General features: G+C 38.8%; 5 protein-coding genes across 6 annotated transcripts; 2 read left to right on the top strand and 3 right to left on the bottom strand.

Annotated features, from left to right (window-relative positions):
- Positions 1–17,143: 17,143 nt before the first annotated feature.
- lsp1a (lymphocyte specific protein 1 a) lies at positions 17,144–64,528 on the top strand. Of its 2 annotated transcripts, none has more exons than XM_084094847.1 (13): positions 17,144–17,437; positions 24,838–24,984; positions 29,489–29,861; positions 29,948–30,087; positions 34,592–34,850; positions 35,022–35,162; positions 41,833–41,876; positions 42,692–42,773; positions 43,079–43,219; positions 53,330–53,428; positions 57,363–57,455; positions 57,575–57,683; positions 64,403–64,528. In XM_084094847.1, exons 1-13 carry the CDS (start codon positions 17,379–17,381, stop codon positions 64,426–64,428), a joined length of 1,713 nt encoding a protein of 570 aa, XP_083950973.1. In that variant the 5' UTR covers positions 17,144–17,378; the 3' UTR covers positions 64,429–64,528. The 2 variants fall into 2 exon arrangements, with proteins under 2 accessions (XP_083950973.1, XP_083950972.1); XM_084094846.1 differs by having other exon boundaries at positions 34,589–34,850.
- Positions 60,574–67,995, bottom strand: prr33 (proline rich 33). Its single transcript, XM_084094845.1, has 3 exons — positions 67,705–67,995; positions 67,383–67,428; positions 60,574–64,238 (listed from the first exon to the last, which is right to left on the bottom strand). Exon 3 carries the CDS (start codon positions 64,221–64,223, stop codon positions 61,221–61,223), a length of 3,003 nt encoding a protein of 1,000 aa, XP_083950971.1. The 5' UTR covers positions 64,224–64,238; positions 67,383–67,428; positions 67,705–67,995; the 3' UTR covers positions 60,574–61,220.
- A 1,559-nt stretch (positions 67,996–69,554) lies between these two features.
- tnnt3a (troponin T type 3a (skeletal, fast)) lies at positions 69,555–77,356 on the top strand. The gene is made up of 12 exons (XM_084094707.1): positions 69,555–69,740; positions 70,949–70,988; positions 71,088–71,101; positions 72,776–72,794; positions 72,893–72,938; positions 73,029–73,145; positions 73,255–73,332; positions 75,191–75,304; positions 75,391–75,503; positions 75,583–75,673; positions 75,807–75,847; positions 77,108–77,356. The coding sequence occupies exons 2-12, from the start codon at positions 70,969–70,971 to the stop codon at positions 77,142–77,144; spliced, it is 690 nt and encodes a 229-aa protein (XP_083950833.1). The 5' UTR covers positions 69,555–69,740; positions 70,949–70,968; the 3' UTR covers positions 77,145–77,356.
- A 1,298-nt stretch (positions 77,357–78,654) lies between these two features.
- myod1 (myogenic differentiation 1) lies at positions 78,655–80,877 on the bottom strand. Its single transcript, XM_084094467.1, has 3 exons — positions 80,163–80,877; positions 79,642–79,720; positions 78,655–79,489 (listed from the first exon to the last, which is right to left on the bottom strand). The coding sequence occupies exons 1-3, from the start codon at positions 80,670–80,672 to the stop codon at positions 79,251–79,253; spliced, it is 828 nt and encodes a 275-aa protein (XP_083950593.1). The 5' UTR covers positions 80,673–80,877; the 3' UTR covers positions 78,655–79,250.
- Positions 80,878–82,069: 1,192 nt separating this feature from the next.
- LOC311070556 (ferritin, middle subunit) lies at positions 82,070–89,235 on the bottom strand. Its single transcript, XM_084094468.1, has 3 exons — positions 88,842–89,235; positions 87,770–87,916; positions 82,070–83,062 (listed from the first exon to the last, which is right to left on the bottom strand). The coding sequence occupies exons 1-3, from the start codon at positions 89,007–89,009 to the stop codon at positions 82,772–82,774; spliced, it is 606 nt and encodes a 201-aa protein (XP_083950594.1). The 5' UTR covers positions 89,010–89,235; the 3' UTR covers positions 82,070–82,771.
- Between the last annotated feature and the right edge of the window lie 48,693 nt (positions 89,236–137,928).

The raw sequence follows: 137,928 nt of genomic DNA, 5'->3' as shown, positions 1-137,928 counted from the left end.
ACCATTCTACCATGGCCCAAATATAAAACATGTTAATTATGTGGTACATTTGTAATTTTTTCTTAGTTCATTCCGCTTTTGTAAACATTAGTGAAAAAACTCTAACCATAGCGGTAACCTCTGGTTATTAATATGGAATTATGCTTCTTGTTAAACATAATCTGCTACCATAGTACTGTGATGGTATTAGATGCTAATACAATGGAATTTACATGCTTTAAACATGGAATGAAATTAAATGATCATGGTAAGGCTGGTAATGACTGTGTCCAATTATAGGCTATTAAATAATTGTATGTCATCTTGAGGCCCCCTGGTTGAGAGCCACTGAATAATATAATATAATCTGATTAATAAAATAAAATATGATACCCTGTTTATAAGTATGCTTTGTTTTAGTATCATTAATGGGTGTATTATTATTGCAAATTAAAATTTTCTGGGGTCCATTGTAAAACCCGAGACTTTTTAAGTATAACTTGCGGCAAATATTTAGATTTAAAAAATAAACTCTCCATCTCAATCATCCCAGCTGTTCTTACTTAGAATAATACTGGGTCTTGCCATTTCATTTTTCACAAAGACAACAGAGGAACCCCCAGCACTCTCACTATCCAAGACCCTGAGCCATTTCAGGCTCGCACTTTCACACCCAGCTCACCCAACATCTTCTGTTTCTGGATCCAGGGCACTCAACTCCCTCCATGTAAGGTCAGGGCGCTCTGTATTTAATAGCTTGAGTGGTCCGTGCATGCTCAGGGTCCTTCTTAAGTTTCTCCAAGGAGCTCAAGTGTTGAACTGCAAGGACTTGCTAAGAATATCTCCTGACCCTGCTGCACTAAATGCAAGAAGATGCCAAACTATGTTCAGGACACATAATTTCCAAGGGCACTTAGACAAGACACCCTGAAACCGAATACAAGGGTTATAACATTTGGAAAAATGCATTCCACCATGAGATCTGGTGTCCTTTGGGACCATTTAGGAGACTGAATTTCAGTTTAAACAACCACTTATGTATATGATTAGTATTGCTGTTATTCATTTTATTTTACCCCTCTGAATACTGCATTAGAATCAAATGCAAATGGTACGAATGGAAAGAGTTTTTATTGGCTAATGAGGTCCTGCTTCCAGGCACTCCTGTGACGCATTATTATGTCAGTAATGTCACGACCCATCTGCGGTCTCTGGCCCTTCACAGTCACATGAACTTATGAGAAACAGCTGCCTTTAACTGGCACATATAGGCAACATGCAGAATCCAGGGTTACACAGGACTATCACAGCTACTGCACTGAAGTTTTGCAGCGCTGTAGAATCTTAAGACCAGTTCACGCCAGGCAATAACTATAAGGGTAAAGTTTAATAAGACACAGAGGGATGGAAGCCTAATTCTGCCACATGAAAAAAAAAAAAAAAAATGCTTTGGTAAATCTGAAATATGATATAAAAAGTCAAAAGTCTTTTGATACAATTGTGACATACTAAGTCATAATTATGAACAGTTTGACATAATTCACAACTCTTTATTTCATAATTACTACTTAGTATGTCAGAATTTAAAAAAAAATAATTAAAAAGTCACAATAATGAGATGTCATAATTATGACAAGGTCAAAATTATTATATAAAATGTCCTAATTACAACACAATTGTCATAATTATGGCTTAGTATGTCGACTGGCAACACAATTGAGACTTATCTCATTTAGAAGTTTTGTTATAATTGTTACTTATCTCATAATTTCAACTTTTTATCATTATTATGATTTTATCTCATAATTCTGACTTTGTAACTCATAATTTTGACTTCTTATTACAATTATGACTTTACAGATCAGAATTTTGACTTTATATTTGAATTATGAGTCAGTGTTTCATACATTTGACTTTAATGTCATAATTCTGACTTTTTATATAATAATGTAGAACTTTTGTCATAAATCTGACATCTCATAATTCTGACTTTATTTCATAACTTAACTTCATAACTGATTTAATTTTATAATTATTACTTAGAATGTCAGAATTTCAACTTTTTAATCTATGATTCAGTGTCATAATTATGAAATAAAACGTCAATTATGAGATGTCATAATTATGACAAAAGGTCAAAATTATTATATAAAGTCATAATTAGGACAAAAATGTACATAATTATGACTTAGCAGGTCACAATTGTGACTGTTATAATCATTACTTCTCATAATTTCAAAGTTTTTCATTATTATGATTTTACCTCATAATTCAGACTTTATTAGAATTACGACTTTACAGCTCAGATTTGACTTATTTCTAACTTAAGAGTTAGTATGTCATAATTCTGACTTTTAATGTTCTAATGATGATTTATCAAATAATTATGTGGCAGAAATGGGCTTTCAAACAGGAATATATAGATAGATATAATAAATATAGTAACTACTGTATATTGTTAGAATCACATTCAAAATTGTGTTTATTTGAAAGAATTTAAAGTGGAGTTTCATGTCAATCCTTCCATTATTCAACTGGTTTAAGTTGATATGGGATTTAGAAAGTAATAAGTAATCCAATACTTTTGAGAGAGAGAGTAATTAGTACAATCATTTAATTACACTGTTCAAGATGTAATTAGTAGCTTGTAATTAATTACTTTTTTAGAGTAACAAAATGTATTCAGGTTGATTCAGTCATCATATAGGCTTATATTTTTAAATTTTTGATTATCACAACACACATCTTGTTATGTTACCTGGCAGCTTACAGCTTAGCAACCACATGTAATCAGTGGCTGACAGGAGTTGTCTCACATTTATAACAGAAAATATAAAATGTAACTGTTTAAATTTCATATTTACACTTTAAGCCTTTCTTATACTTTCATATCTATAATTAAATTTCATTACATAAGTGATTTTTTTTTCAATTAGTGTATATGTATATGTATATATAGAATTGTTGTGTATTTACATTTTATTTGATTAATTTTTTAAAGAGAGAACAGGAATTTTGGAATGCAGACAGAATTGCAAATGTACAGTAGTGTGGTTTCAGCGTCCACTGTCAGACTCACGGTCAACTCTACCACCATCTGGTCATTCATAACACAGACATCAGATCAGGAAATTTTCGAGACAGGATGTCATAAGAGTGGCAGAACAGACAGTTTAGGTTCTGTAATGTCAACATTTAATCCAATGTGTCAGTGGCAAATACATGTTAAGATACAACTTGATTATTACAGATGCAGTTTCTCAAATCAAAAATATTATTCTGCAGTCTTGAGTGTGCCATCATGCAGGCCATGAGAATGTCACCTTGTGTCTTGCTTGTGGATATTGCACTTGCTGGGAATCAAAAAATGGATCTTCTGTTCCCATGGAAAGTGGGATTGTGATTACATCAGCAAAACAGGAATGTGCCTGGGTCTCATCTGGTGTTTGTGTGTTTGGCCATTAGAGGGCAGATTAAGTCATGTCATATATTTGTGTGTTTTTGTTACCAAATATAGGAGTCAAAACAAGATTAGTACAAATGACATATTTTAGCAAAAATAAAACAGAAAGGAGGCAATAGTAACTACATTTTCCATTCCTGATGTATACGTACTCGTGAAAAGGGAGTGTGATCACATTACTTTTTAAGATGCTTTTAACAAAAAAAATAAATAATAATAATAAAAAAAAATAAAGATCTTTGGTATAATTTTTCTGCATTTTTCTTCTCTTGTCTGAAGTTTTGATGCATTTTGAGAAAATATTTCTAGGTTGTTGTTAACATGAATGAGATGCTCATATGTCTGGTAGCTAACAAGTAACAAATCTTGTATCATGGCTGTGAGGTAACACTATAGTTATGAAATATCAGTTCAATTAAAATTAATTAATTATTAAGAATTAGAATTAATTATAAGCATCTATATCTTTTTGAGATCTGAATTTATAAACAGCTTTAAAATAAATTGTATTCCTGGATAAGAAAACAAACACGTTTGTTTCCTCAGACTGAGTCTCAGACTATAAATATATTTTACAGTTTAAACTGGGGCATAAAAATGATAAACATCTGAGGGCATTTAGAGAAGGTCTGAGAAAAGAATGATGGGATTTGGATGTCATTTTTTTTTTTTTTTTTTTATCATTTAAATAATTTTATCTTAGTCCTATGGAAAGTCCTTATTCAACAATTCCTTGCCTAAAGCATTTGGGTTCAGTTAGCATATTTCCAACTAGACAAGCAAAGAGGTGAAAAATAGATAGCAAATTATTAGCAACTTACATATTTTACTAGATTGTTTCAAAATTCATGTTTGAGGTACAAATGTGTAAATTATGTTTTAGGACAAAACATATTCAAGAGCACCTATGCTTGCCACCTTGCTGTAAAGAACTTAAACATGTATGTTTCTCGTCAAACCTCCCGAATCTGACAATGAAAATACCCAGCCTCCTGACCTTACATGCTCTCTTATTCTCTTAGAACGGACTCCAGTTTTATCCTCACCAAAATTCTAGCTTTTGAATTGCCAAGTTTCTTGCACAGGTTTGGCCTTGGCCTCGATCAGCAAGCAAATTGTTGTAAACATCCACTGACGTCAACAACCCCATTAGCACCTATTTGCCAACTTGATTACCCTATTAGAAAAAAAATATCACTTCTGAGCTGTTATCTCAGTCTATTGGAATGCACTGCACGCTGTTCCTATTCCCAAAACACAGCAGGGTTAACAACCTCTGGAAACTGAATTCCTCATACTGGGGACAGATTATTGGAGCATTAGTCTGTCAGCACATGATGATTTGCCTTTGTGCTGTAGAAACAAGAAACTAATCAAAACAGGTAGAATCATGAATGATATTCTGAGTGATATAACCTGATGTTAAGGTGAATAGGGCAAATAATTAATAACTGAATCATAAGAAAAAGAAAATATTCGACTCTGATTTTCATTATCGATTAGTTTGTTGTGCATGGAAAACTACCGCTGTAACAACGCTTTACTTTGGAAGAATTGTGAGACACAAACTCGGAATTAAAAAAAAAAAAAAAAAATGAATTGTGTGATATAAACTCAATTAAAAAGGTAATTGTGACTTTTTGAAACAATTATACTTATATGGAGAGCGGTGTGCAGGTGATGATTGGAATAGTTCTTCTTACAGGAATGGAGACACATAGGAGAGACGAGACGATGGAGATTGAGACGCTGGAGACAATGGAGATGGAGACGCTGGAGATAAAGGAGATAATGGAGATAATGAAGGTTTGTGATATCAAGGTAGTCCTCTACGCATAAACGAGACCGGACGGTGAACTGAGGTGAAGAGTGTGTCTTTATAGTGCTGGTGATGATTAGTGATGTCCGGTTCATGAACGAATCATTCTTTTGAACCGGTTCTTTTTGGTGAACCAGTCGAACCAGTACACTATCGGACTGAATAGTTCATAGTGTTGATACATTTGATACATGTTGATACATGAGCACAGGTGAACCGAGGACTTAAATGAGGGGCCGAATTCGGCGAAATGTAAGTTTATTTAATAACAAATAAAATAAAATTGATGAAGACCAGTTTATTCACTTTATAGGCTATCGTTTAGACATGTAAAACATCCGCGTTTGCACATCGCCTGTACAGGGTTCATTTGCAAAGGGTTCTTGTTCTGCAACTTGCGGAACAAGAAGGGTGGGGATTAGACATTAGACAGCTGAGCACATGGAAACACAGCCAATGAGAGCTCTCACTGACTGAATGTTCACACATCATGACATGAAAGCATGCTGTCGAAGATAAACATGAGCCATGTCCTACACAGAACACAACATGAAAGCAAACGGCCATTGATGAACACGATCCACATGCTACACAGAACACAACATAAAAGTTCACAGGTGATGATAAACAGGAGCTGCATGCTACACAAAATACAACAATACACAGACAAAAGAGCCTACTGCCCTAGGGAAACTCGAAACTACATGCTCACACAGAGACCAGACGATAGGTGTTTCAGAGTTCTTTCACCAAACCAAGAATAAAACCCGACCGAAGTGGCAGAACCCTGATAACTTCTGTTCATAATGTCTGTCTCGAAATCTTTTATATTATGAAACTGTATATGAATTGCAAAATTATACAAATATATTAAACATGGTTCCATATATTTGTAACATATATTTTAACACAAGTTATGGACATGTACCTACAGTGTTGCAGTGCAGTGCACATCAGGGATGGACTGACTTCATAGTCAGAGTATTCCTTTAACACATAGTTGTGTTATTCTTGGAGACTCTAATGAGATTGTAGCTCAAGCTGATGGCATGGGCTCTGGTTTTCACTCCATTTTAAAAGGCTATAAATTTGTTCAGCAGCTTTGTCCAAACAAGCTGGAATTTATGGAAAAATAGAGAGCAGTGAATGTGTCATGATATTGGCCCACAAAATTTTTTTTTTCAAGGGCCATGATGCATTTTAGGAAGGAGAGATGCTGAAGTGGTAGTGTGGAGTGCTGGTTCAATTCCTGCTTAATCTATATCACAGTGTGGCCTCAAGCAAGGAGTAACCCCAGTAACCCAGCTTAACCCCAGGTTGCACCTGTTTGATTGCCCAATAATAAAAATATACAGAAGTTAAGTGCCAGGTCTTCAAGCATCAGAGAATCTTCATCTCCTGGGGTAAAAAAACATGGCAGTAATGATAGGAAGTTTTTGCATGTCATTGATCCATAAATTGCTGGCATCAAAACTCACTGGTGTAATTGTATCAAACCCGTTTTACAATTATAAATTTACGAGCATAAAATGAGTCGCATCTTTGTTGCTGGAAGCTCAGCAACTGTGGCAACGGGACGTACGTCTCCGTTCCCTCCTTGGGGAACAAGGGTTACCAAACGCAACCGAGACATTCCCCTTTGTCAGTCACTCTCTACATACGTCAGAGATGAACTGACGGATGGGGATATCCACCAACATGCCACTGCTGCTGACCCTTCCAGTGCTCCGCTTGAGTTTCCTGGCCTAACCACAGTGTTGGGCAGAAAGTTGGAGCTCTAAGCAGAGAAGGTCTGTCTGCAAGACCCACTCAGTGTGACTTATTGGATAACACTGGGAAAGCGTGCCCTTGGAGAAGGGGACGCTGCGGAAGCCACAGTTTCGTTGACAGAAAATGCTTGCAGGTCCCCTACCCTCTTGATGGAAGCCAGAGCAGTCAGGAGCAGTCTTCAGTGACAGGATCTTTAGCTCAGCTGACTGCAGTAGTTCAAAGGGAGGTATCTGCAGTGTGCTGAGCACCAGAGACAGGTCCCAAGAGGGTATTCAGTCTCCTCGCTCCCCTCAGGAACCTGACGATCAGGTCATGCTTTCTAACGACTTACCTTCAACTGCATTGTGATGTGCGGCGATAGCGGCAACATACACTTTGAGGGTGGAGGGAGACAGCCTTCGCTCCAACCCATCTTGCAGGAAAGAAATCACGACTCTGATCGGACATCTTCAGGGGTCTTCCCGGTGGAAGCCAGTTCTTTTGCCTGGTAGACCTGCAGGAGCACCATGGCATGCAGGGCGGAGGCAGCTTCTCCACATGCTGAGTAAGCCTTGTCCGCGAGAGCGGATGAGAACTTACACGCCCGGGAGGGGAGAGGCGGATTACCCCGCCAGGAGGTAGCGGTCTTGGGACACAGCTGCATCGCCACAGACCGCCCCACCGGGAGGATCTCCACGTACCCCTTAGCTGCTCCGTCATTGAGGGTAGTGAAAAAGGTGCCGTCCATGCTCTGGTAACCTTATCATGCACTTCCGGAAAGAAAGGCACTGGGGCGGGGCGCCCCAAGATACCAATCATCCAGCCGCGAAGGTTCGTGACACGGTGGAGTGCTCCACTCGAGCCCAAGACTTGCGGCGGCCCGGGAAAGCATAGCCGTGAGCTCTGGGTCTGGCTCGGGCAACGCTGACACACCCGGACATTAGCTCACCCTCCGATGCAGCGACCGACATTTGATCAACCGGTGGAGCTCCAAAAGAAATGACTGGCACCGCCATGTATGGGCCAGCGCACTCTCTTGGAGGCTCCGCAGTTTGGGGCGTTAGAGAGGAGTGAGGGGCCCAAGGAGGTTGACTCGGCGGGTTAACTCTCACTGTGATCCTCAGGTCACCAAGGTTATTAACCCAAGTAGGCTTCTTCTGGTCAGAAGAAGCACTAGATCGGGGAATAAGCAAAGGGGCTCCAGCCCTTTCGAGGTATTGGAGTCTCGACCGTAATGCCCCAATGGTCATGTTCCCGCAATGGGAACATGAGTCATCCATGAACACAATTTCAGCGTGCCTATAGCCCAAGCACGTGATACAGCGATCATGGCCGTCAGCTGGAGTCAAACATTGACCGCATCCAGAAACACACGTTCTGAATGACATCTTGAAAAAGATGCACGGTCAGATCGTGTTAGCTCTTTTAGGAAGTTGCTCTCTCTGGTGCTGAAGCACTCCGGGAGATGGCCGCGGCTACACAACAGGGCGATAGTGCAAGACTGTGTGAGCACTCTCTCTCTTAGAACGCAACATCCGAAACCAACAGCTGAATAAACAGCAATCTCATTGAAGGCGCACACTCTCGGAGAGATCGCATCCAGCACTGTGTTTGCACTGCTTCCCAAAGAGAACTCTTCCAGCAAACACTCAGAAATCGATCCTTGTAGAGCAGGAACAGCATTCACTATCTGGCTCCGAAGTGAAAGACAAAGATGTGAAGCACCTGCACAGCAGCTGGTGCAATTATCGCATGCCAATGTGCATTGGCTCGTTTAGTTTACACTTGAAGTGGATTGGTCTCTCAGCGAGATCCCCATCCGTCAGTTCATCTCTGACGTACGTAAAGAGTGACTGACGAAGGGGAATGTCTCGGTTGCGTTTGGTAACCCTCATTCCCCAAGGAGGGAACGGAGACGTACGTCCCGTCGCCACAGTTGCTGAGCTTCTGCTGTACAGCCGAGTCACACGTCCGACTCCTCAGCGGAAAAACAAAGATGCAACTTATTTTATGCTTGTGCCGCGATGTACAGCAGCTGGTGCACTTATCGCATGCCATTGCATGGGGAACATGTCTCATGACAATTACATTTGTAGACACTATTGGTAACTTAATTTACATCTTGACAATTTTTTTTAAATTAATTAATGTGTAGATTTAAAGTAGAACTATTTTTGTTAACTTGGTCCTCCATTGTCCATTGTCCAAACTCATTAATATTGTATAGTTTATTTTTGATTAAAATATTAACAAATAAAAGTATTAAGAATCATTGTATGTTGTTTGCATGATTTAAATAATTGCCACATTTTACAATTTCTTTCTTTATTGTCTTTTTCATCAACTATAAACTATAATCTTGATCAATGTCATGACTAGTTTATTTAACCAGCAGAATTGATTATCTCAATCTATTACTGAAATTGAAAATAAAATTAAATTAAAAAGCTAAATAATTAAGGTAATTGTAAATGAATTTGTCACAACAAGTAGTTGTTTCATGTATCAAACATTATAATGAGAAAATGTAGTTCTCAAACATAGACAAAATTCTGTTGGCAAAAATGAACAATTGTTGCTAGTCAAATAACTTTTGGACAGGAATGAACACTTCACTGGGCAGTGCCACAAATCTGTCTGACCTTAGAATTTATGGCATGACCTGAGACCACTGGAAAAAGTTATATAGTCTTCCGAGTCGTCTCTTACCCTGAAGACCTCAATTCTTGTCTCACCAGGGAAGAGAATGTTTTCTTCTTGCTCTAAGGATCCTATAAAGGCCATTTGTCAAACTCCAGGGGGCTTGTCATTAGCCTCTCTCAAAGTAACTTACATCCAGCCACTCTCCCATAGAGCTGATTGATAGCATCCTATTGAGATGGTATATCTTTTTCCAGGACATCCTATCTCAGTACTCAACAACCTTTACCTGAATTTATCCATACTAAGTAAGTGGAGCATAAAATCTGGACAGTCACAACCAAGATGGCGTACATAACCAGCCAATGTGTATTTGAGAAGACAGGACTGAGTAAGTGGGAGACAACAGGAATGTGGGTAATGGCTTGAAACGTTCTGTGTTTGTGTGTGTGAGGGAGTGCAGAACTCTGCATTCCCATGGTGAGTCATAGGTCAGCCCATAGTCCTGTATGATGACAGAGCCAATTTCCTGTGATTATTAGCATTTTCTTTTTTATCTGTTAGTGGAGACAAGCAAAAAAGAGAAAGGTAGATTGAGAAATACATGGTCAGCTTCTACCCTAACACTTACTAAAACCCCAGCACAACTAGCTTAAAATGCTCCATAAAAATTCTTCAAATGTGCTATTAGCTAATATCACACATACAATGTTCCCACTAACTGACAGACATCACTGAAATAGGTGTCCAGGGACATTTTAGTGGACTGCATGTTCTTCCAGGGATGGTTTGTTTTCTAGACTCTAGACTGAATTCGCTGAATAATCCTCTCTATGGAGTTCCATCTTGAATTGATTCATTGACTCACTCATATAGACAGTAACATTTTTTGAATGAATCATTGGGTTCTAATGTCTCACTCATAAGACAGTCACTTGTTGCCACCTTGCATAACAATGTAACCTGCAGAAAGTCCAGCAGAAAATCCCCACCACAAAAGAAAATCCAATTTATGAACTATTATATAGTAGGTGATACAACTATGTGAGAAAAGTAGTATGTCCAAATTCACAGTATTCATAAAACACTAGGCGAAAAGTACCCGGGGTGACCTACTACTTCTGCAAGATTCTGAAGTGTGCATCCAGTGGATACTTTACTATCCCATGAGGCCACAAGGGTTGTGAATAGCAACTGATGCTGTACTGTAAGTCGCATGACGAATGTTGTACGTCCGGATTACTTTCATACTACACACATTCATAGTATGTAGAACACTTTTTTTACTGGTTGAAAATTAAGTTCTTCATCAAATGTAGTACATACTCGGCTGAATGCAATTTCGGATGCAGTGTTCACTTGAGGTCTGCAAAAGATGTACCGCCTACTAATTGGCCTCTGAACTTCTTTCGTCAAAGAGTGATTTTCTGTTTCACATAACAGGACTCATATTTACAAGGTTACGAGTTAAACTGTAATACTATAAATAATATTAATAATATTAATATAAAGACAGCTGTGCTGGTGCGAGACAGTATTAACATGTTTGACAAGACCTGGGCATGATGGAATTTGCAAGTATATTTGGCCTATACCAAGTATATTTGGCCTATACTCAATCGAGGGGGGGATGGTACGACCGTTTGATTGCTTAATTTTTATTTCAGTGCTTCTAACTCAGTGGCTGTAAGTGGGTTAGGAATAGGATTTCAAGTGATTTTGAAAAAATGGCCAAAAAAGAGAATTACATACCCCACCTTTAAAGTATATTTAAAAGTATAATTGTATACACTAAAAAGGGGGCCAATTTAGTCCCAAGTAGTGTTGAAATAGTACTAGTGGTGGGCATAGATTAATTTTTTTAATCTAGATTAATCTCACTGTAATCTTGGAATTAATCTAGATTAATCTAGATTAAAATGGCTCATTTGAATTCTGCCGAAGGCATTCAGAATATGTGTGCTACCCAAATAATGACTAAAGGGCACGTGTTTCTTAAATACAAAGTGACATTTAAAAGAACTTGTGAAGAAAATGCAGAGATTTTTTTTATTTTTTTTTATTAAAACTAACATCATAAAGTCTTTTTTTTTTTTTTACTTTGAGCAATGATGGAGCTATAATAGATCTTCTTATGAGCATATAAAACAAATCAGCTCCTTGGAAAAAATGAAATGTAGCCTAATATTGTATAAACAAAGGTCTATTTTTAGTTCAGATTAACATTTGAGGGCAGCAATTTTATTCATAATGTCAAAATAAAACCAACGTAATGTTACTTGAAAGCATTATACTATTCCTGCCAAACTTCCATGATTGCAGTTAGTGTTACTACAGTAAATCCATGTTAAATGTTGCAGATCTGTGGACACTGGATAGTTCATTCATGGCACAATGTTTCTTCCTGGTTTCCACGCGCTGTTTGATCCGTTAATAACAGAGAAATGTGAATGTTTCTCACTAGATCTCGCAGCGATGTTATTAATTAAAGGAGACATATCATGCTTTTAAATTGTTTCTTTTTTACATATAAATCATACATTTGTAGTCTATATAAAGCGGAACTGCAATGCTTGGGTCTGAATTCCTCATTATTATAGCTCCACAGGCCCCTTTTCTACCCCTTTTCTGATGTGCGTCTGAGAGCAACTCGTTTTGGTGCGGTCTCTTTAAATACAATTGAGACACTTCATACCCCACCCACACTCGGTTCAACTCCACCCCGTTAGGCCATTTTTGTAGTTTGATACCAGAGATACGATTATCTAGCGGCACAGAAACGTTTTATTCACACGTTATTAACAAAATGTCAACAACGGAAGACTTGTCCAGCCAGCCTTAAATGTTCGAGCCAGAGTCGGAGCAGGAGCGAGATGAAAATGAAGACGACGAACCTGCAGAACAACGTCTCGCAATGTATCGCAATGGTGTGTTACTGTATTTACACATGAAACTTTGGTCTTCCGACCTTTTACCACCGTGTCGATTTATTTTGATTAATATGTGCGAGGGAGAGAGAGCAAGACAGCGTCTAGTTTGGAGATGGTGAAGTCTTGTTTACACTTTCGCCTGGCTCTGAAGAGAGAGAGTGAGCGCGCGCGCGACCGGGTCTCTCTCTCTGCTCGTTCTTTCAGTTAAACATGCGTCCTGTAACAAGTGCGGCAGTTCATCTACATTAGACGGTGTAATGAAACGTGTGGGTTACTACATCCAACAACCGAACATTTTAACTTACCCTCTCGTAACTTCTGCATCCTATAGCTTGGACTACAAAATTGCAGCGAGAAATAAAAATGGCGGATTGCTCGAAGTGGTGGGCCGGAAGTCAATGTCCTTATTTGGCAGTTCCGCTGCAAATACTGTGACGTAATAGTTCAAAAAACGTCATAGATAACAGAAAAATCGGAACAGGTTGAAAAATATGACCAAAACAGAACATAAAGATATCAACGAAGCACCTGAAGAGAATAATTTCAACTTTTCTGTATGTAACGAGGTATGTTGTTACGGGAAGAAGGAGGCGGGAACCGGCGAACATTCAATATATTTTAATGACAAAAATAAACCAAATACAAAATGAAAGTAAAAGCCAGCAGCCCCTCATGGACGACTGCTGGCCACACAAAACAGAAACAAAACACAACATAAAATCAGGCCTGTCCTCTCTCGCTCTTGACTGTCGTCGCTCCTCCTTTATGCTTCCGCTCCTCCGTGAGAGATTCGAGACCGGTGCGTCTCGCAGGTGTCGCTCATCAGAGTAATCACGCCACCGGCCTCATGCCGCTCTCTCACGGCCCTCGGCCTCGTCCTGCTCGCCACATACCCCCATCGCCCCTCGCAGGCCGGGGGGTACCCACGAGACTGCGCTCTACTCCTCCCCCTCCCCCTCCCCCTCCCCCTCCTCCGGGGAGACCGAACACGGCGGCTGCGGTACCTGGGGGTATGGACAGACGAGAGAAAAGGAGACGGAAGCATGAGGAGCGACAGAGACGAGAGAGGGGAGAGAGAAAAAATAAATAAATTATTAGTCCGGTTCCCACAACGCGCTGCCATCTGGCCCTGCACCAGCTGGGCGATCTTCTCCGCTGTGCCTGGCGGTGGCGCTGGATAGCCCTCGGTGGACGGCACGAGACTCCTCCGCCGCCTGTTGGACGGCGACGGCTCCTCCGGATACGGGCAGACGGCAGGAATCCCCCGTTCCCTGCTCCTCCCAATCATGGCGGACGACAGCAGGCTCCGGCCCACGGCGAACGGCGGCGACTCCTCCTCTCCCTCACGGACGGCAGCCGTCCCTCCAGCACCCAGGCGGCCAGCAGCGAGCTCGACCGTCCCCCCGGCAACTCACTCCAGCGCACCGCCTCGAGCGTCCATGGCGACGGACTCTGCTCACCATGCTCGATGGCACCGCGGATTCCCCACAGCGGCGAGGGCTCTTTGACAGCGCGTTCCTCCTTCTTCCCGGGTTTCGGCACCAATGTAACGAGGTATGTTGTTACGGGAAGAAGGAGGCGGGAACCGGCGAACATTCAATATATTTTAATGACAAAAATAAACCAAATACAAAATGAAAGTAAAAGCCAGCAGCCCCTCACGGACAACTGCTGGCCACACAAAACAGAAACAAAACAAAACATAAAATCAGGCCTGTCCTCTCTCGCTCTTCACTGTCGTCGCTCCTCCTTTATGCTTCCGCTCCTCCGTGAGAGATTCGAGACCGGTGCGTCTCGCAGGTGTCGCTCATCAGAGTAATCACGCCACCGGCCTCATGCCGCTCTCTCACGGCCCTCGGCCTCGTCCTGCTCGCCACACTGTACTTCTAAACACTCCAAATATACAACAAAATGCATTTAAGGGCTAAAAAAGTGGATTTAGCATGATATGTCCCCTTTAAGTAGCGAATTCAAATTATTTCTTTACTGGATCTCTTTGCGCTGTGTAACTGTGTCGCTTGATCAAGATCGGCTCGCGGTCCAAACTGATAAACAACGGTCCGTCAACCACACAATAACGAGTAGCTCAGTTTCGTTCCGCTTACATTACGTCATTTGATGTCGGACAATGTTGTGGTCGCGCCAGCGTCTCTTACATTATGAGCGCGCTTGCCACCCGCGACCCGCCTACATTTGAAATAACGAAATTTTGGTCGGCAGGAAAAATGGTCCAACAAACCGTTCGGTTTGAAAATGCGTACCGAACACCGAACCGAATCCGGTGTTTCTCAGGCTTAAGCAAAATAATTTTCCTTTTTGGGGTTTGTAAACTATTCCTTTAATTCAAAACATCATCACAATCCTATATGGCAACTACATGTATAATAGAAACTCAAATAGAAACTTCAGATAACTTAACTGAAGGACTTTATTTCTTCCTGATATCCACAAATTCCCCTTTCTCTGTGTGGGCTTGTGGGTCAGTGTTTAAGTGAGGGCTGGACTTGTTAAACAAGGCTCAGTAAAGTGTTGAGGACTGCAAATGCTGAGTGCCGTTATTGTCTGGAGAGAGACCTAAACAGTCATACAGGCCTGAATGGTGCAGAGTTTACCATAGTTACCGGGTTAACAAGGCTGTTGCTTCAGTAGATGTGTTTATGTGTGTGAATGTGTCTGTGTGTGGTGAACCAGAGAGTAGATGAGACCAGAGAGGGTGTAAACATATTGATTTTGAAATCTGCTAGAAACATGCTGATTAGTTTGACAATTAAAAGTGAATTCTGTATTTTTTTTTTCTGATTAAAATGTCAGTTTAATATGCAGAGAAAACTATAAATAAGCTATTAGTTGGTTGATTTTCTGAAAAGTGTAAACACTGTGTGACTGTGGTGGTTACAAAACATTGCTCTGTTTGTTTGAGCTACCTAACATAACAATGGCTGAACCAATGGCATGAGTTTGGGGCAGGGAAACCGGCTTCTCCGACCAATGGGAAAATTACACAATTCACCTTTAAAGAATGTAGTAAGCAATATTCTATAAGGTGATAATAGTACAATATAATAGTCTAATAAGATGAATGAATGTTTTAGGAACTGTTATATTTATGTGCTGTGACTGGTCACCATTTCACCATTTCTAGATCATTGTCAAATGACACAAAAAAAAATTAATAAATAAAAAACACATTATCACTCATAGGTCACTCATAAAAGAAGTGTATTTTGAAACTTTTCGTCTGAAAACCCTGTATTTGTGTTTCTTAAAATATGGGCATTTTGGCACTCTCGACTTTTAGAAAATACATTTTTTTTCTTTTTCTTTTTAATAATGAATATTTCCACCACAATGTCACTTCTACCACATCTCAAATTCTTTATTTGTGTTTAATAGTATTCTGTAGTGGAAATGACAGTGATAGAAATAATTTGTTTAGGAATAAAATGACTGACTCTTTGTCTTGCTGAAAGGTATTATCATATCTAGCGTTTCATATCCTAAATAAGTATTTATCCTAAATACACACAACTAAATAGTATTTTCACACATTTGTGCATAATTTGACAAACGTGCAGCTTGATTGGTAAGGACACACACACAAAATAATATTTCTCTTTGTTTTATATGAAAATTTGGACAAGAATAGAACAATTCAATTATTTTAAATTCTTTAAATTCATTTAAAAAATAGCAAACATAAATGAAGGAATGATGTGCCTCTCTGACAAATTTCTTTTGTTCCTTTGTGGATAAAATGCTAAATGCATAATGGAAAAGTAATGGAAATGCATACTAAAAAGTTTCCAAAACAGTTTTAATGGTGACCTTCGTATAACAAAAAGATAAAAGGTGAAATCTATTTTAGTAAAAATCAACACCTGAGGCAAAAAAGTTGAAGAAACATACCTTTCAAAAGATTGGAGTCTCACCAAGGCTGCATTGATTTGATGAAAATGCAGAAGAAAAAAAATGTAATTGAGAGATAGTGTTACAATATAAAATATCTGTTTTCGATATTAATATACTTTAAAATGTAATTTATTCCTGTGATGGAAAAGCTGCATTTTCAGCACTTGCCCTCCTTTATATTCTTGCGGATTTATTTATTTTTCAGGATTCTTTGATGAACAGAAAGTTCAAAAGAACAGCATTAATTTGAAATAGAATCTTTTGTAACATTATAATTGCATTCGCTGACACAATTGATCAATTGAATGTGTCCTTGCTGAATAAATTTTAAAAAATTAAATTAAATACTGACCCCAAACTTTTGAACGGTAGTGTAATTATGTCATCATCAAGAATGATTGATCCTGCAAGTATATGAGAAAAGCAATGGGGAAAATCAAAATGCTTCCTGAAGTTTGTTTGTAAGCATGTCTGGGACCTTTGCTACCAATGTAAACAGAGTAAAAGAAAGGCTGAATTCTGGGTTTGGGACGGGGGTCATGTGGGGGGGCTGGATTCATAGCATGGGGTGGGGGGTATCAACTTACATTTTCCCCTGGGACAGCCACATGACCCCGAAAAAGAGGGAAAAGGAGGGGGAAAAGATGTTAGGTTATGGTCTGAGCTCTCTCAATGAGAACCACATGCAGGAAAGGGAAAAAAAAGAGGAGGAGAGGAGGAGGGGACAATGTGTGACTAAAGCCAGTTTCTGAGACGAGACTGAGTGCCGCGTGGATCTCTCCTCAAAAGCTGAGCGTCCAAGGAAAGAGCGTGAGGGAGTCTTTGTGAATCAGATTCCACGGAATTCAAAACATCTCAGAAAAAAAAGAAGCTCGGACAAGAAAGAACAATGTCAAGTGCATTCATGAGACAAAACTCCAGCAAGCAAGGTTTGCAGAACCTCTTGAGGTGAGGAATTTGTATACCAGACTTTCGCATCAAATTTAAGGTTTACAGCTGGGATCTCAGGTGTGATGATGGACATATAGTTTGTTTTCATTGTTCTTTTGCAATTGCTAATGTCAGTTTTGTGGGTAATGATGGGGTTATTGTTTGAATTGAAGTTTTTTAATTCATGTAAATATTTAATGCACATAGCCTATATTAAATGCCATGTTGTGTTCGTTAAGAACCTGTCATCCTTTGTTATGGGAAGATATTAACTTTTCACATTTGGGTAATGGGAATGTCTGTATTTGGTTAGTTGATATAACATTAAGATGTTAGGTTAAATTGTACATATAACGGAAGCTGTATTTTTTAGGTCCTTTAACTGGTCGTAATTTCTTAGTTTTTTCATTTTATTTTGATTAAAAAATAAAAAAAATCAAAATAAGCATTAAATCATTTGTCTTTTAATAGTTAAAAATGAGTTTTGGTGCAACAGAATTTTAAAATATGGATAATCCCTCAATTCACAAATGTCTCTCAATTAATATGAGCTGATAAAATTAGCTAAAACGATGTATGTAAATGCCAACATTGTGATTATGATTGCTTAACAAATAGGCAAAAACAGATGTTTACACCTAAACAAGACCTGAACACGTACATATAGTATAGAAAATACAATAATTAACTCTCAGCACATTTTACTACATTCTAGCAATTTGTCACACCTTCATGCCTTGTTGTCTTTATAGAGAAATGCATGATGTGTCGTTTACTGTGGCTTTTATGAGCTGGAATTTTGTCAGGGTTCCAGATGAGAGTTTATTGTTTGTGCTGTGGGATTGTGGATAGATGGCGGGACAGGAGAAGGGAGGAAGGAGAGGGTTGAGGGCACCTAATTAAAGATGTGACCTGTTGACATTCATTGGCAATGACACACATCAATATGACCGGTTATCTCTAAAGGTGTTACAAGCCAACTATAATTTAGGTAGTAAACTGTAGGTTTATTTACTGTAAACAATGAAACTGGCATTTCACAATGTACTAATTTAAACATAAAAAAATTCAGTGGTGAACTACCCAGCTGTTTTGCCTGCACAGAAGGCGATCCTCTTTCCTTAATCTAATTAAACTGAGTTGATCAAACTTAAATAAATTGTATTAATGACACTATTTATATATTTTATGTTAGACTCATTAAATACGTATAACTCCTAGTTAGATATGTTTAAGTAACCAAAATTTAAATGTGTCCTATCTATGAAGGGACTTTTTTTTTTTTGAGTGTACAAACATAAACCGGTCTTTTCAGAATTCCCCCGAAAATTTGTCACAAAAAGCTTAGTTCACCTAAACATGATAGTCATTGTTTACCCCTCATGTCTTTCAAAACCCGCATGACTGTCTTTCTCCCATGGAACACAAAATGAGTGGTTTAAAGATAAGACACACAATTTGTATAAGGACAAAAATAGCGTAACCTCTCAGGATGTGTACACTGTAAACAAACTGTACACTATACTGTATTAGTAAGTAACCTGGTTGCCTTACAAATTTAAGTTAATTGAAGTTAAAATAATTGAGTTAATGCAATGAAGGAGATTAGTTTAATCAACAGAAACTCAAAATATTATGTTATCTGATCCACATAAATGATCTTAGTTGATTTGACAAAAGAAAACATTTTGTGATAACAAATCAGGAAAACAATTTTTCACTTCTGTACAAAAAGGATTTGAGGTGGATCAGGTGTGCTTTGTCAAACACAAACAGGTTGCATTAATGGCAGACAGGATTTATTCCCCCGAGGCTTTTCAGAGCTGCCAAAAATCAGCTTTTTCTCACACTCAACAAGCTGCTTTATCTATTAACGGCCTACATTCATCAGAACTGCTGCGACACGTTCCGGATATGTCAATTGCAACACTGTGCATTCAGTATTTTGTATACACTTGTCAAAGTGTTTTGAAAACCATTACAACCTCTACAGATTGTACAGTACACACAGCACGTCACACCGACACATTGTGGTCAAAGCCGTGACCCCCCGATCTGTGGACTTTACGTGAGCAGCTCTTCTATTTACGATTCTCTGATAAGAGCTGCTGGAATGCAGAAGGCTTAGCCGTTTGACTGAAAGGGGGAATAAACTTTACCATCCCTGTGGCAGTATGCTTTTCCGAAGGTTTTAGGCAACAGAGTAGAATAAACACTGAGGGCACTGTGTTATGTTTAGTTAAGCATTAAAGACGTATATATAGGGGGAGTGGGGTAAGATGAGCCACTAAAGATAGGCTCTAGGCAGTGAGAAAAGAGATAAGAGGTAAACTTCAGGTTAGTACTGTATATTTTAAAATGTCAATCATTTGAAATTAGAAGAATGTGTCTACTCCTAGGCCATAGAAATACAGAGAAACATAAACTACATTACATATACATATAAAAAAAAAGCTCACTTTAAAAGTAAACTATAGATTTCAAATAAAAAATCTAAACATACATGAAAAAAAAAAATGAAAAGAAATATTTGCAAATCAATCACAATCCCATTCCAGAGCCTTTTTGTTGCATGTTATGCACACTACACTCTTAAAACTAAAGGTTCTTTTTTTGCCATCTATTGTTCCATAAAGAACCTTTAACATCCATTGAACATCACCATTAAAATAAAACGTTTTTTATACTTAAAAATGGTAAATGGTTCATTAGATTTTTTTTAAATGTCCTTCACACTAAGAAAAAAAAAATATTTTAAAAAACTTTGGGGAAATAAAAAGTGTGTAAAACCCCTCTTTTGGAACCCTAATTTTTAAGTGCAAGTAATTTAGGAATATATCCTCTCATTTTATAGTGTGCTAAAAAAATAAATCATTTTTAGAGCTCTCCGATAAAATGACATAATTACAGATGTTACAATCCTCATGATTCATAACGGCGCACTTTCCACAGCTTAGATCAGTGCTTTGAAATGTCTTCAGCCGTTTAGGGAACACTGGAAAACGTATGTGAGGTTTGCAGTGATGTGACCACACACTGACAGCAGGAAGATACTAACATGCCTGGGAAAATAACTCTCCTTTGCTCTTTAAATCTGTCCTTAGGATGACATCATCTGACTCACAGAGGCAATAAACCTCACAGCTGCCCTTCAATTCAGAAATAAAATGAGAGAGGAAGAAAATAACAGCATCCATCATTCAAATCTCAAACAGAAGGATTTGCTACCCTGTAAACAAACACAAAACAAGGATATGCTTCTCTAACTATTTTTTTTTTCTCATGCTAACAGGATTGAATGACTTTGCTGAGGTAAATGTAACATAACGTGTTGTTCACACACTTTTTTAGGACCTTTTAGGTGAACCCGATTTCACCGAGTACAACATGTTCCTGGATCACCAACTTTGTTGATCCTGGAACAACATTCCAATCAACCAATCAGATTTGAGGGACAAGTTTACAGTTTATGTCAGGTTTAGTCTTACAACCAGGGCTAGGTGTTTCTACATCAGTGTTCACGTAGCGATATCACTCCACATTGAACAGTCCCAAAACAACACTTATTGTTTGAATTTCACAATAATCTAATTCTATGCATAATTTTTATGTGGACACTGGGCAGAGACACATAGTTTAGAACAGTGAAATCCCTGTAAATCCCAGTAAAATTAACCTGATCGCTATATTTTCTTGTCTTCTATTGAACAATGAACGACTTCCAGTTTCTGTCAGTGTAAACAGGGCTTATTTAACCCAAAAATTAAAGCTCTGCACTGTAAAAAAAGGAAAGTTGACTTAACTTAAAATTATAAGGCAACTTTCTGCACAGATTTTTTTTAGTTGACTCAACTAAAACATCTCTATAGTTGAGTTGACTCAACTATAATATCTCTAGTTAATTAAACTCTATTAGTTGAGTCAACTCAAAAAATCTATGCAGCAAGTTGCCTTATAATTTTAAGTTAAGTCAACTTTTCTTTTTTTACAGTGTGGCTGCATTCAAATGTGCATACTTCTGGTGAAAACCAGTATATGAAAAAGTAGTATGTCTAAATAAATTTATAAAAGGCAAAAAGTACCCAGATTTCACTTCTGGCAAGATTCTGAAGTGCAAATCCAGTGCGCACTATCCCATGAAGCCTCGGGAGAGCATACTCACACTGACGCTGCCAGAAATCGACTTCCAGTTGCTTAGTTGCTGGTGTAAACAGGGCTTTAAAAGGGGTAGTTTACCAAAAAACCTTTATGTTTTTCTTTCGTCTGTGGAACATACAAGGTATTTTGAAAAAAAAATGACTTAAAACATATGAAAAATAGGTTGTTTTGGACCCTTTTGACTTTCATTATATGGTCAAAAACAGTTTAAATATCTTCTTTTGTGTTCCACAGAACAATGGAAGTTATACATGCCTCCAATAATGATAATAACACCCTGTCTGGAAAGCATGTATTAGACAATTGGTATTTACTGATCACTGATTTCACATTAATAATTAAGGCTTACAGCTGAAAAGGGAAACTCAGGTCGGAGGTCAACTTCCATGTGACCCATTTGTGACTGACCCATGTAGCTCATCTTGTGCTCTGCAAGACCAGACTTGGCTGTGGTAAATTAGGGCAGGCAACAATGGCGAAAAACATTTCCCAATCCATCAAGCTTTCCAAATCCTTTCTGCCCCAGGGCACCAGGCTGTGGAAGTTTAGTCAACACATAGTCAGGGGAGGTGATACATGCTGAATATAAGCCAGGCTCTTGTTTGCTTTTCCCTTTCTTTCTCTCCCACTTTATTGTTTCCATTTAATTCAGAAATGAGTCTGAGAAACATTTTGTCAGTCTGTGTTTGACAATACGCTCACCATGACTGAAAATCTGTTTTCACTTCCATAACTATTGAAAGATGGTATTTCCAGACATAAAGGGAAAAGGCTACATAATCAGACTGATAGTGGTAAATAAATCTGATGTTGAATGACATCATTGGCAGGATTTACATCATTCAAGTGGCTTCTGCCAAAAAATGAAGTAATCCCGTCTGAGTGATTAACAGCCTATAATCAGAGGCACGGGAACTGTGTGTGACAGATCAGATCCTGCCATAAGCCCTTTGTGAAACTGTATGGTTGGTTTCAAGATGTAGTTGGGTTATGATTAAACTGGTTTGTACCAGTATTGCTGAAGGCAGAGTGCCACAGGTAACTGCAGCCATGCTGATATATTCGGTACATCTCGATTGCAAGTATAATTGGGTGATTCCGTGTCAAATCAACCAAATTTCAGAAACTTCCCCGGCTCAATTTTTGGATTTTGTTAATATTTTTTTCTGAGGAAAGACAAACAAAATGACAATTTTCACCTGAGATTTGGAGCCAAATTACAAGGGGGTATAAATTACTTGAGAAAGATGGTAGCATCATTATTTTATTTGAACACAGAGATTGACAGGTCTATTAGTAAAATCTGTTGACTTTAGCAATCTTTGTTGCATTATATGCCAACGGTGTATGGGAAAAAGTAATTTGCATGTCTGTAACTCAAGATGTATTAAATATTTCTTAATATGCTTTTACATTTTGGGTTTTAACAAACTTTTCTTTTGGAATCCATATTTTTAAGACCCTAGATGGTTCAATTGCAGAGATATTGGGATCTCAATATATGGCACTTAAAGTAAATTGTTAAATTCACAAAAGTCACTTTGCACACAGATGATACTTATTGTATTTAAAGGGGAATATCAGAATATTATATAATGTTGAAACTAGAAATGTATTATTTTTCTCTCTGTCAAAACAATTGCATAGAACATACATCTCAGTGCCAAAGATACACTGAAATGGTCGAATTAAGGCACCATAACTTGCTTTCAAAAGTTTATTTATAAGAATCTGTATTTGAATCAGTTTCAGAGATATTTGTCATTTTGACCACCCCCTCCCCCTACAAAAGAGTGGATTACTCAGTAGACATACATCTATGACATTTAATATTTTGGCTTTCGTCTTCATTTATGTATTTCTTTCACCAGAAAAAATATCAAAAACACATTTTTAGCCAATCAAGGACCTCTTGTTGAGTTGACAAGGAATGACCCAGCTGCAAGTGCTTTTCTATAACAGTTCAACAAATAATAAACTATTATTCTGTAACTTGTATTTAAAACTAAATTCAGCCAGTTAGATTGTATATTTTTCTTTGCTAGTGAAAACAGTTCCAAAAAGTCAAATTCCTACATTAAAATAAGATTTTTGCTGCAGCAAAGCATATCTGCTAGTCAGCAGAACCTTCTGAGAACAATGAACTTCTTCAGTGACAACAATGACTCTTTAAATAGGGTCCTTTGATCAAGGAGTTCATTGAAGAACTTTTGTAGGATTCTTGTGTTGCTGTGCGGTTCTTTGGCAATTAAAAATTCACGGTGTTACATAAGTTCTTAATTTCAACATGTTGTTTTCTGGTTCTTTGAAGTACCACTGTAGATCATTCAATAAAAAACTCGAAATAAGAAGTTGTGGAAAATAAAAACGTTCACAAATTGTATCAAGCTGAAACCTCTTTTGAATGTCGATAAGACAATATTGATCAGTCGACATGCTTTTACGGCAATTTGTAAAGCCATCGGAGCAACCTGTGACCTCAGATGTAATCTGGCCTGAAATTCTTTTGAGGGTCATTGGTGACCTGTGTTCACCCTTCATTGATCCACAATCCAGACCGAGTGCCTAAAGGGATAATTCACCCAAAAATCATTTACTAACTCTCATGTCCTTCAAGACCAGTGCGATATTCTTGCTTCTACTGAACACACAAACAAGATATTTTGGCGAAAGTTGGCATCTAACATTGGAGCCCAATGACTTCCATTGTATGGATGACAAAAAACACACAAACTTCAAAATATCTCCTTTGTGTTCCACAGAAGAAAAAGTCATACAGGTTTGGAATGTGAGTAAAGGATTATAGACTTTTAATTTTTGCAAAAACATCGACCCCCTTATGATCTAGGAAGAGCAAAGTTAATACATTAGTAAATAAAGCTTCAAGTAGCAAATTAAATTAGTTTGTTTGGCCTACTTTTCCAAGTGTTGGAGACACGAAGAGCATGTTTGTGTATGTTTACAGGCTAGATAAACACAGAGATGCCTCAGTATCTTGAGTGTGAGTTTGCATAGGCATCCCATCTGTCACTCAAGCATTGGCGGTGTCGAATGCCAGAGCAGATGTTCCACCGGCTCTAAATCTCAAACAAGGGACTAAACAAACTATTGTTGGAGATTTCTTGAAGAGGTCCATGTATCATAGCCAACAGCACTCTAGGCTAGGGGGTCATTTATCATTCGACCACGATTCTCATCTGGGTCAAGAAAGAAAAATGTATCTTGTATAACATTTCTCATTCTCACTTCTTTTCCTGCAGAGTGACGGCCCAGCGAAGTGTCGAAGATGCTGAGGAGATCGAGAGAGAAAGGCGACGTCGGGCCCGGGAGGCTTTCCGCAATCAACACAGCCTGTCTAGATCTGCCGCGTCCCCTCAAGACAGTGTGAACCCACCTGAGGCCAGCCTGTAAGTATCAACGTCATTCTATACTTCGCACTTCACCTGGTATTTGTTAAGCTTGTTTTGTTGCCTGGCAGATTTCCATATGTAATATGGAAATGTGGACTTGCAACATGTCTGGTTCTCATTGCAGCTTATTCTGGCCAAGAGCTCGTCCACATAGACAGAAGGAGACGTCTGACCGACATGTAAACAACTGCAGTTTTTGTTTAGTTTTTGGGTCAAAAAAGAATGTCCATAATAAATAAAAGGAAAAATTTAGTTTAAAACAGAAGTGCCATGTTCTTTGAAATGTAATCTTTGTATTCATGTTGTTTTCATATGGTTTTGAAAAACATGTGTAACCATCAAGTAAAAAGTAACAACGTATTTTCCTTACACATCTTAGCCATTATATTGAAAAAAAACTTTTTAAATATATTATTTATGGTAAAAAGTTTTTTTTAAGACGTTATATATATATATATATATATATATATATATATATATATATATAATTTATTTTTATATAAAAATAAAATATTTTTTTATATATATACCAATTACGGAAGTTTGTTGCGCATGACCCGCATTCTTGAAAAGAATCCTTACCATGGGATATATGTATATTAGTTACGAAACTTTTTTGTGAATTTAAAAGTAATGCATTACTTTACTAGTTACGTGAAAAAAGTAATCTGATTACATAATGTATTTTTTAATAGATTTATATATCTGAAAAAAAGGAGCGTCATGCCATTGATAGTAAGGTTGGACTTAGCGAAATGTCTGTTTAGTTTTCTTTCTCTCTTCTTTTCTCTCAACCAAAGACATGTGCACATGTATAGTGGGCGGCACAGCTGGTCTCTCATCATTACCTAATCTCTGAAGAATTTTCAGCAGGGTATGCCTTTGGAACAGGGTTTATGTCATATCCCACACCATAGTGCTTTGCTTTTAATCAAAGAAACATTATGGACCTCACACACATACCACATATTTTATATGTGTGAAGTTAAACACAGCTGTCTGAGTTAACCTGTTCAAAGCATAAATAGGTCATCTAGGGCCACTTTGTAATTATCCCTGATCAGAGATTAGAAGCTCACTCTTGGCTTAGATACACATGAATCATTTTTAAGACTTTTTAGATCGGTTCAACATGAAAAGTGTTTTTTAGTAATGCATGTGCAATAGTTTTTTAACTAGACTCATACAGTAAGCTTTATTGTAAATAAGCATGGCTATTCTGTATTGAATTGTATTGACTGATTGATGATGTTCAGTCGTTATGCTTTGCTGAAAATCTTTTTAATAATCTTGTGGAATGTGCTTGGCATTCCTTTCCGGCAGCTCCTCGGCAGATTACATAGATTTTAATTCAAGGCGTTGCAATGAACAGAAAATAGTAAGAGGTGCAGATGGTGTCTGTGAAAACAGCTTTTTTTTAATCTCTATTTTGAGTTTTTTAAGTGCAGGTGTGTGTGTTTTAACTTTTTGTGGACCCTTTGAACAGTCCCTTAGACAAATTTACCATGGTAAGAATAGTTCCCTTTCGAGGGAACTTGTGCTGCGTCGCGAATCGACACATTGGCAGCGTGACGCGTCTGAAGCCTGTAGGGAACTAGTCCAATCTCGATTGGTGTTGCGTCATTACGTCACTCGTGACGTCGCATGTGACGGTGATGTGGAAGCTATAAAAGGATCACAACAGCGTCAGCTTCTGATTGGTCGAAGCAAGTCGTTCTCAGGAGCGCAGTAATTGAATGTTAGAAGTTTCTAATTGCCATACTGAAAGTGACAATGGATAATTCATCTCAGATCTTGAAAATAAATTAAAGGAAACAAGAATGTCCAAACTGTCAACTCAATGTGAACAAAGTGTATTCAATGACAAAGACTGCTTCAGCCACTCAGTATGTATTTTTAATGTTAAATTGGTGTTGTATTTATTAAATTATTTATGTGCTTATCCATTTTGTTGCGAGTGCAGTGCACTTGTAGATAGACTCCACCCAAATGCTCTTCTGATTGGCTGTGATTTTTGATTGATTTTGTTGCCCCTCAAAGTCGAGTCACATCTGGTGTGGTGTGGAAAAATCGTTTGTCGCTGGAATCTTATCGCAATGCGTCTGAATTGTACACGGTGTTTGAAGAAAGAGTTCTCTATAGGACCTTAAAGGGATTTGTCAAGCGCATATAGAACCTTTTATGTTTCCCATCATGAGATAACTTCACTGATTTAGTTTTAATTAATTAATTATGTTTTAATTCTTTTTCTTTTTTTTGATAGATCGTAAACATGCATTATTACTAAAAATACATAAACAAATAATCCCTTAAACAAGTATTATTCAATTATTTAAGACATTTCTCTTTATATCATTGGTCTCAAACTCAGCTCTTGAAGGGCCACTGTCCTGCAGAGTTCAGCTCCAACCAGCTTTAACTCACCTGCCTGGAAGTGTATAGTAACCCTGAAGACCTTGATTAGCTGGATCAGGACAGTGGCCCTCCAGGAACTGAGTTTGAGACCACTGCCTTACATAGAACCTTTTTGGCATAAAGTCTTCTTTAAGATTTCTATATAGAACCTCACTGAAGCTTTTCCCCCTTTTCTAACAGTTTCTATGCAGTAAAGCGACAATCCACAATCCTGGGATGCATTTTTGCATTCAATCTTTAAACTAGCATACAGCTTACTGCCTGTTTTTTGTTTCAAAGTTATGTGAAACTGTTCGCATTATAGAACATTATACATTTCATCAAAATCCTCTGGTTGCCCATGGCAAATGAAAGAAAACAACAACAAACAACCAACCACCTGTCAGATCCTCACACGCACCTCAAACATCTGTTTTCTGAGGAACGTGTTTGAAGTCGGCCTCTCGTGTTAATAGGCTGGCACAGTGACTTCAGCACATAGTTTCTTTCATCAAAGTAACACCATCACAGGTGTGTGGGCTCAAGCGGTGCTTTCACTGACTGGAGCCGTTCATGCCTGACTGACTGTTAACTTGCCCAGATTCCCTATGAATGTGATTATATTGGTCTGCCTCTCGTTCTAGTAAAAAATTCCAGTGTTTTACCCCAAAGTAATGGATTCTAAAACATCTAAAAGAAAAGGCCAGGTTTTTGTTTGTTTTGGGAGAGCATGATCGAGTATACTTATATTAAATACCTATTTTGTAAATTGAATTGAACCATATATTAATTTAATGTAAAAACTGAACACAGGCAATACAAGACAAAATAATATTAAAATAAGAGTTCATGAACAAAACCTCAGGAATCGTGACAGCAACATGCTAAAACATGTTAGCATTGTGGTAAATCATTCTAGAAACATGTTAACAATGTGCTAAATGATGTTAGGAACATGTTAAATCATGCCTGCAACGTGCTAAAACATGTTAGCAACTTGCTAAAACATGTTAATCACATTTTATTGAAGAGTAAAATCTTCAAACTAAAGTTATTTCAAACTTTAAGATAAGGCTTTGTCAAGTCAACATCAAGGTTTGTCAACTTTTTACAGTAAAATGCTGTTACATGGTTTTTGGAAGTAAAAAATAACGTGAAAAAGTGTAAGTTGACATTCTCAGTCTCCTTCTCTTTCAGGCAAGTCATTTCACTCAGCGCCATCTTTGAAACACCTCTCGGGCAGCTATTTCAGTCATGCAAGCACAGCTTCTATCTCTTTGAATGTGGAAACATCAAATTCTCCAAAGCTGTTCACCAAACTTAGGATTCAATTTTATGTTTGAAATCAACAATGAAATCTGACAAACAACTATTTCATAAATGTTGTTTCTTATGCTCAAAAAGCGTTAAGAAACGTATTTTTCAGGCTAGACCAGCTAATGTGCAGTAACACGAGTGCAGTCTTTGTATATAAAGTATTTGGTGACACTTGGTCACTTGATGTTTTATATCTATTTAAATAACTGTTCTTAGTTGTTGTTTTTATCAGTTATGTACATTACAGTTTTATGTTACATCTTGCATCTCAATGTTGTTTAATTGATGTTTATTGCAATATTTTAGTTTCATATTTGTTATCATGATGGTGTTTAGTATTTGTGTGTATGATAGTATTTCCCTCAGTTTGTGGAAAATCAACTTCTGATGAACTTTGATTTATCATGACTTTCTCTTTACCAACTGTTTTTAAAGTCGGCATGAATCGGAAGTTGCAATAATCCAATGTGACATATATCCAAGTTAAACAGCTTCTTGAACAAATAACTAAAAAATTTAAAATAATTTAACAGTAAATTGAAGTTCAATCTGTAAAACGTAAAATGTTGCAGTTTGCTGTCCATTCTTTTAACCATAAATTTCACATTATTTTAAAGTGTAGAAAATAAATAGTGATTAGAAATGAGTTAACATTTTTTAGTTTAAGTTTAAAAGCAAGATTCAAGTCTTTGTTTCCCACGTGAGGACCACAGCTAAATGCACATGCTATATCTTAGAAGGTTTTATACTCATACGTGTGTTGTTGTTGTTGTTGTTGTTGTTTTTTCAGCTACGAAAGTGAAATCAAACCCAGCAGTACTATTGCTGTGGATGAGGATGAAGGTTTCAGCGATTGGACTCAGAAGCTGGAACGGAGAATGCGGCCCAAAATGGAAGAGAATGGCAGTGGAGAAGAGTTGCAAGAGAAGGAGAAAAATGTGAATGCAAGATCTAGACAAAAAGAGAAAACCAGCTTCACCACCTCCAAACAGTATCAGCAAATTCAGGACAGGGAGGAAGAGGAGAAAAGACCAGAGACGAGGAGCACTGAGAGACGAATGGAGATCAGTGAAAGGGTGAGCAGTCAAAGACCAGAGGAATGGCATGATGACACAACCGACAGCAAAAGACAACAGGAAATAAAACCACCAATGGAGAACAAGGTGCCAGGAGAATTGTTACAATATTAGAAGTACAGTACATCTTACCATGTATGTTACTATGTCTAAATCATAACCATCACTCACAGATAAAAGAGGAGAGGAAGGAGGTAAAAGTGTCATACACGTCTAAAGTCTTCCTACAGAAAGACAGAACGCCTAATGGCAATGGAGAGGCATCTGCAGAGGAAATTACATCACATCTTATCAAAACCAAAAGATCACCAAGGTAACTTGATTCTACACACTTTCTTACCCATAGTTTTTATGCTGCATTCACGGCATGTCGTAATTAACGTAATTACCAACCCATGACATTCTACTAAGAGCTGTTCACATCCTTTGACTCGGAAGTATGCGTTTCTATGGCAACACTATCAACGGCAATATGAAACCGCAGCAGTCAGGTGGCACAGCGGTCATGTGGTACAAGTCGGAGTGCTCACGAAATTCCCAGTTTACTAGTTCTAATTACGAGTTCTACAAAGATAAAAACACTAATTTTTATAACACATAATTACAATTGCCCCTATTATGCTATTTTAAAGTCTCCTAATTTTGTTTTTGAGGTCTCCTACAACAGATTTACATGCATCAAAGGTCAAAAAACACATTTTTCATTGATTCTCAAACAACTCGTCCGATGATTCAATCTCTCCAAATCCCTCCTTTCCAAAAGCCCGCTCTGCTCTGATTGGTCAGATGGCCCAGTGAGTCAGTTGTGATTGGTCTAAAACTCAGTGATTGTACACAATGTAAAGACAGTAACAATAGCGTTGATTTTACCATATCAATCCGAGCATGAGTTATGAAACATTGGAAGAACTAGTTATTCAACCCGAACCTCCATCGCAAGGATGACATGAGCAGGATGTTTCTCAGTGATACACTACTCAGTTTGAGGTACATTATGAGATGTAACAACTGTAATTCCTCACAGCATTCCATCAGCATTAACAAGTGTTTGTCCATCAACAAACAGATGTGTATATTTCTAATTTATTGCAGTGCACAAGTGGGAACTGCATCATATCTGTATCAACAACGGTGCATACATTAGTGAGCACTGACGTGAATGACTGATGTGACATTAAAGTTTGTCAAACAAATCTTGCTCCATCCTTTATCTTTACTCAAAGTAGTAAAAACAACAGACACATTTAATAGACACATTTTTTGGTAATAGTGGCCCACAGCTGATTTGCAGAAGTATTTCAGCAAGACCGGAGACACGCAATATAAAACACAAAGCTACTGTATGTCCCCAACAGCATAGGAGCTCCATTCCCCACTCATGATCACCCCCCAACTCATGAGAGATGCATCCGTCGTTAGCGTGACGCGAGGAGCTCCCAGCATGGGCCCTTGGGACAGGAACCAAGGTTTTTTCCACATGACTAAGGCGCGAAGGCAGCGCCGCGTTACCTTGATCATGCGGAGCGGGTTTCCCCTCGGGGAGAACCCCTTGGGTCCTGAGCCACCACTGCAACGGTCTCATGTGCCACAGGCAGCAAGGTATAACATTGGATGCTGCTGCCATGAGGCCTAACAGTCTTTGAAACTGCTTTACAGAGAGTGGCTGGCCTAGATTTACTTGTTTCATGGCTGAGAGAATCGAAGCGATACGAGCAGGAGGCCCCCATAATCCCATACCACACCCAGAAAAGTGGTCCTCTGTAATGCAGACAGCACACTTTTCTTGGTATTAAACCTCAACCCCAACATTTTCATCTGAGCGAGAACGACATCTCGATGCCGAACCGCCTGATGGTTTGAGCTAGAATCAACCAACCTCAGGAACTTCCTGTGTTGTGGAAGGATGGATACATCGAAGTACACGCATCCTTTAGATCTATCGTGACAAACCAGTCCTCGGACCTGATCTGTGACACGATCTGATTGAGGGTGAGCATTTTGAATATGAGCTTCCCTACTGAGCGATTTAACAGGCACAGATCTGAAGTACCGGCTGTAGTACCTGGACTCCCTGCTGGGAGGAGGAACCCGTTCTATAGCCTCCTTTTGCAGATGAGCTTTTACTTCTTGTTCCATTACCAGAGCCTTCTCAGGGCCAACCACTGTGGGACCCCATCTGAACCGTGGTGGGCGAGACCTGAACTGGATATTACAGCCTTTTTCGATCATTTGCAGGACCCAATGAGATATATTTGGAAGACATTTCCACTCTGCCAGAAAATCTACTAAGGGTACCAGTCTCTTGAGACTGGCCTCTGAAGTAGGCTACTTCGAACAGCAGACACAGTGCCCTGAAACGGTGCACCGGCAGGAAACAACTGGCCTGACTGCTCTAGGACCCTCCTCGGAGGGAGCGAGCGCACCTCTGGAAAATGCTCGCTGGGACCCTCTGTGCCCTGGCATAAAAGCGAGGTTGGCAGAATGGCCCCCTGAGGGCACAGAGGGGAGATTATACTGGCACTGTATAATTAGGTGAACAGCGTTTTCCCTCGGCAGGGACTACCCTCAGAAGCCTGACGCTGATGGCGTCAGGACTTCTTTTTAGACAAAGCCCTCTTCGAAACAATAATGGTCCTCAGATCCGTTTTGCCCCTAGAGGACTTCGCCTGAGAGCGCAGCGCCACGTCCCTATCTTTTTGACGCTCTGCTTTTGTTGCGCCCGGTGTGAGGAGCAAGTCGACGGCAGGGGCTGCTCCCGCCCAGCAGCCCCTGAGACATGAGTGCGGAGTGGCAGGAATTTCTGGAATCCCACCACCTGCTTTTTTCTTCCTGAAACCTTACGATGACCGTGTTTACTGAGTCACCGAACAGACAAGCAGGGGCGTCCTGAAGGAAGGTTTTTTCTTTCTCCTTCATTCCTGAGAGATTCAGCCATAAATGCCACTCAATGGCCACCAGGGCTGCCATAGAACAGCCCACTGACTTGGTTGTCTCCTTGGTGACACCGAGAGATAAATCTGCTGCCTGACATAATTCTCAAATCACGTCAATGCTGACCTCCTCACTCTCACTCATGTCTTTTAATAGGTCGGCCTGGTTTGCCTGCAGGATTGACATAGTGTGCAGGCATACCGTGACCTGACCTGCTGCCGAATAAGCTTTACCCACTAAAGCTGATGTGTTTCTGATTGGCTTCGTGGGTAATGCCGGTGCTTTAAAGGACAATGCAGACTCAGGGGAGAGATGGCTCGCAAGCGTCTCTTCGACCCTTGGCATCACCCCATAACCGTGTTGTCTAGACCCATGTACATTTGAATATGTGGATGTTTGTGGACTAAACACATGGTATGAAACTGGTCTTTTCCATGACTTCGACACCTCAGTGTGGAGGTCTGGAAAAACCGGCAAGCACCTGTGGAGGCTGCACATGAGAGGGCAGAAAGCGTTCATCAAGCTTGTTTTTCTGCCTGGTCTCCTGTTCATCTGCTGGCCACTCAATGCTTAATTTAGCTACAGCACGAGTGAGGACCTCAACAAGCTCCTCACATGCAGGAGACTGAAGTGACGAGTCTTCAGTATCTCCTGTACCAAAACTAACAACATCCAGCTCCTCCGAACTGGATAGTTGCAGTGCCGGTGCCTCACTCTGGGCGGAAGAAACTGCAGTGCATGCATCCAAACCCTGAACTGAGGCACTGGATCTGACAGGTGAAGGCAGAGAAAGGGCTGCGCCCATGTCAAACCCCTCTGTCAGATCCATTTGCGAACCCCACGTCTGAAGCCGCCGCTCTGCCTCGGCAAACTCCTGCCTAGCAACTTCTAAGGACAGACAAAAACACCAGAGACAATGATTCACACAGAGCACTTGCTGAAGACACAGACGCTGACGCTGTTTGATTCAGTTGTGCTTTATAGTTTCCTTGCTGATGACGTCACCCACCTATTACGTTCCGTCACGCCATTGGACTGATTCCATACGTGCTTCATGACGCGATAACACAGGGGCGTTCCCACAGCGTTTTGACGCAGCTCGAGTTCCCTTGAAAGGGAAGTCTTTATTGTCACTTTTGGTCAATGTCCTTGCTGAACTTCATAAAAACCCCTGTTTAAACAGTACTGTATATATTGCATTACACTAATGAGAAAGCTAAAAAAAAATCTTTATTTTAGAAATACAGCCTGTTTAACTGTGAGTCAAAAAAGGAAAATTATGTATTGACTAAATGTTTTTGAGGAGTCATTATTTATGTTTTTGATAAATAGTCACTGTATTTGATAAATAATAACTGTCTAAAAGACAATTTGACTAACATTATAAGTTGACTTTAGGGGGAAAATTAATGTAGAATTTGGTCCTGTTAAATTTAGAGGCTTATGTCATATATGTTATAGACGTGACCTAATATTGTAGCTGCCAAAAAGTCTTGCCAGGAAGCTTCTAAAAGGGCTGTTAAGGGAACTGGTAAATATCTACTCTTGTATAGCCAGACCTTTAACTGTAAGGTCTGGCCCATTCAACTGCCTATTCTGGCCAAAACCTATCCACTTTGACAGAAAGAGACAGCCTGACTGACATGTAAAGCGACCAACCTGTTCTACATTTATGAGCTGTTTAAGGTTATCTGAGATATATTCATATTTGAATGTGTGGAAATATAATAATTTCTGTGAACAAGCACCAAAAATGTCGAAAATGTATGACTGGATGATCAGAATATCTGCCTGTTCAAAAGTATGTACTGATTGTTTCTCAGAAATAACAAATATGCCATCTTGAGACTAACCCCATTTTGCTGTTCTCCACTCTTCTCCAGCAGGACTGTAGATGTAGATCAGGCCTTTGAAACTAAGAAAGACATGCATGCCGGTTTGGAGACAGAGCTAAAGCTCGAGAAGATTAGACGTAGCCACCAGGAAAAGGAGAGCCAGGAAATGGAGCACCTACGGCAGCGTCAGGCCGAGGCTGAGCTGGAGCTAGAGGAACTGAAAAAGAAGAGAGAGGAACGCCGCAAAGCTCGTGAAGAGGAGGAGCGGAGGAGAGATGAAGAGGAACAGCAGAAAATAGCCAAACAAGAGGTGGCTGAGCTGATTTAAAAACACAAATATTAGCCCAGCTAACGAATATATGTCTTTAAATGCTTTTCAAACACTCTGTTTTGGTTGTGGGAATGTTAAACTGTCCAGGTTTCTTCCAGAAGCAGAACATTATTTAAAGATTCTATTTAATTTTGTATTAATAAACTACAGGAGGACAAGAGACAGATGAAGGAGGACATTGAGAGGAGGAGGATGGAAGCGGCAGAGAAGAGAATGAAGAATATAAACATCACTTCCACAGATGGTGATGACCCATTTAACCCTCTAAACCCCATCAGTCCAACTTTTAAGGTAACTGTAAATATCTTCATAAACATTCGTAAAGGGATAGTTCACCCAAAAAGGTAAATTTGCTGTTACTTATTTACTCACCATTCAGCAGAACAGTAAAGAAGATTTTTAGATGAAACTTTGGTCCTTGGTGATTTGTATAATGCAAGCGTTGAGAATCTGTGACAAGCCAATCTTCCCGATTGAGGTTCCTGATAGGTTGTTGTATCCAGGATAAGCACACAATATGAGTTTGATGAACAATACAACACACACGTCCTCCCTCTCTGTTGTAAACAAACACAGTGGCAGCACATGTGTGAGTTTGCTCCCGCACATTCGTCATTGTGCAACAGGAAGCTCGTGCTTCAGACTGTCGTGAACACGGTCTCAGGACTGTTTGCCGTTTGCCAAGGCTGTGGATTACAGGTAATAATAATGTTGTAAATAATGTTCAGTTTCTTGCACAGACCGATCATTTCGCTTCACAAGACCTCAATGTATCGTCAGGAGCCATGGGTATTCATTTTGTTTTGCCTGTATATGTTTATTTTTTACCCTCAAAGTGACAGGAGCCATTGACTTGCATTATACAAATCACCAAGCCCTTGCTTTATTTTAAAACCACAGTTTTATTCTTTACTGTTCAATTGAAGAAAAAAAAAAAAAAGTCACCTACATTGTATTTTGGATGGCCTGAGGGTAGGTAAATTAACAGCAAATTTTTGGGTAAATAATCTTTGAAAATATTTCTTCAATTGCATCGCTACGAAAATCTAGAAATGCTTTTACAACCACAACAAATAAGCAGTTCTCAGACAGTGAACATTATGATAAATAATCCTGTTCTTTTTTTCAGAATACAAGCCCCATTTTATTTTGTAAGTTGCTAGTGCTTGTTGTGCTGTGATCATAACCACCTGTTTGCAGTGTACGTATATTATTAAAGGGATACTTCAGGATTTAGCATTAAGCTTTGTATTAGTAGAAAACCTGTAGTATTTTCGAATTACCGTGCTTTCCACACTCATATTCCCCTGAGAGGAGAGATTTATGTATTTTTTGTCTGGAAAAAAATCCTCCGATGACGCAAAAATCGTCATTTTGCGTCATCGGAGGATTTTCTGGCCAGAGGCTAAAGACTACAGCCAGTAGATGGCGTTGTTCCGCATGTTTTCAGCCCGCCCATAGAGGGTGGGATCTCACTCACAGAATGTACACAGTGTCAGCCGTCTTTCTTGGGAAGCTAAGCTAGCAGGCTCTTGTTCTGTGGAGAAAGCTGAATAGTAGGAGAAAGCTGAGTAAGTAGGGGTTACCATCCTCTTTTTCCCGGACTTGTCCGGCGAGCGAGACTGTTAAAAATGTCCGGGATTCGGCTTTTGCGTTCTGCGGTCGCCATTCATTGTTTACATGCACACCTTTTGTTTCAATCTAACTGAATTCATTCCGATTGGTGAATCTGAATGTAGTGTTTACATGAACGCTAAACAAGTGTTCGGTTGATGTGCGTTTTACCATTTCTAAGAAAATTCCCGCTCCTCCGTGAGAGATGCGAGCGAGACCGGCGCGTCTCAGTAATGACGCCACCGGCCTCGCGCTGTTCTCCCGCGGCCGTCAGCCTCGTCCTGCTCACCACAGTAAACATAATGAATGGCGACTGTAGAACGCAAAAGCCGAATCCCGGACATTTTGGCCGATATCTAAATCCCTGGCAAACTCATCACGTAGGCTAGCATTGTTGTTTTCAACTGAGCACTCTTACCGGTAGGCGTGGCCTCCTAAGGCAGCGAAGCAAGTGCATTCTGGGAGTTGTTGTCTTTCATCCACATAAGCCAAAAATACATTTTCTGGCTTTTCTCAGTCTAGAAAGCTCCAAATTCAAAAATTTCTTCACATTTCTTCTACTTAAATGACCTATTTTAAATACACATTCATCTTCCCAGAGGTGAAGTATCCCTTTAAGTATATATTAAGTGGTTGAACACATCTTTTGAGTCAAATGACGTGCATGCATATTCATATGTTGATCTCCAGATAAGAATTACAGGAATATTCCAGGTTAAATTTTTTTTTTACATGTTTTTAAGTATCACAGAAAATAATTATTACCTGTACTTTGTAAAATCAAACTAATAAAAATACATCATTTTATTTCGTAACTGTCAACATGTCATTAGTGACTCATTACTGAACTTGGGATATTCCTTTAAATTGGTTTAGTTCATTTTTATGCCATTTTCTTTTTTAAAGTTTTTGTTTCTTTGCTTGAACTACCAAACTACCAAAACTGTTTGAAAAGTGTTATTTGTTTTTTTTGCTGCATTTGCTTTACAGTGAATTATAAAACAGCTGTGTTTTTACACATGTACTTATGGGACTTTCATTGTTGTACATCTTGTCAAATTTATTCTGACACATTTGTCCATTTCTTGAAGACGTTTCATCAGTTCGGACACAACCGATGAGTTGAATTTCATCAATGAATGGAAAAACACATGTTTAGAAAAAATTCAACATGACATTTTGTGATGATTAAGCATTTGCATAGACATATTCATTAATGAACTGTCCTAGATTTTCTAAAAACAGGATCATACATCCAGAAGTTGGAATAAAATGAAAACAGCATAATGGTAGATTTCATAACCAGTGGTGCTTGCACAACAAACGAACTCCTAACCCTAATTAGAGACCAGAGTATCATAGAGACTTGTGGCATGGATAACCACCAAGAAACCAACCAAACCATCTTAAAAACCACATAGCAACGCCCTGGCAACTACCCAGAATTATGGCGGTGAGGTTGCACAGGCAATAGGTCTGCAGACTCTTTAATGCATGGGGGATCGGTCTCTAGTCAAATCTTACCAATCTAAATAAAGTAAGATTACTCAGACACTTAGTGGTTCAGTCTAAACACAAACTGTAGGTCATGAGCCTAGCAAAGCTGGAATTTATAGCTCGGCTGGCTTTTATCCACTGGTATCCAAGGTCAAGCCACAATGATGCAGAACATAGTGTGAGGGGCACAAAACCTGGACCCCTCAGCAATGGAAAACAAGTAACCTTATGAGTCATTTTCCTACATTGCAAGATCTTAAGGTCTTAAGGCCAATTCACACTGCACCGACAGACGCAGACCAATGCCGTCAGTCACCAAGGAACAGCACGTCACTTCTCAGACATTCTAATTCCGATTTAGCATGTTCAGTCGGTGAAAACAAGCTTTGACAGACGCCAACAGACTCTGACAGGGGTAACACACTGATCAAAGTTACTGTTGCCGTCTGTCGGTGCAGTGTGACTTGGCCTTTAATACTACATCTATATCTGAACATCTTGAACTTTTATGTGAAGTTCTTGAGAACAAAGCAGATTTACACATCCTAATCTCACATACAACGGAAGGCGTTTCTTGAATTGCGCAATATCTCTCAGGAATTTAAGAGTGCATTATGGCATTCTAAAGGCTGCAAAAAAAGCCATAGTCCCTGCTGTTAGGTTTATTGTACTAGAATAAAGTACGTTTGTTATGTTGTCCATTCCTCATTAATTTATGCTGTGGTATAGTATTCTATCTACCCAAGATGTTAAAGGAACACTTCGACTTTAGCTTATTCACCTTATCCCCAGAGTTAGATAAGTCCATACATACCTTTTTCATCTCCGTGCGTGCTGTAACTCTGTCTGATGCACCCACCGCTAGCCTAGCTTAGCACAAAGACTGGAGGTAAACGGCTACAGCTAGCATACTGCTCCCAATAAGTGACAAAATAACGCCAACGTTTTCCTATTTATATGTTGTGATTTGTATAGTCAAGGAATAACAAGGTCACATGAGACACAACCATCTTTTAACCGTATACATACTGGGAACTATATTCTCAGAAGACGAAGCACTGTTACTTCTGCGGAGTGATTTACTCCAATTCTGAGCGAAGTCTGCTCCTCACCACTGGGCTTCTCAGGCGCTGCGAGCAAATCACTCCGCCCAAGTTAGCAGTGCTTTGCCTTCTGCGAATATGTGACGATGTTATTTGTACACGCTGTGACTATACAAATCACAACATGTAAATAGGAAAATGTTGGCATTATTTTGTCACTTATAGGGAGCAGTCGGGTAAAAAAAAATTTTTTTTACAGATTGGGCTCATTTAGCTTTTCTCCTTTCATCGTGCCCATAATATACGTGCAGAGCGCAGGCTACTGTATGGAATATTGTTATATTTATAGGCTAATATTATAAATATGCAACGCAATATGCGATCACGCGAGTAACGCGACGCGCGTGCAATGCATTAGGTGACAGCTGACCATGCAGAGCGTAAGGAGTCACTAAAAGTTCCCAATACTTCAGGAAAAGCTGCATTTTGAAAGAGTTTTGATTTGATTACCGAGCCTGAAGCCTTCAACAAGATGCTATTCAAGATGCTATTCTTTTTCTTCACAACGATCACAAATAAACAGTGAATGAACCTACTCAGTTCAATGGATTTTTTTTCTTCTTTATTATATTTTTATTATTATTTAACGTTAGCCAGTTGGCGAAGAGTTCTTTGAAACGTTGTTCTTCAGTAAAGTTACTTCACATCAAAAAAAGGTAGGCCATAAATCTTTATTTACTGCTGGATCACATTTGGCTATATAATATTGCTTCTATATGCTATATATATGCTTCTCTGTAATGGACAGTCTGTATTAATATTTGTGGGCATAATTGTCGGTGGTGGTAGTTATGTTTGAGGCCTATAATAAAATTTTACCTAGTAGCGTGTGTGTGTGCGTCTTGTGTGTGCGTCTAGCAGAGAGCTTAAAGTGATATTGATGTTGGTCTCGGGTTGGGTTCGGGCTGAAAAATTGCAGACGTTTTCGGGCTGGGGCCGGATTAGGGCTTGAACACCACGGGCCAGGTCTCGGTTAGGGCTGGATGTTTTGCCCCGTGCAGGGCTTTAGGCAGTATGCTAGCTGTAGCCGTTTACCTCCAGTCTTTGTGCTAAGCTAGGCTAGCGGTGGGTGCGTCAGACAGAGTTACGGCACGCACGGAGATGAAAAAGGTATGTATGGACTTATCTAACTATGGGGGATATGGTGAATAAGCCAAAGTCCCAAAAAGTCGAAGTGTTCCTTTAAATCAAATGTGATAAATATTAATGGCTTAATACCACAATATATTAGGGAAACACTACACTATCGGTCAAAGTGTGCACCACATCAGCATAGAATGATTTCTGAAGGATTACTGTATGTGGCACTGAAGACTGGAGTTCTTCAGAAAATTCAGCTTTGCCATCACAGGAATAAATTACATTTTAAAGTATATTCAAATAGAAAACAGTTCTTTTAAATTGTAATAATATTACACAATATTACTGTTTTTACAGTATTTTTTTTTTTTTTTAAATTAATACAGCCTTTGAGAACATTAGAGATTTCTTTCAAAAGCATTAAAAATCGGAATTATTCTAAACTTTGTTTTGACCGGCCGTGTAAAGGCATCAGGCTTAATAATTTCTCATAAAAATTGTCATAAAGTATGTTGTTGGGTCTTCACTCACACTAAGTGAAATGCCACAATTATTCAGGAAGAGGCTATCTGTTTTGTATTATGTGCCATTTAGGGGAGAGGCTATCTGAAATAAATGATATAACAGTTTTGTACTCTGTGTTTTGGGGACCCTGAGATTCTTAAAAAGTAGTGATTGACAGTTGAAAGTACATTCTCAGTGAGCAGAGGTTAAAAAGCCAGCGGGCTCAACAGCAACACAAGGGACACTGTTAGTCTGAGGAAATGAGAAATGACTGGGACAAAACTGGGCAAATTCATATTTACACCTGCTGTCATCTGTTTGGCCTCATTCTTCTTTCTACCACAGTCATTTTAGTTGACATTAAAACGACATTTTGACCTCACATGATTTTTTTCTAAATGATCTGGGCCCGTATTCATGAAAATTCATTGTGCAAATAGTTGCTCCTAATGACAAAATTCTAAGAAAATCCTTAGAAATGTGGGCGTTTCCCCTTAAAATTAACGAGAAGATCCTAGTAAAGATAAAAGTTATTCACAAAGCATCTTAACCCTTAAAAGAGCTCTTAAGGTCAAAAAGTGTTAGGAGAAGGGAGGAGGACTTTTAAGAGGATTAAGAGTTTCTTTAGCAGAGAAAAATGGCAGAGGAAAAAGACAATGCTGCAGACAATGGATGACAGCATAGGCATTATGGATTAGATTGTGCAGGGATGATGTTTGTGACTGAGACACGCTAACATCTCTGACACAGCGCAGAAATGCCATAGCGTCAGAAATTAAAGTAATCACTACATTAAGATATTTGGCAACTGGGAAAATGCAGCTATGCAGCAGTGATGATTTGGGACTGTCACAACCTTCTATAAGCAGAGTGATCACACAAACAATTACAGCACTATATTAAAACCAATATTCAAACCACCACATAAATAGACACGCCAGCAATCTTAAATTAATCATTAAACTTAAAGTCTATTCACTGATATATTTCCCTCCAGTGAGTTCAATTCACTGACTGAATGATCCAGTCACAGCAATTCTCGAGGTAACAGTTCACTGGAGGGGAAATGACTACCTTTTGTTGCTTAATCACTGCAGAACTGTTTTTCCAACTCTGCTTGCAACTTTTTTTAATATTAAACTTTTTTATTTTTTTTATTCTAGATCACAGAGAGAACAGAATCACTGAATCGATCTTTAAAGAAAAGGTGAGTTAATTCAACAACATAACATTGTAATAAGACACAGCAAACAAGCATGTACTTGACCTTTTTTTGGCCTCAGTTACTGCTATAAATGGCAGATTCTTACAAGTATGTTGGCAAAATGGCTGTTGTCTAAATGTAAATATTGGCATGGGTGGCATAGGTCACTATTATACTTTGTTTGTCCATCGCCTTGTCAGCAATGATTTATGGGTCGGCTAACTTTAACCAGACTGTATGCTTTTCCTGATAGTCTAGTAAGATATTGTGGTAGACTTATCACCAATATACACAAAAAAGTTCAGGACACTATGTAAATAATAATTGAAAAAACCTTTTTTATTCAAAATTTTAAATGCAAATATTATATATGTACAATATATAGTAGCCTTATACACATTATATAAGAATGTATTATATAACAATGTTTTTATGTATTTTGCCTGCATTTCAGTGTTATTTTAGTATTACTTACATACTGTTATATTTTTATAAGTATTTTGAATTAGCTTTTATTTTTTCAGTTTTCATTTTAATTTCAGTTTAAGCTTGTAATGTGCATTTGCCAATTTTTTTATTTATATTTCTATATAGCTTTAATTTATTTTTATATCAGAGTTAGTAATCATATTACTTAACTTAAACCTACTTCAGTTAGCTGCCAATGCAACATTTCTAATTTTCAAGTTTTTTTTTATTTTTATATATATATATATTTTTTTTTTTTTCAATTCAATGATTTAAAAAATATATATTTTAGTTAACAATAACAACACTGGTTCATATGTACCAATCAAGAATTTTTGTATTGAAAACAGTAACAGTTTCAAGAAGTCCCAGAGACCCGTACTCCTGCCCAAGATTGATGGCAAACTGGAACAATACACAAATGCAATCGAGGTTCAATTTACAGTCTCATCCTACTATATGTTATGCTTTCATGTATTGGTATATATTAGTTTCTAGTCAAAGTGTGCACAGTAACTTTTTGTTTTAGTATATAATGCCTGGTTTAAGAACAGTCTCTTAGTAAAAGCATTATTTAGGGCTACCAGGCCTATCTCTGGCAGCATTTAAACTAATGGATTAGATGTTTACATTTAGAGTATCTCTATCTCCTGAGACAGTCTATTGTTAAATTTGAATTTTCTTAGAAACAATATCACTCTTGACTCACTGAGTCTGACTGCCCTAATGTGTTTCAGATCTCGTCTAAAGAAGCAAAGATGACTAAGCCAGTAGTAGTGGATATGCCATGTGTCTCTGCTCCGGTGGCCTCCAAAAAAAATCTGTTTGAAGCAGGAGAGGCCTGGAGTCAAACCAGCCTAAAAGGAATGCCCTCAAAGGTCAGAAATCAGACGGTCATTTATTTACTCCCACAAATAAAAAAATTAAAAAAGCATTTCCTACTAAACGTAGCAAACATGTCAGTTACCTATGTAACCCTTGTTCCCTGATGGAGTCGGACGTAGCGTACTGATTGGGATCGCTTTGAGAGACCGATCTACTTCGAGTGAAATAAAACGAGCCAATGCACATTGGCATGCGATAATTGCATCAGCTGCTCTACCTCGCAGCACAACCATATAATGAGCAGAAGGTGCATCGCATCTTTGTTTTACCGCTGAGGAGCCGAGCGGAGCCCGGAGTCAGCGGTGATCCAGCAATAGTGGCGACGGGACTACGCCTCCGTTCCCTCCTTCAGGGAACGAGGGTTACATACGTAACCGAGACATTCTCTTTCAGTTCAGTCACGTTCAACGTAGTCGGACGTACCGTACTGATTGGGATCCCAATTAACATGCCACCTAGTGCTGCCACCTTCCAGTGCCTAGCGAAAGCCTCCTGATCCCCCTGCATTTATTGAGGCAGAGATGGGACAGGGCTTAGGCCAGGGAAGCCCACTGCTGTTCCGCATGTCCCACTCAGACAGACTTGGATAACACTGGCAAAGCGTGCCCTTTCAGTGGAAAGGGAGATACTGTGAAAGCCACAACCTGCCTGTAGGGATGTATCATGTGGAGGTTACACATATGGACTGGGCATTTCCGGGCAGTACAACATATGTAATGTCACTGAGGTGGCTCCGGCCTATAGAGGGGTGGCAGAGTGGGCTCTGCCAAGGGAAAAACACGGGCTCGCCGCAGGGAGCCGTACCGTGGAAGAATACACATATGGGATCGCCGTAGGGGTCACAACATATGGGACACAGTCTAGCACAGGTTCCACCAATGCATACGAGTGTTAGGCCTGGCATTGGACGCTCCACCACGTCCGACTGCCAAGGGGTGTGGAGGAACTCAACAGGGTTCGGCTAATGAAGAACTCTACTGGAGCAGGAATGGCGCACGTATCCAGTCCATAGGAGGGGAATGGTGCAGCAAGCGACACTTTGAGTGGGGCTTACGGTGTTGACTGGCTTCTATGCAAAGAGAGCACATGGGAAGCTACTGGCTCGACACGTAGGCTATAGAATCAAGCGAACGTGTTTGGTGTCACCCAGCCCGCAGCTCTACAAATATCTGTCAGCGAGGCACCCTGTGCCAGCGCCCAGGAAGAAGCTACACTCCGAGTGGTGTGGGCTTGCAACCCGGGGGGGCATGGTGCATCTTGGGATTGATACGCCAAGACGATGGCATCCACTATCCAGTGGGCCAACCTCTGCTTGGAGACAGCTTCTCCCTTCTGCTGGCCTCCATAACATACGAAGAGCTGGTCTGAGATCCTGAGGCTTTGCATTCTGTCCACGTACAGGCGCAGAGCGCGGACGGGACAGAGAAAAGCCAGGGCTGGGTCTGAAAATCGTCGACCGAAAATGCCGAAAGTGCAGGTCCCCTACTCTCTTGATGGAGGCCAAAGCAAGCAGGATAAATGTTTTTATAGACAGGACTTTTAACTCTGCTGCCTGCAATGGCTCATCAGGTCATGCTTCCGCACGGATCTCCCATCAACTGCATCGTGATGTGTGGCAAAAGAGGCAACATAGACTTTGAGGGTGGAGGGAGACTGCCATATGGTGCCCCGTCTTTGAGAGAGGAGGTCCTCCCTCAGAGGAATGGGCCAGGGAGGGGGTGTCGAGAGGAGCATCAGTTCAGGGAACCAGGTCCGGATGCCATATTGCGGATGCCATATGCCCCAAGAGCCTCTGAAAAAGTTTCAGTGTTCTTTTAGTTCAGCACTGACCGGACCCGTTCCTCTGTGAGGCGTGCCGTCTGGTGGTCCAGCTCCATACCGAAAAAAGAGATCCTCTGCACAGAGGTGAGTTTGCTCTTTTCCCAGTTGACCCGAAGACCCAACTGACTGAGATGCCGGAGCACCAGGTCCCTGTGCTCGCACAACTGCTCCTGAGACTGAGCTAGTATCAGCCAGTCGTCGAGATAGTTGAGGAAGCAAACACCATGCTCTCTCATGGGAGCAATGGCCGCCTCCGCTACTTTCATAAAGATGCGGGGTAACAGGGCCAGCCCGAAGGGTAGGACTTTGTACTGATATGCTCGATCCTCCAACGCGAAGCATAGGAATGGCCTGTCGCGGGAGGATGGAGACATAAAAGCACGCGTCCTTCAGGTCGATCACTCCAAACCAATCTCGGGGACGGATGCATTTGAAAATGCGTTTCTGCGTTAGCATCTTGAACGGAAGCTTGTAAAGGGCCCGACTCAAGACACGCAGGTCCAAGATTGGCCGTAACCCACCCCTTTTCTCGGGTACAATGAAGTACGGGCTGTAGAAGCCATTCTTCATATCGGCTGGAGGGACCGGCTCTACCGTGCCCTTCGGCAATAGGATCGCGATCTATGCGTGCATGACAGGGGCACATTCGCTCAGCACCGAAGTGAATTTAATGCCCCTGTACCTGGGCGGGTGCCGGAGGAACTGAATCGAATAGCCAAGTCGGATGGAACAGAGGAGCCAGCTGGACAGTCTGTGAAGCGCTTTCCAGGCTTCCAGAAACTGAGCAAGGAGGACCAGGGGCACCACAGATGTACCCGGGGTGGAGCAGTGAGGTGGAAGACAGGGACCCGATTCGGAAGGCCCGGAGGCGGCCCGAAGTAGGGTCTGAGTATGTGGTGCAACACTTACCTGTCTCCACAGGTCGGCAGGGGGTGCGTGAGAAGGAGTAGTCAGGTCCTCGAACCACATCTGGCTGCCGCCTGGGGATACAAGAGGGGGCTGAGGGTGGCAAGGCTTTGCAGGGTCGCACACAGTCTGGCCCTCTTGGGACCCAGAGATAGAGAATGCTCTTATTGAGACGCCAGTGGCGGAACAGAATTGATTCAACAAAGGTTTCTCCGCCCGGCCCTCCTCCGGGGAAGAGCAGCTGACTCTGGGTCGCCCGTCTCAGGGCTGCTGAAATGGGTGGTGCCATCTTCCTGCGAAAGCTCAACGTCACAGTAGAGCTGGCTGTGGTGGAGTTTTTTTTTTCTTGCAGGGGACTGACACCCTTGGCGATGAATAGACTGAGGGGCAGCCCCCGAGGCTCAGGTAGCACATCGGGGGAAGCTCTTGGTTACCTCAGCCTACTTCTGAACTGTGGAGAACCGCTGGGCACAGTCTCCAACAGTGTCACCGAAAAGTACCTCGTGAGATGGGAGCATCGAGAAAGCGAACTTTGGCGATGTCTCGCACCTCTGCAAGGTTTAGCCAGGGGGGCGCTCCTGGACCACCAGGGTGGACATCGTCTGGCCGAGGGCCAGCACTGTGACTTTAATTATGGTTAGTCACCATGCGCAGCTCAACCCTGACTCAGAACTACCCTTGTGCATTATGAGTGTTTTGGCCTTCCACTGTACTTGCAGGGTGGCCATCACATGCAGTAGCACAGCCGCCCCATCATTGAGGGTAGTGAGAGAGGAAAAACTTTTTCTGCAGATTAAGGCATGTTTGGCTTGCCATATTGGCGCCAATATGCTTCCATACTACCAAAGTTCCCTTTCAAGGGAACTCCCGTTGCGTCGAGAATGACGCTATGGGGAACGCTTTGCGTGATGACGTCTTGAAGCACATGTAAAATCAGTCCAATGGTGTAGCGGGACGTCAGAGGCGGGTGACGTCACGTACCAGGAAGCTATAAAAGCCGGCCCGAAACAGAAAACGAAAGCTTTCTGAGTCTTCAGTCGCGCTCTGTGTTGAAATCTGTCCTTGTTATTTGGTGTTGTCTGTCTATATATATATATATTTATTCAGATATGGCGAGCAAGCAGCAGTATCGAGTGTGTGTCCATCCCTGCCCGCGTTATTTAACGGGAGGTGACACACACACTCTTTGTGTTGTTTGTTTGGGAGAGGAGCATGCCCAGTCAGCACTCGAGGGTGGTGACTGTGTGCATTGCTGTGCGCTTCCATTGCGGACGCTCCGATCCCGGTTGGCTCGGTTCAATCCCGACCACGTTCCCCAGGGCTCGGGTCCCGCCGCGGCTGAGGCTCGGCGGCGATCTCAGACCTGGGGTTCGCAAATGGATCTGTCAGTGGATGTTGAGACGGGCTCTGCCTTATCTCAGCCTCTTACTGACAGATCCAGTGCCTCTCATCAGGGTGTGGAAGCACGCGCTGCGGTTTCTTCCCCCCCGATAGAGGCACCAGTACTACAACTATCCAGCTCTGAGGAGTTGGATGTTGTCAGTATTGAAGCTGAGTCTGAGGATTCGCCACCTCAGTCTCATGCATTTGAAGAGCTGCTTGATGTAGTTACTAGAGCAGTTGACAGACTTTCTATTGAGTGGCCAGAGGATAGGCAGGACGTTCGTTCGAAAAGCAAACTCGACGAACGCTTCCTGCCATCTCGTGCACAGCCTCAGCGCAGGAGTCTTCCGTTTTTCCCCGATCTCCACACCGAGGTGTCGAGATCGTGGGGAAAACCAATGTCATACAGAGTATACACACCACAAACATCCCATTACTCTTCCATCTATAAATATAAAGAGCATGGTTATGGGGAGATGCCGAAGGTGGAGGAGACGTTGGCGAACTATCTCTCTCCAGCAACGGCATCTTCCTTGAAGACTCCTACACTCCCCACTAAACCAGTAAAGTTTACATCTTCCCTGATTCATAAATCGTATGCAGCCGCTGGTCAAGCTGCAGCGTGTCTGCATACGATGTCCCTTATGCAGGCTTATCAGGCAGAATTACTGGGTGATTTAGAGGAGGGCGGGGGTATTGGTCCTGACACAGTAGCTGAACTGCGTAGAGCCACAGATTTGTCTCTCAGGGCCACCAAGGAGACCGCTAAATCAGTCGGGCGGTCTATGGCAGCCCTGGTGGCCACTGAGAGGCATCTGTGGCTCAATCTGAGTGACATCAAAGATAGAGAAAAACATGTTCTTTTAGATGCGCCGGTTTCTACTGTTGGGCTATTTGGAGATGCAGTGAACAGTGCGGTAGCTAAATCGCAAGAAGCTTCAAAACAGGCTGCTGCACTCCAGAAACTTCTCCCCCGCCGTTCTTTCATTGAGGCTGCTGAGCCACCCGGAAACGTAGTGGCCTCGGGATGCCCGCCCCCTCCGAGGAGGGTGTTAGAGCAGTCTGTTCGGTCGTTCCCTGCCGGTGCGCCGTTACAGGGCGACGAATTGACTACTCGACAACAACAAAATCCAGAAACCAGTCTCGAGAGGCTGGTACCTCTAGTAGAATCTTTGACAGCGTGGAAGCTACTGTCAAATGTTTCTCGTTGGGTCCTGCAGACCGTAGAAAAAGGGTATCAGATACAATTCAAGAAACGCCCACCTCGGTTTATGGGGGTCCTGCCCACAGTGGTGGGCCCCGAGCAGGTTCTGGTTATGGAACAGGAAGTAAACACTCTGTTAGAGAAAGGGGCCATAGAATATGTACCTCCCTCCGACAGGGAAGCCGGGTTTTACAGCCGGTACTTCATAGTTCCAAAGAAGGACGGGGGATTGCGTCCCATTTTAGATCTTCGAGTTCTGAACGAGTCAGTCATGCAGCTCAAGTTCAAAATGTTAACATTGAGACAGATCGTGCCACAGATCAGGTCCGAGGACTGGTTTGTCACGATAGACCTCAAGGACGCATATTTCCATATTTCCATCCGTCCGTGTCATTGGAAGTTCCTGAGGTTTGCTTTCGGGGGCAAAGCATACCAATATCGGGTTCTTCCATTCGGCCTAGCTTTATCACCCCGCACTTTCACCAAATGCATGGATGCAGCTCTGGCGCCGCTGCGCCTCCAGGGTATTCGCATCATGAACTACATCGACGATTGGTTGATTTTAGCTCAGTCGCATCAGTTGGCGGTTCAACATCGAGATGTTGTTCTCGCCCACATGAAAGAGTTGGGGTTACGGCTGAACGCCAAGAAGAGTGTGCTTTCTCCACTCCAGAGGACCACTTTTTTAGGCGTGGTTTGGGACTCAGTGTCGATGCAGGCGCGCCTGTCACCGCCACGTATAGAGTCCATCCTTGCAGCTGTGAAAGGTGTAAAGCTAGGCCAGCTACTCACTGTCAAACAGTTCCAGAGACTGTTGGGTCTCATGGCAGCAGCTTCCAACGTGATACCTTTTGGACTACTGCACATGAGGCCCCTGCAGTGGTGGCTCAGGACCAGGGGGTTTTCCCCGAGGGGCAACCCATTTCGCACAATCAGGGTCACGCGGCGATGCTTACGTGCCCTGGTTATGTGGAAGAAACCTTGGTTCCTGTCCCAGGGCCCAGTGTTGGGAGCTCCTTGTCGTCGCAAACTGCTAACGACGGATGCTTCCCTCACGGGTTGGGGAGCGATCCTGGAGGGTCGCTCATCTCAAGGTCTGTGGGAAGACCATCATCGTTCCTGGCATATCAATCGCCTAGAGATGTTAGCTGTCTTCCGGGCTCTGAGGAGCTTTATCACAGATCTCAGGGGACACCATGTGTTAGTACACACGGACAACACGTCGGTAGTCGCCTATATCAACCACCAAGGGGGTTTGCGCTCGCGCCCGTTATCCAACTTGGCACGCCATATCCTCTTGTGGTCCCAGGGGAAGTTACTGTCACTCAGGGCAGCTTACATCCCCGGGGTCCAGAATATAGGAGCAGACACTCTGTCGAGGCAGGGGCCGAGGCCCGGGGAATGGAGGCTCCACCCCGAGGTGGTGGAGCTGATATGGAGGGAGTTCGGCCAAGCACAAGTGGATCTGTTTGCGTCTCGAGAGACGTCTCACTGTCCACTTTGGTTCTCCCTCACGCATCCAGCTCCTCTGGGACTGGATGCTATGGTTCAGACGTGGCCGAGGCTACGTCTGTACGCCTTTCCCCCAGTTGCTCTGCTCCCGGGAGTTCTGGAGAGAGTTCGCAGGGACCGGGTTTGCCTGCTTCTTATAGCCCCGCGCTGGCCGGGCAGAGTATGGTTTCCCGATCTGGTCTCCCTCCTCGACGGGCATCCTCTGGAGTTACCCGTCAGGAGAGACCTTCTGTCCCAGGCAGGGGGCTCAATATTTCACCCCCGCCCAGAACTGTGGAACCTGTGGGCTTGGCCTCTGAGGGGGCCCAGCTCATAGAGTCAGGTCTCTCAACTGAGGTTGTTGAGACCATTCTACAGTCCAGAGCTCCCTCCACAAGGAAACTTTATGCCCTGAAATGGAGAGTCTTCACTTCTTGGTGTAGTGACCGTCGGTTGGACCCAGTTAACTGCCCAATTGGTACAGTGCTGGAGTTCCTGCAGGACCGGTTCACTGCAGGTCTGACCCCGTCCACTTTAAAGGTTTATGTGGCGGCCATAGGTGCTTACCACATTCCTTTGGGTGGAATGTCTGTGGGGAAAGACCCTTTGATATCTCGTTTCCTTCGTGGCACTTGGAGGCTGAGGCCTGCAGTTCGCTCTAGGGTGCCACCATGGGACTTGTCCATTGCATTACAAGGCTTGTCCCTGGCCCCCTTTGAGCCTATTGAGGAGGTTCCTGAGAAGTTTTTAACGCTGAAAGCTCTTTTCCTTCTTGCTATTTCCTCTCTCAAGAGAATTGGGGATCTCCAAGCGTTGTCGGTTGCTCCGTCATGCTTGGAGTTTGCTCCGGGTATGATCAAAGCATTTCTTCATCCGAGACCGGGCTATATCCCCAAGGTCCCCACTAATGTGGTCAGACCTATTGTTCTGCAGGCCTTCTGTCCTCCTCCCTTTCAAAATGCGGACCAGGAGGCTAATAATTTGCTTTGCCCTGTGCGGGCGTTAGACGCATATGTCCACAGAGCTGCCCTGTGGCGAAAAAGTGATCAATTATTTGTGTGCTTTGGGTCCCCTAACAAAGGAGGTCCAGTGTCTAAGCAAAGGATGAGCAAGTGGGTGGTCGAGGCTATCTCACTTGCTTATGAGGCGGCTGGGCAGCCTTCTCCTTTGGCTGTCCGGTCGCACTCTACAAGGAGTATGGCGGCCTCTAAGGCCCTTATTTCAGGAGTTTCACTACAGGATGTCTGTGATGCGGCAGGCTGGTCCTCACCGCACACTTTCGTCAGGTTTTACTCTTTGGATCTAGACTCTGCTCCAGGGTCTCATGTTTTGTCATCCTAGTGCTGCTCTATTAGATTACACACAGGACAGACATTCGTAGCTATGGAGGCGTTGGTATAGACGTTCCCCATAGCGTCATTCTCGACGCAACGGGAGTTCCCTTGAAAGGGAACGCCTCGGTTACGACTGTAACCTCGGTTCCCTGAAGAGGGAACGAGCGTTGCGTCGCCTTGCCATATCTCCTTCATGCCTGTCAGCTCGACTTCAGACTTTTACGAAGCTTTCGTTTTCTGTTTCGGGCCGGCTTTTATAGCTTCCTGGTACGTGACGTCACCCGCCTCTGACGTCCCGCTACACCATTGGACTGATTTTACATGTGCTTCAAGACGTCATCACGCAAAGCGTTCCCCATAGCGTCATTCTCGACGCAACGCTCGTTCCCTCTTCAGGGAACCGAGGTTACAGTCGTAACCGAGGCGTTTTTCACACACATCCGGGAAGGCATGGGGGCGGGGCAAGGCGATTATGCTTCGCACTGCGCACCCAGAGTAGCCCGGGAAAGCATGGCTGTCAAGTCTGAATCCAATTCAGCATGAGCACACACACCATTATAGTGGGAAGCTCAGTATCATCTTCATTTCCAGAGTGTAACAGCCCTCTCTCCGATTCAGCGATCGACATCTGATCCTCCCCTGGAGCCCCGAATGAAATGCTAGGTCCCTCATGGGAATGACCAGCAATCCCACCCAGAAGCTGCCAGGCATGTGAGACAGTGAACGTGGCCATCAAACTCGACGGTACACGGCACACTGAACGCTCAAGCCCTTATGAGAAAGGCAAGACGAACAACGTGCCGACGTGGTCATGCTCTCATGAGAGAACATGAACCACCCACGAACACAGTCTCAGCATGCTTTAAGCCCAGGCATGTGAAACAGTGATTGTGGTCATCAAATGAGGATAGAAACCGTGTATGCTCTTTCAGGAAACTGCTCTTTCTGGTACCGAGCATACAGGGTCATGGTCGTGGCTACACAAACAGGACGATAGTGCAAGCCTGATGTGAGCACTCTAATTCTCATTGAAGGCGCAACGTTCGAGCTGTGAAAACAGCTGTTTTGCTCTCTGTGAGATTGTGGCGTGTTTAATCCAACACTAGCTTTGAAGAGACGTTCTCCCGAAAAAGCAGACTCGTTTTCTACTTTTAAGTTAAAACACTCTCAGATAAGATTGCAGAGCAGGAACAGTAGCCTACAACCACTCGGCTTTGAAGTGAAAAGTAAAGATGCGACGCAACTGCTGCTCATTATATACTCGCGCTGCTAGGCAGAGCAGCTGATGCAATTATCGCATGCCAATTTGCACTGACTCGTTTTATTACACTCGAAGTAGATTGGTCTCTCAAAGCGATCCCAAACAGTACGGTACGTCCGACTACGTCGAACATGACCGAACTGAAAGGGAACTCTTCACTTCACTTACCTTTATGTAGTTTGAAAAAAAGCAGATATTCTGAATATAGTACTGGGTGTTCTTATAGTAAAATGAAAGGGAAGCTTTCAAGATGCAAGCGCAATAAAATCATAAAAATGTTCCACACAACTCTTATGATATATTTCAAATCTGTATTGGAGGTCTGTGTGAATGAAAAAATTAAAGAAAAAGTCAAATTAATATGAAATCAGCTATATTAAATATTATGAGGGAAAACAAAGATGTCAGGGCACTTCTATTATTACTATCAGATTGTGCAAGTATGGAGGTCATGAGGCATGAGTGTAGCAGCGTGAGATAGGTCATGTAGTGTGGAACAACATCTGTTCTTTACACTTTCACACTCAAACACACACTATCAGTTTGCCAGAGTCTGACACACATAAAGTTCCATCAGTGGGAAGCTGTTGTGTAGGAAGTCTAGGGTAACATTAGCCAAAGCAATCATAACTTTATGAATTCATTTTTGCTATTTATACGTTTTTGCAAGTGTCCTAATTTATGTACGGTTTTATATTTTTAGGATACAGACATTGTGAAAGTCGGAGTAGCAAATCTGATCAACCATTGGGTGAAAGGAAGTCCAGAAGGCGGGAACAGACACTCCCCTTCCACACCATCTGTGAGTCTATTAATGAACCTGGGTAATGTTAACCACTGGGCTGGGGAGTTAAATGTATTTGACCCATGGTGGAATACAAATTCTGATCGTAATAAAGTAAAAATACCAATTGTAATCAAGTAAAATCACAAAATAATGCATTTATAGTGCCCCCTTGTGGCAAAATGATCTACTGCAACTTCACGTCTTTTCCCTTGTTTTCACAAAATCCAGTTCATCAATCATCATGTCAAACAAACCGCAATATTCTCTGATATGTGGTATATAATGTTAGTGGTTAAGGTCTAAAGAAAAATCATTCAGATCATTACATCCAGATGTAATGAACATTGTTTCTATCAAATGTAAGGACTTTTGAAGACAAAATGTTGCTTGCTTGTTACTTTCTTTAAAAAAAAAGAAAAGAAAAAAGCTACACAACAGCAATTTAAAAGAATCATTAATCAAGTGATGCTTAAGTACATAAGGATTATGTAATGTCTCTTTAAGTTTAACATGACAGCCCCTGGTTTATATCAAACAAATAGTTCACCCAACAATCGTTTACTCACCAGCGCATTGTTCCAAACCCGTTTGATTTACTTTCTTCTGTGGAACACAAAACAAGCAATTCTGAAGCCTGTGCTAGTCTCTCTTCCATGCAATTACAATGAATGGGAATGGGGAGATTTCCATTTTCTGAAAGGACACAGAAGCACCATAAAAATATTATTAAAGTAATCCATACCAAGGTTATTATAGTTTTGCATTTTTAAATTAGTTTTTATTTTAATATCATTTTCAAATTTGCAATACATTTCAGTTTAGTTTAGTTTCATTAATTGTTTTGTTAGGTTTATTTAGTTTTTATTTTGTTAACACCGTTCTATTTAGTCTTTATATATTTAGTTTCGGTTTTAGTAATTATAGTTTAGCAGAGCTAACGGAGCACTTCCAGAGTAGACCAAAGCAATTTCAGCAAGGTTAATGTTTGCACAGTTTACAGCTAACTCTTGTGCAAACCTCTCAATAATAAAAATAAAATAATTGTTTGAGATTGAAAAAATAAAAATCAAATCAAATGCAACTTAAAAGTATAAACGTAAAAAAAATAAATAAATAAATAGCTGGCCTTAAGAAGCCTATAATGTTACAATATGTGGTCAACAGTAAACCTGTAACATGTCTGTAGCCAACATTAAGAATTAACAACCATCACAGTCATTGCAAAGAGCAAGAGTCTATTGTCCCTCAGCAGCAACTAATCTCGTATTCTGGTAATTTATAAACACTTTACTTAAGCATCTCTAGGCTGTACACATAGGGATGTGCCGATGAGGAAATTTCCCTATTGATTAATAAACTTGTAACAACACTGGTGTTACCGATTACACGGCATATTATACAAGAAAATATATGTTAACGACGCTCCGGATCTGTAGCGCTTATTTTAATCTTTAACGTTAGATCTTTCCTTTTCTTGGAACAAAACAAATGCTAAAGGTTGATTCAATGTTACTTTTAATGAAAAAACACAACAATAAAATAGTGCAATGACAAACTCGGTTATATAACAGAGAACTTTTATTAACAAAACAAACAAGATTAAAGACATGGTATACCCCGTGTAACACAAATAAATGAAAGATCTTTGATTGTCTCCTTACTTTAAAACTAGTGCTTATTTTGTGGTTCATTAATATTAATGAAAACATCACCAATAAAATAGTACAATGACAAATTTTCTTATATTTAACATCAAACTTTTATTAACAAAATGAATAAGACAGATGATATATACCCACATAGTAACACACACAAATAAAAGATCTTCCCCTTACTTTGGTGGTTCATTAATATTTTTCTTTATGAAAACAACAACTGTAAAACAGACAAACTCTCGTCACGTGACTCCTGCGTCTCTGCGCTGCTTCTGTGTCCAACTGAACTATTTTGCAAAACAACGGTGGGGGAGGTGGACAAGTTATTTGACCCCGTGCTCAAAAAACGTTCCCACGGCTATGGACATTGGAGTTGATTTGGAGGAAGTTAGGCCAGGCGGAAGTGGACTTATTCACATCCGAAGAGATGACGCACTGTCTGCTCTGGTTTTCCCTCATGCATCCAGCTCCACTGGGGTTAGATGACATGGTGCAGACAGGGCAGAGGCTGCTCCTATACGTATCTCCACCGATCGCTCTGCTCCCGGGAGTTCTAGAGGGAGTTCGTCAGGACATAGTTCGTCTACTGCTAGTAGCCCCGTTCTGGATGGCCCAAGCATGGTCCACAGACCTGTTGTCTCTCCTGTATGGTTCTCCTTGGGAGATTCCCCTCAGGAGTGACCTTTTGTCACAGGCTGGGGGCACAATCTATCATCCCCGGATGGATATGTGGAAGTTGTGGGTCTGACCTCTGAGAAGGTTCAACTTCTGAACTCTGGTTTCTCAACTGAGGTTGTTGAGACCATCTTAAATTCTAAAAGCTCCCTCCACAGCGAAACTATACGCTTTTAAAGTGGAAAGTATTCACTAAATTACACTATATATTTATGGTGCAGAGAATGTCAGTTGGACCCAGTTTACTGCCCAGTTGGTTCAGTGCTGGGATTCCTTCAGAATCGTTTTTCTGCTGGTCTTTCCCCCTCCGGGCTGAAGGTTTACCTTTAGTTTACCCCTCCACCATAGCTGCTTACCACACACCTTTGGGAGATGGATCTTTGGGGTGACACCATCTGGTATCTTGTTCCCTTCGTGGCACATTGAGGTTAAGGCCTGCTGTATATGCAAGAGTCCCGGTCTGGGATTTGGTCGTGGTTCTAAAGGGGCTGTCCCAGGCACCCTTTAAACCTATTGGAACTAATTCAGAGAAGTTTCTTACTCTTAAAATGGCTTTCTTGCATGCTTTTACATCTCTGTTGCCTCCTCCTTCCTAGAGTTTGCTCCTGGTAGGGTTAAAGCAATCCCTCACCCTAGACCAGGCTACGTCCCTAAAGTTCTAACTAACGTAGCACACTCAGTAGTCTTGCAGGGCTTTCATCATCCTCCATTTCAGACCAAGAGAAGCTTAATGTGCTTTGCCGTGTTAGGGCTCTTGAGTGTTACATCCACCGGTCAGCTAAGTGGCTTAAGACTGAAGAGCTGTTATCTGCCGTTTTACCCAGGTAAATTTAGAGGTTCCTCGATGTCTAAGCAGAGAATAAGCAAATTGGCTGTTGAGGCTATCTCTTTGGTTTATGAGGCACATGACCTTCTGTTGCCTCTAGTTGTGAGGGCCCATTCTATTAGGAGTACGGCAGCATCTTAGGCTTTACTGTCAGGAGTTTCTCTCCAAGTGTATGATGCAGCGGGCTGCGCCTCTCCATACACATTCATCAGATTTTACAGCCTGGATCAAGACTCTACACCAGGGTCTCAGGTGTTTATGTCCTAGGCTGTGGTCATCATGATTCACACTATGACATGCATTTGTCAGAATGGCACAGAGGGTATTATTGTTCTAATAGCATCAACATTCTGTTGGGACAGGGACAACATTCTGACGCATGCGTAGAGTTCCCTCGAAAGTGAACGTTACCCATATTTTATTCACAATAGAACATATAAAACATATCAAATGTTTAAACTGTATATATGTACTGTTTAAAGGAAAAAATAAGGTCATTTTGAATTTGATGGCAGTAATATGTCTCAAAAAAGTTGGGACAGGGTCATATTTATCATTGTGTAGCATCCCCTCTTTTCCCCTCCTTCTCAGGGTGCCAGGGTTACTGTCGTAACAGAGACGTTCTTGAGTTCAACTCACTAAATGATCTAGTCATTCATTTAGTGAACAACGTCTTAAATTTCAGGTGAACTATTCAATAAAAGGGTGCTATAGCCAGGAATAAAACAGCAGATTTAGGAGAATAAAGTCATTCTCAGCCATGTTTATTGTTCCTTCTAATGTTCATTCACAGGATCTTAAACCTGGAGATGTTCTGCAGAAAAAGAACATGTGGGAAATTATTGGAGAAGGTTCGGCGGCAGAGAAGCCAGGACTGGGAGGAAAGGTAAATATTCAAAGAATCTTGTACTAATAAACCTCAAAATCATAAAAATAGATTGAGAATGAGCCACTTGCTTAATGCCCTTCTCTAATATTTCTTTTACTCACCTTTTATATTTTTAGGGCTCCTCCTCAGGTAAACGGTACAAGTTTGTTGTGACAGGCCATGGCAAATACAACAAGATTCCCACTGAAGGTGACCATTACAGTGTCTACCCAAGTGGAAAACCAAGTGAGACACATTCTACTATTTTACATAATAAATCTCAAATTTTAAAGCTTTTTAAATTAAAAGAACAACTCTGTTGAAAATTACTCCTTGTGAGAACGTTTAAATGGGTCATGAATTTTTTTATTTCATGTTTCCTGAGGTGCGCTTATAATGTTAGTATGATTTTTTTACCCTGACTTTAGTCCTTTAATTTGAACGCTCTGTTGGAAGGAGCGTCTCTGCTGTGAGACATCAATGTAAATGCCCACTGCTATGATTGGCTAGCATTTTGCATATTAAATAAGTACAATCCCAATTCCAAAAAAGTTGTGTAAAATGTAAATAAAAACAGAATGCAATTTGAAAATTGCATAAACCCATATTTTATTCACAAAAGAACATGAGAAAAACTGAGGAAATGTAAAATTTTAAGGATAAAATAAGGTAATTTTGAATTTGTTGGCCATAACAAGTTGGGACAGGGCCATGTTTACCACTTTGTACCAACCACTCTTCTTTTTACAACAGTCCGTATACGTCTGGGAACTGAGGAGACCAGTTGCATGGAGTTTTGGGAGATAAATGTTGTATACTTCTGAGAAAAGTCTCTATATACTCTTTTTATACCCAATCATGTTACTGACCTGTTGCAATTAGCCTTATTAGTTGCTAAATGTTCCTCCCAGCTGTTTCTTTTTAGTAACACTTACTTTTCCAGCCTTTTGTTGCCCCCGTCCCAACTTTTTTGAAACGTGTTATGGCCATCAAATTCAAAATTACCTTTTTTTTATTTTTTTTTTAAATGGTAAATTTCCTCAGTTTAAACACTTGATGTTTTCTATGTTCTATTGTGAATAACATATGGGTTTATGATATTTGCAAATCTTTGCATTCTGTTTTTATCTACATTTTACACAACGTCCCAACTTTTTTAGAATTGGGGTTGTACATCTGGAACTCTCTCGAAAACGTTTATGTTTTTACTGTTGCAGATGTCGAGATTAATTAATCATGAAAAGTGTTAATTATAGTGTTATATATAGACAATCTACTGCCGTCGCATGAAAGGTTGCAGCAATGAGCATTGTAGCCGATGACAGACATGTCTGTTGAGCGCATGCATGCAGTGATCTCGTCATTACAACTCAATTTCTGCACTCGTAATGAATGCTTTCATCATAACCAACAGTGCAAACATGATGTAAATAAGAGATTCATTGTGCAGTGTAGACAGCATCATTGATTATAATGGGAGTTTTGGTGAGAGTCCAGAACTCTGATAAACTCACGTTGTGTTATTGACAGCTCCAGCGATTAAAGGGAGGGTTGTAGAGATGCGCGGATGGGCTATTATTTCATCCGCAACCGCATCACAAAACTCATCATCCGTCCGCCATCCATCCGCACCACGTTTTTGACCACTTTTCAAAACCGCACCCGCCCGCCATCCGCTGATTGCTGTATACATAATATTTTTCATTTGATTGGTTCAACCGCCCGCCACCCGCCCGAATTGAATTAAAATATTATTTTTCGTCACGTCATCCGCCCGATCCGCGGTTTATCCGCGGAGTCCGCGGCTGTAACCGCCAACCGCGCATCTCTAGAGGGTTCTTTGATCACTTTCTGTATGTAAATTAATAACAATTTAAATAACAGATTATTTTAATGCTATTAAGAGAAATAATGTGAAGTTGACCGTTTAGTCACTAGCTTGATTTACAGATGCATGAACAGCAAAAAAATTATTATGAGACAAAGAACGTCTGCCTGTACATGAATCCTTACATATCAGAAATCACTGACCACAGATCAGGCATTAGAATTAATACGGTTACTTATGTTGTGGCATTACAGTCGGGTTCATATCTTACAGTAAAAGTTTGCGAAGCCTGACAGTACATATATAACATAAACACTTAAGAAGACCAATGTATGATATCTAAACTAAACTATGGAGAGCTAATATAATGCCTGTTAAAAATAGGATATACCTGAAAATTATTTCAAACTTTATTTTAACCTTGCAATCTGCAAGGTTTTCATATGACTGTTTGATCATATATTTGACACTTGCATCTCAAACAAATCACAGTAAGCTGCTAACACAATGCAAATGCTTTCATTCAATGGCTAGTGCCATAAAAGTGATGTAATACAAAATAATAATAATAATATAATCTCTTAAAACAGGTATTTTATTAGAAAAAAATATAAAATAACATTAAATCTAGTACAGTGCAGCTTAGAATGCAAAGCATTATACACATCACTGTCAGTAAAGAGAAAATATTCTCAGCCTGACGGTTTCTGCAACAAAAGACAAACATGCAAAAAAGGCCAAGCCTACAACTTAACATTACCTAAGCCTGAAATGAGAACATGCATGAGTTGACAATCAGAATTCACTGTTATTCATCTAAACACATGGAAAAACCAGAGCATTTATATTTTAAGGTTTGTAAAGCCCATTTTAGGGCTCCATCAGTGAAAGCTATTTGTCAACACTGAGCACCAAGTATGCAATCGGCAGAGTGCACCATGCCTTGCTTTCAGTACTAATAAGGCTTAGAACAAATTCCAAAACTTAGCATACTTACTGTTTACATCTCTCTTATACTATCTCTTAATTCTTTCTTCCACTGTTAACCAGTTCCACTTTGCCCATCCACCTAAAACTTACACTCAATTGTTCATACACCTTAAAAAAACAAAAAAAACATACAATAGCAATTTGTCCCTTGGCCTTGACACCATGTTATCTTTAAAGATCGACAAGAAGAATTAAAAAATGTATGTATATATATATATATATATATATATATATATGGCTTATATTCACAATACTTTTGATGCTGTTTTCCATAAATTTTATCCTTCATTAAGCTACATTTGGCTGTAAGCAAATTTTGCTATGAAAAAGGTGTGGTACTTTTTATTGTAATGTTAAAAAAAGAATGCCGTAAGATAACTTAATATTTTTAGATGACTAAAAGCTGCATATATTTCACATTTGTATACCCATTAACACTTTCTTGATTTTCTTAGATTTTGTATCTTGTGGCAGGCTGGAGTCATTATTTTTCCTTTTATTCAATTCAAAATGTTTTTTTGTTTGTTTGTTTTGTTTTCTTTTTTTTTCTTTTTTTTCTTTTTTTTGACAAAGATGTTCAGGGATGCAGGTATTATTAAAATATGACCATATTTGACATGCTTATAAAATGTCAAGATAAGTTTTGAAAGTCTTAAGCAAAAAACATATTTAAAACTTTCAAAAAGATAAGATTTTTTTACATTTCTTTATTCATTATTCTTATTAACTTAAATGGCTAATGCCAACTGACAAGTGGGCAATTACTTTAGTACTGCAAACTGGTTATTGTGCATTTGACAGAGAGTCATTTAGTTTAATTACAAACTGACCTGTTATAAAGTTAGAAAATTGAAAGTTTTAGGGAAAGAATTGTGTGAGATAATAAACAGAACTCTACAATTGCAATGACAGCTAACAACATCATTGCCTATTATTTATATGGTATCCAGTTAGATGTCAGTGGTTTAATTAGTACTGAAGCCTTTGGCTGTTCTATTAAAGTCTTTTGGTTCTTCATCTTTATTTTTGCGGCCTATGAGTCCCATTTCAAAAACTGTTGCAATCTTTGTTGCTGGTCGAGAAGCTGCCTCTCTTAGTCTTCTAGCATCAAACCGTGGGCTGTACAGGAGAACTGGCAAACGCTGCGCAAATGAGGGAATCTCTTTTGCCGTCTTCTGTCCTGCCTCCATCTTCTTTTGCTCCTCAGTTTTATTGGATTCAATTTGTTGTATTATGTTCTCTTCGGTGGAGAACATTTGAAAGAGGACAGCATCCCACATCTTTGCTGCCCTAGGGGAGTCTTTACTGTCCTGGCTCTCACTAAGCTTATCTTCGTCTTCAGACTTTTTTTGCATTTCACTTGTATTTTGATCAGCGCTGGCATGGACATCTTTCTTTGACCCAGGCTCCGCCTCTGGAAACTTGGGTTCCTCTGCTTCGACCACCATGTGTTTTTTAAGGCGAGACCAGCCACTGAGTTTTGACTTCATGCCTTTTGGTTTCTGCATCACCTTCAAGAGAGGTTCTGCAGATAGGGAAGAGCCTTCACCCTCCTCCTTCTTTTCCACTGTAGGCTTGATCACTTGTTGGGGACTAGCTTTTGTCTCCCCTCTTTCAACCTTTACATGTTCAGTGTCCTTTGTTTCAAGGTGCTTTTGGTCTTCTTTTGGTTTAGCCAGAGGCTTAACCACATCTATAACCTCTCCATTTTCAGGAGGTTTTTCAGAAGAAGCAGATGCAAGATTTTGCTTCTTAATCCTCTCTAACAGAGATATTTTTGCCTCGGTTGGCTTCTCTTGCACTTTGGTTGTTTCAGCATTAACTTTACTTTTCGACAGCTTTGGCAGTGCTGGCTTTCCCATGTCTAGGTCAGGCAATGGCACAGCCTTACTTTCAGGTTTCGGAGTTTCCTGCGCAGTTGGAGGGGTTGGTTTCATTTGGGAAAGTCTGGGCGACCCATAGGTTGGAGTTCTGACTCTTGGTGTCACAGTACTTATAGCCTCTGCTTTTGCTTCTGATGGTGGTGTGTCAGCTACAGATACCACAATGGTTGGAATTTTAACATCAGGAATTTTTGGCACAGGTTGCTTGGGGACATCCTCTACAGAGTTAGCTTCTGGTTTAGATGCTGCCTTTGGAACTTCTGGAGATGGAGCTACCATAGTGGTTTCATCTTTAACAACAACAGACTGAGGTGGCTGGACTTTACCTTGCTCTTTAGGCTTTACCTTAGACTTGTCATTTGTCATGGTCACATTTTCATCAGGTTGAGGTACTACTGGTTCTTGTTTTGGAAGATGAGTTGCCTCTACACTTGGTAGTACAGTTGGTGTAGAAATGCTAAAACTGGGCGAGTAACTCTTTATTCCTCCATGGGCAACATATTCAGCGGGAGTCAACCCATAATATGTTGTTTGGGATTTAGGTGCTGTTGGTGTTTTGGGTCTTTGACCTGCAAATGGAGGGACTCTAAATAATGGTCTTTGATGGCCAACTGAAGACAAACCAGGCTGTGCGAGTTCAACATTGGGTGCTGTTGGGGTTTCAGGCTTTGGATGTTGATTTGCATTAAGGTTTGGGCTTTCCTGTATTTGAGTCTTTGGCTTTGATGACTCGACTTTTGATAGGTTTTCTGAAGTGGCAATATCTATTTTTTCTTTTAAGAGTTCAGTTGATTTGACATCTATGTCCCCATTTTGGAATATTCCTGAATGATTGGTGTTATTCACCTGATTTGAAATTTTTTGATTTTCATCATGTGGACCAACCAAGCTTGAAGTTGGCGTTTTGGATCTTCTGCCCTCCATGTGCACAGGAGAGACAGCAAATAAAAGTGGATTTGGTCTTGAAATCTCAATCACAGATACTCTAACACGTGACACAGTACCCGAGGGTGTCTTGGGTCGCCCTGAAAATGTTTTTGTTGAGGTTAAGTCATATGTTGGTGTTTTTACTCTAGTTGGTGTTGCAACCCCCTTTATCTCAAGTGTTGTACCTTGTTTTGTCTCGAGTGTCGGTGTTGCATTTTGTCTAATCTCTGAAGCAGGAGTACTGACCCTCTTCATTTCAGAAGATGGAATTGTCTCTTTCTTGATTTCAGAAGTTGGAGTTTGGGTTTTCTTAATTTCTGAAGTTGGGGTAATCCTCTTGATTTCAAGCGTCGGTGTTGCAACCCTTCTGATCTCTCTGGTTGGTGTTCTGTCTCTTATTTCCGCTGTTGGTGTCACTATCCTTCTAACCTCAAATGTTGGTGTTGGGCCTCTCATTAACTCTGCAGTAGGTGTTTTACTCCTTGTTGGTGATGCATAAGGTGTTATCAAACCTGCTGACTTTGCCGTATAATTGGTGATCTGAGGAACTTCAAACAATGGTTTTGTTGTTCTAGAAACATTCAAAACAGTTGGCTGAGGGCTTGGAGTTTTAGAGGTAATTACATGGGTGGTAAGAGTTGAGCTGACTTCCGCTCTTTGTGCAGTATGCAGAATAGTGATTGGAGCCGTAGCATGTGTGTCAAGTCCTGGTTTTGGTGAGGCTGTGTATGGAAATGCTGGAGCTAGGTGTTGGGGAGTGCTGTGGCCCAGAACCACATTTGGTTGTGGTGAAAACCTTGTTGTCTTGCCATATGTGAATCCTCTGTGATGAGGATAAGGAGACGCAACATGCTGATACAGTGGTCGGACGTTAAAGCGCGGATGTACCGTGCCAATATAGAAAGGTGCCTCTGGAGTTTTAGGAGGAGTTGAGTGATCACTGTGCTCCAGGTCAGGGCTTGCTTCATTTACTGGAGAGAGGCTTGAGCGGAAGGGGGCCGATGGTTGTAAGGCCTGGGCAGCAGCTTTTTTCTTGGCTGTCTTCTTGAGTAGTTTCTGGAGCCGGACATTTTCTTTCCCAGGTTTGGGATGCAAAGGTGGTGGGTACTGCTGGGATAGCAGGCCAGCCTGGGCAGCATTGGCGATATTGCCAGCCATAAATACGTCAACCCCCTGAAACAAATAATAGATATTGTGTACTTTGAACATGACAATAATGGTTGTTTTTGCTAATAATGGTAACAAAGTGCAAACCATTCCAAAAATAGACCATTTTAAAATAAATCAGCAAAAAAGCTGTGTTGTTCACTAATACTGTTGTTTTCTTTTTCTTTCAGATGAATTATCCAGCGATGACTTGTGAGGAATTTAATTCAGCAATAGCATCTTTCCAGATTCACCAAGAACATATATACATTAACACACACACACCTACTAATATATATATATATATATATATATATATATATATATATATATATATATATACACACATACATATATACTGTATATTGTATATATATATATAAATTAGGGGTGGGAATCTTTTGGTTACAAACGATTCGATTCAAATCGTAGATTTGATTGTAGTTTATGGTTTTGTATTACTTTGCTTATTTGACTGCGGTAGACAGTTTAATAGGTCTAGAAGGAAAAGAGATTCAGTCAAAAGCAACGATTTGTTTTTTGATTAATAAACGTATGGCAACAGTTTATTAGGTTGCTGTCCCTCAAAGAACAAATGCACGGATATAATATACTGTTACAAATCCGAAACAATATATTATAGAGGAGGAGTGTTCCGGCACAAACGTTCCCTGGTGCTATTTTGCAGGTTTAGAAAACAATTCCATCACTGACAAGTCAGTGGCGCGTTGCGCATGTTATTCATATGCTATTTTAAGGGTGCATTGGCCATAATGTAGCGTGTGCACAACGTGCATAAACTTTGATTCTCTCATCTACACAGAAGCAGCAGTTTTCATTTTTGCAAATCATACATTATTACAAGGAAAAATATTAACTCACAAGGGAAATCACTGTTGTTTCCATGAAGATGTGAAAAAATAGGCATAAATCTAGCTTACACATTTACCCAAATTATTATACGCCTGTTTAACCGAAGCTAATTTGGGTGGGTTTCTCCCATCCCCAATGTCACTTCTCTGTCTTTTACGGCCCTGACGAGAACGTCGGTCTCCTCGGCTGTGAACCGCTCCTGGCGTGCGCCTGGCAAATCCGCCGTTATAATAGCAATCCGCCATGGAACAAGTGCGCCTGCTCTTAAAGGGAATGTGAGATGTCGCTCTGATTGGTTTATTTCACATTACGCCTAAACCACACCTATGAATAATGAAGCTACTTCAGACCAACCCATTTTAGATTTGCGTCGGGCGCAAGAGTCATTTATCCCGCCGGTATAATAGCTACAGCGCCCGAGATCCGCCCACAAAGTTACTTGCATTTCGCGTTTGATACTTGCGTTTCAGATCGTTAAAATAGGGCCCTAAATGTGTCAATAGCTTTAAGTAGTACAGCGAAGTTAAAGTAATTTTAAATTTTTTAAATTCGTGAATCGATGCGAATCGGCATAAGATAGAATTGCGATTCATATGTGAATCAAATTTCCCACCCCTAATATTTATATATATATATATACCTAAAAAACAACATAAGGAAGAAACAATTGCAATGTATGTATACAATGTATTACAATGTATATGCTTATCTGTCTTTGATTTTTGATGATTGCTTCATTTTTTAATGTTCTGATGTTCTAATGTTTTCTTAAAATCTATTTGTCATATATACAATTTAAAAAGCAAAAAAAAAAAAACTTATTCTCTGAATTCTTTTTTTTCCTCAGTATTTTTCTGCAGTATTTGTGCTGATATTATGTCCACTTTTAACAATGTATGAGTGTGAACTGAATGTGAACAATAGATTTTATATTACGTTATCTACGTTTTTATATTGATTTTCAATGCTATTTTTATACTCTGACACATTGTTACATTTACATAGACTTCAAAAATAATAGATTAATAGTAGAATAATCCAAAAACATATTCCAAATTCCTGCATCTGATTCGTATGCCTTTTAAGTCATTACCAATCTTTGTTTTACACCTTGGTGTGTTATATTTTATTACAAATATGACATTGATTTTCTTGCCTCTCTGCTATTGTTCATCGTTTTGCATAACACATAATTGACTACACTTTTTGGTTTTCAAGAAAACACTGGAATTAGTCCTTTTATCATATTTATAATATTAATATAATCCTGTTTGTTTAGTTATGAACTTTTTTCTACCCAATGGTATCATGGTTAAAAAAGAATGTGATTTATAGTCCATTAACGTTTTTTTTATTTTCAATAAACTTGATATTTTGTTTGATTCTTAATTTTGATTTTGTAGGAATCAAGTTTATGACACATTCACATGCAGTAAAATTCCACCACAAATCTAGGGTGGCTCCTTGGCCTAATTTTAGGGTGAAAGCAAATGAGCAAGTAATCTGCTCTATGTCACAGAGTGTGGTGCCACTCTCCACCCTCACTGTAAACCAATGCCAAGGGGGCAGCCACTGCTTTAGCCATAGGTAGGACAGCTACATTAAATTACATAATAAATCACTGAAAATTTACTACCAATCAGATTTAGTGGTGTCTGTTGACGCACAACCTAAGACCATATATCAAAGAGCTGCTTTTATGCTCTTTCATACAGTATTGATTATTATTGGACTATTAAAAAGTATATTCATGAATCCTCTCCTGGCTAATTTATGCAATAATATAGTATAATGTATGGGTTTATTAGTATTTATGGAAAAAACTTAAGCATAAAAATAAATATCACTAACTAAAAAAATATATAATTTCTGCTAAGTAAATTTATCTTATTTAAAGAATGTTTAGATATTTGACTACAAAATACAAAAACTGAGCAAATATTCTTTACTAATATTCTTTAAAAAATATATATATATATATATTTTTTTTTTTTACTTATTTCGTGCCCGTATAACACAATCTTTTGCAACAGTTCAAATGTAGGCCACCTGTAAGAGCTTGTAAAAGAAGTCTCCAGCCCAGAGAGACACATATGAGAGGAGGTCATCCTTTTAAGGGCCTGGTAGGCTGGGCAGTTTGGAGAATTTCCAAGATGCAAGTTCAAAAGAGGAAAGGGTGAGAATAGCAAAGCAGTAAAATCATGCACTGCCTAATTGCTTCTTAACAAAATTGTACATGTAAAGACATATGGTCTAAGGCAATTTGCACACTTGTATGTGTGTGCTTAAAAAACTTACCAAGAGATGACTGTAAGACAGTTGAAAACACTTCAGACAAGGTCCCCTGTAAACATAAACATACTTGAATTATGCAACTGTATTTTAATGAAAAGGACATATATAAATTAGACATAAAATATGGTTGCATTGAAATAAATATTGGTAGTACTAATTTAATTTTAACAGTGTTATATTACACTCCCTGATGCAGAAAGTTAGCCTGCTATTAATGCCATATCCCAAAGGACAGACATGGCATGCCTTTCCACACTAGGTATTCATATAATAATAACCAGAAGACAGAAATCAAATTTCAAGCGGTTTTGCTGTGGTTTTATACCTGCGTGTCTGCTGTTCAGGGGTGTCCGGCGGCTGCCTGCTTGTCCCAGCTTGGACTGTCAGAACGGGAGACTCATGTTGAGTTCAACTATTCCCCCTTCCTTCAAATGGAAGGCACAGGCTCCATAGCAGTCCAAAAATAAAACCCTGAGCCCGTTACTCAGAATGCACACTGACTGGTGACGGTGTAGAGGGAACCGTCAGCGAAGCAGGGGGGATCCAGGTCACCTTAGATATTACCAAGTGCCCCCCTCCCCCATGACACCAGATGCACACCCTCATTTACACATCTATAAGCACAGCACCCCCTACAGTTAAGAAGAAGAAGCAGTTTCCTTTAAAAGGGCTATTACAGGTCAACTCTGTAAAGTCACCATGAAACGGGAGAAATAGCAAACAACAATGATTCAACCATCCAATCAATTCCTGATGAACAAAATCAAGTCCTGCCATATATTTATTTTTTCTTGTTCAAGAAGCAGTTTCACTTGGATATACGTCACAATAGGGAAGAAAAAGCTATAGCAAATTCCGTTGATGTCGACTTTAAAGTAGACCCCTGCGAATTGTCGTTTGCAAGACATTTCACTTTCTTAAGATATTTGAAACAGAATTTTTCAGATTTCATATTGATTGGTAAAGGTTGTAGCGCAAAAAAGCACCAATTGTGATTAAACTTTTTAAGTTGAACTTTTCTTCAATTTAAGTTGAAACTTAATCCCGTGAACACACCACATATTTACGGAAGCCTCTGGCAAGGAGTAAGGCTTGGAATAAAAAGCCAGACTGATTTGATTACACCAGTAAGCTCATGTGTTACATGACAGACGTTAATCCTTCTGACATTAATGATGAAGTTGAAATTTACACTTGAAACTCTAAACAGTGCATTTCAGAATGTAACTAACTGGTGAAATTCACAAATCCTCTGTATGCAGAGTGGTGTGAGCGGTTTCATGTAAATTAGTGCTGTCAATCAATAATAATAAAATAAATAAAAAACACTTAATCGCACAATTTTCTGTAATTAATTGTGATTAATCGCACCAAATATTAAAGTTTTTAATATATTTTATATTGTAATACTTTCACATTAAATCTCCAAAATAACACAGAAACAACATACAGTGTATTCTAAATATTTATTTAATGGTATCTTTTTACTATACACTATAAATAAAGGGTAGTATCACTGATACCAGCACTGACACTGATGTCTCTATTAAATTGATTTTTAATATGCAATTTTAACATTTAATAGGCTTTAAAATATATAACAACTTTTAATTTAAGTGAACTTAAAACAATATTCACATTAACCCATTGTAATAAATCTCACATTTAGCTGTGCCTTTAATATATCAGGGCTCAACGCTAAGGTTTTTTCTACTGGTCCAGTCGGGCCGGTTCAGATTTTTACCTGCCCTAATATGCAAAAAAAGGTTTTTGTTTTCATTGTTTTTGACCCATGTGACCTTGTAAATGGTGCTTTAAGATTTCAAGCAAGGTAGTATACTAAGTTTCACCAAATTACTGAATTCAATTTAAAATAATTTACAAAAAATGTATTGGCATATTAGTGGCCTCTAGACATTTATAATGAAAAAAGGTAAGGTGTTTGTAACACATATGTGGACTTGGGAGCGAGCTCTGGGGCACACCCCAAAACCTCATCTGACGCATCTATCTATTATGTTGAAAATAACACCAAAAGCTAAGTTCAACCCACTCACGTTCGGCCCTTTCAGAAAATGTATTAATTGTGCTTACGTAGTACCACAGCAAATATAGCAACAGTGTCTGGACTCACTCCTCCAAACTTACGCCTCTGTTACATTTCCTCAAACCCTCATTCATCTCCTTATTCAGTGCCTGGGCCAAGTTCTGGACCTTCCCTTTTTAACCCTTCCCACTACAGAATCTCCACCAATGGGAGATTTAAACAGATCAGGTGTCACTATAACAGAAATGTATGTTTGCTGAACTTTACAGCCAGTCTTCGCCAGCAGGGAGCTCACTTCTTTCAGCTTTTCTGAGGTAAGGGTGAAGGAGGGGATGAGTGCGGAGTGTGAGGAAATTGTGAAATCAGGAAAGTTTGTGTGTAGTTGTGCGTCAGTTTAGACTAAGACAATTTGTGTATAAGACAATAAGTAGCGTGTGAACTCATCAGGTTTTACACAAACTTGTGGAAATCATATGAATTTAGTTCAAATATAATTTATGGACTTATTCTAAAATGGGTAGCTTTAAAATTATGTTTAAATGTACATTTCATTTATTTTGAATTGTCTGAATAACATATTCTATTCAATCTATATGATCGTAACATGCTATGTCCAAATATAGAAGAAAAAAAAAACCTTGAGATGGAACTTGGAAACTAGATCCTGAACAATGTTTGGGCCTATTAAGTGCAGCTGTCTAGTCATATTCGGCCGAGATGCTTTTAGGTATTGCTCACATCCATTTCCTGATTATTATTCAGAAGTTAACAACTGGTCGATTTGTATTTTTAAATTAATCAAAACCTGTAATTATTATTTAACATTTTGTAGTATTTTGTATTGATTTGTTGCAAAATATGAGTCCTGCACTATATATAAAAATATTAGTTCTGAAATTGGGAAAAAACACAAATCATCTACAAATATGCAAATAACACTATATTTTCAAAGATATGTGTTTTTCTACTATTTGTTTGTCTACACAAGAATATGTTCTGAAGGAAAGTGCCTTACTATTGAGCTTTTCAATGACTTTTACCGTCCTGACAAGGCCAAGGATCTATCAGGCAAAGTGGAAACAAACTTTTACATGTACAAGTATGGATAAGGGCATTTATGATTGATCAAGTGTCAGCCAGTTCACAGGTCAGCTAATAATACAATTAACAATACTTAGCTAAATGACTTTGCACATCTTCTGAGAAATTGAAAAGTGAAAAACATAGCAGACTACTATAAACAAAAATGTAATTGTTGCCTTATAATTTATACAGGAAAAAATCGGAGGGAGTATTTGCATCCGATATTCCTAGTCCTCACTGACATTATTGATGATTATTTCATTTGGCAAAAAGCCCCAGTAGTTCAGAATTAAGGGGACAAAGGGGAGTGTATATATATACACACACACACTCTCTTTACATAGAGAGAGACTTTGATTTTTTTTTAAGTATTCATTAAACTCATTGTAGTCTTCACTTGAGGTTCTGATTTGTGCATCATTATTTCATTTTCTTTTAGTCTCAAAGTCCACTATCACCATGTCAGACACAGAGGAGGTGTAAGTATCATAAAGTGTCTATGCATATTGAACTGGATTTCTATGATGTGCACTAAGGGGGCATAATCAGGCTTCTGATTTTTGTTTTGTTTTTTACAGTGAGCACTTCGAGGGTGAGTCAAATTTTTCAACGTTTTCTTATAAAATCTTGTTGCCAGAGCATTTTTAAAAACAATTATAAACGGTGTAATGTATTCGTTCACCATTTCTCCCAATAATCATTCTTCTTGTTAGAACGTGGTGAAAGTAGGCAATCACAATGGGACATATGTAATAACTGTGCAATGTGCGATACTGCTGCACTGGTCATAAGATAATTAATATAAAAAAAGACTCTTAATAATTATTATGAAATTAATATGAAATTTGAAATACATTTATCTAGAACATCCTGGTCTGCATTTTCCATCTTTGAGTTTTTATTTTTACATTGTATTTGATTGATTTTATTACACAATAAGGCAAATCATATGTTATTTATCTTTGCACTGAATCTGTAGTGTATACATTGTACAATGTGGAGTGGAAACATGCCCTCTCATTACCATACAGACATAAAAATGTATAAATAACTAAATGTGGAAATAGATTAATGTAAAATATATACATAAATGTAGAAATAAATGTAAATAAAATAATACATAAATAAGGACTTAACATAAACTTTTTAAAAATGTAATAAATCTATTTATTTTTAATGTTGGCGGATTCGGTCCCCCACAGTATTATAGTTAATAATAATATCTATTCTGTTTTTGTTTTTTGTTCTTGTTTAATGCTTGCTGTCACTGAAGGGGAAGGTATGTTGATTACAGATGTATCCCACTTTATCAGTGTTGAAGGGACTTGTTTCAGTTGTCTGCAGTCTCCTCCTAGTGGACAACATCTATAATGCTGTGGGCAATAACCTATTCACTCCTAGTGGACAACATCTATAATGCTATGGGCAATAACCTATTCACTCCTTGTGGACAACATCTATAATATTGTGGGCAATAACCTATTCACTCCCAGTGAACTGTGGGCAATAACCTATTCACAGATTAGGCTATGTAATGAAATGGGTGAAAGAATATTAAATGATAACAACCGTGCAGTGACTGTTTGAGTTCTGCATGGCATGTACTGAAAACTGACCAACTCATTTTAAGGAGCAGAGCTGCTGTTTCAGGAAAACTATTGAATTGGACACATGTAGCTCTAAATATTTTAATAATTTGATATTTAAAAAAAATATATTATATATATATATATATATATATATATATATATATATATATATATATATATATTTATTATTATTATTTAAATCTATAATAATATTTAAATTTCTTCAATTGGGATTAAAACAAGTCACAATTTTTTATAAAATAAGGGTGTTTCTGAGCATCATGGCTCACTGTAAAAAGTGAACAGTTGGATCAACTTAAAAAAATTACTTCAATTGGTAACACCTAAAGAAATTAAGTTTTCTCAACTTAAATTATCACGTTTTTCCACAATAAAATGTGATAATTTAAGTTGAGAAAACTTAATTTCTTTAGGTGTTACCAATTGAAGTAATTTTTTTAAGTTGATCCAACTGTTCACTTTTTACAGTGAGCTGTGCTTGGATGTTTGATCTAAAATCAATGTAGATATCTAATAACTTTAATATTTTAATAACTAATAATTTTAAATTAATAATAATTACATTTTCCAACGTTTGCTGTGTACCGTTAACTGTATTGCCCTGAGTGGATTTCACAATAACACATGTACTTGTCTCCTCTTCACTCTTAATACAGATGAGAAGCCAAAGTACAAGTAAGTATTAGAAACTAGCCTATATTTGCACATTACTGCACATTAATCGAAATAATTTAATCTACGATATAATGCTCATTTTATTTCTTTGACTCCAGGCCATCAGCACCCAAGATCCCAGATGGTGAGAAAGTGGACTTTGATGTAAGAGTTTGTTCCTATTTGGTGCTCTTTAAAATGGCCATGTATTTGTTAGTGGGTTAAACAACTTGTTTCTTGTGTGTCTGAACGCAGGACATTCAGAAGAAACGTCAGAACAAGGATACACAAGAGCTGCAGGGCCTCATCGATGCTCACTTCGAGCACAGGAAAAAGGAGGAGGAGGAACTCCTCGCCCTCAAGGCGAGAATTGTGAGTGAACATAAACCGAGAAGTAAAACAGTCACGAAATCGTTGGCATAGCTTGAACTTCTTCAGAAAGTTGTAAATGAACATGTGAATGTTTTCTGTCTTCAAACAGGAGAAGCGCAGAGCTGAGAGAGCAGAGCAGCAGAGGATTCGAGCTGAAAAGGATAAGGAGCGCCAGGCGAGACGCGAGGTGTGTAGCACTAGCGGTTTCCATGCAAAGTTGCGAATTTAATTTATGCGCAAAATTGGAATATAACATAAAACATTCGCGAATAAAGCAGCGTTTCCATCCAGTGAGCTGAAGAGAACAAAATCGTCAATTCCTGATAAACTGGCGCTAAATATCAGAAAGATATAAGAAAAATGGAAGTTGTTGCAGTAGGACAAGCCACATAATATAATAATTATCGTATATAATAAATGACTCGTGTCTCAGAGCACGCAGATGAAATGCAATAAACGAGGTCATGTTATCTTGCTTTCGGAGTGCCGACGACTGGTGGTTGGGAACGCAGTCGTGCAAGACGTTTCCGGGAGGTAATTATACCAAACCACTTTGACAACAGACTTTGCTCAGGCATTTCAGAACGACCAAAATGAGATCTGTCCGCTGGTTGGTCCAGTTATGCCATCCCATCACAAGTCACATGTCTTTTTTGATGCGCATCTTAGAATTAATTCGGTAAAAGTTTTTCCATCGCAGTTTCCAGCGCACGTTTTCTTATCGAATAAAAAATGTATCCGACTCAATTAAGCGCACAAGTTTTTAATTAATTTTACGTGCATCTTGACGATGTTTTCATCCAGCGTTTTTTATGCGATATCCCAAAATGCGCATAAAAATAGGTGGATGGAAACATTCTGACCTTGCAAGGCTAGAAAATGTCCATCTTCTAGCAAAAGCATCGACATTAGTGGTCGACCGATATATCGCCAAGGCTAATATATCGGCTTAATTATCAGCAACACTCAAAAAGGTTTTGGAAGTGGGACTTTTATTTTGATAGAGCTGATAATGCCAGGCATGAGCACACAGAGCTCCCATTCTCCATCTTCATTTCTGTTTCTGTTTAACAGCTCTGTCTAATAAATTATTTGACAGGAGTGTTAAAGAAAGAAAATTTCTTTATTTGTGAAAATTACTCTTAAAAGCATTAAAGAATCAAGATGTTGCAATCTAAAGTATAAATCTAATTATTTTGCTGATTTTTTAAAATCAAATTACATTTTTTATATACATTTTCAAATTATTTATTCCTAATTTATTAAATATTATGTAAAATAAATATTTTATCTCAGCAATTAATTTCAGCAATAGATATCATCTAGTCTATATCAGCCAACCTGAAGGCGTTTTCACACCTGGCTCGTTTGGAGCGTTTGTTTCCGAAACGGGTGTGTTTTGTCCCTTAGTTCGGTTTGTTTAGGCATATATGAACACGGCAATCGCTCGGATCCGCACCAAAACAATCGCTCCGAAATCGCCTGAATGAGGAGGTCTCAGCCCGATTGAAAGCGAACTATGGGGCGGTTCGCTTGAGGTGAGAAAGTAATCCAACCCAATAGACCAACGAACCAAGCGCTATCATAATTCATAAGTGGAAATGTGCTATATAAATAGCAGTGTCCGGCAGTGTCTGATTCTGTGAGTTAGCACATTAGTTATCACAGTCAAAAACCAAAGAGTGACTCTTCAACTTAAAATGTTGTGAAGGTAATTGCTTTTCTCTGTGCATTGCAACAATGCAGTCCCAACGAAGCCTTGATTCCATACTGACGTATAAGTGTTTGCGCGTTTCACGACAGCTATGGATGATGCAGTGGAAACTCTGACCAATAAGAGGACAGCTTTACTCACATGTGACTTACATAAACACATTTTGGTACGAATTGAAATGTTGCCTTGTGAAAGCGATCTGAACCCTGTTTTGGAAACAAAGCAAATGATCTACAGCTCTGAAAACGCCCTAAGATATCGGCACCGGCCTTAAAAAACAGCAATAATGGGTCGACCACTAACTGACAAAGTGTCCTGATGTTTCCCACAGGAGGAGAGGCTGAAGAGAGAGGAGGCAGATGCTAAGAAGAAAGCAGAGGAAGATGCCAAGAAGAAGTCAGCTCTTTCCAACATGGGCTCCAACTACAGCAGCTACCTGCAGAAGGTAACTCTGTTTAAACAGTTAAAATGAACTGAGGAGAATGAACTGAAACAACAATGACTGAAACCCTAGGCTCTGTTGTCCTTCAGGCTGACTCCAAGAAAGGTGGCAAAAAGCAGACAGAGAGAGAGAAGAAGAAAAAGATCCTGGCTGATAGACGCAAGCCACTCAACATCGACCATCTCAGTGAGGACAAACTGAAGTGAGTTATACTCTGTTATAAACTGTTAAAGGGAGGTCATGTAAACTTACTTACTTATGTCTTGTGTCCTGGACTTCAGAGATAAAGCACAGGAGCTGTTTGAGTGGATAAAGACCCTGGAATCTGAGAAATTTGAGCACACAGAGAGGTTGAAGAAACAGAAGTATGAGGTGAGAAAACAAATAGCGAAAGAGACAAGAGGACAGGAAACATTTATTAACCTGTATATCCAATTGTCGTCAGCGGTATGTTTTCCCTTGAGGTCAATTTTGATATCACTGATAAATCTCTGATCTTCTACAGATTACTACACTGCGCAAGAGAGTGGAGGAGCTCGGCAAATTGTAAGTTGCATGTTTCTTGAATGTTATGGCGCCCCCTGCTGTGCATGGCCTGTGTGTGACTGCTTCAGTGCATTGACAGATCTTCTGTGATGGTGAAAACATAGTGAATCTAGGGTACGTTTTCACGACAAACGGAAAAGTTTTCCTTTGCATTTTTCGTGTACAGAAGAGAGACGACAACGTTGTCAAAACAATCCTCATTCACACGGATCCGCGGAAATTATTAAAATCTCTGTATTATTCATGCCAGGCCAGTAATTGGCAATGTAATTTTGTAAAGAAAAAATACCCTGAACACCCCAAAAGTTATGTGTTGTTTTTTTTTTTTTTGCTGAAAATGGTGTTGTGTAAACGGCCCCTTAACAAGCAAGAACACTGCACTCGCTTTCTGAGAACAGCAACATGCTAATCTGCAGATTTATAGACACAAGGAGACATTTGTAATACATTTTAGGAATTACTTTAACTATTATCAATATGCAGAAATTGAAAATCTGCATTCGTTCATTATGTTTCTCTATTTTCCACCAAGCTGCCTTTGCATGTAAAGCTATCCATAAAATACATAACATAAGCTATGAGATGTCATAACATGCTTAATGTCACAGACAACATTATTATCTTACTTCTTATTGTAAAAACTACATTGTTTTTTTCATAATAATTTTTTGTTTCATTATATAATAAAAATATATAACAATTAAGTCCCCCTGTGGTGAAAATCAAGTTTTTAATGTTGTTTATGTCTATGAGGGTTTTTTAATATGCTTTAAGACAAACCATGTGCAAATTCATAAGTCAACTCCTTTGTTGAGTATTTTCTCTTTAAAACTGCAGTGAACCAAAGACAGTCTCAAAAACGTGGTTTGAAATCACTGGTGTTTCTGACGTCACAAACTACCCTGTAAACAATCAGATCAACGTGTGATCGTCAACCAGCGGATCTCTGAGCTGGTGTGAGTGGAGGCGTGGCTAATTTGCATATTCATAAAACCGCATATATTAAATTTTATCAAGGAAAAAACGTTTAAATAATGTAAGTTTGGTGATCAAAGATGAGTTTAAGGGATAAAATTATTAACTACAGGGGGACATTAATTATTAGTAGCCTAATAAGTGAAGCCTGGGTTGAACGCGCTGGTATGTGCTTGCTGTGGTGTGAAATGTAAATTCGAGTGTTGCAGTGTTAATTCGGTCGAGTGTTAAATCAAAGCATAATTTTCCTCACATGTTGTGTTTTGACTACTCTTGACATTGCAGCAGCAAGAAGGGCGCTGCCGCTCGTCGCAGAAAGTAAGTGCGTCGTCCGGCAGGCCAAGACCTCCACAATGATGATGGACAAGATACACCCTCATTCTGTGCTGACTGCACAGGACTAGTTGTTGATCAACCCACTCTTCATCGTCTTGGAATGTAGTTTAATTCCTTTATATGTCATGTAAATAAAGTGTGACTTAAAGCCTTAGTACTTGTTCTTATTGAAACATCAATAAAATCGTTGTTTTTGGAGGTTGTCACCCAAGACCATTTCTTTCTAATTCCACGAGTGCAGAAACAAGGTTCGATAAAAAAATCTGTCGCGTGAAATTCGCGAGTTTTATTGCACAAGACGCACGGTTTCTAAATAATGTTACACTGTCTCGTATAAGACACGTAAGTGATTAAACTCGAGATTCTTACCTTGTCTGTGCAAATATATTCAATGTTCATCTCCTGTCACGCCGGTAAAATGTAACTTTGACAGGCGGAAGGATAACAGTGACTTCTTATCCACCCACAAGAATAACCTGTCACGCGTATCCAGATGTTCCTGCGCCTTCGACAGTAGTCCCAACAAAATCCAAGTTTCCAGGATTCAAAATGTCTAGCAGTGTATAGTCAGTTTTAGTTTGTTTTTAGGCTACACGCTGAGGTACGAGTCCTACGAGTCGAAATTATTCTGTGGTAATCGACAGTCACAGATCCTGTCAATAAAATTGAAATTTAAATTCTAAAAAGAATTTGAAATTGGTTAAAATATTTTGATGAGAAAGTAGGCTAAAAAAGTGACGTATTTGCTCATATAAGATTTACAGTTAATAATGCACAATATGATCAGTTAGCTACAAATATGAGGTGTGCATTATGCAAATAGGCTACACCGTTCAATAGGCTACACAAGATGGTGCTGTTGTTATAATATCATGTCTGTCAACCATTAGCCCTTTTTTTTTTTTTTTTTTTCTTACGCAAGAAATATAGGCCTATATCCATGAGATATAACAAATCTGTTATTAAAAAAGTAGGCTAACATTTTAAAAACATAATCAAACATTTTCGTATTACATCGGTATAGCCATTGTATAGCTTAAAGAATCCTATATAGGCTATTCATATTTGAATGTAGCCTACATCAACTGAATAAAATTGTTTATGGATGGTGAAGCGTTATCGAAATTCGATTAATATGAAACGAAAACCTTTTTAACAGGCTATTCCCTCAAAAGTAATCGAGCAGGGTAAATTATTTCCTTTAACTTTTATATTTAGCTTTACGCTTATTTTGATTAAGATAAAAAAAAAATTGGGGAAGCTTCGAGAAAAACGTTCTTATATCAACTCAAGTTGCCAGGGTTCTCTGGAACAGCATGGACAAAATGTAGGCTAAAAATGTAAAATATTATTTTATGTCTTTTTTGTGTGATAAAAAGAAAACAAAACAAAAAAATAAATAAAAAGAGCTCAACTATCAATTCCCACTGTCACGCTAAATCCGTTTTGTTTTTCAATAGTGCATGGAATAAATCACAAAATCCCATCAAATATTTGAGTATAAATAGTTATAGGCTATTTTTTATTAATCCGACATTCACTCATTTAAGAAGTATAAATATAAAGTTTAACACAAGACACAACAAGCTAGTGTTTCAAACAGGCATCATCATTAAATACAATAATATGTTTGTTCGTTTTCGTCGCTTTAACAAAACAGATCTTATTTACACATATACAAAAGTGGTCCTACTATCCGTATCTGGATTACGATTCTCTCGTGAATAATTAGGAAATAAAAGGTGATGGTGACAGAAAATATATTCACAAAGGGGGAGAAAAAAAAATATGGTCACATTTTCACATGGATACAATATAAATAAGCGTAGTTAAGAAACTCACTTGCTGATCTGCCGAGCCATTTTCAAAAAGGAATTAGATTTTCCACAGCATAAAAAGAAAGAAAGAAAGAAAGAAAGAAAGAAAGAAAGAAAGAAAGAAAGAAAGAAAGAAAGATCATTCGTTCCTAGTTTCCAGCAGTGGATCGAAATAGTCTTTCTTTTGTCGTTAAGATCGGATTTGCATTTTTTTCTGCTGAATGTTTCTTGATTCAGAATGTCTCTTTCAATTTGCTTTGAAATGTTGCGGATATTTAAAGCACTTGATAGATGGGATCCTGAGCCTGCTGTTGAGGGCAGTTGGCCGGGGACTGTGCAGGGGCCCCGCTCTCACTCAGGACAGACCCCTCCTGCGGAGAACACGGGCTCCCCTCGTGCCCCTCCGGTACCGACAGCACGGGACATGCGGGGGTCTCTGTGGAAATCCGCTCCACGATGCTGGACAGACAATCCAAACTCGACACCACTGAGCTTTTATTATTCCGTGCGTCAGCTGCAAAACAAAATAACAGATTTTAACTTCAACTCAGATATTTTATTTAACTTCAACTCAAATGTTTCATTTTTAATGATTTTAATTAAGACGAATTTAGTAAGTCTATATTTATATAGGCTATGTTCTGGAAAATTTTCGACATGACGTACCATTTGGCTTGTCGTTGAAGTAAGAGCTGTCATAACTGTGCCGTCTTCTCGACTGACATGTAGGGCCCATGAAATCCATCTAGAAAACACGAGAAAAAAATATTTACAATGAAGACACATAATTAACAAAGTATAAACAAATAATTTACTTAGGCCTATAATTAACAATGTTTCATTCATTAGCGATATCTTTTTTGGCTGTTGAATGAAAAATGTGTTTTCACATGTTTCCAAATTCTAATAAAATAAAAACACCTTTACACTAAAAAACGCTGGGTTGTTGCAACGGTCAAAAATGGACAAACCGAGATCGTTGGTTTACATTTTTAAACCCAACGATTGGGTTTGTCCATATTTGACCATTGGAACAACCCAGCGTTTTTGAGAATGTACTTTGCCAACGTATAGAATAAACCATTAATGAATGAACGGACAAATAAATATTGGTAAAATAAATAGGTAAAGAATATAATTACTATTATAACACCACTACATCTGTATATAAATAGGCTCCTTCTCACCATGCCATCAGAGCAGTTGGATCTCGGGCTGGAGGCATCCGAGTCTCCACTGTAATGCTCCAGAACAGGGTAGTAGTTTTCCTCCTGACCCCTAAGCAGAGCCTGCAGAGACTCGATGTAACTAATGGCGTTTCTCAGAATCTCCACTTTGGGCAGCCTCTGGTTTGGGTTGGTGGACGTGCATCTCTTGAGGGTCTCGAAAGCATCGTTGACTTTGCTCAGTCGTCTCCTCTCCCTCATGGTGGCGGCTTTGCGGCGGTCAGCATTGGTTGTTTTCCTCTTGCAGGCTTTGCATGCCCACAGCAAGCACCTGCCGGCCTGGTGATGCCCACTGGGTGCCCTCACGTGCTCGTCCTCGATGTGGTGATGCTCGTCGGGCTTGAGCAGGCCCACGTGAACGAGCCTGGGGTCCAGGTCTTCAAAGAAGTGCATGTCGTTGGTATTGAAGCAAGGATCGTCGTAGAAATCATCAGCTGATGAGATGGGGAAGGGAATATCCGACAACTCCATCTTTATGAATTAAAGAAAAAAAAATGTATAGGCTTATAACTAGGCTAGCCTACTTGAATGCTTCCCAAATAGTAAAGTTTTTAAGGATTTAGGAATATTAAGACAAATTCCTTCAGATCCTGAAACAATGTATTGCCAGAGACAACCGTTTTAAAACCGCAGGCCCTCAAAAGGTTTCTTTGCTTGTACCCTTCAGGTACTTGATGCTGGTCAGAGATCACGGCCTGTTTATATACAGCCCAGCCAGTCTGGGGGCGTGTCCTGCAGAGGACAGTTTGACCAATGAGTATGTGCGCTGAGAAAGAGGGCGTGGTTTTTACGGCCTGCCACTGCAGCTAATGACGGCGTCATAAAAATGTTAAAATGACAAATTCATTTATAAATAATGATATAAGTTGCTCTTACTGCTTTTGTCGCGTGAATATTTGGACTGAAATGGGTTGTTTTTTATTATTTGTTTATTTGTCATCAAATCAAAGAGTTAAGCTTTTCAGCTTTTTTTCAACACTTCTACTTTTACATTTTCCTGAATTTTCCCAGGAAAAAATTCGGGGAAGGACTTTCTTTTATATTTTCTAAGGGATCTTTCCACTATCATTTGTTTCTTATTGATAAGTAAATAACTGTGTTATACTGTATTTGATAAGACGACAAACAGCAGGGATTTCAGTAGGCTAATGTAACAGAAAAAAGTGATCCATGCGTTAATGTTTTTTTTTTTTTTTTTTTTTTTCAAGTGTTCCTTAATAAAACACTATAAGGCTAATAATGCCAAATGAACACTAAATTAAATCATTCATCAGGAATCTCAAACAATTTTGAATAATAAATCATTAAATATATAAAAATAAAAACACCATAATTTTAACAATAAATATATGCATGCGCATGTGAATAATAGTTTAGACTTAAATGTAGGCCTATTGAATGTTAGGATGCTTATCAGTAGGCTATATGTTCCTCAAAACTGAAATAAAAACATAGGCTACACTGAATAATGTTTAGTTTGTATTATTTTGTTTAAAGAAATCGGTAGGCTTTTTATTATTTTATCAATTAATTGATTATTTATTTATTTACACAGAAAATTACTACTAGGTAAAGTGTTGCCGTTCATGATCTGTTTATGATTTGGCCCATTTTATTTAGCGTTTCTTACAATAGCAGATGGACGCACAACAGTCCTACAATAGGGGGCGTTAAAGAGCCGGATGAGAGTTAAAAACTTCAATTCTGTTTCAAAAGTCCCAAAAATGCTGCGTTATCTGTCTTGTGTTAGTAGGCCTACTTGTTGCCTGAATACAGGCAGCTGGAGTTTAAGTAAGATTGTATGTTAAAAAGTGCACAATAATAACTCCGTCAGCCTGACAACTTGTTCAAAAATACACAATGGCATATGAAATGTGGACATAATTTATTAAAACCACTGCAGGATAATATGCAAAAGTCAAAACTTAAAATAACGTAAAATTCATTTGAAATAATGTTCACAAATCAAATTCATACGCAAATAAAACATAGGCCTATATATTTTGTTTTGAGAAAATAATACAAATAAAATCTCTCACACAGAGAATAAACAGGACAAAGCAGTGTTCCATATATAAATGCATCTAAATGTATGGTCTGAAGCACTAATACATTTCTCATTCTTGTCATTGAAGAATACCTTGATTTTACAGGAATGATAATAAAATAATGGTAACACTTTAGATTAGGGGACACATATTCAATATTAACTAGTTTTCCCTCAATAAACCCCTAATTACTGCTTACTGATAGTAACTAAGGAAGTTGTTGTAGTGGTTATGTTTAGGTATTGGGTAGGACCAAGGGATCTATATGGTCATGCAGAAAAAGGTATGTGCTTTATAAGTACTAATTAACATCCAGTAATATGCATGATAACAAGCAACTACTTAATAGTGAATATGTATTCTCTAATCTAAAGGGCGACCAAAGTTACACCTACAATTGAAGTGACTATACTTGTTACATACAAAACTTGCATTATTGTGAGTGCCTCAGTCTATCCATCCATTCATCTGTTTAAGTGCTATATACACATGCATGCTTCCTAAACGATTCGAAGAGGAAGTCTAGGCAGTCAGGGTCTCTTGTAGCTGGTCGATGAGGTACTCGCCGAAGCCACCTGTGCCGTCACTGGTGCAGCCCACTCTGCGAGCGCTGGTCAAGAGGTCACCGACGAGCTTGACCTTTGGGACGAGGGGCTCAACGAACTGACTTTTGATCACGCTGGCGGTGTGTGGATCTCCGTACTCACGAGCCAGTTGATTCAACTCCACCATGACGCTCATCTCCTCCTTCCACTGGTCAAGCATGATCTCCAGACCCGGAAGGACGGCACACACATTTTCAGTGACTGGCCTCTGCGCACAAACATACAATTAGTCATAAGCCTAATGTAGAAACCTACCACACGTATAAAAGCCGCTGTGTGTTCAGAATTAGAAGTATAGACTAAACTGATGTAAATGTTACATTTTAAAAATATAAGGTAACACTTTGTTTACATAGTTACACGTTACTACATAGTAATAACAGTATGCGGTTACACTTTATTTTAAGGTGTCATTGTTACAATGTAATTATACATTTAAGTACTGAGTACTGATAATTTACTGTTATTACTATGGTAAGTACATGTAACACATGTAACAAGGACACTGTAAAATAAAGTGTTACTATGCATAATTACAATCTAACTAACCCTAACTGTAACTCTATAGTAAGTACATGTAGTAAATTAATATTACTCAGTAAGTACAATGTAACCTTAAAATAAAGGGTTGCATTTTATTTTAAGGTGTCCATGTTACAGTGTAATTATGCATTTAAGTACTGAGTAATAATAATTAACCACATATACTTACTATAGAGTTAGAGTTATGATTGGGGTTTGTTTTAGGGTTAGTTGCATGTAATTATGAAAAAGTTTATAGCTATTACTACAGTAACTACATGTGTAACATGTGTAACAAGGACACTGTAAAGTGCTGTCAAATAAAATGTAACCACATATAATTTTCGGTCCTGGATGCTGATTGGTCAGTACTGTTTCAGCACCCTTCTGAAATCTAAGGGAGTGTCCACACTTATAGCTCGGTTCTCTTTGTTCTTTAGGTCTGGACCAAAAAAGAAAATTATATTTTTTTCGTCTTGGTTCACTTTTCATTTTTAAGACTGAATCTAAAGATACAAAACAACAACAACAAAAAAACATATATTTAAGACGGAACTTTCCAAAAATCCAAAACAAGCTGTGTGCTGGCCTCAATACAGTATGTGTGTACATAATATTTTGACCAGTGGAGAAATCATGAAGAGCTAATAAAATGTGTAAAGGAGTCAAAACAGCAGCTGGAAACCCTCCGTCAAACACACAAATGAAGATCTGCTGCGAGGAGACGGCGTTTCTGACGCCTGTACCGATGTGTAAATGACGAGAAAAAAAACTGCATCTTGTGATTTCATATCCTATTTTTGTGCATTTAGATGTCTTTGGTTCTTGTTGCGTTTATATTTCAGTCGAACCGCACCAGAGTTCGTTAGGAAGCGGACCGAGACCCATCTTTTCAGCGTTCTCGGTCCGCTTGTTTGGTGCACCAGAGTTCAGATGGCAGCGTTCACACTAATTCAAATCAACCGCACTAACAGAGCAATTGTGTGAACACACCCTAAAAACACCCTACAGGCTTCTGGACTTTACAGACGCATGTGAGAATGCAGGTCTATGTCAAGTGTGCCATTTGGGACAAGGCCAATATAACACAGCTTTGAGTGCCATTGAAGTTACATGTGATTTTCTCAACTAAATTTTGAGTCTGGCCAATTGGTTTGGTATTCATTCATTCATGTTAGAATCACTGGAAGGCATATTATAATAATAGACATAAATATATATCTTATTTTTTTTGTTTTGTTTCGTTTCAAACACATGTGCCATGTTCTTAGAAATACTTGTTTTGTTATACTTAAGGTAACTGAAATACTGAAATAATTTCAAGGTAAAACGTGATTTTTGAGGTGATTTTTTATATATTTTTTTTTTTTTTTTTTTTTTTTATATCACAAATTATTTATTAAAAAAGTCGTACCACAAGACATTTTACAATTCTTTTACAATAATTCTTTTCAAATAATAATAAGAAATTAAAATGTTTTGTGACATTTTTTTCTAATAAATAACAATAAAATATCATGCAAACTACTTTAAAAGTTTTTCTTTTTAAGATTTTCATTCTTTTAATTATGTTATTTTCTTCATTGTGATAACAGTTGCAGCAATATGCTCTAATATATATATATTTTTTAATTCAGAAATAAAAAAAAAAGTTCATTACACATTTAAACATTTGGCAGACGCTTTTATCCAAAGCGACTTACATTGCATTTTAAGGTACACATTTACATTCTTATCAGTTCTCGCTTTCCCTGGGAATCGAACCCATGACCTTGGCGTTGCAAGTGCCAATGCTCTACTGTTTTGAGCTACAGGAAAGCTTATACATTTTTATTTGTCCATTTATATATTTATAGGAAATAAGGGTACGTTTACATGACAACAATGTACTAAAAACTGAAACGTTTTTCATTTGCGTTTTTTGCGTACAGACGACAACGTTGTCAAAATGATATCCGTTCACATGAATCCGCGAAAACGACTAAAAACGAGGTATTATTCATGCCAGACCAGTAGATGGCGATGTCACTTTAAAAAGAAACACTACACGCCTATAGACTGAACACGTAATACACATCACGTTATTTTTACAAAGTCATGTTTTTGTACTTTACACTGAGATGATAACGGTATCATTTTCAAAAACTTGCACTTTGAAAACCGTTTTCAAAGTTTTGCGTTTTCAGGACCCCAAAATGCCACTGTCGTTAAAAAATTAACAGCTAAAACGTACAAAAAGGTTTACTGTTTTTAGTTGAAAATGGTTTTGTGTAAACGGCCCCTAATACTTTTATTCAGCAAGCCTGCATTAAATGGACCAAAAGTCAAGTCAAGTCACCTTCATTTATATAGCGCTTTTAACAAATATAGGTTGTTTCAAAGCAGCTTTACAGTGATAATAGGAAATTAAAGTAACAGAGATTGTTTTGGCTTTACAGCAGCTCTAGAATAAAGTTATTGTCCAGTTTAAGTTAGTTTTGATTGATTCACTTCCGTCGTAGCAATCATTAGTTATTAACTTACGGGCCGCTAACACAACACCGTTCTAACAGAAACCCCTTAAGTTCTCTCTGCGCAAAATTTAAAAACGCGAACCTGTGAGAACGCTGATGGCGTGCAAATGCGTATTACGTGTTTAGTCTATAGGTATGCGCGTTTGAATATCTATGTGCGCAGGCGTGACAGTAAAGACATCTGCTGTTCTTTTAAACTTTCAATTCTGAAAAAAATAAATAAATAAATAAATAAATAAATATTAGGCAGCACAACTGTTTTCTGTTATAGTATTTCTGTGTTTTGTATGTTTGGATGGGTTTTCACAAGTTTAGTTCAGTTTCCTGTGTTTTCAGTTCCTTGGTTACTCACCGTTTGATTATCATTTGCACCTGACGTTCATTAGTTTCTCTACATATTTGCCTTGTGTTTTTTTTTCTGTTCATTGTGTGATCTCGTCATTATTAGTTTGTTTTTTCTGTTCCAGTGTTTTTTGTATCTAGCTTTTCTAAGAAGTTTACCTTCACTGCTTGCGTTTAGATGCAGCCCTTTATTTTGTGTTATTTCAACCAACGCGTGACTTTTTTAAAGATTGATAATAGTAAGAAATGCTTCTTGGGCAGCAAATCAGCATATTAGAGTGATTTCTGAAGGATCATGTGACACTGAAGACTGGAGTAATGATGCTGAAAATTCAGCTTTTATCACAGGAATAAATTACATTAAATAATATATTCAAATAGAAAATGGTTATATAAAATTGTAATAATATATCTCAACATTACTGTTTTATTGTATTTTTTAAATAAATTAGCATTAACTTAAGTAATTTAAGTAACTTAAAATTGTTTCAAGAGCTTTGATAAAAAAAACTATCTAAATTGATTAATCCTCATATCAGTCCAATTTTAATTGAGCTACAATTAACAAAGACAGCACACAATTGTTTCCAAGTGTGCACAACCATCACCCAGCGCGGAGGAGCGGATAACAAGGTGTTCAAAATCGCTGCTGATGGACCCTCACCAGTCCCAGTCCGGATCAATTTTACACGAGTCATAAAATCAGGGAAGGGTGGATACTGGATAGTAAAAAAAAAAAAAAAATAGAAAGAAGAGAAAACAGTATAGAGGACGCAGTGTAAAGTGACAGCATTGCAAGTGCCACAGAATCCATCTGGAACAACAATTAATGCACTGTCCTTCCGCCTTCACATTAATCTCCCCAATTTTCTGGAACTCAGGGGAAACATATACCCTAACAGGCATTAAAGGGGAGATCTCTGCAAAAACCCCTGCCAGTTTACCCCCATCGCTCTCTTTTTCTCGGCCCTCCACCCCCCTTAAGTGCTGCTGCCCCATACAAACAGTAAAAGGATATCTTCAGGTTTTATGGGGGAAAAATAGGCTTATGATTAATAATTAGGCTCCGAGTTTTCTATTTCGCATTTTTCAACATGAGTTTAAATAAATGAGATGCCTTCTATCCCAGCTAACAAGGAACATTCTAACCTAACGTTCTGTCAAAAGCCCCTTTCACACAGCAATCCCGGTAAGTTACCGTAAAACTGGCAGAATGACTTTACCGGTAAATACACAAATATACTGTTCACACAAGCAATGTCGTTCCGGCTTTTTACCGGTAAGAAACCATTCACACATCTGCTCTAAAATACAGGTAAATTTTGTGATGTCAGTCATCGGTAGGACGGACATTTTAAACTAGTTTCAGAACATTCAGAGAAGATTCAAAAGTAACATTAGCAAAAGTCTTTGTTCTTAGAACATAATTTTGTTGGACTGCTCCACAAGGTGCTATTTCTTTTAAGAAACAATATGGGTCACTTGTGCCAAGTCTTGTGGTGGTCCTCAGGTTAACAGGTTAGGTGGGCGAGTTATACCTGAATGTTCTTGCCGCAGAATTTCCCTCCCCGCTGGGACAGGTACTGCAGCATTGCCTCTGCCCGTTCTTGTTCTTTCACTGATTCCTGATGAAAATACGCAGCCACTCTGGGTAAAGACAAGTCACTCTGCTCAAAGATTTTGGCCTAAAACAGAAAGGAAGACAGACTGATTTAAAACGAAACTAACTGGAAAACAGTGTAATGATTTTGCCAACCACAGTTTCCTGTAAGTGAAGAATGTGGGTCCGTCTGTCAGTCCATTATGTTTGTTTATTTAAACCAATAAAGTAAATGTCATTGTGAACTATTTATAGACAAATTCTACTAATTTATTAAAAATATGTAGACATGCCCTAGTAAAAGATTTAGGAATGTTAGGTTACACTAAAACTTGGCAAGAGAATAACTTTATTATTGTTGTTATTATTATGTAAAAAGCAGTTTTGTTAAAAACATTTGTTGTCATGTGATAAGAAGCCATTTTATTGTCATTTGACAAGAACCAACAGAGAGGACCCCATTAGACCCTCATGACTGTGGTGAGATTTGATATTCATGATTTATCAAGCAAAAAAACAACAACAAACCATTAAGCTGTCTACACTACAAGGCAAAGTGTAGCCATAATTTAGTAGCCATAATTTGGATATGCCATTTGATAGGCTATTTTGTGTCATGGAATAAAAATTTTATTGAAAATATAGGCTAGGCAAAACTCTCATTTTTTCAAAACTCTAAAAAACCAACATGAAAAGTAAAATTTTAAAAAGATTGACAACCTATTTGTCCCAATTATGTTTTGATGAAAGTTATACAGTGATAAAACCCAGTGTTTTTAGGGCGACAATTGGCTCAGGGTGTTGGTCGCATCTTGACAACAACCCAAACTTTTCCATAAAACGCAATTAACTAATGGCATAGAACTCTATAAATATAAAACTTTTTAAAGCAATGTTGTAAATGAATGCAGTTTATTCTACAATAGCCTACTGCTACACGGATGATTTGGGGTGTTATAATGTAACTGTCAATGCGCATCATGTTTACAGTAGACTAGAGTTCTTCTTACCAGCGCTTCCAGTCTGTAAGAGACCTCCATGAGTAAAGTGGAAACTCCACACAGACTTTCCTCCACAACAGTCGGGAAGTTTTGTCTGACCTGACTCCCAGCAGTAGATAAATGTGTTTTACAGAGAGGGAGGCAAGTTTTTATTCGCTTTAATCTCGGTTCCGACATGTTTATTTTTCCGCTGTAACGGATATCAAAAAGCTAGCCTCCTCACTGTCCTCGGTGATTTCAGGCGTTTCGTAAGATATATCCTCACATGACGCTATTATACGTCGTGTTTCCGTATTGTGAAGAAATAAGTGATGAACTAATATTCAAAGTCGACTGCTGCTGGATAAATATAGACGCGGAAAGACTAAACATGCGAGCGTTTCCCGTTCATTCTGTCAAGTTCATCCGGTATTATGTGGGTGGTGGATAAGTAGACAAGCTGCCACACAAACATTAGCCAAACATTTAACTATAGTACATTTAGGTACTATAGTTTTAGCGTAGTTTAGTACTGTTATATTGATTCAATATTGATACAAAATGATCTAGAATAAGGGATCTAGTTTTATTATCAATATATTAATAATTTAATGGCTATTGCCATGCTGAATATGTTCTTGAGCGCAATAATAATAATTGTTTTGAATGTGAATAATCATTATGTTTCAATAATCTTTTGTCATGCTTTAAAGTGCACTTTGATGTTTTGACTAACATAAACATGTAAATGACTTTGATAGTCATTTGATTTAATGGCATGATTATATAGTCTACTGTATTGTGTTATTTGAGATTACTGTAGCCTATGTTTGACTGGGGTGGGAGACCAGTAAACCAGCCAGGGTTTATTCTATGTTTTTAGGCTACTGTTTTTCATTATAAATAACATAATGTGTTTTAATAGTTTATTGATTTAAACATGGTTATATGATGAGCCATTCATGATTTTATCCTTTTCCCCCATTTTTTCGAATCTTTTTTTTTTTTTTTTTTTAGTCTAAAAATGTTTTTAAAAATAACAATACATTTTTCCTTTTTCGTTATCCTGCATGAACTATACAAATAAATACCTCATCACATTTTTGACAGAAATCAAGGACTTATTCTGCAAGGACACATTCATTTAATGAAAAATGACATTTATAATGTTAAACGGCCATTTCTATTTAAAATAGAATATGTTCAGGTGGAATTTTATCTCATGCGTTCTGCACAAGTTCTCAACTCAACCCAAACTTTATGTCTAAAGCACTTTCAAACACCACAATATGGAACCAAAGTGCTGTACAAGGAAATATAAATGAAAACAGGCATAAAAAACAAGTACCACAAAACAACAAGCAACAAATTGCACAGCTTTTTTAAATGCTAAAGAAGACAAATAGGTTTTAATGCACTCTGAAAAACATTTAATGTATGGGATGTGTTTTTAAGGACAGGGGAAGCTCATTCCAAAGCCTTACAGCTTCTAAAAAAGGCCAGGTCACCTTTACATTTCAAACAATATCGAGGAAAAGTAAGATATAATTGATAATTTGAGCGAAGAGACCTATTTGATTGATGCAGACTGATTAAATCAGATAAACTCAGGTCCTAAGCCATGCAAAGCTTTGAATACATATAACACCAATTTATAATGAATTCTGTAACGTATAATGACCAGTACAGTGACGTAACCAGTGTAGTTTGATTAGTACAGGAGTTACAGTATGTGCCCTCTCTTCTTAGTACCAGTTAGAAACCTAGCAGCTGAATGTTAAACAAGCTGCAGGTGTGAGAGAGACCCGGATCACAACCAGATACAATACTTTACAGTCAGCTCAGAGTCAAAAATGACACCAAGGTTTTTTACACTAGAAAGTTTTTTTCGCTGGAAGCAACCAGACGATCATTAACATCCTCCACACATTCATTTTTACCAAATAGAATAAACTCAGTCAGACATTTATACAGAGAAAATTCCCCACGTTTCAATGGTAGATAAATTTGAGAATCATCAGCATACAAATGATAATGAATGTCATGGAAGCGTACCTAATAGAAGCATATAAAGGGAGAACAAGACTGGCCCCAAAATTGAGCCCTGAGGAACCCCACACACAAGGGGGGCAACAGAAGAACAATAGTTCCCTAACTGAGAAAGTCCTATCCTTTAAATATGAGGAAAACCAATCCAAGGCTAAACCCTGAATGCTAAACTCTAAGGCGATCAATGAGACTATTAATGCCGCGGTAAGATCTAACAGTAATAGAGCAACACAACTTCCAGAAGCAACACCTAGTAGAATATCATTAGAAACCTTCAAATAAGGGTTCACATGACATTTTTGTGATTGTGTTTACTCAATCAGACTTATTCATCCATCTATTATAATTGTTTACCATCCAATCTTTTTTTAATTTTTTTGCCGCTATTTTGTCCATTTGTAAAAATCTAAATTTGACTTGTGTGTTAGTGATTTATAAGAAAAACATATTTATATCAAGTCTTGTTCCTCTTTATGAAGCAACAAGTATTATGACAACATACTCCTTTTCCACTCAAACCAAATCATTCGGTTGTCTTTGGGGTCTTCGCTATGCCCCCCCTCCCTTCTTCCCTGGTGGACTCGTCTCTTGTTTCATCAGTGGCCCGTGTCATTGGGCCCTCCTCAGTGCGGATGACTGACACGAGGGACTGGGAAATCCCCGGGGGCCAGTTGGGTCTGGATGGAAGAAAGGGGAACACTCAGAGTACATGGAGCATTGGGTCAACAGGACCTGCACCCTTGACTTGACCTCTGCACCTCTCAGACACATATACAATGACCTGAGCTGAACTTAAGTGTAACAAATTACAGACACACTCAGGGGGAACAGAGCTGGATCAGGCTAAATTTCAGTTTGAATTTGGAATTAAGGTTGCAAGTGTGATTCACATTTCTGAGTTACTTGAGGTCTCAACCTGTGGCCCTTGTAGTGTGGTGGGTATGTGTTGTATTCCTTAAGATAATGATGTTACAGAGTTGTCATACATTTGGGCAGCTTGCTGTAGACCTCCTTCAAGGATACCACCTGCCTTTTGTCCATGTTTTGTCTTTGTCTGTGAGTTTCTTAGTGCAGCTGTCCAAAAGCACTCAAGTCTTTCGGTCTTTTTCTTTTTCTTGCTCTTGTTCATCGTCTCACCTGAAATATTCTCCATACATTCTTCAAATATTATTTTGACTTCTCTTTATACAGTTGTATGAATCCAGTGACAACAGTGTGTGACTTTATATATATATTTGATTATTCTTTAACCTTTTTATCTGGTATTTCAGTCAGGTTTCATTCCATTTTTTAAAGGGATACTCCACATCTGGAAAGATGAATGTGTATTTAAAATAGGTCATTTATGTAGAAGAAATGTGAAATTATTTTTGAATTTGGAGCTTTCTAGACTAAGAAAAGCCAGAAAATGTATTTTTGGCTTATGTGGATGAAAGACAACAACTCCCAGAATGCACTTGCTTCGCTGCCCTAGGAGGCCACTCCCATGCTACGCCTACCGGTAAGAGAGGGCAGTTGAAAACAACAAAGCTAAGCTACTAGCGAGTCTCCGTGATGAGTTTGCCCTGGATTTCGAGATCGCCCAAAATGTACGGGATTCGGCTTTTGCGTTCTACAGACACCATTCATCATGTTTACTGTGGCGAGCAGGACGAGGCTGAGGGGCGCGGGAGAACGGCGCGAGGCCGGTGGCGTCATTACTGAGACGCACCGGTCTCGCATCTCTCACGGAGGAGCGGGAATTTTCTTAGCAATGTTAAAACGCACATCAACCGATCACTTGTTTAGCGTTCATGTAAACACTACATTCAGATTCACCAATCGGAATGAATTCAGCTAGATTGAAACAAAAGGTGTGCATGTAAACAATGAATGGCGACCGCAGAAAGCAAAAGCCGAATCCCGGACATTTTGGACGATCTCAACGGCCGGACATGTCCGGGAAAAAGAGGATGGCATTGGAAATCAAATGCACTGGCACTGATCTGTGATAGGTCTGTTAGCGCATTAGGTCCAACCCCCTATGGGCGGGTTTGAAAGGGTGGGAACTAGTGCTTGTAGTCTCAACAGAAATCCCCCCCTCTTACACTTCCTCCGACAATGACGCAAAATGACGATTTTTGCGTCATTGTGGGAGGAAGTGTAAGAGGTAAATATACGGATTTCTCCCGTCTCAGGGGAAAATGAGAGAGTGTTGCACGACCATTCAATAGTATGACTGGGTTTCTAACAATGCAAAGCTTAATGCAAATGGGTGGAGTGTTCCTTTAAAAAAAAATCGTTTTATTCAATTATTCAACCTATTGTCATGGGTGAATCTCTTATGACTGCTTTTTCTCACAAAGGCTGCAATTATTTTATTAAAATACACTAAAACAGTAAAATTGTGAAATATTATTACAATTTAAAATAATTGTTTTCTATTTTAAAATGTTTTCCTGTAAAAGCTGAGCTTAACTTTCAGGGTTCTTTTTAGGGTTCTTTGATTTGGATAGCATTTATTTGAAAATCTTGTATTTATTTATCTTTATTTGAATTATTTTGTAACATAAATGTCTTTACTTTCACTTTAGATCAATTTAATAGAAATATTAATTTCTTTAAAAAAATATTTTGTGTCTATAACAAACATAACATAGCAATACAGTATATAAAGTATGTAACCTTTTTTATTTATTTATTTAGCTTTTGAGGTGAAATATGACCCATTCTTGATTCTTGAGTCCCTCTGAGTCCGACCCACACCTCAACGTGGTGAGGGGGTGAACAGTTAAGTAGGGGACTGCCTACTCGGGCTATGCCATCAGGGATGAAGGTGCTCGCACCGAAGTATCACCTAGGGCGTTACACGAGGTGGAAAGGCCTTGCAGTAACCCTGAAAATAACTGGCCAAGTGGGCTCCGGCAAAGACTGCCATGGTGTCTTCTGGCTAGAACTCGGCACGTCACGACATTTGCGAAGACAGCACCGCAGCGGAGCAGGCACAAGCTAGTCTGGAGGGCGGTAGGGTTCCCATATTGGGATCACTTCCGGCCAGCTTGCTGCGCCAGCAGTCACCAGCCTGCACGTCTCAGGTTCTGAGCTTGCTGGCAACGGTCACTGTTGGAAGAGAAAGTGGGATCGGTCCCACAAGCTTTTCCCACTATAATCCATTCATTGTGATGGTATGTCACAGACGCCAAGTCCTGCGACGTGGGCAAGTGGCGACGGGTGCAGGTGGAGGATACCACTTGGAGCACTTAGTCACAAACCTGCACGTAGGGCCGCCTGGGCGTGATGGTCGTCTGATGCTGACCTGGAACGACAGTACCATCCGTATCCTGTCCAGGTGACAGAGCAGCCTTTTTTTAGGGACAGCGCTACTATCTTCCATGGAAGAAGGGGATAGAATAGGTTCCTTAAACATCGCTCTTTCCACTCACTCTGCTGAGTATCCAATTCTGCAGTCGACAAAAAGTACAACAGATAAAGACTAAACTGCGTCTAGCCTCTTGGAATATGCGCACACTTTTGGACTCTGATCGTCACGAATGGGCGAGATACAGAATAGACATTGCTGCTCTCAGTGAGACAAGAATTTCTGGAGAAACCAAACTCACAGAAGTCAACGCCGGCTATACATTCTTCTACATTGGGCAGCCCAAAGGTCAGCCAAGGCAGGCTGGAGTTGGATTTGCAGTGAAGACATCATTGCTACCACTCCTTGAAGTGCAACCTTGCGGCCTGTCATCAACGCTGATGACCTTGCAGCTGATGCTCAAGAATGGCAACAGTGCTGTCTTGATTAGTGCCTATGCACCCACAATGACTGCCAGTGATGACCAGAAGGAGTCTTTCTATGAACACCTTAACACTGCCTTACGTTCAGTGCCTCATAAACACCGGCTTTTCCTTATGGGAGACTTTAATGCGCGTGTGGGACGTGATGTCATTGTATGGCCGAAAGTCTTGGGGCAACACTCAGTGGGAAACGAGAACACAAATGGCACGCTGCTGCTGGAGATATGTGCGCAACATGAGCTGGCGATCACAAACTCCTTCTATCAGCAGGCGAACAAGTACAAGACCACGTGGCAACATCCTCGATCAAAGCACTGGCATGTGTTGGATCACATCATCACCCGGCAGGACATCTCAGGGAGGTCCATACAACTCGAGCCATGCGAGGCACAAGCTGTTGGTCTGACCACCGACTGCTGCGTAGTGTGATGTCTCTGGACCTAGCTCCATCTCGTCGACATAAAGCCAAAAGTTGGAAGCGACTCAATGGTTCTAAGCTTCGCGTTGACTCTTGCCATATTAACTTCTGTCAGACTCTTTCAGACAGGCTCAGCACCTTGGACAATCAAGCTACCCTTAATGTTGAGGAGACATGGTCCAAAATCAGGGCTATCATGTACAACACAGCTGCTGAAGTCCTCGGCTTCACCGCATCCAAACATAAGGACTGGTTTGACGGTCCAGGATGTTAAAGCGCAAGCCCTGTTGAACACCATGCACACAACTCACTTGCCGTGGGTCAATGATAAATCCAGCACTGCGAAGAAGTCAGCATATACTCCGGCAAGAAATGCAGCACAGACCCGCCTGCGTGAAATGATCAGATGGTGGCAGTCAAAAACTGAGGAACTTCAACTTGCTGCAGACCGATATGATTAAGGCAGTCTAAGCTGGTTCAACACCTGTACGTGCCATTGATGGATCTCTACTTTCTGACAAGGCTGAGATCCTCAGACGCTGGGTCGACCACTTCAATTGGTATTGAACCAGCTGCTTTTGATGACTCAGTGCTTGGCGACATAGCGCAGTGGCCAACAGCCTCAGACCTGGACGATTCTTGACCTTCTAGACCTTCTTCCTGGGAAGAAGTCGCATGTGCGCCATGTGCCATTAAGCAGATGCCCTTGGTAAAGCCCCGGGTTCTGATGGCATTCCAAGTGAGGTGCTGAAGGAAGGTGGACTATCTCTTCTTGCCGCACTCAATGCATTATTAAGTAAAATATGGAGCGAGGAAGCTGTGCCTCAAGATTTTAAAGACGCATTGATTGTTCACATTTACAAGAGCTAGGGAGACAGAGCCTGCTGTGACAATCATCGTGGCATCTCGTTGCTCTCCTCTGCAGGCAAAGTTTGGCACGAATTCTGCTGAACCGCCTCCAACAACACACTTATGACAGTGACAACCCGGAAAGTCAGTGTGGATTTCGTGTAGGACGCGATACTATGGACATCGTGTTTACTGCTAGGCAGATTCAGGAGAAGTGCCGAGAACAACACCTTGATCTTTATATGATCTTTATTGACCTCACGAAAGCCTTCGACTCAGTTTCCCACACCGGGCTCTGGCTCATTCTGCATAAGATTGGATGCCCAGAGAAATTCATTAACATCAACCGTTCATTTCATGATTGCATGCTTGGTCAGGTGCTGGATGATGGTGAACTGTCTGACCCATTTGGCATCTCCAATGGCATCAAACAACTGTTATTCAGCATCTTTTTTTCCATGATGCTGTCCGTGGCTTTTAAGGACTGCGACATGGGCATTCCGATCCAGTTCCATACAGATGGCTGTGTCTTCAATCTACGCAGGCTTCAGGCTTGTACAAAGACACATTCAGCAATTCTGTGTGACCTCCTGTATGCAGATGATTGCGCACCATGCACACCCTTACCGAAGCTCAGTCACTATTCAATTGTTCTCGAACTGCAGCTTCTAGGTTTGGGCTCACTGCCAGTCTAAAGAAGACAGAAGTCATGCTTCAAGCGGTGAACAAGTTAAACTCCAATCCACCGATAATTACTGCAGGTGAGACAGTGCTGACGGCCGTTGACAAATTCTGCTACCTCGGGAGCATTCTCACAGCTGATATGAGAGTGGACTCCGACATCAGTGCCCGCATCGCAAAAGCTAGTTTTGCCTTCGGTCGACTATCCAAGAGAATATGGGATGAGCACGGCATTCAGCTGGACACAAAAGTGGCAGTATATAAGGCAGTCATCCTCACAGTGCTGTTGTATGGATCTGAGTCCTGGACCGTCTATTACCGGCAGATTACCAAACTTGATCAGTTCCATATGCACTGTCTCCGTCGTATTGCACATGTCAAATGACAGGATAAATCCACAAACACTGAGGTACTTCAGACCTGTGGCATCACTAGTATTGAGGCCTTCCTGCTTACTGTGCAGTTTCTCTGGTCTGGACATGTTTCAAGCCCATTTGAAACTATGCAACATGGACCCAAAGGACCTTGAAGAGATGGTTGCAGACAGGACATCATGGCGAGCACAGTGCCATACTGCCATACACTTCTTTGAGTTCAGCCGCATCACTACTGCAGTAGACAAACGAAGACGCAGAAAGCACAATGCCTTAACAACATCTATAACAACATCTAGGCAGTTTGTGTGCGACGCCTGTGGCCGGCCATGTGCATCAAGGATCGTAGGAAGCAACAACAACTGTGACGAGATCTGATGTGTCGACAGCTCAGACCGTTCATATATATATATATACTGTATATATAAACTCTTATGACACCAATTTCAATTACCCAGTAGCATCACATTGAATATCAACGTCCAACAATCATTACAACAAACATTAAGCACATGTTCACATGCATAGGCCTACAAATGCTGCTCTGATGCTTGTTGGTAATGGGACGAGTGCTTTCCACACCTGCTTTGAGCTGTAAAGATGGTGAACTGCCCTGACGAGACATTTTTACAACAACCCTGACTCTGTGTTTGGACAGGCCCAGCGCTAGATTACATTACCAATGGATTACACAATGGACAATGAGTGGACAGAGGGTTCTGTTGAACATGTGGGCTCGACCGTGTTGCAGCATTACAGGGATTATAGCCCCAAAAACAGATTTATGAATATGTCATCCAGGAGTCAGTCATAGTCGCTGCTTGTCTTGCATAACTTCAACTCTGTCGGCTTAAAGGGACGAGGCCTCTATAGCTGCAGTGTCTGGCCTTGTTAAAGACTGAGTATTGTCTTTACTTATTGATAGTCTAGGGTGGCTCATCCTGGCTAGACATCTCCCCCTTCATGTTACCCAAACGCAGCAGAGGCTTAACTGTTTAACCCGTTGGGATATCATTTTCTGACCAAGCAGAGGACAAATCTGGCATCCTTTATTGAAAATTTGTGTGGTGGTTAGCATGAGCTAAATAATTTTAAAGATTCTTGTGTAAAATGATGCTAATTATCTTCCAGCTGTGATCATTCTGTGGTTATTTTTAACCATGAAGATACATTTTTGACTTTTGGTGTAAAAGGTGTTCCTCATTGTAGCTTATACATATATAAATGTATAAATATACATATAAATTTAAAAGCTACAATGAGGAACACCTTTTACACCAAAAGTAATATATATATATAATAGTGCTTACATTTCACCAAATTTATATATATCAAATTTATATAATGTATAATTAGTATGTTGTATTATATAATGCATAGTTAAACATACTATTTAAAAAAAAATTGTAATCAGTATTCAGTGTATATACTAAGCCATATGCTAGTATTGCAGTTCGAAAAACACACCTAGTTTTGTTGTGCCATCCCAAATCCTGCTAGTCACAGTAATTATGGGAAGTCCTTACAGAAGTATTCCTCTTTAGATGTCTGGAAGGGCTGCCCAGTTGGGTCATTATGCCCGCTATGTTAATCCACCCCGTTTTATCAATTACAGTCTAAATTGTTAAAGGATATTGTCTCATATTTCTAATACATTCTTTAAAAATCACCCAAGTGTTTTATTTCAGATTAATGAGGGTGTCTGATCCTTTATAGTTTACCATCTCATTTGTGGAGCTATTTTTGTGGTTGTTGATCCTGGGCATCAGGGAGTGTGTGTGTAAATTCATACTGCATCAGCATCGGAATGTGGCCTTTTGCTTTTAATGCCCGTCTCTCATCGCACGACTCAAAATATAAGATGTAGCTCCTACATCTGAGACTTAAGAATTTATCACAGTGCCTTGGAACTTGTTTTTAACAGAGAAGAAGCATTAACACATTGGACGTGACTCATATTTTTATAGGTTTATTTTTGTTACAGACTAAATCCAAAATGGAGAGTAATGTGGAACTGCACCCAACAGCAGTTTTGTTGTGTATAGTATTGTCTTTATTTAATCAATAATCTCTTAATTTGGTGGGGGGAAAAAAACTCATAGATTTACATTAAAAGAGGGATCCAAGCTATATCCAGAAATCATAAATAGCAACAAAACGTGGAGTGTAGGGATTGTTTGACTTCAGTCAGTAAGCAACCAGCCAAAACACACTAGCAACCAGTGCTCATTTTTAAAGTTTTTTGTGATTTGACGATTTTGTGGATCTTTACATTTAGTCAATATATCATCTGTCATATTAAATAATCTTAATCAATATTAAACTGTTCTGACTGCATATATGATTTACACATTCCAACTGGCGTTTAACTTGTGAATTGGAGCTATATGTTGTACATATGCAAGTAGTAATATTACATTTTTGTTGCTTATGTATTTGATTAATCTTATATAGATTGCATATAGGATAAGTGAGTTAATTACCTGCGAGCAAAGTGATCGGGTGTTCATTCACTGCATGTCAGTTCCAGCTCACACACCTCAAACCCTAAAAGTATTAAATATGATTGAATTATTAAACACAAAATATTTTTTTCTAGATTTTTATAATACACATTTGTTAAGATCTTGTGGTGACGTGTCTTGTCATATTTTTGTCAGTAGTGTGTTTGATAACTCTTTATGGTAACAATTTACAATAAGGTTAATTAGTTAACATTAGTTAACTACCTTAGTTAACATGAACTATGAATGAGCAATACTTTTTCAGCATTTATTAATCTTAGTTAATATTCATTTCAACATTTACTAATACGTTATTAAAATCAAAGGTTGTATTTGTTACCATTAGTTCATGCACTGTGAACTAACATGAACAAACAATGAACAGTTGTATTTTTATTAACTAATATTAACAAAGATTAATAAATACTGTAACAAATGTAATGCTCATTGTTAGTTCGTGTTAGTAAATACATTAACTAATATTAACTAATGAACCTTATTGTAAAGTGTTATCCACTTTTTTTTAATGGTCCATATAAGTATAGGTAACACCCATAAAGGTAACTTTTCAAATATGTCAACTTATTCTTCTAACCTCAACCCTAACAGCCTACTAATACTCTAATGATAGTTAGCTGACATGTAGTTGACAAGTTACTTATAGTTCCTATAAAATAGGAAAAATTTCCTTTGTTTGTCAGTAGTTTTGTCAACTAGATTAACACTGCTAGCAACCGGCTAGCATTCCCTGGAAACCATCCACAACATCCTAGCATTGTGCTGGCTAATTATGGAAGGTAATTCACTCATAGCATAGATCTTTTTTTTTTTTGGCTTGTTCACGCCGCAGGAACTAGGAACAATTTTTAGTTCTAGGCACTCCTTTTGGAGGAACTAATTTAGCTCTTACTTCAGAGTAGTGTCTAAACCAGCACTAAAGGAGCTACCAGTGACGTTAGTGTACGCTGATTGGCCGAACGCACGCGAAACACCAACACCCGCCATTAAAAAAAAGCTGTGTAAACACACAGATTACAGCCTATATATTTACTCCAGAAACTAACACTACGAACATGGAAAACAGTGATAGATGAGCGTCTTAACCTTTACGCTAAGGAGAAAATTCAACGCAACTTTGAGGGGACAAACGAAACATGATTATGTATTTCTGCTCAGCTAGCAACACTGGACACCTTTCATATACTGTCTACTTACTATGTATAACAGTTCTATCTAATAACGTATTGGACAGGACTGTTAGACAGATCGTAAACTAATGAGCATGGAGAATGTGAGCACTGTGTGCTCAGGCTCTCGCTGGCGTTCTCAGCGCCGTCAAAATAAGTGTGGCTTACTTCAGAGTTCCTACTGGCGGTACGAATGCAATCAGGAAAATGTTCCTAAGGGAACCATTAGTTCTCAGGGAACCAACCTGGTGACTAGTTCCTAGAACTAAGTTCCTAGAACTACCCGGTGCGAAAGCCCCTTACATGTCAACTTATTCTATTAACCCGAACCCCTTATACTACCAACCATACCCCTACTCCTAACAGTCTTAACTTTAACTCTAATGAGAGTTAGTTGACATGTAGGTGTTACACGTCTAACATTACTTATAATCAACAGAATGTCTAAAGGGGACCTTCAAAATAAAGTGTAACCAATCGTTCAACATATGAATCCCAGTACATACTGTGTACATTTATTATTCAAAATGAACGGACGAATTGTCAATGCTAAGTATGGCGAGCTAAATGAGGGGTCACTCTTCAGGTTCGACAGCTCTTGACAGAGTAGTGGAGGCAGGCTGTAGCTTACAAGCACAGCTGGTGAATACATCAATGGGCCTTAGCTTTTATCGGGGCCAGCAGCTGTCTATAAACAATACTTGGTAACGTCACCCGCACAACTTGGCCCAGCCTGGCAGCTCACTAATTGCCATCTAAACAGGGTGGAAAGAAGGGCAAAGAAAAATACAATGGTGGATCATAACACTCCAAAGCTAATCCTTCGGTCGGCACGCTCTTTCATGGCTGGCATTTGACACCGTCCCTAAAGTCATCCCCAGTGGAAAGACTCTGTTATAGGGGCCTTTATGGTTGTGTAAGGGGGTTTCGGAGTGTGCGTCTTCAACTCGTGACTGTCGTTTGTAGTGTTGGTAAAGGTGTAGTTAAAAGCACTGTGAGTCAGATGCATGCCGTCTTGTTGACGAGCAGCATGCGTTATGGGGATATGATATGTGTGCGCGCAAGAGGGTGTCCAGGCATAGTTGTTCGAGACACAATGATTAGGCTGAAAGCTTTGTGGAACGCTGGACCCTCATTAAAGAGACAAATATAGAGTACAGCATTTCACTGTGTGTAATGAAATCCTCCACGTTACGTGCTATGAATTAAGGAATGATAAAGGGTGACAGTAGAATCGCAGATCTCAGGTGATCAGTTACTACTTAGCTAACTCTTATATAAGCTAACTCTTATAAAACTCCCCATCGAATGCTACACTGTCATAAAATTGTGCAAAAGAAAAAAAAACTTCTTAACCTGTTACTGGGACAATACCCTCAAAAGTACACTTTTGTCCACCCCTAATCTACTCTTAAAGTAACAAAATGCACACTTTAGGTATAAGGTAGAAAATATATAAATTTGAGGGTACTGCCCCACAGACAAGCTTTTATATCCATAAAAGGTTCTTTTTTTTGTTGTGATTTTTCTGACAGTTTCAAGTGTTGTAGCTGTATTCTAGGTGTTTACTTTTTGAGTTGAACGATTCCATCTCTTAGATGATCCTAGTCTCTATCTCTAGATAAAACTCTTGGATTCCTCCTTCAATTTAAGTGTAATGGCACTGCTGCCCTGATCACAGGCTCAGGTTTCAGTAGAGATTCTGTGAATAGTGATGATGACGCCTGTACCATATGAAAGTTATCTCAGCTTCATAGCTGTTCCGTCAATGCATTGTGGGGATTTAAGCCACCCACTTCCTACTCATGAGTTTCATTATACCTTGCTTATTAATGACCATGTAGCCACTAGCTTTGAATATGTTACCCCTCTAAATCTTATGGAAATTACTTAGCAGACATGCTTTTAATTGAAGTCAAGAAAGCTGAACAAGAGAACAACATACTTTAACAAACATTTTCTCTCTGGCAACAAGAATTTGGCAGTGCTCAAAACTTGTTTCTTGTGTCCATTAGACTTAAAAGTAGTTGGGCAACAGGGACAGCACAAGATAATGAACATTCAAAGGTGTATAAAGTGTCATGGCGTGGATGTATGATTGTCAGAAGGCCAGAGGATAGATGGGGGAAGGGGAATTCAGTAGGACTTTAAATGGAAACTCTATGACACTTTGAGATACACTTCCACTTTGTAGCTAGAAATGTGGATTGGCAATGGGATCCAAAGCTACCCTACTTCTCTCTCCGTGTGTGTCCCTGTGCGTCAGAATCCCTGGTGCTCTGTGCCCAATCTTTGGCACCCCTGTAAACATGCGCTTTGAAGAGGAGCCCTATAAAAACAACACTAGTGGTCATCAAGGTACACCTTCAGTTTGGCCCACCCAGAGACGAGTTCTGCTGGGAACTGTCATAGGTCACTGTTTTTGCTGTGTTCCTGTTCATCCAGTTCAGATAAATGAGTCCAGGTTGTTGACACAAACATCATGCGCATCGATGTTTGTCAATGAGCATCAGATACACCAGTGGTCTATTCTCAGTTTTACTTATCTGGCTAGAGAGAATACCTTTTTGATGGACTCTGTAATGAGGTATAATACTCATGCCGATCATCACCACCGGACTAGACAAGACAAGAGGGACTCTGTTCCATAAAAATCATGCCAAATATTCCAGAATATTTTAATGAGAGTTACGTTACATTACAGGTTAGGCATGATGTCATTCTAGTGTGTGGTACGTGTGAAAGAGAGAGGGTGCTTTCTGTGTGGTCTTTCACCTTCTCAATGTTTCCAAAGTCCTCTTTATACCAGCTCAGACATAAAAACACAGATTATCTTCTCAATTATACTTGTAATATCAGTAAATTGCTGATATATAGATCACAACACAAGCACAATAGTCTTGTTTGAACATCCACCCTTTATTGGTTTCTTTAACATCTTATTGTATTGAAGAGGTTGATTATAGTTAAATCAGTAAAAGCAATTACATGCATGCAAGATTATTTTGATGTTAATTAGAATTTGGTTGTATTCTGATTATATATGCATCATGTTAACGCATTGTTCTGATTGCCAACTGGCAATGGCAAAATCAGAATTTCGGAACAGCCGTTTTCAGAATATCCTTTCTTATGAAATATTATTTTATACCTTTATCTATGTCGAAATGCAAGCACTTTTGGGTGGCAGGATACTGGTAATTGTGAAAAGGCAATCCATTGAAGAAACACATTTTTGTCAACACACCAATGGGCAAAAACATGCCAGTCTCATTGCATACATTTTGGAAGTCATTGCGTTCATGTATGTGGATTAAATGCATTATAATACATAGTTGTCCTGAGAATCTCCAGCAATAGAAAGGAAGTAAAAGAACCATTCAAGATTTCCATCTTTCGATTCCACTGTGAGACACTTCTAGCAGAAGTGTCTCTCTGCTGGGGCCACTGTCTACCCTTCAACGGTCTGACCAAGATCACAGCGCTTCAATATTTTCATAGTGTCCTCTCTTTGATCTCCCTGTGTAAGCTTGTGTCCCATGGGGAGAGTCCTGAGGAACACACACAGAGACTCTGCCCTGCGACAACAGGACATTAAAATGTAAGAGTTTGGGACCTGGATGGTGACAGGGTGACAGGTGTGAAAACCAGCCTGAAGACACACCGACTTCTGCCAAATTTAGTTACTGGAGGCCAAGAATGAGGAGGAGATGGCCCAGAGTGATGTCTCTGTTGTAGTTAGCTGCTGTCACCTCCAAAGCTTTGTTGCTTTTGTCTTGGTGGTCCATTTTGCAACATTTTTTTGTCACATGCAAATGGTGGAAGGGTTTGAGATGCATGGTGGCCCAAATGTAGGCTTTAGGTGATGTAAGGAATGTGTGCTACTACCAGTGGCAACTTCACTCAGCAAGATTCACACCTTTGAGTGTCTTAATTGTTTGCCAATGGAATGGAATGCAATGAATGGTGTCATTTATTGTATTTTGAAATGACTGAAATTTTGCTTGGTTCTTTCTAAAAATAGAATTCTAAGAAATGCTTGTCCAGTGCCCTAAACTTGACAAATAGTTCATGTTGTGATTTAAAAAATGTGCAGTATCCTCCTCAAAAGATGGTTGTTACTTTTAACCTTAAAAGGCTCATTTGTAACATTAACAGACTGATGCTAAATGGATGTCACATGCATATTGAGAAGGGATTGTGTGAAACAGAAGGTGTTTCTTGCTAATTACACTAATTTACAGTAATTAGTGAGGTGGGCATATCTCTCCTCCCCTTGGCTTGTTTACTGGCTGTCACTAATCGTATGGAAGGAAGAGAGAATCTTGATTCTGTCACCTACAGTTTGAGAGAGCTGAGATGAAGGTCTTTGATAACATTTGGCACAATCTGTTAACATTGGGTGCGTCCTTAAAGGGACAGTCACTTTACAGAAGTGTTTGAACTTTACATAGATAATTGTAGGGGTTTTTGTTTAGAAAGGAAATCAGATTTAAATGGTTCCCATTGTTAGTTAAATCTAACTAAGCATTACATTTATTTTATTGAAACCTATTCAACATATACGTACTGTGTGTTGTCACAGTGAGAAACTACCCTTACAATAATAAATTGCATACATATATAGGCCTATTATTACTTAGCCTAGTAATATATGTATATATAATTTTTTCACATTATAAAATGGGAATCCTTGGCTCAAGATGAAAAAATATAAAAAATAATTAATTAATTTTGTATGTGTGTTAAGGGTATTTGACACAAAGTGGCACAGTTTTGAAAGATTTTATTTTGATTTTGATTGTTGGCATGCAGGTATACAAACATTCTTTTTTTCCAGATTTTTCAGGAATTCAGTCATTGTGAAATGTTGTGCAGTTGTTGAATATTTTATATTTTATAGTTTACATTCGTGTCCTAGTTACATTGGATTGCGTCATTTCACACCAGGATTTCTTATTGACACCATTATACTGCAGATTTTATAAATGACAACTGAGAAACTGATCAGTAACTAATATGTGTGTGTGTGTGTGTGTGTCCACATTAATTTTTTAATATTTTTAAATAAAATCAAACGTACACAATTTTCTACTATCAATGTTAAATGCATGGCAGCATCACACCATCCTCTAGTACATACATTTTAATAGGCAATGCATAAAGATTGCAAGCCAAATATTCTGTCCATTCACAGTCACTTAAATCATATATTTTTTACTTCTTAATTCCCAGAGTTCCTGCTATTACTTTCTCAGTGTCCATGTGACTTAGTTACTACCCAAATAAATTAATGCTAATCTGAAGCGTGGCTGTGACAAAAGCCCTGGAATGTGCTTGGTGTGGACAGTTATGAGTCCACCTTGGTGTTTATAGCCAGAGAGATGCAGTTCCCCTCCTAATGCGAGGTGTCGGGACCCCTGTAATACTGCTAGCTTAGGTTACACGAGCATGCAGGGTGAACCTCACAATAGCCAGTGGGTGCATTCAGGTTTTGGGGCCTAAAGCCTAAAAATACACATACGGTGTTTAGCATTGGTCATTAACATAATTATATTCTGACTGAAGTCTAATTCAAAGTTGGCATACAATTGTTCTGGAAACAGAGTGCATTCATGTAACCATTTAATGCTGTAAATTACAACTCAAAGTAGAATAAAATTGATGTGTGTTTTGTTATGTATGGCACTTTATGTCCCAGGGATTGTTTTTTAATAAAACTAACCTTAATTTAAACTATATAATTGTCTAACTGGAATTATTTTCTTATTTTCTAATACTTTGTAAAACAGAGAAAAAATAAAACAAACCATTTTGATTCATTAACCAATCAAATTATGCAAAAAAAAAAGTGTTGGTTTAAATGTGTGTATTTAACTTAGGCCTACATCAAATGCTAGCTATGAAATTAGCCTAAGCATTTTGCTCCAAATATGATTCAAACGTAATTTCTACAACAGAATGCTATTAAACAATTTTAAACATGATTTGAGATGTAATGGAAATGGCACTGTTGTGGATATGACATTGTTGGGTTAGAAAACGCATGAATGTTCAATGATGGACAATATTAAAAGACAAATTACCTAATGAGAGTGTGAAAAGACTATTTTAAGGTGCCCTGAGTTTTGAGTTTTACAAAGGACCAAAAGTGCCCATTTTTGGATGCAAACTGAATTAAAGATCAATGCCATGATTGACTTGCAGTTTATCTTAAAGGGTTACTTTAACCAAAATCGACAATTCTGTCATCATTTTCTCACCCTTATGCCATTCCAAATATATATCACTTATATATGTTTCTTTCCCTCCATTGAAAGTTCAGGTAACCAAAACTTAGAAGATCCAAAAAGGTCATAAAGGCATCGTAAAATGAATCAAGTGGAGTCAAGTGGTTAGACAGATGATATATAGATGTTCCTTAATTGATCCCCAGTTCAATTTGACACAACAGAAAGAAATAGACAGTATATATATATATATATATATATATATATATATATATATATATATATATATATATATATATATATATATATATACTGTGCTTGTTGTGTCTTATGGGTTTGGAACGACACAAGGATGAATAAATGATGACAGAACTTTCAATTTTTGGCGAACTATCCCTTTAAGTGTGTAGGTCATGTATTATATGATAGCTTGAATTCAGTCCCTTTGGTATGCTGACATCTAATATCCCCCATGTCCAAAATGCTAGTTCCCCTCTGGCAACCTCTCAGCTACGCCATCCCGTCATAATTCTCTTTTTGTCAGTGCTGCCATTACTGAAAACTTTGGCGTGCGTGTGCAACATTATGGACCTTGTCCTATCAGCACTTGCTCCGTCTGCCAAATCTCCCCAACTGGCCTCGGTCAAACGGAGCAAAAGAGTCTGAACCAAGTTTGCTCATTAAAGCACAAAGCTGAACTCTGGAGGCACTGCTGAGGTTCCAAGAGGTGAAATAGGAGATTTTTTTCCCAAAACAAATTTGTAAGGGGAAATGGGAATGGCAATGACTTGATAACTATCCTAAGTACAACATGCAATGAGTGGGCATCGTTTTGGGGGATTTTGAGCTCTTTGGCAGACCTACTGTGCATTTTCTGACAGCGCCATTTGGATTCTGCAACGCTCCCTTCATTTGTCATTGAATGCCATGTTTGGTGTCTCATCCGAGGGGCTCCCTGACCCAGTCCAGACTGTCAAAGCCCCCTTCTTCCCAAACAAGGTTTTATTGTAATTTCTAAAACAGTTTGAAAATGTAAACGCAATGGGCCGCATTCGGTTAGATCAAATGTCTGGCTGCACTGGGAACATTTTTAAGTTCTTGTTTTTTATTGGTCATTTCATGCCCATGCCAGGTGCAGGTGTAGCCCTCCAGATCTGGATCCGTTCCCCAGTGCCGGGTCTCGTAACAAGCCTTGCCCTCATGTACCGAAGCAAAATAGCCATGAGCTGATTGTTTCCCGCACCGCAGGGTTTAAAGAACGGCAGAGTGTAATCCTGACTCCTACAGCCTTGTGAAACATTAAATGTTTCTTTAAGCGCCAGTGGCGCCGTCCAGCCTGTTCTGCACTTAATGTGGGCACGATGCCAGCCTCAGGGTGGGGGGTCTGCGCCGCTGGCACTGAGCTCGGAAAATGGGAACGCGTTCTGCCGGCAGAGGGAGGAATGTCAACGAAGTAGCGATCGGGTCTAAACGATGAGAGATGTTGAGGGGCTGTGGTCATGGCCCCCCACCAACCCCTGTCCCAATAGGGCCGGACACAAAGAGAAAAGCTTTGATGCCGTGGAAGAGATATGGCTGAGTTCATATTTGTTTTTTGTCAGAGACCCAAAGCTTGATCTACATTAAAGGAATAGTTTAGAATTATTTACTCATCCTTATTTGCTCAAACCCGTTAACTGTTGCAAATCATAACATTTTTGTTATATGGTAAACTAATTTTTTAATCGCTGACATAAAATAAATTTAAAAGAGTAAAATTCAATGTGTGATCTTCTGTTTTGAGTAGAATGAAAACAGCATGAGTCTTCTGATCTGCTCCACAATGCTTGGCACAATGCTTCTCGATGGCTTAAAGAGTTAACCGCTCATGTAGGGTGGCATGGAAAGGCTCTGTGAGGTGTTGACAGTGGACGTTCTGCAAGGGTCCATGCCATGCCCAATCCCATCCTCCACGCTGCATTCACTTGGCCCATTAACATGCGATCATATCCTGCACATCCACTCCTACATGAGCTCTTATGTTCAGTGCCATACAGTCGGATTTTACTTTATCTCTCACAACTATACAGTACATTCCATGTTTCAAGAAAATGGTCGAGTGTTCAAACTGTTTTTCCTCTGGTCAATTTATGTTTAATTTATCTAGATTATTTTATTGTATTTAAACATAATTACATAAGAAATGCATCTTGAGCATTGGATTGATTTTTGAAGTATCATGTGACACTGAAGGCTGGGCTAATGATTTGCAGCTATATATATATATATACTGTAAAGTTTGTATTAGTTTGTGTTTACATAATATATGTGTGTGTACCGTGTATAATTATTTTGTATACATAAATACACACACATGCATGTATATATACATTTAAGAAATATTTGCATGTATATACTGTATATATATATATATATATATATACATAAAACATTTTTCTCAAATATATACATGCATGTGTGTGTATCCATATGTACAAAATAATTATACACAGTACACACACATACACACACATATATTATGTAAACACAAACTAATATATATATATATATATATATATATATATATATATATATATATATATATATATATTATGTAGGCTATGTATATATATATATGTAATGTTCATAAATTATTAATATTTGTATTATTATATACTTTTTAAAATTATTATACTATAATATTACTATATAGTATATAATTATATAATTTTAACAAGATTTTTGCCAACACTTTCAAATAAAATATTTTTATTTAAAAAATATAAGCTATATAAATAAGCTACTGTCACGTACTGCTCTGAGACACAAAGGTTGAGGATCCGAATGCAGTGTTTATTTGAAAGGGTAATCCAAAGACGTAATCCAGATAACAGACAAGAGGTCATAAACACAAAGTAAGCAGTCCAAACAAACAAACACTCAAAAAGGCAGGGGACACAAGCAAAAGGGGGAATCCATGAAACATGCAAAGATCAAAAACCAAGAACACGGGAAGAACAGAGAGAATGCTCGGAATTGCAATAGAGACACTAAACAACACTTCGCAGGGAATGACAGAAAGAACCAGGCTTATATAGGGTGAGTAAACAAGATAATGAGACACAGGTGAATGTGATAATGGTCTGGGCAAAGGATTATGGGGAATGGAGTCTGTGGATATGTGGTGATTGTCCAGGTTGGAGTGCCCTCTGATGGAAATCCCGGTCACTCTCACTGGTGATCGTTATAGCTACAGCCTTTATAATATAATAATATTTTTTAAGGAAATTGTTATTCTAATTGAATTATTTCTTGAATTTGTTCAAATATGTATTGCACTGAAAATGTAAACAATTTTAATGAGTGATACCGTTGCTTCATTACTTCACAGATTTACTGTGATCATTGCCATTACAGAGAGTTAATTAACTTGAAACATAACCCGTGCTCGAGCTCAGGACTAAACACGCTGAACCTTGCCTTTCTCACAGTCTCATACTGGATAACAATGGCGTGTAGTTAAACCTCAATGTGTTTTACAGCTTTGGATTGCCCTGTCTGGCAGGATAAACACCATTGGGTATCAGATTTAATATCAACCTGTATATCTGTATGCTTGGTGCGCCTAAAGAGCGTGGTAAAGCGCTTGTGCCCCATGTACGGTGGAATGTGAGCGAGTGTGAATAATTGCGCCACATCCAGGTGTATTTAGTCTGGGTGGCAGACGGGGCTGTAAATTGGTTGGTCTGGTCTTTGGGATGTAGTTGTGTTTCTTTAAACCATTTAAAAATCGAAACCAAATATCCAGATGTTTTGACATCCAAGGCCTGTGGGAAAAATTGTCGTTGGTAGAGAGATTTCTCTGTTTTGATTGTATACAAATTCTGGTTTGATCATCTTTTCAGTTTGGGTTTGCTTAATACTTTATCTTTTTGGCAGTTTCGTCATTTCAGAGGGTTCTGGCAAAGCCTGGGAAATGTTCTAGGGTCAATATTACAACTTTGAATAATGCAAAACACAGAAGTGACTTCAGGTGCAATATGTTTTAATGTATTTATTTTAAATTATAGTGTAATTAGATTAGACTGTATTGATATTTTAAGCCCCGAATCCTTTTCCACGGCGGTCAAACCTTCATCATCATCATCAACATAAAAAAAAAAAAATTAATTCAAACTTGACGCATTAGTCACAAGACTTATGAAAGGCAATGGCATTTGACATCACTGATTTATAACCAGGCTTAAAGGGTTAGTTCACCCAAAAATGAAAATTAGCCATGATTTACTCACCCTCAAGTCATCCTAGATGTATGTGACATTCTTCTTTCAGACGAATATAATCAGAGTAAAATTAAAAAATGTCCTGGCTCTTCCAAGTGGCAGTGAATGGCAGTTTCAGTTTTGAAGTCCATGAAAGTGCATCTATCCATGATTAAAGTGCTCCACACGGCTCTGCGGGGGTTAATAAAGGTCTTCTGAAGTGAATCGATGTGTTCGTGTAAGAAAAATATCCATATTTAAAACTTTATCGACTAAAATAACTAACTTCTGGCAGACGGCCTACGCAAGTCGACTTACGCAGTGACCAGTGACGCATGTATGACGTAGGATGTAGGAGTAAGTTTAAATGCCTCTCGCGGTTCAACAAACTCAAGCTCCTCCAACATTTATCTTTAAAAATTGTCGTTTTAGACTTCTAATTCGTCATTGGTGTTTTGTTTTGATCTATCCTCTGCGCTTCCGCGTTCGCCATTACATTGTGCGTCGGGTCAGAGGGTCACTCTTCCATCGTAAATCGATGCGTACGGCCGTATCCGGAAGCTAGTTATTTTAGTCAATACAGTTTTAAATATGGATATTTTTCTTACACAAACACATCGATTCACTTCAGAAGGCTTTTATTAACCCCCCGGAGCAGTGTGGAGCACTTTTATGATGGATAGATGCACTTTTATGGACTTCTAAACAGAAACGGCCATTCACTGCCATTATAAAGCTGGGAAAAGCCAGGACATTGTTTTAATGTAACTCTGATTGTATTCATCTGAAAGAAGAATGTCATATACACCTACTGTAGGATGTCTTGAGGGTGAGTAAATCATGGGCTAATTTTCATTTTTGGGTGAACTAACTCTTTAATGCTCCTTGAGGTTGCAAGTTTTAAACATGTGAGTGTTATGGGGGAGGGTACAATTTGATTTAAACTTTGGTGTATTTCTCCAGGATTTTGCAAGACCTTTTTTGCTGAATTTTTGCGGCCTAAAATGACTGATTTTGCGACAGCTTTTCTCAAAATTTGAGGCAATATTTGCGCCATTTCTTGTGTTGTTTTGCAGTGAAAATATAACATAGACAACATTTTTCTGACATTTTTATTACTTTTGTGACCTCAACATTGGGCTCTGTAACTTATAAAAAGAGAACACTGAGATAAACAAAAAGAGAAACTTAAGTGTTGTCCTCTTATCCATATAAAGCCTGTATCATATTCAATACATGAATTTCTAAAATCATCAACCTGAACAACTTTGCTGAAAAAAATCATTAGCATCAGAAAAATCATGTTAAAATGAATCAGTTAATGATACAACAGGCTTTTGAGGAACGCTTATTTGTTCATCTTTCAATCATCATTGTAGGCCTATTGCTTTGCATTGCAATTTGAAGCTTATTTATTATTATTTAAAGCTTTACATGGCTAATAACAAGTTAGTATTTTTATAATATAACAAAATAACTTATTCAGATTGCGGTGGTTGACTGACTAGGAGTGACAGATGCATTGCCGAAGATTGCAAACAGAAGTTTAGCGATCGATTCGAAGTTGGATAAATACGTGTTTGCGATGACGTCACACAAACGTCTACTAGGACGTCTTTAGGACTACTTAGGCGTCACACTAGGCGTCTAAATCATCTGCGGCAATTTAGAAAAATTTCAAAGTTTCTTTGATTTTGCATTAAATTCTGCAATCCAAGAATAGCAAAATCCTGGAAAGACTGATATATAAAGAATCCTTCAAGAACTTTACTATTTTCCTTTATTGCACAAAACTTTATTGCTCAGGTTTTTTTTATGCAAATGTGTTGTGTTCTTTATGATAGTTTTTCTAAAATTAGATCCTCTTCCTATAAAAACAAGAAATATCGCAATGTATTGCAACATATCGTACTGTAACCCCTGTATCCTGATAGGTATCGTATCGGCAGATTCTTGACAATAAACAACCCTATTCCTCACACAAAATTATCATATAGCTTCAAAGCACTCAAAATGTAGTGCATTAGTGGACCACTTAATGATACTTTTATGATACTTTTACGTGTTTTTAATTTTTAATGTTTTCTCATTTTAGATCCTGGCAATAAAAATGATTTTACTTTGGATTGGTTGACTTTAAAATACTATTAAATGTATTATTTATTGTAAATGAATCACAGTATTTTTGCAAATCATATTATCAGCACATGTTTTAGTACTTCTGATGACAGCAGCACATGATCTTGAGGACTTGAATTTAAGCAAAATCTAATGATCCATAGCTTTTCACAAAAAAAAAGAAAAGAAATAAATGTATCTTATAAATATATCTTAGTAAACTAAATAGGTGTTGTATCAGTGTTGAAATTCTCCTGATCTATGGTAAAATGAGTTGTCTCACTTTTCAACTCTCAGAACTTCCAGTTCATTGCTTTCTCATGAGCTTGCTCTGAATTAGTCCACCACATTGCGTTGTTCTGCAAACAAATCTTTGACCCTAATTAGATCACCCTCAGTAGCTTCGACAGGTTTGGTTCTGTGGGACCAACACTTCCAGCTTCTTCCCAATCGCTGCAGCGCTGACTTGAGAATCGCTTGTCACAACGCTCCCATCCTCTCTGATCTGAGGACAGTTTTCGGAGACACGTGTTAGCAAACGGAAAAAGAGAACTGATCTTAGATCTGTCTTTTCAGTCAAAGGAAGGGCACCCAGGAAGAGACATGTTCCAACATGCTGTTCCCGCCTGGGTGTTAATCACGTTGGACTGTCCCCACCCTGCCCTGTGCCTGCAGGGGGTCTTTAGAGGGGAGGCTGAACAAGGGGACTTTAGAGAGGTGCCATTAGATTAACTTTCCATATGAGCTCTGGGGTTTTCCCCAAGAACTGCTTTGTTTATGCTATAGTTTTTGGTGATTGGTTTTCTTCGCAATTATTACCACCATTATAATACACAGATGACTCATAATGTATGATTTACTTATTGATAATGTTCTGAAATGAAATTTTATTGATGTTATCAAGCGCTATGACTAAAGATCCTCCCCTCACCCTTGACCTGAGGACTATTGTGCTTTGTTGTTCACTGGAAAGCACAATGACCTTCCTGGACAGGTTACTCTGAAACAGGAAAGCCAAACAGGTGGTCTGAACACATCTGCAAAACACATACAAAACAGCTCAATAAGACCATGACATACAGAAAAGAAATATTACACCATTAGGCCTGTTGTTTAGTGTGTTAATTTACTACAATTCATTGTTTTTTAAAGGTGGTTTAAAAAAAATATATATATTTGCACATTATATCACAACCTCTGACCTGCACACATATTTATAATAAGGATTTTTGGTCACACTTTAGATTAGGGTCCAATTCTCACAATTAACTAACTATTAACTATGACTTTTGCCTCAATAAACCTTTAATTACTGCTTATTGATAGTAAGAAAGTTGTTATAATGGCTATGTTTAGGTGTGAGATAGGGTTAAGGGATGTAGAATATGGTCATGCAGAATAAGGCATTAATATGTACTTTATATGTACTAATAAACAGCCAATATCCTAGTATGCATGATAATAAGCAACTAGTTAATAGTGAGAATATGACCCTAAAGTAAGGTGTTACCGGATTTTCATAACATTAAAGCTCAGCAAGTACAACAAAATTACAAGTACAGCAACAGAGTTTGCGCAACTGCAGATTTAAAAATATGATGTATTTATTTATTGGTTTGATTGTTAATGTTTTAGTTTGTTTGCATTTAACAGTGATTGACAGCTCCATGGATAAGCGACCAAGAGAAATTGTTTCACAATAATAAATTGAAATGAAATAACGTAAAAAGGGAAACATGATATGCTGATTAATTGCAAATATATACAGTGTATATATATACACACACACACTTATATATATATATATATATATATATATATATATATATATATATATACACACACAGATAGATGCTTTGGTTTTTGTTTTGCATCTTGCCGTTTTGTCAGTGTCTTGTACATTTTGAATCTGCAGGATCAAGTTAAAAGTTGTTTAACGTAAAAAAAAGACCCCTCAAGAATTCTGAATTGTTTTTATTCTGCTGTACTCAATTATTTACATTTGTACTTAATTTAATTGGAATTTTTAAAATATTAATTAATTAATTAATTAATGTATGTATGTATGTATGTATGTATTTATTTATTTATTTATTTATTTATCGACAGTCGCATGGACAAGAGACCAAGAGAATACATATTATATTATTGTCACAGTTGGCTGACACAGAGAAAAGATAGAGTTTAAGTTTTATTAACAAAGTTAATATAAAGCAAAGGTTCTCAGGATACTGGGCTTCCAAAAACAAGAACAGAACAACCAACTAAAAACGCAATGTAGACGGAACAAAGACTGGCAGAAAAGAAGCTCCATACAAAACCAAACCAGTCAAAGATACGAGCAACAAGTGTTCAACTAACCAATCAATGAAAAACCATGGAAACAGACAAGGAAATCAAGCAGGCGAGTCAAAAAAACCCCAAAAAAACAAAACTAAGGGGTTTACATGACTCCACTTTCAACTAAAAACAGAAAACTTTGGTAACACTTTATTTTACGACCCGCAAACAACTGCGTAAGTAAACCGAAATTACGGTGTACGTTTCTGTAATTATAGTGTACTTCCGCGTAGGTATAAGGGAACAATATGTTAAGTTTTGGGTAATAAAGTGGTAACAAGCAGATATACAACCTGCAAAGAACTTCGTAAGTAAACCGAAATTACGGTGTACGTTTCTGTAATTATAGTGTACTTCCGTGTAGGTATAAAGGAACAATATGTTAAGTTTTGGGTACTAAAGGGGTACAACCAGATATACAAGCAAATTATTTATAATGTAATTATTTTAAAAATAACAGGTACCTATTCTGTTAATATATTCCAGGCAAAAATTGTACGTCTGTTGTATATAAAAGGTTTTATCACATTTCTGGCAAAATTATGTTCTTGTGCAATGTAGTTACATGGTAATTTTAACATTGGTGGGTTGTAAATTAAACTTTTATATATATATATATATATATATATATATATATATATATGGCTGTATGTAAGCACAGTATGATAAAAATGTAATCTGAAACAATTTTATAAACACCTGATTTTGAAAAAATATATATATAATGGGGGGATATAATGTGTTACTTTGTTGTTTGATACTGTAGAAAAGACAATGTTTTATTAAGATGAAAAACTGTTTTGAAATTTTCTTGTAAAATAAAAGTCAGAAATTAAATGGGATCCTTTATTGTATATTTACTGCACTTACCCTGTAACTACACAGAACAAGGGGGTAACAAGCGACACTTTAATTTACAGCCCGCAGGAGTTACACTTACCCTGTAAATACACAGTTGAAACGGGTAACAAACACTACTTACTATGTAACAATACGAAACAACACTATTTGCACAGTAATTACAGAGAAAGGTACTCTTATTAAAAAAACCTTTTAATTACACAGTATATTTGCCCTGACATTTAAGTGTCATTGCAATACAATGTGATAAGGTAAGTACTAAGTACTAGCCTACATGGTACGTTCTAAATTAAAATCATAGCAGAAACTAATTTTTTTGGCTTATATATATATATATATATATATATATATATATATATATATATATATATATATATATATATAAAGTTTAATTTACAACCCACAGATGTCAAAATTACCCTGTAACTACATTGCACGAGAACATATTTTGCCAGAAATGTGATAAAAACTTTTATATACAACAGACGTACAATTTTTGCCTGGAATATATTAACAGAATAGGTACCTGTTAGTTTCAAAATAATTACATTATAAATAATTTGCTTGTATATCTGGTTGTACCCCTTTAGTACCCAAAACTTAACATATTGTTCCCTTATACCTACACGGAAGTACACTATAATTACAGAAACGTACACCGTAATTTCGGTTTACTTACTAAGTTCTTTGCAGGTTGTATATCTGCTTGTTACCCCTTTATTACCCAAAACTTAACATATTGTTCCCTTATACCTACGCGGAAGTACACTATAATTACATAAACGTACACCGTAATTTCGGTTTACTTACGAAGTTGTTTGCGGGTCGTAATATAAAGTGTTACCAAAACTTTTTATGTTTATTTACTCTTTATTTACACAACAGTGTTTTGGCGGCCTGAAAACCCAATCTTTTGAAAACGGGTTTCAAAGTGGAAGTTTTTTTTAAATTATACAGTTATCGTCTCGGTGTAAACTACAAAAAGCAAAACTTTATGAAAACATTGACGTTATTTGCATGTATTCAGTCTATAGACCTTATGCGCCAGCGAAACAAGCTCAACAGACAGCAACATAGTGTCAGCCCAGGTCCGGCCCGTATGGAATCCACGAGTACCAGATGTGGGCCAGATCTGGGCTGACACTATGTTGCTGTCTGGGTCGCAGCCATCTTTAGAATTTTGTGTTTGAACTTCTGTTTTTGCGGTAGCTGGATTTACTTATTGTAGAGTTGACGAAAGTTATCATGGACATTGTAGGTTTGAAGCGGATGTCATAACAAATGTCAGTAAACCGGGAAGATTTTAAAATGAACGGTTCATTCATAAATCCGTAAGATCTTACCTTCATGATGTGAAAATACAAATCGGAAGACAGAAACATAACGAGCGCAGCGCTGAAAAAGAGTGGGGCTACATAAGGTCTATAGGTCTGTTGTGTTTCTTTACAAAAGTGACATCGCCAACTACTGGCCCGGCATGAATAATACAGCGTTTTTAGTCGTGGATTTTTCGTGGATCTGCTGCAACGGAAAAATGTTTCCGTTTTATACTACATCATTATCGTGTAAACTGGCCCTAAAACACAGATAAACTAAACATAACCTTGACAATTAAATATTCATATATCACTATTTACAATTTCCATTTTGTTCAGATTCAGGATCAACTACTTTAACAAAAAAAAAAGCAAAAAAAAAAAAGCCATGAGACACTTGCATTCTTTTTTATACTGTTGCTCTCAGATTCTCTGAGCTGTGATGGTGGGGAAATTATTGTTTTACATAAAATGGAAAGAACATAATACATAACATTATAATATATTTCGATTTTTAGAGTGTGTCTGGCCACTAGTAACTACACATCTTCTAAACAGACGTTGACTAAGAGCGAATTCTTTCTGGTTAAAGTGCTCGTCGAGCAGCTATTGTGGCACATTAAACGTTTCTTTCATAGCACACATCAGACAAGCCTTACTCATTAATCTCAATAGAAATGACGAGAGACATGCCAAGATAGCAAAAATGAATTGTTATTAATTATTCATTGATTATGTTTAGTCTTTGCTTGACAAGGGTCTAGTTAACAGGTGGACTTCATGAAGGGGGGTTGTGGGTATGAAATTGGCACTGGCTGCCTCTAAATTACACTTCAGCTTCCTGTGCCTCGACCTCCAGGTCCCAGACCTACAACTGCAATGTATTTCGTGTGACTAACAGCTGTAATTCTCCAATTATCATGCTGTGTTGTCCAACTGTGCTGTAGTTTCAGTTACCAGGAGTCTGTAGACAGGAGCTGGGTCTCAGTTGTGGCCCCTGACTGGGGATGAGAGGTTTAAGGTGGGCATTTGTTGCACTCTTTCAAATGTTCATATTAGTGACTGTGATTAAGTGAAACTATATTTTATTTAAAGGGATAGTTCACCCAAAAATTCATATTCTGTCATCATTTACTCCCACTGATGTTGTTTCAAACCTGTATGACTTTCTTTATTCTGGGGGAGACAAAAGATGTTTTTAAGAAGATAACTGGATTTATCCATACAGTGAAAGCCATTGGGGTCCAAAGCAATATTTGACACCATTGACTTATATACTGTCGTATACCTACTGCCTACTGCATTGTAGGAAAAAACAGTATGTGAGCCAAGTAGTATGTCCAAATTCACAGTACTCATAAAACAGTAGGCCAAAATTACCTGGATGACCTACTACTGCCTACGAGATTCTGAAGTGCGCATTCGATGGTCACTTTACTATGAGGCCACGGGAGAGGATTTGTGAATAGAAATGAAGCGACACAATTGATGCATAGGTCACATGACAATGACAACACGGCAGATGTAGTACGTCCAGATTTCATTCATACAACACACATTCACACTATATAGAACATGCTTTTTTTAGCAATCGCAAAGTACATTTCAGACCAAATGTAGTACCTACTTTATAGTATGCCAGTTTGGACATGATTTAAAAAATATATATATTTGGTTCCACTTTATTTCGATAGTCCACTTTAGACTTTCTACTAACTATAAGTAACTTTGCAACTACATGTCAACTAACTCTCATTAGAGTATTAGTAGACTGTAGTTGACTGTCAGTAGACTGTTAGGTTGTGGTTAAGTGTTAGGGTTTGGGTTAGTAGAATAAGTTGACTTGTAGTTGCCAAGTTACTTATTGTCAGTAGAATATCTGTTGGGGGACCATCAAAATAAAGTGTTACCATATTTTCATAGCATAAGGGGCTTTCACACCGGGTAGTTATAGGAACTCAGTTATAGGATCTAGCCATCATTTTCCTGGTTGCATTCGAACCGCCAGTATGAGGCTATACGTCATTTAAGTTCTGCATTCAACTACGTCAACAACTCCATAGCATAAAGTTTGAGAAGTGCCTGGACTTCGCCGTCTGTCCTTCTGTCGCTCAAAAAAAAAAAAAAAACCTTTGGAAGTTTTGTTTTTGTTTTTTTTAATTAATTTTTGTTTAAAAGCAAATTGAACTGATGAAATTTAGATATGCAAATGTGTAATATCTGCCACAGCATTGTAACACAAACACTTTTTGGGTTGCTTTCTTTATCTGTAAACCCAAATAAGTATTCGATATCATATAAGTAACGTACAGTATAAGTAACATATAAGAACATATTGAAGTAAAAGAAAAATCCACTTTCAAAATGCACTACATGCACTATTACATGCACTATTTTACATCGATCCAAGTGAATCCAGTCCGATTTTAGATTCTGAAAGCTCTGTTTACATGAACCCAAACTTTGCAGTCCAATTCACACATTCGTTTACAAGTGCATTACATGTATTCTAAAAAAAAATTTTTATAGAAAGCCATCGCGATAATATCACTGAAACAACATCGAACGTAACTGTCATTTTTGCCTTGATGACATATCTAAAAAGAAAGATGTCATGGATGTCAGATGAGCTTTCTTAGCAAATATTAAGTAAATTGTCTCCTATACTGACAAGTGAGGCACAATCGTAAGACATAAAATATGTGTAAACAGACGTATAGCACTGCGCATTTGCACAAGGTATTTTCGAATTTGATTGAGAAAATAATCAAATTCAAGTGTGTACATGTTTATTTTTTTCCAATTGATTGGATTATTTCAAATCTACACCACCCCTTTCAATCCGATCGCAATTTTATTCAGATCAAGCTCACCGGCTCGATTAAGGTGTTTGTATGAAGGCTTTTCAGTCCGATTGAGCCATCTATCTGAATACTAACAGATTGTTTGGTTGCATGCAAATCAAGCCAGTGTCTCAAGAATCAGTTTCTATAGGCAGGACATGTCTTATATGTCCTAAAAGCTAACTTTGTTGAACAATTGGAGTCTAAATGGATTATAAAGCATGAATGTGACAAAGTCATGATCATATCTATGTTTTTTTCTTCCACCCTCCGTCCCTCCTTCAACTTTATACCCCTCGCTCACTCCGGCCCCTCGGGACAATGTGAACCGTGACATTACACAGCTTTCTCTCTAATTAACTAGTGACTTTCTCCAAGACATCAATCTGAGTCAGTCTAGCTCCAAACAAAAAAGCTAAAGATCCTCTTAGCTATCAACAGCGAGGACCCGAGAGGTGAAAACGCAGTGGAACCTGATGAAAACACCATTTAAATGCTCCGTCTGGCTACTCCATTTTAAGCAGGACATTTTCAACACTTGGAAGGAAAGTGTGAAAAAAATGTTACCTTCTGTGGCACAAGACACATGATAAATAGTCCCATGAGTGTGTTATGGTGTGATGAAGCCCAAACCCCATTGCTTGTGCTTGAGATTCTGGTATGGTGATAATCACTGAGCCAATGCGTGAGTAACATGATTCAGGTTTCGCTTAGAATGCATTGGTGGAAGTGAATAAGTAGCGAATCTACAAATGTTGGGCACCTTTATGTCCCTGCATTTGATTTTTATTAAAATAATTCACATTTTAAAAACATTAAATTGTAAATTATTATTCATTAAAAACTGTCACATTAAAACTTGCTTATTATAATGCCTTCATCACTCATACATTTAAAATCATTATATGTATAGTATTCATATTAATGATTACATTTTTAAGTGCCCTTATTATGCTTTTTTTTTTTAAAATATTACCTTTCATGCAGCGTGTAATATAGCTGTTTGTGAATAAAATGTTTTCAAAGTTATAGATCAAAGTGCACAACAAATAAAGTTATTGTTTCCTAAAATAAATAATTGATTCTAAAATGCTAAAACGAGTCGACCAGCAAATCCAGCATTACTTCCAGTTACATACCTACAAAACAATGTAAAAATAAATATTCCCTCAAACACTGTAGTTGTAGCTGTGGCCTGCAGAGTTTGGTTCGTGTTGTGGACATGTGGAGAAGACGCTGTTTTCAGCGATGTGAATCAACATTGCTGCACTTCCAAGGACTCATGCTAGAATTGATACAGAAAACCAGAAACCTGTTCGTATCGCTGTGTATCAAGCAGTGACGAACCCTCTGGAGCTGAAATTCAGATATGGTAATAGTCGTTTTGTTTCCGACACGTGCTGTAAGCGGTAGACCCATTGACATAAATGGGTAGATCAATCACAACAGACTGGGACATCTGACCAATCAGAGGAGAGTGGACAATCACAACAGACTGGGCCATCTGACCAATCAGAGCAGAGTAGACCAATCACAACAGACTGTTCCATCTGACCAATCAGAGCAGAGTAGACTAATCATAACAGACTGGGCCATCTGACCAATCAGAGCAGAGTAGACTAATCATAACAGACTGGGCCATCTGACCAATCAGAGCAGAGTAGACCAATCACAACAGACTGGGCCATCTGACCAATCAGAGCAGAGTAGACTAATCATAACAGACTGGGCCATCTGACCAATCAGAGCAGAGTAGACCAATCACAACAGACTGGGATTGATCAATCAGAGCAGAGTAGACCAATCACACCAATCAAAATGTGCTTTATAAGTACTACTAATAAACAGTCAATATGCTAGTAATTGTAATGCTAATAAGCAACTAGTTCATAGTGAGAATTGAACCCTAAACTAAAGTGTTACCCAATGTTTTTTTATTGTGCTCAATTTCCAATTCAATTTCCAAACTGTTATTTTGTGAAATTATACAAAAAGAAAATATCATTTAATTTTGTGTTTAATTTTAAATGTTGTGTAAATTACACTTTGTTGGGAATTTTCATATACTTTTCATAAGGCAAAAAAACTGACAGAATTGTAATTCATGTGTATATACACTGTTGGACATTGGTAATTGACAAATAAACAAGCGAAAGTGAGAAAATTATGTTTTTATTTTGTCGAAGTCCACAGGGACAAAAGGGACCATAGTTGAAGAAACACCCCAATTCACTTTCTTCAGAACCTCTCCTAACCAGTCCATTCCAGTTTATTTCAAGACTCTTGTTGGTCCAGTTGGCTTTAAAAAACGGGGAGATTCCCGTTCACCTCGCTTCAGGTTTCCCAGGGCATCGGGGTCAAGTTGGCCTTCCCATCCAGGAGTTTGATTGATAGTGATGCACCAAAATAAGAACAGTCAAGTCATACTCACATAACACGCATATCAGCAGCTGAGAAAGCCAGTAAGGGGTGGAATCAGGGCTGAGGGGCAGACACCCAGTCAGGAACCAGACAGGGATGAAGCTTTATAATCATTATAATCTTCTGCTTGTAAATACACTGGCATCAACAAGCTCCAAGTCCATAAAGCAAATGCCTTCATCAATAATTTTTTTTTTTTTTTTTGATTAAAGATTTGGGTTTAGGAAAGCAAAAGAAACTTGATACTATTGTCGCATTTTATGTTAATTCAAATAAAAAAGCTGAAGTGTGTAATTTTGGCACCATTAGCATCAACAAACTACTTTTTTTCTTTCCCAAACAGATTTCCTGAACACACCCTCTGTCTGCCATTGGTCAACCAAACAGATAGCCCCGCCCCCAAACTATCACCATTGGTGGAGGGTAATGGGCTTTTAACTGTCAAAGGCGTCATATACTGACGCTTTTGAAATTTCGTCTACATTCGACGCACATGGCACCCTTTAGCGTCAATATGAGACGCAGATAAATATGTCACATATTGACGCTAAAGGGTGCCATGTGCGTCGAATGTAGACGAAATTTCAAAAGCGTCAGTATATGACGCCTTGGGATGAGAATGCGTTGGATATTCTCCTTTCTCTTTCGCTGTTCTGTTTATCTTTAGGTAAACCTAGTCATTCTGTGATTTAGGTGTAGAAATGGATACGCCAAGATGATTCTAGCCATTATTTACTCAACTGCTCTTGACATGATCCGTGTTAATGCTGACAAATGACCCGCAGAACAGGAAGTTGGAGAAACGCTGAACTGGGGGAGATTTCTGTACATATTAACCTTGCAAGAAAATATAAAAACTATGAGTTATCAATGTATAAGTCATTTGTCTTGCAAAGACTGGAAAATGATTGGATCCACTTTATATTTTGTCTTTAACTACTATGTAATAACATTTAGATTACTAATCTAATACAATACACTTACTGTGTACATGCGTTTACATACCTATATTTAAATTAAATATCTAATGACATCTGTAATGGCATATATAATTACACTGTTGACCTTCCCTTACACCCATAAACCTAGATCACCTTAGAAATCGTAAAAATTTTAAATAGCTTTTTTTTTTTTTTTAGGCTATAAGTCATTTTACAGAGGCAGTTCTAAATTCCATTTTTATTATTATTATTATTATTAAACACATGAAAAAAAAGTTAAATGAGCAGTTCAAACATATTTTATTCTTTGATGGAAAGGAGATATTTAGCAGAATGTCTTGGTGGCTCTATTCCATACAATGGAAGTGAAAGGAGACTTGTGCTTTCAAGCTCCAAAAAAGGTATTTTGTAAGTAGTTAATTCAAATCATATTCTATATTCCAGTTCTTCTGAAGCCACACGACAGCTTTGTATGATAACAGACAGAAATGTTGTCACAAACAAGTCATTAAACTAGACTTCAGTGACTATTCACTTTAAAGGGTTAGTTCACCCAAAAATTAAAATTCTGTCAGTAATTACTCTCCCTCATGTTGTTCCAACCGCGTAAGACCTTCGTTCATCTTCGGAACACAAATTAAGATATTTTTGATGAAATCTGAGTGCTGGATCACTTCTCCATAGGCTGCTAGGTGACCGAAACTTGCTGGCCCAGAAAAGTTATTAAAGACATTGTTAATATAGTCCAAGTGACTACAGTGGCTCAATCTTAAGTATATCAAGCGACGAAAATACTTTTTGTGCGCAAAAACAAACAAAAATAACGACTTTATTCCACTATTCATTTCCTTCTCTCTGGGCCTCTAGTTGGTTCACGTAGTGTTTTTGCGCTGCGCGTCTGTGTTACACGTCACCATGTAGGCTCACTATTGGCCGACGCTGGTCATGTGTGTGATGCGTGATGACGTGTAACACAGACGCGCGGCGCAAAAACACTACGAGGCCCAGAGAGAAGGAAATGAATAGTGGAATAAAGTCGTTATTTTTGTTTGTTTTTGCGCACAAAAAGTATTTTCGTCGCTTGATATACTTAAGATTGAGCCACTGTAGTCACTTGGACTATATTAACGATCTCTTTAATAACTTTTCTGGGCCAGCAAGTTTCGGTCACCTAGCAGCCTATGGAGAAGTGATCCAGCTCTCAGATTTCATCAAAAATATCTTAATTTGTGTTCCGAAGATGAGCGAAGGTCTTACGCGGTTGGAACAACATGAGGGTGAGTAATTACTGACAGAATTTTCATTTTTGGGTGAACTAACCCTTTAATTTGTATGAAAAAGAGTTGCGGCGATATTCTACAAAACAATCTAATTTTGCTCTCCACACAACCATACAGGTTTGGAATGACGTGAAGGTGTGTATATTCATATCTGAATAATTTTTGAGTGAACTGTCCCTTCAAGAACTCAATTAATTATGCCACACTTTCCCAAATGGTTAGCTGAAATTCATTATGGTTTAATCCTTTGTTTTAGTTATGTGGATCTGTTAATGACCCTATTAGATTTGAATCCTATCTTTGTCAGTGACGGTGTTATTTCAGCTGTCATGGATTTTGTGAAGATTTTTCTCCGCCTAAAATAAAAATACCAATTAAAGTTTCTAATAATAACTAGTACACTTAAGTATCACGTCACACATATACATATACAGATTAATTAATGCTCTCTTTGAACCCTCTGATGTTCTCCTTGATGTGTAGGAATAGCATTGTGAAGTATGGAGCTGTAAAGCTGGTTTTGAAATTGCTGTGAAATACATTAAAACTACAGTTTGTTCTGGTTTACAGCTTCAGATCTAGCTAGGGTGAAATCACATCCAGTGTGGTGTAGATGGGCCAAAGCCAACACTAAAGCCTGTTTAGACTCTCTGCATGATGTATGCATTACATGCTTAAATGTGCTGGGCATCAAACACCTACTCGGTCTGTGACCATTTACGCTGACCTGAGATCAGTTTAGCTGTAAAGAGGGTTGTGAGGGGTGTGTGTAGAAAGAACATTTAATGATTCACTGGGTAACACATGTTATTCAATGCAAAAGTCACACATATATGTCCATTCCAAATTGTCATAATATCGTCAAGTTTCTATTCAATTATTTAGAAATGAAAGAAAAAATACATTTTAATCCAGTGTTGTTATTATATACTAAAACTATTACAAGTATTTTTGTTAATTGAAATAATAGTAAAAAAAAAAATATATATATATATATATCTTATCTTATCTTAAAATTATTTTATTTCAGATATTTGCCAAGGCAGCATTTCTATTTTTTTGTATTTTGAGTTATACAATTTTCTAGAACTAATCTGAAATAAAAATTATTTAAGTATCAAAATAAAAGCTAATTAAAATTATCATTAAATACTATACTGGGACAATAAATCGATGCATCGTGAATTGAGAAATGACTCTGGATCAATTCTGAGATTTTCTGAATGCATCGCGATTCTCTCTCGAATCGAATCGATTCTGAGCTTAATTTTTCACAGCAGAGGACACTGCGCGCTTAAGAAACAGCCGTACTCTGCTTGCTTCCAGTGCCTTACACACACCACCTGAACCTTCTATAAAATAATCATTCATAAACTTTGAAAAGGCTGAAGCGAATTACAAGGGGAGGTGGGCCGTTTACATTAATCTCGCGACATAAATGCATTCTGAGGTGCAAGTACATTCTCAGACTCAGCCGAACGCACGAGCGCTCCTCAGCGCTCTTCTTCGTTAGCATTTGTGCGTGTAGTTAAAAACTAGGGTGCCATCTGCTGTTAAAAACGAAGCTCAGAACCGATTCGAGAGAGAATGGCGATGCATTCGAAAAATATTAGAATCAAACCACGAATCGCGATGCATCGATTTATTGTCCCAGCCGCAGAGTCGACAGGCTTACAGGCCGAGGTGGAGTCAAAGGCCTGGAGGCCTGAAGTGTAGCCAGGGAATCCCTGTGCCGAGCGGGGAATGGGGAGGCGGAGCCAGAGAGCAGCACAGAGCTAGCAGAGAGGCCAGAACATGGAAGACTTTGAGCGGGTTCGGGTCATCTAGGTAATTCCATAGGTCCGACTGAAGAGGAGAGAGTTTGGGGGTGGGGACTTGGTTGGGAACTGGCTCCGTTGTCCACAACTCAATGAGCCAGAGCTCGGCTTCTGGCTTGGGGAAGGACTGTGCCACAATCACTGACTCCTGGATGGATCTGGAGGTAGTCTCTGGCCTCGAGATGGAAATAATGACCAGGAAGGACATGGTGGCTGGCTCTCGCTCCATAGCAGGAGTGGGCTCTATCTCAGGGTCCGTGGCGGGTACGGTCTTCATTGCTGGATCCTTGGAGGGTGCAGGGCTGAGTGGGGCTGACGAGGTCCTACTCTGCTTAACAGGCGGTGAGGGGGGAACCACAGTGCAGAAGCACCTACTCCACATAACCCACAAACATCCCTATTTTTGCCTTTTCTTTATCAAGGACCCTTAGGACATCATCCACACATGCAAGGTCCAGTGCTGAATATATCGAACACAGTTAATCAAATATACATTATTTTCTGTTTATTCCAGTATAGCTTAGCATGGTGGCCTCTAGCGTTTCATAGTCCCACTCCTCCTGCATCATTAGTTTCAAATTTCTCTGTTCTGCTCCCTTAATGGACTAACAATTTAAGCAAACACTCCCTGTGATGTTGGAGACGGACCAGATGGGGCGGCTAAAGTGCTCCTGTACCGCTGTGTTCTTGAAAACCTCTGCATTGGGCGTATAGTGACAGAGTCTGTCATAGGCCTGTCAACGCTGACAGTGAGCTAATTGCACAAATCATCAGAAACACATACAGCAAGAGGGAGGAAAGATGCCTTGACCTCCTGCAAATGGAACTGGGATTTGCCCTCTGGAATATCAACAAATATGTTTTTTACAAGATGAAAGGATACAATTGTAGCATTTTAGGCCGTGTGGATTTCTCAAATTCGAACTTTATCTGTGCGAGAAAGTACATTATCTAATGCTAGGCGAATGGTTCATGGTTGCCGATTATTGTTTACTAAAGCAGTTTGCTACAAAACTATGTGTTACAGTGGTTTTACCACAGTAAAGCAAGCTTCAGTTGATATCGTTTTACAACAGTCACAACTACAATAAAAGATAATAAAAGACACTGACCTTCAATACATAGTTACATTAATTAGTACTAATTATCACAGTGGATACGGCTGTTTACTTTTTAAAATAATGATCAAATGCTGAATTCTGTGACCTGGTGCATTAATGTAGAATTTGAATTGAGTGTGAATGGAGTAGATATTAATGGATATTGTTTCGTTCCATACTGAAAGTTTAAATCTGGTAAACTTAAGTGTCTTTTTGCTTCTATAAAAAGCAAAACCAATAGATTGTGTATTTGAATTGCATATAAAATTTCCATCCATTTGGATTACAGTTTAACATAACAAACTAGTAAACTTAATGTGATGCATATTGTCAGTAATATATAAATGAAACAATAAGATTTCTGTAATAGTACAAATAAACTGAATTTGTTTTTAAATGCATACTTACCACAAGATGACTGTAATCCAAAACACCCTAATGTACATTAATCATAAAATATATCAATAAAATATAATCACGTGATTTACGACACATGTGAAGTGTCACACAGGGCTTTCTGGGATTGTTCTTTTACTGTTTTTACACCATAAATTATATGGTAATTTATAGTTTTTGCTTGCAAAAGCTATACATTTGACAGTATTTTATTATATTCCCAGCTAACAAAAACGTTCTAAGAAGATTTTGCTAACATTCCCATTAAGCAATGAAAACGTTATTTCTGGAAGTTCTCTGAACGTTCAAAACATCACCACCAATTACTGTTGCATTTGTACAGTCTTTTTCTTTACAAATTACAAGACATAGGTCAGATCTACTTTTTTTATGCCTATAGCCACATTAGCGTAGCTGCTAGCAGATCACTGGCATTCAGATTTCCACTTGCCTTCCTCAGCCTTTAAACAAAGCTTGTGAAGATCAAAAGACCATGTACGTCCTCACAGATCATCATTGCCTCTCCTGCTGTCAAAATAGTGTGTTAAAGACGACCTCCACAAAAAGGAACTTGTCCTGTGGGTGTGTGAGAGGTGGCAGGTCACTTCCTCAGAGGTGTACGGGGGACAGATGTCATGCACTCTCTTTCCTGTCACATGGTCAGTCCATTTCTTTGCGCTGCCAACAGCAGGCCTGCTCTTCACAGCGCTGTCCATGCTCAGGTCATTAAAGAAGCAGCCTCCACCTGATTCTAACATTAGCATGTGTTCCCACGCTTGACCCCTCCTCCCCCTGTTTGTAAATGACCCCAATCAGGCACTTTTAGGGTCTGTGAAAGTGGGCTCTGATAAGTGACTTGTCATTGAGGGGATTTTCCACTCGTTGTCTTTGAAAGGACAACAAACTAAGCTTAATAAACATGTACGCATGTGTTGTGGTAGTTAATTATGCTGTTTGAATATTCATTCCTGATTGAATATGCAAAATATACGGTACAAATTTGAGTTACAAATAAAATGTTTCCCCATGATTTTCTATAGACATTTATCATCATATACAACTGAATTATTTACAGAACATATCTAATTGTGTTTTTGGTTTTGGAAACACTTTATAATAACTTTGATTCATAAGTTAATTTAAAGACACACACATACACACACACACACACACACACACACACACACACACACACACACACACACACACACACACACATATATATATGATTATTGAGCATCAAAGCATATTAGAAGGATTTCTGAGGAATAGTGTGATACAATGATGCTAAAAATTCAGCTTTACCATCAGAGAAAAGTAGTTGTTTTAAATAATAATAATATTTCACATATATAATGTATATAAATACATACATACATTCATATATATATATATATATATATATATATATATATATATATATACAGTATGATAATGTATATGGATGTATATAAATAATAAATTGTTATAATATAAAAAATATAATTATACATAATTATAATAATACAATTACTTGATCAATTATAATAGTGATCAAATAATATATATATATATATATATATATATATATATATATATATATATATAATTATTATATTTGATCATTATTATAATTGATCAAGTAATTGTGTATTTTGTAAGGGTCAAATATCTGTTCACATTCACTTTGATTAACTTTAATTCAGTTTCAATTCACTTCTTGTCTCTTTAACTGCATACTTTCTTCTTCCTTGAGTCGGAGTGCATCCTTTTTCAACTTTATATACGTAATATTTGTGAAATATATTAGATATTTATTTACATTAATGATGACAGATAGCTAATAAATCATTATTTATATTATAGATCCTGTATCCTGTGATTAATGAATAAAGATTTGCAGAAAACTGTCATTACAAATATTGTTCTTTTTTCGTGCTAGATAGACTGTAGTGATAAGATTTATGAAGTTTTTGAGGCAGTAAGCCTCGACCAGCTGCTGTTATAGTCACGGGAATCAGAGAGAACAGTGTATGCTCCTCACCGTGAAACAATGAGCGCAGTGAAAGCCAGAGCGTGAGCGTCTGTGGACTGCATCAGCTCTGTGAGTGCGAGAGAACGCTGCCCTCATCGTTTAGGCAGGTGCAGCCTGTGGACTTGCTGCTTGGGTGATCACAGATTCGATCTGTTCCCTGGATTATTTGGCCTGATGGGATTAAGCTCTGGATTTGATGTCAGAACTGTTTTTTGATTGCTGATAATTATTTATTTTAAGGGGGTTTGAACATTTTAATGTCATGGACCTCATTACCAGGGACCCCAATTATAAAGGCAGTAGTATATTTTCATAAATGGGGTATTGTAAAGATATTATGTTGTTTACAAAACAAAACAATTGGCTTTTTTTCTTGTCAAATATTCTCTGGAAAATGTCATTTATTTAATCAAAAATACTGTAAAAGCAGTAATATTGAGAAATATTATTTCAGTTAAAATTATTTTCTTCACTTTAATACATTTTATAAAAAAAAATCTAGTTTGATGGCAAAGTTGAGTTTTCAGCATCATTACAGTTTTCAGTGTCACATGATCCTTCAGAAATCATTCGCGAAACAGAGGCTGTCAAAAAGGGGGGACTAAAGGTAGGTTTACACGTCAAAGATAAGCTTAAAATGGAGAAGTTTTTCCTTTGAGTTGTCTGCATACAGTCGACACCATTGTCAAAACAAACAACATTCACACAGATCCGCATAAACGACTAAAACGCTGTATTCTGCTGCCAGGCCATAAGATGATGTTGAAACACTGTAGACTGAACACGTAAAACGCATGTGCATGACGTCATCGTCTTCGATTTGGGTTTTTGTTGTTTACCGGAGACCGTTTTCAAAAACTTGCACTTTGAAACCCGTTTTCAAAAAGTTCGCGTTTTCAGGCAACTAAAACGCCGTTGTCATGTAAACGAACATCCAAAACGCATAAACTGTTTTACGTTTTTAGTTGAAAACGGTGTTGTGTAAACAGCCACTAAATGCCACTAGGTGGAACAAACTGTAAGTTGCACTACTAAAAATAAAAGAAATCTAACATTGTGGATTTCATGCTTTTTCCGGTAACACTTTAGTTTAGGGTCCAATTCTCACTATTAACTAGTTGCTTGTTAGCATTACTAGGATTTTGGCTGTTTATTAGTACTTATAAAGCTCATATTAATGCCTTATTCTCCATGACCTTATTCTACATCCCTTAGTCCTACAAATACCTAAACTTAACAACCTTCCTAACTAATAAACAGTAATTAGGAGTTTGAGGCAAAAGTGATATAGTTAATAGTCAATTCAATTCACATTTATTTATATAGCGCTTTTTACAATACAGATTGTTTCAAAGCAGCTTTACAGAGATAACAGGAAAATAATGCAACAAACTTTGTTTCCAGAAGAAAATAGCGTCACAGTCCAGCTTAAGTAAGTTCAGTGATGTTTCATTTTTGTTGTAAAAAAGTTATTAATTTGGTTAATTTATATATATAGCTCTGGAGAAAACCATGATGTCATCGTCCAGCTCAGTTCAGTTCTAATATAATGGTGTCAATGCAGGCAGATCAATAATATTGTTGAATATTAAAATAAATGTTAAATTTAATGTTCCCAACTAAGCAAGCCAAGTTCTCCTGGCAGTTCTCCTCTGGCCAACAAACGAACAGTGTATGATTATGATTCAGGCAGCATTACAGGTCAGAAGTCAGATTGGATTGGAACAATCAGAATATTATCCAGTTCCATCTGGTTGAAGATCGGAGTCACGCCGGTATGGAGACGGGTTTGTTGAGGATCAGTGCCGATGGCTGTCGTGTCGATGAGGCCTTCACAGGGGAGAGTCTAGTTGACACAATCTCTGCTGATACTTCAGGGATGCGTTGTGGTCGTATCAAGGCGAAGGTCCTCCATCTGGTCTGGATACGGCCCTGATCCGGCTGAGTACATCATGCGTTGTGGTCGTGTCTAGGTGGAGGTCCACCATCTGATCTGGATACGACCTGGATCCAGCTGATTACAAACCTCGGAATAAGCAGAAAGACTAACATTAGCGTAGATGTCATTCTTCTTATGATGTAACGAGTACATCGGGTGTTATAGGAAGTGTTCCCGGTTCCGACCTAATTTATGCAGCCTAATAATCATTTAACTGATTATAATAGTTAGTTAATATTGAGAATTGACAATTTTTCCTATTGTACCGAACTCGTATCGAACCGTGACCCCAAAATATATATGTATATAGTCACGATTATGTTCTGTTTAGTTGTTCCTGTCGTGTTTGTATGAGTTTTCGTTAGTTTCTATGGTTACTGATTAATTAATCTTTGTCCAGCTGTTCCTGTTTAGTTCCACAGCCTGCGAACCCAAGGCAGCCACAAGGTGAACCAGAACCTGAGCCGGATGACATCAAAGCCCCTGAGTCTATGTATGCTGATCAGTCCATCTCAGAGCCAGGAGCGAACCTAAACCTGATATATCTATGGTCCATGGATCAAGTTCCCACCCAAGTCCCCACCCTCGAATCCTCTTCTTCTTCGCCGGTCCCATCCGGACATGATCCTCTTCTGCCGAGGTTCGTGCCTGATTTCCTCCACTGGTTATGGCCAGTCCCCTGGATCCGTCGGCTCCACTGCTCCCGCCGCTAGCTCCATGTGGTTCATCAGCTTCGCTTTGGGCTTCTCCTCCACCAGCTGGGCATGAGGCTGAGTCCCCGGCTGCACTTCTGGCCTCCAGGCCCATGTCTCCACCTCGGCCTGTCAGCCAGTTGGCTCCACCCCGACTCTGCGTTCCCTCGTCTCCACCGTGGCCCGTTTGCCCTGGGACTCCTCTGGCCTCCCTCGTCTATCTGGATCAGCCCAGGGGCCGGTTTCACAAAGCTATTTTAGACCGGTCTATAGTGTTAGACAAGTCAAAAATTTGCTCATAGACTAGTCTAATGCAAGTTAGACTGTTTCACAAAAATAAAGACTGACTTAATTTAGACCAAAAAAATTAGACACCTTACCCCCAGGCTAACTTAGGTCTAAGACTCTGTTACCTTGGCAACCAGCAGTAACAATCAGTTACAAACTGCCAAAAGAAAAGGGAAAATGGCTCATAATTTAAACATTTCTTCCAGTTATTACATTCCGTTACATAGTCAACGCGAGCAACGATCGACGCGCTCCCTTTCATAGTCTGAGCAGTGGACGCAAGCGTCACGGGCGATGCGTGAAATGCAATACACCGCTCACGCAACTGGGGGTAGTAGAGTCATAGCTCTGAATGCCCGTCTATTTTGCTTCAAACGCTCGCTTTATATGCGTGTCCTATTCGCCTTGGACGCGCGAATGGATTCAAAATGTTCAAGCGTCGAACTAGACGCGAATTTGACGCTCTATTCGCGTTTGGTGTGAATGCTGCATAATAACAGGCTGCGATGTCAAGATTGCAATGCTGAAGTGTGTGTGTGTGTGTGTGTGTGTGTGTGTGTGTCAGAGAGAGAGAGGCACGGGCGCGATCGAACAATGGAAACATAAAAACATACGCCGTCATTTATACTCCTCCAACAAACACATATTTTCCGCTGGGGTAAACAGCACTGAGCGGTTGAATGCGCTTACTTGATCCGCCATGTTTTTTGTTTTGAAAAGGATCTTATTTTACCCAGAATGCATTGCAGTGTAGTCCTACTTAAGATAGTCAGAGTCTTAAGTGCTTTGTGCAACGGTCTGATTTAGATGGCTATCTGAAGTCTGACTATCTACTATATCTAAGCCATAGTCAAAGTCTATCTTTGTGAAACCGGCCCCTGGTCGATGTGCTCTCAGCTCCCGCCATGGACTTCCGGGTCTCCGGCTGGGTCTCCGAAAAGCCCCCTCCCTCCCTCATCAGTTGGATATTATACGTCGCGAGGACGTGCCTTTCCGAGGCGGGCGTAATGTTACGATTATATTCTGTTTAGTTGTTCCTGTCGTGTCTGTGTGAGTTTTCGTTAGTTTCTATGGTTACTGATTAGTTAATCTTTGTCCAGCTGTTCCTGTTTAGTTCCCTCATTTACTATGTGTATACAACCCAAATCAGAAAAAGTTGGGACACTGTACAAATTGTGAATAAAAACAGAATGCAATGATGTGGAAGTTTCAAATTTCAATATTTTATTCAGAATACAACATAGATGACATATCAAATGTTTAAACTGAGAAAATGTATCATTTTAAGGGAAAAATAAGTTGATTTTAAATTTCATGGCATCAACACATCTCAAAAAAGTTGGGACAAGGCCATGTTTACCACTGTGTGGCATCCCCTCTTCTTTTTATAACAGTCTGCAAACGTCTGGGGACTGAGGAGACAAGTTGCTCAAGTTTAGGAATAGGAATGTTGTCCCATTCTTGTCTAATACAAGCTTCTAGTTGCTCAACTGTCTTAGGTCTTCTTTGCCGCATCTTCCTCTTTATGATGCACCAAATGTTTCTACCATCAGAGATGCAGGCTTCTGAACTGAGCGCTGATAACAACTTGGGTTGTCCTTGTCCTCTTTAGTCCGGATGACATGGTGTCCCAGTTTTCCAAAAAGAACTTCAAATTTTGATTCATCTGACCACAGAACAGTTTTCCACTTTGCCACAGTCCATTTTAAATGAGCCTTGGCCCAGAGAAAATGCCTGCGCTTCTGGATCCTGTTTAGATATGGCTTCTTTTTTGACCTATAGAGTTTTAGCCGGCAACGGCGAATGGCACGGTGGATTGTGTTCACCAACAATGTTTTCTGGAAGTATTCCTGAGCCCATGTTGTGATTTCCATTACAGTAGCATTCCTGTATGTGATGCAGTGCCGTCTAAGGGCCAGAAGATCACAGGCATCCAGTATGGTTTTCCGGCCTTGACCCTTACGCACAGAGATTGTTCCAGATTCTCTGAATCTTTGGATGATATTATGCACTGTAGATGATGATAACTTCAAACTCTTTGCAATTTTTCTCTGAGAAACTCCTTTCTGATATTGCTCCACTATTTTTCGCCGCAGCATTGGGGGAATTGGTGATCCTCTGCCCATCTTGACTTCTGAGAGACACTGCCACTCTGAGAGGCTCTTTTTATACCCAATCATGTTGCCAATTGACCTAATAAGTTGCAAATTGGTCCTCCAGCTGTTCCTTATATGTACATTTAACTTTTCTGGCCTCTTATTCCCACATAGCAATTTTTTTCTGGCCCAGCTCCGGGCCACACTATCACATTTCCCTCGGCCCAAGTACCGCAAAGAATGACGGCCCTGAAGTGGCCCAGAACTGGATTAAAGACAAGGGTCACACATGGGCCATAACTGGCCCGAATCTCAGCCAGTTAGTCACCCTTAACTGGCCCTGAACTGGGCCAAAACAGGTTTTATTATTGGTACCAATTCTCAGCCATTAAATTCTCAACCAGAAACCCCAAAACTGAGCCATAACCCAGCCTAATCTTACCCAAACCATGTGAACAAATAAGGCACAAGAAAATTCAATTCTCAAAAATAGTTTATTTAACAATAGGCACAAGCCAATAATAATAAATTATTATTATTTTCAATTTTTTTTAGAACATTCAAAGTTTAACATCTTATTACCACCTCACAGTGCATTTCATTTCAAAATGTTCTGGTCTGTCTTAAACAGTAGTTTACTTATTGTAGTAATGCACAAGCCAAAAAAAAATAAAAAAAAACATTTTTCAATTCTAACTAAATTAATCTATCAATGAATCTAGCACTGAAATTTAAACATATTATAATGTAATTTTACTCACAACAAACATAAAGCAAATTAAAAAAAAATACTTAAAACAAATTTGCACATAAGAATGTTTGTATGTGTGAGAGAGAGAATGATGCTATCCTCAAGAAGTGAAGTACAGCTCTGCAGCCCCTCTTTTCTGTGTCGGCCCAGATCCGGCCCACATCTGGACCTTGTGAAATCCACATGAACCAGATTTGGGCCAGATCTGGGCTGAAACCATAGACAGTAAACGCCTGAAACTATGTTGCTGTTTCAGGAGCTGAAGCCATCTTTGTATTGTTGCTTCTTTCTCCTGATCAGTGGCATGTGTCAGACGATTTTTTCCTCACAGCAGCTAAAAGACAAAATACTAAATTAATAAATACATATACAAATATTCATCCACCAACTGTAAATAAATGTAGGTAACAAATTAAAATAAGGTTGCTTCGGATACATTTTATACAGGAAATGATTGCTTATAATGTGGCACTATTGAATGACCCGCAGGCCGGTCAAAAGCACCCCGGTCGCGTCAGTCTGTACTCGCGTTCTCAAGCTCAGGGCAGTGAATCAGCTACCATAGGTAAAAGTTCATAGGCAAAAAATTCAGGTATTTAAAAAAGCTCCAAAAAAGAGATGTTCTTCTATTTTTTAAAGATTGCCATTACATAACCTGCCAAAATAACCTTCGTACCCACCACGGTCGATTTTTAATCGAGGTTAAGGTTAAATAAAAATACTAAAAAAATAAGAGAGCTGTAAACACATCGCAGGCTTGATCTGTTGCGGCATGAGTGCAAAAGAGAACCCATGTGGTTGCATATCTGCTGTATGTATTGCATTTAATGTTAGGTCGTACACAATATATAGACTGTAAAAAAAATAGGGTCGTGCACAAAATAGCTTCACTTACCTGAACAGCGGTTCGGTTTGTCAGACGTCTTCGTCACCCTTCAGCGGGAGAAATTTCAAACAACGCATCACGTGAACCTCATCCACCAACCAGAAAGCTGCTGTTACCGTGGAGATCGCACAAAATAAACAATAGTTCACTGCACAGTTAACTGTACATATTTATGCAACTGTGTATATATATATATATATATATATATTAGTAAGTTTTTAACATGATTTTGTGGTTCTTAAACTAAAGAGTATGGAAAACTTTAGACTATTTTGTATGTGAATTAAGTTTTTTTATTAGAAATTCATAAACAAATTAAAATAAATAATTTAAAAACATGTAACTCAGTTGTCATGTTAGGAAAATGTATATTTTGTTCAGGTCAAATGGATTTGGGAATTTTTAAATGATTATTGAATTTTGTGAACACTGCTGAAAACTAAATGCTATATTTATAATTATTTATAATTTTTTCTGGACATAGCTTTTTTCACTGACTCATAAGTCAATTCATATTATTATTGTTATTAATTATTAAAATCATTTCATCTCTTTCGTAGTTTTGGTAACTGCACTATCCATGGACAACACTTTAAACTGTTTTATTTAAACTGTTTTACTGTTTTATTGTCCCGTACACAAAGTATGGCCCATAACCGCTACACTGATCTGGGCCACACACCTCCCATGCACAATCGGCCCAAA

The sequence above is a fragment of the Abramis brama genome, assembly GCF_963993115.1.
Source record: "Abramis brama genome assembly, chromosome: 20".
Classification (NCBI taxonomy): Eukaryota; Metazoa; Chordata; class Actinopteri; order Cypriniformes; family Leuciscidae; genus Abramis; species Abramis brama.
This window is presented reverse-complemented; position numbering and strand designations above follow the sequence as displayed.

Bases quoted from the DNA above. Each gene is read 5' to 3' on its own strand.
- myod1 (XM_084094467.1), bottom strand. From the start codon at position 80,672: ATGGAGTTGTCGGATATTCCCTTCCCCATCTCATCAGCTGATGATTTC. The intron at 79,721-80,162 runs GTGAGAAGGAGC...CGTGTTTTCTAG, and splicing joins CCAACTGCTCTGATGGCATG to ATGGATTTCATGGGCCCTAC. The intron at 79,490-79,641 runs GTACGTCATGTC...TTTGTTTTGCAG, and splicing joins CTTCAACGACAAGCCAAATG to CTGACGCACGGAATAATAAA.
- prr33 (XM_084094845.1), bottom strand. From the start codon at position 64,223: ATGGCTGGCAATATCGCCAATGCTGCCCAGGCTGGCCTGCTATCCCAG.
- LOC311070556 (XM_084094468.1), bottom strand. From the start codon at position 89,009: ATGTCGGAACCGAGATTAAAGCGAATAAAAACTTGCCTCCCTCTCTGT. The intron at 87,917-88,841 runs GTAAGAAGAACT...TTTCTGTTTTAG, and splicing joins CTTACAGACTGGAAGCGCTG to GCCAAAATCTTTGAGCAGAG. The intron at 83,063-87,769 runs GTATAACTCGCC...GTTTGTGCGCAG, and splicing joins TCTGCGGCAAGAACATTCAG to AGGCCAGTCACTGAAAATGT.
- lsp1a (XM_084094846.1), top strand. From the start codon at position 17,379: ATGTCAAGTGCATTCATGAGACAAAACTCCAGCAAGCAAGGTTTGCAG. The intron at 17,438-24,837 runs GTGAGGAATTTG...CTTTTCCTGCAG, and splicing joins GGTTTGCAGAACCTCTTGAG to AGTGACGGCCCAGCGAAGTG. The intron at 30,088-34,588 runs GTAACTTGATTC...ACTCTTCTCCAG, and splicing joins AAAACCAAAAGATCACCAAG to CAGGACTGTAGATGTAGATC.
- tnnt3a (XM_084094707.1), top strand. From the start codon at position 70,969: ATGTCAGACACAGAGGAGGT. The intron at 72,939-73,028 runs GTAAGAGTTTGT...GTCTGAACGCAG, and splicing joins GTGAGAAAGTGGACTTTGAT to GACATTCAGAAGAAACGTCA. The intron at 75,674-75,806 runs GTGAGAAAACAA...GATCTTCTACAG, and splicing joins TGAAGAAACAGAAGTATGAG to ATTACTACACTGCGCAAGAG.